This window comes from Anomaloglossus baeobatrachus, chromosome 4 (genome assembly GCF_048569485.1).
Source record: "Anomaloglossus baeobatrachus isolate aAnoBae1 chromosome 4, aAnoBae1.hap1, whole genome shotgun sequence".
Taxonomy (NCBI): Eukaryota; Metazoa; Chordata; class Amphibia; order Anura; family Aromobatidae; genus Anomaloglossus; species Anomaloglossus baeobatrachus.
This window is the reverse complement of record NC_134356.1, coordinates 17,684,838-17,829,016: the sequence shown is the minus strand read 5'-3', so window position 1 is coordinate 17,829,016 and position 144,179 is coordinate 17,684,838. Positions and strand designations below refer to the sequence as shown.

The window sequence follows — 144,179 nt, the reverse complement described above, 5'->3', positions numbered from 1 at the left end:
CCGGAGAAACTGAATACAGCACAATAACGCGGTATATAGGGTTATAATTAGACTATACAGCACTTATATAGATGTGTAGCACTATATTGCGGTTTACAGTACTAGGTTAGGAATATGCTGCACAATACCGAAGTATGGGGTTATATGGCAATGTCCGTATAAAAGACCATTTAGAGATTTATGGCGGTATATGCAGCAGCGAGACTACAGTACAATACAGTATAGGGGTTTACTAGAAAGTAACTGGATCACTGCAGTCTGTTGCTCCAGAGACGGCTGGGAACATCGCGGGCAGTAACTGGTTAATACAGCGTCTGTGGGCGGAGCCAGAACCTTACTGACTGCTGATTGGCTGAGCGTTAAATTTGAAATTCCGCACAATGACTGAGAGTTTCCGCTCTTTGTTGTCGGTAACACGCGGTGATTCGGGTGATCTTCTCAGGCCGGGAGTGATTGATACTATATTGCTGTATACAGCGCTGTATGGACTCTTCATATTATACTAATACTGGACTGTTTGGAGAAACACTGAATATTACTGTGATAAATCTTTATATGGGTGTACATAGTACAATATGGGATGTAGACAAAATGGAAGGTGCACAGCAGTGAATGGCCCTGCATGGCTGCATATGGGGAGCACTCAGCAGTATATGGCACTGTATGGCTGTATATAGGGAGCATTTAGCAGTATATGGCCCTGTATGGATGTATATGGGGAGCACTCAGCAGTATATGGCCCTGTATGGATGTATATGGGGAGCACTCAGCAGTATATGGCCCTGTATGGATGTATATGGGGAGCATTCTGGAGTATATGGCCCTGTATGGCTGTATATGGGGAGCACTCAGCAGTCTATGGCCCTGTATGGCTGTATATGGGGAGCATTCTGGAGTATATGGTCCTGTATGGCTGTATATGGGGAGCATTCTGGAGTATATGGCCCTGTATGGCTGTATATGGGGAGCATTCTGGAGTATATGGCCCTGTATGGCTGTATATGGGGAGCACTCCGGAGTATATGGCCCTGTATGGATGTATATGGGGAGCACTCAGCAGTATATGGCCCTGTATGGATGTATATGGGGAGCATTCTGGAGTATATGGCCCTGTATGGCTGTATATGGGGAGCACTCAGCAGTCTATGGCCCTGTATGGCTGTATATGGGGAGCATTCTGGAGTATATGGTCCTGTATGGCTGTATATGGGGAGCATTCTGGAGTATATGGCCCTGTATGGCTGTATATGGGGAGCACTCAGCAGTCTATGGCCCTGTATGGCTGTATATGGGGAGCATTCTGGAGTATATGGTCCTGTATGGCTGTATATGGGGAGCATTCTGGAGTATATGGCCCTGTATGGCTGTATATGGGGAGCATTCTGGAGTATATGGCCCTGTATGGCTGTATATGGGGAGCACTCCGGAGTATATGGCCCTGTATGGATGTATATGGGGAGCACTCAGCAGTATATGGCCCTGTATGGATGTATATGGGGAGCACTCAGCAGTATATGGCACTGTATGGCTGTATATAGGGAGCATTTAGCAGTATATGGCCCTGTATGGATGTATATGGGGAGCACTCAGCAGTATATGGCCCTGTATGGATGTATATGGGGAGCACTCAGGAGTATATGGCCCTGTATGGCTGTATATGGGGAGCATTCTGGAGTATATGGCCCTGTATGGCTGTATATGGGGAGCACTCAGCAGTCTATGGCCCTGTATGACTGTATATGGGGAGCATTCTGGAGTATATGGTCCTGTATGGCTGTATATGGGGAGCATTCTGGAGTATATGGCCCTGCATGGCTGTATATGGGGAGCATTCTGGAGTATATGGCCCTGTATGGCTGTATATGGGGAGCGTTCTGGAGTATATGGCCCTGTATGGCTGTATATGGGGAGCACTCCGGAGTATATGGCCCTGTATGGATGTATATGGGGAGCACTCAGCAGTATATGGCCCTGTATGGATGTATATGGGGAGCACTCAGCAGTATATGGCCCTGTATGGATGTATATGGGGAGCATTCTGGAGTATATGGCCCTGTATGGCTGTATATGGGGGTAAACAGACTTATGTGTGGCCCTGCTGTGTAATTATACAATGTGAGGCTGCTGTAGAGAGGAGCGGATGTAGTGATATTCGGGCTGTGAACTCCGGTGACTTCGGTGACGTCACCACTTCTCACAGACCTGCGGGGTGGAATTGGGGTGTGCGTATATTGTATTTCAAACAAAGGATTTCTCTCGTGTTTGTGTTTATTTCTTTTGACCTAAAGGGTTGATTATAGGGACTCTCATTTGCGTCTCCTCATTACTATCCTAGGGCTTGATGGCAGTTGTTTTTTTGTCAAATCACAGCTGATATTAACCCCATATATTGCCACCGCATCAGGGCAAGCGGAATGAGCTGCTGCATCTAACGTGATACACCAATTCTGGGGCGGCTGAAGGCTGATATTATCAGGCTGGGATGGGCCAATAGCCATGGCTCCTCCCTCCCTAGTAATACCAGCTACCTTCTTTACCTTGGCTGGTTAACTTATTAACAATGGGGGGTCCCAAGCCATTTGTTTTACATTACAAAAATTTGTACAGCAGCATGTGAAGAGCTAAAATATGTAACCCTGAAATAGAGGAATTTTTGCCCTGCAGTACTGCTACTGGAATAAATCAGATACTTGGTTTAAAAATTGGCTGATTACTGTAACCCCGACAGCCAAAGACCAGGCGCACAACTCTTTTCTCTAATTTTTTTCCAATAGCAGTAATGCTGTGATAAAACTTTTGTATTATATGTTTACATAGTTTAGCTTTTCAGATGCTGCTGTACAGATTTTTGTAAGGTTGAATATTCAGGGTGCTCCTGTTCACACCTTGTGGATGCGCTGTCAGTCTTTTTATAGTAGTATATTTTTTACATTATTTAATTAATAAACATAAAAACTGCATGGGATCCCCTCTATTTTTGATATTCAGCCACTGTAAAGCAGACCGCGGGGGTTGCCTATGTCATTTGTTTGTTTTGTTTTCTTCAATGGTGCGCCACCCGAACACTGACTTCTCAATACTGTACATGGCTGTGATGTGGCCGGAAGTGCCACATAGGAAATGCTTGCTGATTGGCTGCTCTGCATTCTCTTTATTCAGATGATAAACCAAAACAGGAACCAGACATACAGGTAAAAGCCGGTGTACAGGTGCGAGACTCAAACACTCAGTGCCCAGTGCAAACCAAAAACTTTAAGGTTCAGAATCACTCTTCCATAGTTAAGAACCATCCTCATTGGCTGCATCTTTTCTGGTGGGATGAATTTACGCTCTTTATCGAAACAGTGCAAAATAAGTCCCCTATGATGAAAAAGGATGAAGTGGCGAGTCCCATAATTAAAATCTTAATCTTTATTCAACAAATTTTTAAGTCCCCTATGATATATATTACAATTTATTTGCCCATTTGGTTTTATCAATGTAAGTATATATGGTAATGTATAGCATTATATGGAGGTAATCAGCACTGTATGGAGAATATACAACATACTGCAGCAAAATGATTATTAGACTATGTAACATACCTTAGCAAGTATTGGTATGTCTGTGATTGGCCGGCGCACCAAGTGACACTTGGCCTGTATAAAGGTCGGATCAGGGGTTGTGCCACTGTGGCGCCCCTGACCTGGTCAGGCACCACTGAGTACTACACCCATTTTGGGACAGTACTTCCGGGTAATCCTAAAGACCAGAATGAGGTGTGTACGCACAGACACATAGCAACCAGGTCTCCCACACCTTTAGAGGGGACCCTTGGGTAGTCTCCAGAGGGGGCTAGCTTTCAAATCTCATCAAGAGGTGAAGCGGAGGGGCTGGGAGCTAAAGTGCAGAGGCTGTCAGGAAAGGAGGAGGAGAGCCAGTCTGGTAGTGATGAGCGGAGATTGCCAGGGTGACGTGCCCGATCAGCGATGACGGAGTCCTCCACCTGCAGCTCACTTCAGTCGCAGCCAGATTTCCGATCACAGGTGGAGGACACCAGAGTGATGTCTCTGCTGATTGTGCGGCTTACTTAAGTTGCTGTGTGGAGCTCAAAGCTGACAGTCTTGTTTTATGGCACTCGCTGTAAGTATCTGATGTAGCAGTTCTGAAAGCGTTGTGGGGCCTCGTATGGGTTATGTTGGACCTGTAGGGGTGCTTTAGGGTTAATAAAGAGGTGGAAGAGGGTGCTTTTTTGTCATTTATTTCAAATAAAAGATTTTTGGATTGTTTGTGTTTAGTTACTTTCATTCACAGGTTAGTGAAGGGAGAGTTTAATACAGGCCTTCCATCACAAATCTAGGTCTTATTGGCTGCTGTGGGCTGCTATTAACTCCTAATTACCCCAATCGCCACCGCATCCGGGCAATGGGAAGAGCCAGGTCCAGTGCCCGAATTTGTGCATCTTATGGACACGCTACTTCTGTTGCGGCTGTGGGCTGCTATTGTTAGTCTGGAAAGGGCCAAATAACTATGGCCCTAGCCACCCGAATAATATCTTCCCCAAGTTGTCGGCTGGTTATAGAAAAATTGGGGAGGACCGCACAACATTTTTAAAAAAAAAACTTTTTTAAAAAAGCGTGGGATCCCCTCTATTTTTCATAATCAGTCAAGGCACAGCAGAATATTTAAAAAAAATATAAAAAAAAAACTGACCCCCACATCCTACAAATGTGTATAGGTGCCAGCTGAAAAAACATAGCAAATACAAAATATATATACAGCTGCACACTAAAATGGCATCAATGTATAATGGAACTCTGGTACTGCATTACTGCTATATGAAAAAAAATAGATTTTTAGTTTTTGAATTGGCCAATGCATGCAAGCCCGGACACCAGCGGCAAGGTAAATCTCAATATTCCAGGTACCTAACTAAAATTGCAGTACCAGAGTTCCTTTATACATTGATGCCATTTTAGTGTGCAGCTGTATGTATTTTGTATTTGCTATGTTTTTTCTGCTGGCACCTATACACACTTGTAGGATGTGCAGGTCAGTTTTTTTTAAATATTTTGAGTGAGTCTTTTTCTGACTGAGCACTCCGCCCTATAAACCAGGCTGTGTTCATGATCCTTATACCAGGAGTCCTAGCTGCCCAGACATGGAGGTTAGTCCAGATATTGGCATTTCAAGTTAGATTTTTTTAGTCTAGCTGCCCAGACACGGATGTTTTGTTAACCTAGATAGTGGCATTTTAGTTAGTTACCTGGAATATTGAGATTTACCTTGCCGCTGCTTTCCGGCTTACATGCATTGACCAATTCATAAACTAAAAATCTTGTTTTTTCATATAACAGTATTGCAGTACCAGAGTTCCCTTATACATTGATGCCATTTTAGTGTGCAGCTGTATGTATTTTGTATAAGGTACAGCAGAAAGCTGAAGGTTGCAGCCTACAATGGAGGGAAACCACATTTTATTAAAATAAAAATAGCTGGTCAAGCTAGCTATCCCTCTATCAAGATATTCTTTTATTTATTTTTTATTTAGATCCTATCAAATTTTGTCTCCTCTACAAAACGCATTAACAAAAACGCGGCAAAAATGCACCATCATTATAAGGTTTTGGGGTTTGTTTACATTTCCAGGCTCTCCCTGACAAGGTGCAGTTTTGGTTGCAGTTTGGGTACAGTTAAAACTGCAGCGTGCACATATAACCTTAGCGTATGTTTGGGGATCTAATCTGATGCTAGAGCCATACTCCATGCTGATTGGCTGAGAGTCTCTGCCCATTCCAAGTTCTGTGTGACCCGCGGGGTCAGGACGTCTGATATATAGTTCTATTTAGCGCTATATGGAGTCTATGCAGCAAAACAAGAAAAATCCACTAGCGCGATACCCCATCACTAACAGCAACATATGGACACATACAGCTGTATAGGGAGGATATACAGCAGCCTATACAGCAGTATATGGAGCACGGGAGGATATACAGCTCTATATGTGTGGCGCCCCTGAGGCTTCCGTCACCACAGGGTAGTATGCCTCACCAGAGGTGCAGTATTCATCCCGGGTAAGGAGGAGATCAGTGTCTGTCATTCACAAACACACATGAGCCAGTTGCCCTCTCACCAGAACGGGTTAAGGTAGGGTCATTTAGGATGGTAACCACATCGTCTGGGGCCTCCCACCTACTTGCTCAGGTGGGCGGGGCAACTGATCTGGGGAGAGAGGAGCCACATACACAGTCGAGAAACCACCGGGAACCAAGTGAGACGCAGGAGACTACGGTCGCTGAGAGGAGAATCTGATAGCTCCCTCAGGACCGGCGCACATCTCAGGGTGCGGACCCTAGGCTGGTGGGCACTTCACTGCCTGCCAGCAGAATTCCCCGGGCAGAATATTTCAAGTCTTCTGGCCCACAACAGTGCCCGGGACAAACCAAGGAAAAAAAATTGTGAAAACATACCCTGCTGTAACTAAATAAAAGCATAGTGCATATAAACATAGGGTACTTAGTAAACACTGTTTTTGATCAAAAAAAGCATAAAGATATCCCACCAAACGTCAAGGTGTACCCAGTTGGGATAGTACCTACAACTCTCTAATATTAAAACCTTACCATGGGTCTAAAATAGGCCTCAATGTGGCTAAGGGCCGAGAGCGACCGGGTCCCAACAGGACATATAGTCAGGGGGATTCACAGAATGAAATGTCCAGCTCGCTAAGAAGGGATAGCTTTATGCTTTTTTTGATCAAAAACAGTGTTTACTAAGTACCCTATGTTTATATGCACTATGCTTTTATTTAGTTACAGCAGGGTATGTTTTCACAATTTTTCTCCTTGGTTTCTCTTTGTCTCATGGCCAGTGTGAACATGGTCTCACAAGTTCCATGTATACCATCTCATACTCCGGCTCACTTTTTTGTTTTTATATAGTGCCCGGGACAAAGCAGCACAGAGAGCCAGGAGCATAGGGCGACCCCATCGTCAGGCTCGCGCTGCCTGCTATACAAGACGGGAAACAATCACCCCCAGGATTCGGGTCCCAGCGTAGCTACAAGCCGCAGGGACTCGCACAACACAGCGCTGGGAGGAAGGACTCACGGAGCATCCCACCAGTTCTGGCCTCTGAACTATCCGTGATCAGCCTAGCTCTGCCTGTGGAGAGCTGCAGCACCCGAGCTGCGTCACCATCTGCCCTAGAAGAGAGCGACTTTCCGCAGCGGCCGCTAACAACTGGCCGCATACCACAGGTGGCATCACAAATAACTACTACTCCCAACATCCCCAACCAACCCCTTCATCTTTTATAGACATCGTCGGGTTCACAGAACCTGGCCAGGCCGCTGTGACATCCCAAACTGGGCCGGTGAGGGGTAGCCCTCCCCCACAGACCCTGTGGGCGCGTCATATATACTTGGATATTTCCGACATGTTGTTATGAGCAGTGAGGGGGGCAGTTTTTAGAATGGTGTCACTTTTCGGTATTTTCTATCATCTAGGCCTCTCAAAGTCACTTCAAATGTGATGTGGTCACTAAAATAATGGGTTTGTAAATTTTGCTGGAAAAATGAAAAATTGCCGATGAACTCTGAACCCTTCTAGCAAAAAAAAAATTGAGGTTTCAAAAATTGCCCTGATGTAAAGTAACATGCGGGGAAGGTTATTTATTAACTATTTTATGTGACAACAGGTCGCCAAAAAATCTCAGAATCGCCGGGATCCGCTGAAGCTCCAGTTATAACCTGTGAAAGTGACGCTTGTCAGAATTCCAAAAAATGGCCGGGTAAGGAAGGGGAAGGGGTTAAAGTCTGGCAAAACCAGAACATCCACGAGTTCATACATCACTTATTGCAAATAAGCAAATCTGATAACTTTCACTAATGCCACAATGTGAAACTTTTTGTAAAATGCAGTATACCGCCATATAATGCTGCATAGTCCCTATATAGCACTATATACTCTTCATATAGAGCTGTAGTGTACACCCCTCATATACAGCTGTGCTCCTTCCATAAAGAACTAAATATCCTCCATTCATATAATGCTATACCCTCCGTATAGTTACTGCAGTTTACTCCCCATATAGGGCGGTATCTCTCCAGATAGTGCTGAATACTCCAGTGCTCTTTAACCCTAATCTTCTGCGCTGTATACCCTCCATATAGTGCTGTAAACGCTCTTATGTTCTATACACTGCTATATATCTACAGTGCTGTACTCAATAGTTATGTGTAACCCTAACATACTGCTTCAGTTCTCGCGCTTTATACCCCCATGTACTGCTATAAAGTCCCATATTGTTGTATACCCCCATAGAGCGTGCACACCCTTCAGCCTTATTCTCCCCATACTGCCATATAGAGCTTTATATGCACCATTTTGCTTTCTACCCCAATAGTCTCGTACACCCTCCATATAGCGCTGTGTAATACTTGTATGCTGGATTCTTCATACAGTGCAATAAACCTTCAAATACACTGCAGTATACCGCCATATAATGCTGAATTTACTCTATATACATTAGATAATGGAGTGTTCTTGCTCCTCCCACAGACGCTGTTAACCTTTCCGAGCCTGCGATGTTCCCAGCCACCAAACTGCGCCGATCTCCCGCCCCTCCCCCCGCAGCAGGAGCTGTAGCTTCTTAGAAGATGTGGGCGGCTCTGAAAAGAGCCTTTGTGTTTTGTTTGTTTCAGCAGAAGCATTAACCCCCGAAGCCGTAGAGAGTGCGGCCCTGGCGCTTGAGCGCGTACACCACGTCCATGGCGGTGACGGTCTTCCTCTTGGCGTGCTCGGTGTAGGTGACGGCGTCACGGATCACGTTCTCCAGGAAGACTTTCAGGACGCCGCGAGTCTCCTCATAGATGAGGCCGGAGATGCGCTTGACGCCTCCTCTGCGGGCGAGACGGCGGATGGCGGGCTTGGTGATGCCCTGGATGTTGTCCCGGAGAACCTTCCTGTGCCGCTTGGCGCCGCCCTTCCCCAGACCTTTCCCTCCTTTGCCGCGTCCAGACATCTTCCACGAAGACAGCAGAAAACTATGACTGACGAGCGCACAGTCCTCCTTTATATAGAGCGAGGGCGGACCAGAAAGAGAACAGGAGAGATGACGCGTTTCCGAGGCGGAACATTTGCATCGTCAGCTCCGCCCCTCCTATGCTGATTGGCTGAGCGCAGAACTGTTAGGGATTTTGAATTTCCCGCTCATTGTCCGGTTATTTTCCTGCTTCTACCGCGATTATGTTAAATATAGACTCAACTTTCATTCCAGTAAACCCCATATAGTGCTGTATATTCCAATATTATTCTGCATATCTCCATATACTGTTATATAACCCCCATATAGTGCTGTACACTCCCCCATGGTACAGTATACCTGCATACTTTAGCCATATACATACAACATATTGATCTATAAGCCCATATAGTACTAACGTGTATAGTCCTCATATAATCCTGTATACCTTCAAGTACTGTTGTAGACTGCCATATTGTGTTCTATAACACGCACCAATAAATCATCGTCTTCCCACGGAGCTGGATTTCTCCCCTGCAGTTAGTCCCGGCAGTAACTATCCGTGCTCCGCACATGACTGCACTCAGGCATTACTGGGGAGCTGGACTTTATCTCCTCAGTCCTGATTACCGCCATATAGTGCTGTACACCCTATATACATTGTGCTACAAAACACCATAGAACATATTGGTGCAAACACCCACATTGTGCCATGTCCCCTCTGTTTTATTCCTCCATGTAGGGCTGTATCTTCCCATATGGTGCGCTATAAGAGTAATATAGTCCTCTGTATAGCGCTTTATATTTCCAGACAATCGTGTAGGGACCGATATCAGATCAGTGACTGCAAATCACAGTCCCAGATAAACCAGTAACAGTAATTATCTCCACTGCACGGAGCAGCCGCATCCCCCGCACCTGCCAATGTACTACTACTGTGATAACGTAGAACAGGGGTGGGGAACCTCCGGCCCGTATGCGGCAGCGGCGGTTGTGGCTCCCTGTGCCCGGCTGCGGCGGTGGCGACTCCTTGTGCCCGGCAGAAGCTGCTCCTCTCTGTGCGCGCCAGCAGCGCTCTCCGTGCCCGCAGCCACCTCCAGCACTCAGTGATCCAGGCCTCCCCCAGTTCTCTAACTGCCTCCAATCTCCCCCGGGTCTGCCTGTGCCCCCAGCGCTCTGTGCCCCTCCTTTCTCCCCAGTGATCTCCGTGCCCCCTCAGTCTCCCCAGTGATCTCTGTGCCCCTTCAGTTTCCCCAGTGATCTGTGCCCGCCCCCAGTGATCTGTGCCGTCTCCCCAGTGATCTCTGTGCCCCGAGCCTCTCCCAGGTCTGTCTGTGCCTTCATCTTCTCCCATCCTTCTCTGTGCCCCCAACGTCCCCCAGGTTTGTCTGTGCCTCCAGCCTCTCCCATCATTCTCTGTGCCCCGAGCCTCTCCCAGGTCTATCTGTGCCTTCATCTTCTCCCATCCTTCTCTGTGCCATCTGTGCCCCCAGCGTCCCCCAGGTTTGTCTGTGCCTCCAGCCTCTCCCATCATTCTCTGTGCCCCCAGGGCTGTCTGTGTCCCTCCGGCATCCCCCAGGGCTGTCAGCCCCCGGCTATGTATATAACCCCAGCAATGTTTATGCCCCCCAGTCTTGTCTGTGCAACCCAGTGATGTGTATATACCCCCAGTGATGTATGTACCCCCAGTGACGTCTATGCCCTGCTGCTTCCCTAGTGATGTATATTCCTCCCAGCAATGTTTATGCCCCCAGCTATGTCTGTGCTCCCCTGTGATGTCTATGCCCCCAGCCTCCCCAGTGTTCTATATTCCTCCCAACCCTCCCCTGTGGTGTATATGCCCCCATACCCTCCTGTGATGTATATACAGCAGTCCCAAACAACTCAAACCTGGAATAGCAGTTGTGAAAAGCAACAAGATCAACATCGCCTAATATTACAGCTGCACCAAAAAGTACAAGCTCCAGCCGCCACAGTGAGATAATTGTTTGACCAAATATATTAGGGTAATTTTCAAGTTGATAATTTTGTGCGCCCCCGAAGGATGGTAGAAATTTCCAAATGGCCCCCGCAGAAAAAAGGTTCCCCACCCCTGACGTAGAACGACGGCGAGAAACAACGGACACTGAAGGGTCAAGAGACGGACCACGTGGTGCCTGTAACAGGAGCAGCCGGTGGGAGGGTCAAGAAACTTGTTGCAAAGTGATGATTGGCTGAAAACCGAATTCGAACTTCCCGCTTAGTGGCCGATAGCTCCTCCCGCTCTTTGTCGCCATCCGTGTATAACACGCGGCCTCAGGGCGGACGTTCTGATGAGATTTCTACAATCCGACGATTCCCAGCGCCCGACACAGATCTGAGCGATATGCAGACGATGAAGTTTGTTCTTGATCTCTTTCTCACGAGTCTTAACGAATTACACACACGGCACTATTTGAGCAGCGCGAAATCACAGCCCGATACAATCTCCGCCCGACCTTCAGATATTCACCAAGCAGAACAGCGATCTGAAGTGAGGATCCCCCTGGAACATCTACAGATCCCACAGCCCCCGACATCAGACACCGGATCCCAATAACCACATCACAGGGCGCATGAATATCCCTGCGGAGCCTTACTCAGTCCACTGACCGCTGTGATCCTGACTGGACCGGAGCCGCGGAGTAAATCCAGAGCCACAGCATCTCCTGCTCCAGAGGTGACGCAATACGATCACTGCCCCCGACACAGCAGGGATTGTAGCGTCTCCAGGATCAGTGGCGGCTGAAGAGAGCGGTCTGGAAGACTCCGATATCACCCCAAACTGCGCAGCACATTGAGCCGCTCCTAGTGAAAGGACAATGGTAAGAAACCACCATAATCTAGATAGACGCTGCGGCTTGTGCTTAATACAGAAAACAAGAGACAGGAGACTCGGCAGCGCCGCCCGTCACATGTAGAGACCGCGGGGAATGAGGCGGAATCAGAAACCAGGAATCAGCTCGTCTGAGGGAGGATGTGGTGGCTCTGAAAAGAGCCGTTGTGTTGTGCTTGGGGGTGCGGGACAGATCTACGCCCTCTCCCCGCGGATCCGGCGGGCCAGCTGGATGTCTTTGGGCATGATGGTGACCCTCTTGGCGTGGATGGCGCACAGGTTGGTGTCCTCGAACAGCCCCACCAGATAAGCCTCGCTGGCCTCCTGCAGGGCCATGACGGCCGAGCTCTGGAAGCGCAGATCGGTCTTGAAGTCCTGGGCGATCTCTCTCACCAGGCGCTGGAAGGGAAGCTTCCGGATCAGCAGCTCGGTGGATTTCTGGTAGCGCCGGATCTCCCGGAGAGCGACAGTCCCCGGCCGGTAGCGATGCGGCTTCTTCACTCCGCCGGTGGCGGGAGCGCTCTTCCTGGCGGCCTTAGTGGCCAGCTGCTTGCGGGGAGCTTTCCCTCCGGTGGATTTACGGGCGGTCTGCTTAGTTCTGGCCATAGCGATGTATAGACGAGAACAGGAGTGTTGAGAGGAGCAGCGGGAGCAGAGTATTTATCCTCCTGTGCGTGTCCTGATTGGCCTGTTTATAACCGCCCCCTGCACTTCATTGGTTACTGCACACACAAAAAAAAACTATCTAGCCAATAACCACCTGAGGTCTCGGACCAATCACTTTTCAAATAAAGCACCGCCCCTCAGTAACACCGCCCCTCTGTCTGCTCGCCACGCTTGTAACCCCGCTTTTTCCTGTGCGTGTCGTCATTGGTCTGCAGAAACACGCCCCCTGTACTCTATTGGCGATGTGACAAAAAAGAAAATAATACAGCCAATAATCATCCTAAGTCTCTTACCAATCAGTCTTCAGAAGAAGCTCCGCCCTTTAGAATCCCCCTCGGTAACCCCGCCCCTGTTGTAACCCTGTTTGTGTCCCTTCCCCTCACTGGTCCCGCATCTCCCCCCTCCCATGTTGCGCTCAGCTACTCACTCATTTCCCGCCGCTCTAATAAACAGTGTCACTTCCCGGCTACACGCGGCTCTGGAGCCACCGATGTAACTGCAGCTTCATCTCCCCGCACACAGCGCTGTACAGAGCAGCTCCCGCATAATCACTACATCCCCCGGCAACATAATCATCTACCGCCCACTGTACACGAGATCACCGCGGAGATCTACATAGTGAGAAATACAACAATGATCATAGGGGGACAAGAGTGGCACTGATCATACAGCTCTGCAGGGCAAGGTGGTGACACTGATCATACAGCTCTGCAGGACAAGGTGGTGACACTGATCATACAGCTCTGCAGGACAAGGTGGTGGCACTGATCATACAGCTCTGCAGGACAAGGTGGTGACACTGATCATACAGCTCTGCAGGACAAGGTGGTGACACTGATCATACAGCTCTGCAGGACAAGAGTGGCACTGATCATACAGCTCTGCAGGACAAGGTGGTGCCACTGATCATACAGCTCTGCAGGACAAGGTGGTGGCACTGTTCATACAGCTCTGCAGGACAAGGTGGTGGCACTGATCATACAGCTCTGCAGGACAAGGTGGTGACACTGATCATACAGCTCTGCAGGACAAGGTGGTGGCACTGATCATACAGCTCTGCAGGACAAGGTGGTGGCACTGATCATACAGCTCTGCAGGACAAGGTGGGGGCACTGATCATACAGCTCTGCAGGACAAGGTGGTGGCACTGATCATACAGCTCTGCAGGACAAGGTGGGGGCACTGATCATACAGCTCTGCAGGACAAGGTGGTGGCACTGATCATACAGCTCTACAGGACAAGGTGGGGGCACTGATCATACAGCTCTGCAGGACAAGGTGGTGGCACTGATCATACAGCTCTACAGGACAAGGTGGTGACACTGATCATACAGCTCTGCAGGACAAGGTGGTGGCACTGATCATACAGCTCTGCAGGACAAGGTGGTGGCTCTGAGAAGAGCCTTTGTGGTAGGAGGACAGAGCGGCTCCCGCTTATTTCTTGGTCGCGGGCTTCTTGGCTTTAGTCGCCTTCTTAGCCGGACTCTTGGCAGCTTTGGGCTTTGCCGCCTTCTTAGACGGACTCTTCGTCACCTTCTTGGGCTTTGGAGCGGCCTTTGGCTTCTTGGGGCTCTTTGCCGCTTTCTTGGCGGCTGCTGCGGGCTTCTTGGCTTTTTTCGGGCTCTTCTTGGCCGCGGCCGGAGCCTTCTTGGGCTTCTTCGGAGATTTGGCCGCTTTCTTGGCTGCCGGCTTCTTAGGCTTGGCCGCAGCTGCTGGCTTCTTCTTGGCCGCTTTGTCCTTCGTCTCCTGCTTCTTGTTCAGCTTGAAGGACCCGGAGGCGCCGCTGCCCTTCACCTGGAGCAGGGAGCCCTTGTTGACCAGAGCCTTGATGGCCAGCTTCAGGCGGCTGTTATTCTTCTCCACATCGTATCCTCCGGCAGACAGAAGCTTCTTCAGGGCGGCCAGAGACACCCCACTGCGCTCCTTGGAGGCGGACACGGCTTTCATGATCAGCTCGGAGGCGCTGGGACCGGAGGATTTGCTGCTTTTCTTGGCGGCACCGGATTTCTTAGGCTGCTTCTTAGATTTGGCGGCCGGTTCGGCGGGAGGAGGAGCGGCGGCCGGTGCGGTCTCTGCCATCGTGTGAGCGGGAAATAAGCACAGAAATCTTCTGAGAGAAATCACTGAGACCGAAGCAGGAGGCGCCTGTTATATATACAGTCTTACTGCGCACTGATTGGTTACTGCGCTGCACCATCCTGAGCTTCCATTGGCTGAAACTGAGCACAGGCCCCGCCTTCTCCCGGCTGAGCCCAGTGAAGCGCCGCTCTCCTCTAGTGCTTCCCTGCCCGGGATAAAAGCTCTATATTATCGGCTACAGCCGGACGGGTGAGGAGCTTCCGCCATCACTTCTCCTCCGCCATCATCTCCGCGGAGCGTGTGTGGCCGTCACTGCCAGAGATGCCGGGAAAGAGCGGAGAGGATCCCGGGATCAGCGCCGCCGTCCTCCCGATCTGCTCATCACTGAGTGTCCGGGAAGATAAACCTGCTGCGGGAGCTCGTCCTCCTATTCCCGGCTCTTGTCACCACCACTAGGATCTTCACTACAATATCCATCGTGCAGGAAGCGGATTGTACGATGTGGGGGCGACCTGGAGCTTCTGACAGCCCAGAAGGGTAACACAGGCAATGGCCTCCGCTGCCTGCACCTCCCGGAGCTGGAATATAAATCTATCCCGTGTGTGCAGAGTATTGGGGGGAGGACACGTCCCACATTAGTGGATCACACCCGGAGGAGGATGAGTGCGATCTCCGGCACAAGATTGTGTCTTATCCTCTGTGAAGCTTTTATCTCTGAGTCCTGTAATGGAGGGAAGAGCTGTGATCGGGCGATGGCTTCACAATGCGACTCACTCCCCATCAGAAAGCAGAAAAAAATCCGTGTGATCACAGAAATATTAATTCACACAAGTGACACCAAATATTGTGCAAAAGGTGAAATACTGAGGAAGAAGCGGAGACACAAATGCAGAATCCACACACAGAGCACCGCTGTATATACTGCACAGACTCATACATACTGTACATACTGCACAATCAGCACAGCACAGATCAACAGCATTATAAGTGCCCATAATAATAGAGCTGTGTGTACAATATAGTGTACTCTATTGTTTACTTTATACAGACTTGAAGAGAAGGAAATGCATCTGTGCATCCTAATGCATGTGAGAACTTTGCAGAATTCTCCAGTAAGTGCAGGGAACAGGGGAAGGCCATGGCTGCTACAGCGAAAGAAAAGTGAAGACATGGAGAAAGCGGACAAAGTTGGTTATGGAAGTGAAATGAAAGCTTACAAGTCACCAAAGGAGAAAGAGTGAAAAAGTTTAAGGACCCAAATGCTCCCTCTGTTTTCTTCTTGTTTTGCTCCAACTTCCCTCCTGAAATCAGAGGGCAGCAGCCAGGTCTGACCATTGAGGACGAGGCAAAGAAATTAGGAGAGATGTGGAATAATAATTTATCAGGGAACAAGGCGTCTTATGAGAAGCAAAAAAAACCCTGAAGAAGTACAAGGATATGGCGCTGTATCGGTCCAAAAGCAAACTAGATAGAGCCAAAAAGGTCCCTGCTGAGCCTGAAAAGGGTGAATAAGAGGTTGAAGGAGCAATCTCCATCAGTCTGTTTTCATTTGCGTCTATAGCACGTCCCATTCACTGAACGTGTAATAAATGTTGTCCTCCAGAAAGAATTATTACATTGTTTCACACGTTTCCTTAGTTTGGAGTTAAAAAATAACCTTTATTAATTAATTGAAAATAAACTCCTATAATGTCAAATAATAGAAATCACAAATATAAGAAAACGTGAAGTGCAAACTGCTGCCTAAATATGATCTACCCATCCACAATCCATATTACATGGGCTTTTTATCAAGCATTCATTCTGCCATTATTTACAGAGTAGACAATGTATATGGCGCTGATTCATCTACTATACGAGACAAGTCACTGAACAGATCATATAATGTTGATAGACAATAGATCTGAGAGGGGCACACTTATTATTATAATCATTCACTAACGTTTCCACTATAGATAGTCAATTATCTGATTTAAGAAATGCTCAAGTGACTATTACAACATTCCAGTCAGTGACTGAGTAGATTAATACCAGTCTCAAGAATCAGGCTATACATCCTATTTTCATTGGTCAAAAGTGAAAGCAGATAGCAGCGTTAGAGGAACTTTTTCAGTAACTAAATCAAGTTATCCTGGTATAGTATGCACCTCCAGCCAGAAGAGTAAAGATTTCTACTATACTCAGGCGGTAACATCAGGCCACGTGGAGCTGAACTGTGAAGATTCCCAGCAGCTAAACTGCCAATAAGCCCTGTGCAATGTACTGAGCGGTAGATCGTTTTATCTCTAGTGCCTCTCTATCGTGTACACGCCCTACGCGTTTTATATGAATTGTTGATTGCTGCCCAGATTCATCAGGGGTATGTGGCAGCTTGTCTAGTTGCATGATGTTACATATGATGCATGTAACAAATAGTAGGCTGCATTATAGCTACAGCGGGGAGCGGCTCCTGCTTCCTCCCTTCAGTCCACCAATCAGCCTGCGATCCATGACATGATGGAGACTGCTGGCTATCAAAGCGGAGAAATGGGGAAACAGTAATCACGGCCTAACACAGCCAATAGCGTTGCTCAAAGCAGCATCAGCAACCAATAGGAATGGATTTCGGACCCAATCATAACTTATGCAGACACAGACCCTATGCAGCACAATGTAAGAATCTGCAGCAGTAAGTGACAATAATAATTACATTATATTTATCACCAGCAGTCAGTAACATCAGCATTTATTATAAATTCATAAGAGACCGGCCTAAATCTGTATAACATAAAGCCCATTCACTTCTATAGGTGCACGGCGATATATCAGCCGCGGGGATAATAATGGGGTGTTTATTATTAGCTGTAACATTAGCATTAGATCAGATGAATTACCTGCAATACAAGCAAAGCAGATGACAATGAGGAGCTAAACACGGGGCTAATACATAGCGGCATTATTGTATCTACACTGCAGCCGCCATCGCAGCAATCCCGATTATTCCAATATCAGACACAGAACAGCTCAGCAAATACAATGCTCAGCCTCGCAGGGATTATGCAGCAGAGCATAATAGCCATGTATAGGATTATATTACAATTATTACATATCTTCTCTTTATAATAATACACTCACAGATGAATCTATAACTCAACATTTCATTGCACGAATGTCCTTGTTCTGGGCAGAAAGAGGAAGATGAAAGCTCCTAAACCCGAACATCTTCATTGCACGACCTGCTCTGCTGGGGATCTGGCTCTGACAAGGGCTCTTTTAAGAGCCACCCACAGTTTCTGAGGAGAAGCTACAGCTCCTGCTGAGGGGGGAAGGGCGGGAGATCGGTGCTGCGCTGCCCGGCTTCTTCCGGGTTAATAACTGCTGTTAACAAAATAGAATGTATTAACATTCCTGGGATAGAATGTATGAATAGAATGTATTAACGCCCGGGATAGTAACTGTCTCTCTGTTTCTCTCCCATTCTCTGTCTGTCTCCCCCTCTGTATATATCTCTCTGTCTCTCTCTCTATCTTTGTCTGTCTGTCTCTGTCTCTTTCTACGTCTGTCTCAATCTCTTTCCCTGTCTGTCTATCTATCTCTTTCCTTGTCTGTCTATCTCTGTCTCTTTCCCTGTCTGTTCCTTTCCCTCTCTTTCCCTGTCTGTCTGTTTCCCTATGTCTGTCTCTGTCTCTTTATCTGTGTCTATCTCTTTACCTGTCTCTCTCTTTCCCTGTCAGTCTGTCTCTTTGTCTGTGTCTGTCTCTTTGTGTCTGTCTCTTACCCTGTCTATGTCTGTTTTTTACCCTGTCTGTGTCTGCCTCTTTCCCTGTCTGTGTCTGTCTCTTTCCCTGGCTGCATTATGACACGCCAACATTCCATATAAGGGTGTGGCTGCGCATTCTTCTGAAGTTCTGGCTGCACTGTGGCTCCAAGCTCCATTCGCTTTAATGGAGGCAGGTTTTTTTGCGAAAAAAATGTAAAGCGCGGGGTTAAAACTTCCCCTCGAAACATAGCCTATGACGCTCTCGAGGTCCAGAAGTGTAAGTGTGCAAAATTTTGTGGCTGTAGCTGCGACGGTGCGTATGCCAATCCCGGACATACACACATACATACACATACACATACATACACACATACATACATACATACACACATTCATTAGATAAATTGAATTGTTGGTAAAAGACATTTATTAGTCTCTTGGGTCACTCAATGCCCAGAACATAAAAAACTGAGGAATTAAAAAATAAAAAACATTATACTCTGTACTACCCGGCTTCGCCCGGGTTAATAACTGCTGTTAACAAAATAGAATGTATTAACAAAAATGTATTCTGCACAAACACCACAAAGCATATAGATATAAATGTAATTATTAAATTGTTGCCTATATTAACCAATCAGAGCTCAGATTAATTAACTGTAGCAAAATAGAAGCTAAGCTATGATTGGTTGCTATTGGCAGCCTGATAAATCTCCAGGCAACAGAAAGCCCTCCCCCTGACAGTATATATTAGCTCACACATACACATATAGACAGGTCATGTGACTGACAGCTGCCGTATTTCCTATGTGGTACATTTGTTGTTCTTGTAGTTTGGCTGCTTATTAATCAGATTTTTATTTGTGAAGGATAATCCCAGACTTGTGTGTGTTTTAGAGGGATTATGTGGCGAGGTTGGTGTATGTGTGGTGAGATGTATGCTGAGGGTGGTATATGTGTTCAAGCACGTGGTAGTGTGTGGCGCATTTTGTGTGTGTGTTCATATCCCCGAGTGTGGTGAGTATCCCATGTCGGGGTCCCACCTTAGCAACTGTACAGTATATACTCTTTGGCGCCATCGCTCTCATTCTTTAAGTCCCCCTTGTTCACATCTGGCAGCTGTCAATTTGCCCCCAACACTTTTCGTTTCACTTTTCCCCCATTACATAGACAGGGGCAAAATTGATTGGTAAATTGGAACGCGCTGGGTTAAAATTTCGCCTCACAACATAGCACCCGGTGCTGTCTGGGATAGTAACTGTCTCTCTGTTTCTCTCCCATTCTCTCTTTGTCTCCCCCTCTGTATATATCTCTATGTCTCTATCTCTATCTCTTTGTCTGTCTCTTTCCCTGTCTGTCTCTGTCTCTTTCTCCGTCTGTCTCAATCTCTTTCCCTGTCTGTCTATCTATCTCTTTTCCTGTCTGTCTATCTATCTCTGTCACTTTCCCTGTCAGTCTCTTTCCCTGTCGGTATCTTTCCCTCTCTTTCCCTGTCTGTCTCTTTACCTGTCAGTCTGTTTCTTTGTCCGGACAAGGATAAGGCTGCACATCAAACTTAGATAATGGTATAATGCCTCAAGCATATGGAAAAATATTGGAAAATACAATGAAAAATGCTACTTGCTAACTTGAACATGTGAATAATGAATTGCATACCTGCCATGAATATTAGGAAAAAGGAGATATTTACCTTGACGAGGTTTTGGGGCTCAGTTACATTGATGAATGTGATTGATAAATATCTCCTTTTTCCTAATATTCATGGCAGGTATGCAATTCATTATTCACATGTTCAAGTTAGCAAGTAGCATTTTTCATTGTATTTTCCAATATTTTTCCATATGCTTGAGGCATTATACCATTATCTAAGTTTGATGTGCAGCCTTATCCTTGTATAGTATGTATTTTTTTGGCTTGCACTCAGAATATATATTAGTGCTCTCTTCAGTTATCCTATTCAGTTATATGTAGTTTTTTTCTGACTGTGAACACAGCTCCGCCCCTTTCGGCCATGTTTTTTCCATCTCCTATATAAGACAGTCCTTGGTTACCCCTCTCCACCCACAGCAGTTTTTAATTGCAATGAGATGACACACAGTTAGGGTCACAGAGCTAGGGACCCCAATATAGAGATATACCTTGACGAGGTTTTGGGGCTCAGTTACATTGATCAATGTGATTCCTTAATATCTCCTTTTTCCTAATATTCATGGCAGGTATGCAATTCATTATTCACATGTTCAAGTTAGCAAGTAGCATTTTTCATTGTATTTTCCAATATTTTTCCATATGCTTGAGGCATTATACCATTATCTAAGTTTGATGTGCAGCCTTATCCTTGTATAATTTGTATTTTTTTGGCTTGCACTCAGAATATATATATTAGTGCTCACTTCAGTTATCCTATTCAGTTATATGTTTCTTTGTCTGTGTCTGTCTCTTTGTATCTGTCTCTTACCCTGTCTATGTCTGTTTCTTTCCCTGTCTGTGTCTGTCTCTTTCCCTGGCTGCATTGTGACACACCAACATTCCATAAAAGGGCGTGGCTGCGCATTCTTCTGAAGTTCTGGCTGCACTGTGGCTCCCAGCTTCATTCGCTTTAATGGAGGCAGGTTTTTTGGCGAATAACTGTAAAGCGTGGGGTTAAATTTCCCCTCGAAACATAGCCTATGACGCTCTCGGGGTCCAGAAGTGTAAGTGTGCAAAATTTTGTGGCTGTAGCTGCGACGGTGCATATGCCAATCCCGGACATACACACACACACACACACACACACACACACACATTCAGCTTTATATATTAGATATATATACACCGTGTTTTTCATTTTATAAGGCACACCAGATTATAAGACGCACCCCAAATTAAGAACTTAAAAAGGTAAAAAAAAAAATTGTTGTCCTTCATATAATCCGGTGTTGTCTTACCGGAAGGGGGCAGCATTGGTGGTGAAGCGGGGTCACAGGAGGCAGAGGTTGTGCTGGCAGCCGCAGCGGGTTAGTAGTGTAAGCCACAGCGGGTCCATACAGAGAGGAAGCCAGCACCGACAGGCACCCGGCTGCCTGCATGCAGCCACAGGCACCCGGCCGCCAGAACGCATCTGGTCGCCACACAAACAGCACCCCGGTAAGCTGTTTTAGAATTTTAAGATGCATCCCTCATTTTCCTCCTAAAGAGGAAAAATGCGTCCAAAATCCGAAATATATATATATATATATATATATATATATATATATATATATATATATATATATGCATCTCACATGGATACGCAAGATGCACAGTGTCTGAATTATGGCCTATAAATGGTGCACAACACTAGGTCAGGCGGGTTAGTTAGCACTATATTATAATTATAAGTGCATCACACATGACATACTTGCCAATTTACCACCTGAATTCAGAAGGTCCACACACGTCCTGCAAAAATGTATAAAATGTGCCATACCTCAAATAGTGAGATATTAGTTGATATTTTGGCCTAAAATATGGAAGCTCGCAATCCACGTCAAGGATTCTCACATTCGTGTGAGATGCACATGTATATAGTGCTGATTATTCTCCTGACCTAGGTTTCTGATGTTATTTATAGCTCCTTTTGGTGAGATTTCTGTTACAGCTCTCCACAGGCAGAGCTAGGCCCCATGGCGGATGTTGGGAGTAGTAGTCTATTAGTGAAGCGCAGGGCTGAAGGTGGATGAAGAAAGGGAACGACACAGGGATTGCAATCAAAATTCTTTACTCACTGTTGAATATCCCATAGCAGCACACATAGTTCAGTGACCCAGTTGTCCATCAAACAATAAAACTTGGTTAACAGGAACACATGTCTAATATGGGTAGGGATACTCCGGACCGGTTGGCATTCCAGAGCTTGTTTCCAAAGTCTGAATATATTTATCAAGAGCCGTAATGGTACGGGCTGGGGTAAGTTCCTGGTGGGGGACTGGCGCCGGTTTCTGTTCCAGGACAGCCGCCTCCGGACGACACAGCCCCACATCCAGGGCGTACCAGCCCCGCTCACCCTTGTGCCAGGTGAAAGACACAGAGTCTTTTGGGTAGAGGTCGTGACCCGGTTGTCCCCTTTCTTAGGTGGGCCTCAACATCCCACCGAGTGATGAAGACCTCCTTGGAAACCCCTGGCTCAGAGATGAAGCCCCACCCTTTTTCGAGGTCGAATCGGATGACCATTTACTTCCTCAGCAGTCCCTGGGCAGACGAACATGCTCTCCGGAGCTGCTGTTTCATGGCAATGTTGCGGGCCTCTATCACCTCCTAGCGGACCTGACACTGCTCCTCCTCGGCTGCCAGCTGGGTGATCATCGCCTGGCACACCTCGTAGTTGCTGTCAGAGGCTGTACTGCTGACATTTTCCGCACGCCAGGGTACGGTGGTGGGCGACAAGGATGGTCAGCAGTCCTCCCAAGCGGATGGCGGATCTTGGCTATAGGCTAAGGTCTGAGGCTCGACCAGCGGTCCCACTGGGATTTAGAATGTGGTCAAGGGTTGCTCATAGTCACTGATCTGAGCCGTGGCAACAGGCAGCCCGGTGTCGTCAGCTGCCAGGTCAAGGTCGGGAGCAGGGGAACGGGCAGGAGTTTCCCCAAAGGTGTCACCATCCACTGGGGAAACGGGATCTGTCGTTGCCTCAGTACCGGTGTCTGTCTCCTCCGGGATTGTCATCGCTTTTAGCTGGTAGGTACGCAATTTTTCCACCGCTCCCATCATGGATGCCTGCCAGCGATGGATGGTGTCCAACTACAGTTTCTCCAGCCTCCGGCTCAGTCGGTCCACCTCTACCTGCAGGTAATCGGTGTCCATCACCATCGGGTGCTCCGGTTCACCTCAAGGACAGCCAGGGGACAACATTTTCTTCCCCTTGTGCTCCAGGTAGTTCCGGTTGCTGCTGCCTCTCCGCTGATCTCCTGCTGACTGCCCAGTTTTCCCATACTCTTCCGGTCTTTCAGGAGTCGGGATTTCTGGGCTTTGTCCTAAGTTTCGTTTATCCTCTTCTGCTGCAGGGGGCGGGTATACGGCATTTCCCGCCACAATGCCAGCCAGCCCACGAAGGGCAGATACACCCATGCCACTTGATTACAAATGGCGGCTGTTGTTCTTCAATGGCCGCCAATGTGTTTTCTTTTAACAAACGATCTGTGGGCGCACATCACCCGCATCCTGGTAATCCTGTTCTTAATGCCAAGTGGACGTGCCCATGGGGTCTTGGGGGTTACTCATCACCGGGCCAGTTTAGGGAGAGGGATGTCACAGTGGCCTGGCCCGGCTTTGTGACCTCGGCGTTGTCAATAAAGATGAGGATGATGAGAGTAGTTAATTGTGACACCGCCTGTGGTATGCGTCCAGTTATTAGCCGCTGCTCCGGGAGGTATAACTTCTGGGGGAAATGGTGACTCAGCTTGGTTGTTACAGCTCTCCACAGGTAGAGCGAGGCCCCAGGGCGGATGTTGAGAGTAGCAGTAGTCTTAGTGAAGCGCAGGGCTGAAGGTGGATGAAGAAAGGGAGCGACACAGGGATTGCTATTAACGTTCTTTACTCACTGTTGAATATCCCATAGCAGCATAATATGTCAGTGGCCACCTTTGGAGTACCAGGCTCCGTGGTGATGGGCTCCAGTCAATCCCGTGTAGTTTGGAGGTCTAGACCGTTGCACCTTTCTGTATGTCCTTCTGTTACGAGGGGGACCCGGGGAAGCGTGCCAAGATGGGGAATGGACAGCTTCCGCCGGTCAAGGTCCACTGTGCAGTGTAAGGGACCGCTGCTATGGTGGGTGAAGAGTGAGCGGGTTGCTGCTAGCGATCGTCTGGAATGTCACAGACGATCTATGTACACCGGTCTGCCCTAACCCGTGAGGGTTGTATGGCAGGGATCACACGGCTCGGTGTACCTGTTGCACGGGGAAGCACAGAGGTGCCCACGCACGTGTGCCAGTGGAAGTCACGAGAATATGGCACGAGGGTAGCACAGAGGTGCCCACGCACGTGTGCTTTCAATAACCAGGTGAGTCCGGTGGAGACTCGAGGAGCTCACCTGGAACAGGAACACGGCCTGTCAAAGGAGCTACTGCCGGAGCAGCAAGGCAGGGACACGGCCTGCAAACCAGGTGCTGCCTAAGCAGCAAGGGCCAAGCCCACAGAAGACGATAATGCCTGAGCAGTGGCGTGGCAGCACGCTGCCAGACATCCAAACATAGAAGGACGGTCGCGCGCCGCCATGATGGCAGGAGGAGCTTTTAAGGAGGTGTAGCTCCAGCCAAGGGCGGGCGCGAGGCGGAGATGACGGACTTGACCCAATCAGGATCCACGACATCCCAGCCTGGCCAGTCAGGATTCACCACGTCACCGGCCTTGTCATCAAGCCGTGTGACGTCAGTGGGCGAATCAGGATCCACCAAGCATAGCACATGCTCACCCTCCTGCCTCTGGGAAATAGAGGCGGGATCCTCGGTCTCATAATGTGTAGAGATAACGGGAGTCTCACTGCTTCCCTGAACAGCAAACCTCTGCACATTGCGCAACCTCACAGACCTTCGAGGCTGCTGAGCAGGAGGAGCTGCGGCAGGCAAGGAATGGGAGACCGCCTCATCTCTTGCAACAGGAGTACCACTAGGTGTCACTCTCGTGCTGCCTCTCTGAGGAGGTTTCTCCTGCACTCTGCGCAGTCTGGCAGACCTTCGGCGCTGTTGAGCAGGAGCACTCGTGGCAGGCAAGGAGACTGTCTCATTCCTTGCCACAGGAGAGCCACGAGGTGTAACATCCTTCCCTGGTCGTCTTCCTGCACTGACTCTCTCCCGCCTGTCCTGCGCCAACGTGCACAGTGCCCTGAGCCAATTGCTCCAAGTTTCTTGTCCCTGACCCTATATGGACACCTTCCAGCGGATTTGTGTGCGGATTTGGCTCTGGTACTAGAAGTATCCTCGGCCTCTGGTTTACTAACAGAGCACGTAGTTATTCTCTCCAAACCTAGAGTCCAGTCCCTGTTCTTGCGGCCAGGTCCCTCCACTCAATTGGCTATGAGTGGCACGAGCCCACAGGTGTATGGCGCACAACCTGTAGACCCTAGGACCCCTTTCCACCTTCCACCTGAGTTGAGGTGTCCCAGCTTCAGACCATAGGTCTTTCCTGCTCGACTCCTGCTCGATTCTCTTTTCTCCACATACTTCCTTCCCATTGGCTATGCTGCACCCTCGGGTAAGCCAGAATGTGGTGTCATCACCCGTGAGGGTGGCTATCTCTAGCATTAATGAGCCACCCCACCCATGTCTCCGGACAGAGCTGCTAACTAGGAGTGTTGTGTGCACCAGTGGTCGACCTCCTCCTTACCCAAGAATGGGGCACTACACCTCTGGCTGAGGTGCAATACCTCTGTGGCGACTGAAGCCGCAGGGACGCCACATCTACTTTCCTTGTTTCCATAAGTCTCACATCCTTGTCCCCTTTTGTGTTCCATGTTGGTCTCCGTATATCACCCTGATCCCATCTTAGTAACCATATGTTTCCCTTACTGGACACTGATGACTAACATCCTGTTCACCATATGTGAACTAGTCTTGTTCCTATGTGTCTCACATATATGTAACATCATCATTCGTACGTCACCTGGTCCCATTCTGTTTCATATCCTGATCCCCATATATGTGCTATCCTTGTATCCATATGTGTCCGATTATGGTCCCTACTTGTTTTCCATTCTCGTCCACATATGTAATTTTGGTCTCCAATATGTCTCCCATCCTGATCCCCATAAGCTGTCTATTTTTCTCTCTATAAATAATCCATCCTTGCGCCCATGTCATCCTGTTACCATATGAGCTCCATCCTTCTCTCCATGTGTGTTCCATTTTGATTGTCATATTTCTACCATCCTATTCCCTATATGTCATCCTGCTTCCATCCTGGTCCTCATATTTCTTACATTCCGGTCCCCATAAGAGTTCTACACTCATCCCTTTATGCCTCCCGGCCAGGTCCCATTATGTTTCCCATCACAGCAACCAATTGTCTCATTCCTGGTCCCCATGAATCAACCTGATCCCATCTTGGTAACAATGTTCCCATTCTGGTCCCTGTATGACTTACATCCCGCTCACCCTATTGTGTGTTATACTGTCTGCACCAGATTGTGTATGTGTATATATATATATATATATATATATATATATATATATATATATATATATATATATATATATATATATATATATATATATATATATCAGGATCAGGAACCATCTTCATCGTCTGCAGATCGCACAGATCTGTGTCGGGTGCTGGGAATCGGCGGATGTAGAAATCTCAGCAGAACGTCCGCCCTGAGGCCGCATGTTACACGATAGGGACAACAAGTGGGAGGAGCTATCGGCCACTGAGCGGGAAGTTCAAAATTCGATTTTAAGCCAATCACTTTGTAGTAAACCTTTGGCCCCGCCCACAGGCTGCTCCTGGTTACAGGCACCACGTGGTCCGTCTCTGTTAACCCTTCAGTGTCAGGTGTTTCTCGCCGTCGTTCTCCGTTATCACAATAATTTTTATTTCCCAGAAGTGAGGACTGCACCCGATCTCCCGGAGCCGGAACATCCCCCGCAGTCACCGGGCGGCGGACCGCACAGAGGACTGCGGCTGGTGACGCTTCAGCTCCGCCTCTTCCTCTAATTCTCGTTTTCCAATCTCCGTTGTTGTTTTTGCAGCTTCTAATGTGAAATATCTGAATGTAGAATGAAAAGCCGCTGTCAGGAGAGTGAGCAGCGGCCGCTCAGCACCGAGACTCCGCTCCTGCAGTCACTGCTTCCTCCATGTTATACGGGGCATTACCGGTCACTGCAGAGCGGGGGCAGAGTGACGGGGCCCCGGGTGCACAGCGCCGTGTACACTGCGGGGTTTATAGCGCTGTATGGAGATCTGTAGTATGGGGGAGATACAGAGGAGAAAAGCTGCTGATGTGACGGCAGAGAGGAGGCAACCAATGAGCTGCAGGGGGCGGAGCTGGTTCAGTTTCCCTTTGTCACCCAATAGAGCTGCGATGTGCCAGCAGTGCTCATTTGCATGGCCGGGCTATAAATACGGCCGCTCTGGGAGGAGCAGGATCATTATTATCTCTCCAGTGAAGAGATCTCTCTGCTCTCATCATGCCTGATCCCGCCAAGTCCGCCCCAGCGCCCAAGAAGGGCTCCAAGAAAGCCGTGACCAAGACTCAGAAGAAGGACGGTAAGAAGCGGAGGAAGAGCCGGAAGGAGAGCTATGCCATCTACGTGTACAAGGTGCTGAAGCAGGTGCACCCCGACACCGGCATCTCCTCCAAGGCCATGGGCATCATGAACTGCTTCGTCGGTGACATCTTCGAGCGCATCGCAGGGGAAGCCTCCCGCCTGGCGCACTACAACAAGCGCCACACCATCACCTCACGGGAGATCCAGACCGCCGTGCGCCTGCTGCTGCCCGGAGAGCTGGCCAAGCACGCCGTGTCCGAGGGCACCAAGGCCGTCACCAAGTACACCAGCGCCAAGTGATCACCACCGCTGCTCCACACCACAAAGGCTCTTCTAAGAGCCACCACCCATTCATCACAGGAGCTGGCGCCGCTTATCTTTACATATTTGTAGTGTAGAACATGGGAGTGCGGGGATGTGGCTGCTCCGTGCAGTGGAGATAATCTCGTTCACTGGTTTATCTGGGGCTGATTTGCAATCACTGATCTGATGTCGGCTTCTATAACATCGTTTGGAAATATAAAGCGCTATATGGAGGTACACAGCTCTGTATTAGGATTATAGGACACTGGGGAGATACAGCCCTACACGGAGGCAGCAAACATGGTGCAAAGTGGGTGTATGCTTTATATACTGCCTGTGGTGATTTGTAGCACAATGTATACAGGGTGTACAGCACTATATGGCGGTAATCAGGACTGAGGAGACAAAGCCCAGCTCCCCAGTAATGCCTGAGTGCAGTCATGTGCGGAGCACGGATAGTTACTGCCGGCACTAAATGCAAGCAATTGTCAGACGTCAGTGAATAGTCACTAACAGCTCCAGTGATTTCATGTGTAGATCATCTCAAAGAAGAGTATATAGCGGTATACAGCGCACATCACTAGATAAGGGTATATATTTAGCAGTATTTAAGTGTATACAGGGAATATACAGCACGATATGATCGTATGCATCATTCTGTGGAGACTATACAGCGCGATATGGGAATATACAGCTGTAATGGAGTCAGAGGTCATTATAAATAGTCACTAACTGAGCTCCAGGGATCTCATTCATTTACATTGCCTCACACAGTATATGGCGGTTTACAGGACTGTATTGTGGGTTTTCAGCGATATATGGAGGTATACAGTTATAGGGGGTTTACTGTACTATATTGGGTATACAGCACTGTATGGGAAAGCACAATATAGGAAGCATAGTGCAATAAGTGGATGACGATTATACAGCACAATATGGCGGTATGCAACAGGATTTGGAGGTATACAGCATTATATGAGGACTATACAACACTATATGGCGTATAGATCGATATGTTCTATATATAGCACTTTATCCAGGTGTACAGCACCATATGGGCGTGAACACCACTAATATGGAGATCTTCAGAATGATATTGCAATATACAGCAGTATATGAGAATTTCTGGAATGAAAGTTGAGTCTATATTTAACATAATCGCGGTAGAAGCGGGAAAATAACCGGACAATGAGCGGGAAATTCAAAATCCCTAACAGTTCTGCGCTCAGCCAATCCGCATAGGAGAGGCGGAGCTGACGATGCAAATGTTCCGCCTGTAATTACGTCATCTCTCCTGTTCTCTTTCTGGTCCTCCCTCGCTCTATATAAAGGAGGACTGTGCGCTCGTCATAGTTTTCTACTAACTACGTGGAAGATGTCTGGACGCGGCAAAGGAGGGAAAGGTCTGGGGAAGGGCGGCGCCAAGCGGCACAGGAAGGTTCTCCGGGACAACATCCAGGGCATCACCAAGCCCGCCATCCGCCGTCTCGCCCGCAGAGGAGGCGTCAAGCGCATCTCCGGCCTCATCTATGAGGAGACTCGCGGCGTCCTGAAAGTCTTCCTGGAGAACGTGATCCGTGACGCCGTCACCTACACCGAGCACGCCAAGAGGAAGACCGTCACCGCCATGGACGTGGTGTACGCGCTCAAGCGCCAGGGCCGCACTCTCTACGGCTTCGGGGGTTAATTCTTCTGCTGAAAAAATAAAACAAAACACAAAGGCTCTTCTCAGAGCCACCCACAGTTTCTGAGGAGAAGCTACAGCTCCTGCTGCGGGGGGAGGGGCGGGAGATCGGCGCTGTTTGGTGTCATGGTGACTGGGAACATCGCAGGCTCGGAAAGGTTAACAGCGTCTGTGGGAGGAGCCAGAAGTCCCCTGAGTGCTGATTTGCTGAACACCGTGAATATGAAATTCCCGCAGAACGGTTGAGTTTCCGCTCTTTGTTCTGTGATCTCGTGTGACTGGAGCGATTATCTAAAGTATATAGACTAAATTCCGCACTATATGGCGCTATATTGCATTGTTTGATTATAGTGTATTTGAAGGTTTACTGCAGTGTATGTAGAATCCAGCATACGAGTATTACACAGCGCTATATGGAGGGTGTAAGAGACTATTGGGGTGGAAAACAATATGGTGCATATACAGCTCTATATGGCAGTATTGGGAGAATAAGGCTGAAGGGTGTGCAGCGCTCTATGGGGGCATACAACAATATGGGACTTTATAGCAGTATATGGGAGTATAAAGCGCGAGAACTGAAGCAGTATATTAGGGTTACACGTAGCTATTGAGAGTATACAGCACTGTAGATATATAGCAGTGTATAGAACATAAGAGAGTTTACAGCACTATATGGAGGGTATACAGCGCAGAAGATTAGGGTTAAAGAGCACTAGAGTATTCAGCACTATCTGGAGAGATACCGCCCTATATGGGGAGTAAACTGTAGTAACTATATGAAGAGTATATAGTACTACCGTATATAGGGACTATGCAGCATTATGTGGCGGTATCCAGCATTTTACAAGTTTCACATAGTGACATTAGTGAAAGTTATCAGATTTGCTTATTTGCAATAAGTGATGTATGTTCGGGTTTTGCCAGACTTTAACCCCTTCACCTTCCTGACCGGGCCATTTTTTGGAATTCTGACAAGCGTCACTTTCACAGGTTATAACTCTGGAGCTTCAGCGGATCCCGGCGATTCTGAGATTTGTTTTTTGGTGACCTGTTGTCACATAAAATAGTTAATAAATAACCTTCCCCGCATGTTACTTTACATCAGCACAATTTTTGAAACCTCTTTTTTTTTTTTTTTTTTGTTGGAAGGGTTCAGAGTTCATCAGCAATTTCTAATTTTTCCAGCAAAATTTACAAACCCATTATTTTAGTGACCACATCACATTTTAAGTTTGAGAGGCCTAGATGATAGAAAATACTGAAAGGTGACACCATTCTAAAAACTGCCCCCCTCACACTGCTCATAACATGTGTGAAACCACAAGTGGGACCACAAACCACAAGCTGTATGTGTCCATATGTTGCTGTTAGTGATGGGGGATCGCGCTGGTGGATTTTTGTTGTTTTGCTGCATAGACTCCATATAGCGCTAAATAGAACTTTATATCAGACGTCCTGACCCCGCGGGTCACACAGAACTTGGAGTGGGCAGAGACTCTCAGCCAATCAGCATGGAGTATGGCTCTCGCATCAGATTAGATCCCCAAACAGACGCTAAGGTTATATGTGCACGCTGCAGTTTTAACTGTGCCCAAACTGCAACCAAAACTGCACCTTGTCACAGAGAGCCTGGAAATTTAAACAAACCCAAAGCCTTATAATGATGGTGCATTTTTGCCGCGTTTTTGTTAATGCGTTTTGTAGAGGAGACAAAATATGATAGGATCTAAATGATAGAAAAAAATAAATAACAGAATAGCTTGATAGAGGGATAGCTAGCTTGGCTAGCTATTTTTTTTTTTATAAAATGTGGTTTCCCCCCATTGTAGGCTGCAACTCTCAGCTTTCTGCTTTATCTTATACAAAATACATACAGCTGCACACTAAAATGGCATCAATGTATAAAGGAACTCTGGTACTGTAATTTTAGTTAGGTACCTGGAATATTGAGATTTGCCTTGCCGCTGGTGTCCGGGCTTGCATGCATTGGCCAATTCATAAACTAAAAATCTCATTTTTTCATATAGCAGTAATGCAGTACCAGAGTTCCTTTATACATTGATGCCATTTTAGTGTGCAGCTGTATGTATTTTGTATTTGCTATGTTTTTTCAGCTGGCTCCTATACACATTTGTAGGATGTGAGGGGCAGGTTTATTTTAATATTTTTTTTTTTAAATATTCTGCTGTACCTTGACTGATTATGAAAAATAGATGGGATCCCACGTCTTTTTAAAAAAGTTATTTTTTTTTTTTTTTTAATGTTGTGCGGTCCTCCCCCGTTTTTCTATAACCAGCCGACAACTTGGGGAAGATATTATTCGGGTGGGTAGGGCCATAGTTATTTGGCCCTTTCCAGTCTTACAATAGCAGCCCACAGCCGCAACAGAAGTAGCGTGTCCATAAGATGCACAAATTCTGGTACTGGACCTGGCTCTTCCCATTGCCTTGATGTGGTGGCGATTAGGGTAATAAGGAGTTAATAGCAGCCCACAGCAGCCACTAAGACCTAGCTTTGTGATGGAAGGCCTGTATTAAACTCTCCCTTCACTAACCTATGAATGAAAGTAACTAAACACAAACAATCTAAAAATCTTTTATTTGAAATAAATGACAAAAAAGCACCTTCTTCCACCTCTTTATTTACCCTAAAGCACCCCTACAGGTCCAACGTAACCCACACGAGGCCCCACAACGCTTTCAGCACTGCTACATCAGATACTTACAGCGAGTGCCATAAAACAAGACTGCCCGCTGTGAGCTCCACGCAGCAACTAAAGGGAGCCGCACAATCAGCAGTGACATCACTCTGGTGTCCTCCACCTGTGATCGGAAATCTGGCTGCGACTGAAGTGAGCTGCAGGTGGAGGACTCCGTTATCGCTGATCGTGCAGGTCACTTCAGTCACAGCCTGAAGCTGACAGCAGGAAGTCGTGAGCAATTGTCAAATATAGCAATGCTGGACATAGAGAGAGGGAGACATGCAGGTACAACGCATGCGAAACACAACTAATATGGTACAATGCGTTTTTCATCCCCCCATTGATTTCAATGGGTGATAGAACGTGACAAAAAAGCAAGAAGAATGAACTTGCTGCTTCTTTATTGTCAGATGGTTTTGATAAATAAACTGCCATGTGCGCACAGCAAATCTGAATTCTCATAGACTTTGCTGGCAAGTCAAAAGTCAGATCTTCATGACAACAAAACTGCACCAAAACATGCGACAAAAACTGCATCATGTGCATATAGCCTTACCCTTTAGGTGCTTCACATAAACTAAAGCAATGTGGAAGGAGAAAATGAAAAACTTTTCCCAACAAAATGTTATTTTAGACCCAAAGGAAAACAAGAGAAAATGCACCATACAGTTCATTGTGCAATTTCTCTTGAGTACAACAATGCGCCACATGTGGTGGAAATCTACTGTTTGGGACACACGTTGAATAAAACACTCAAAGAACCAATAGTGCAATCGCACTTTTTTTGCCATTTTTCTGCACTTGGAATTTTTCTCCCGTTTTCCAGTATACTATATGGTAAAACTAACGGTTTAATTTAAAAGTACGGCTTGTTCCTCAAAAACAAGTCCTCAAATGGCAAGATCGATGGAAAAATAAAAAATGTACAACTCTGGCAAATGGGGGAAAAAAACAACAAAAAGAAAATCGCCCGAGGGTGAAAGGGAGCAGCCGGTTTTAGGGCGCTCTTCACTGCTCCAGGGTCAGAACACAAAATGGTGGTGTAACGCCCCAGGAGTGATAATCCTTTTCGGGGCGCCACAGGTCTTCTCAAATGGGGTAACAGGTAAGGTCAATTGTTTTAAATATGTCGTGATGCAACTCACGGCTTATGGTTAGGGATATGGATGACCACCGCTGCAGATTTTATGAGCGTCTGGGGCTGATGGGGTCTGAAGTCAGATGGTGTGGCCTCCCGTGAGTGAGGCAGGCCCCAGGGGCTCAGGTGAGCAGAGTAGCGGTCCGGAATAATTCAGGCAGAGTTCAATAGTCTTTAACTGATTTTACTCACTCTTTGATGTTTTTGGTGAGCGGACCCGGGCGATGCTGCGATTAACCAGGTAGGACCAGGTATCCTTCAGGCCAGTCTGAGGGTAACAATTAGCTCACCTTCCTAGCACTTCTTTGTTCGGATACCCCCTGTCTTGAAGTACCGTCGAGGTCTATCCAGGGATTCACAACTGCCTTCTCTCCCCTGAGTTGGCCCGTTTGCCGGCAGCATGGACCAAGTGAGATAGCTTCAGGCGTAGTCCCCTTTTGGGTCCCTGCGTTGCTGCTGAGGCTCGGACTATGAAGGTTTGTGAGGTACTTGTAGTTCCCCTCACCGGCAGGTTTAGCAGGTAGTTAAACTAGAGCCTGCTCTAGGGACCTGTAGCCCGTGCGTGCCTAGTCACCGGCAGTCCCCGTACTCAACTGACTCTCTCTCTGTCTTTCTGACTGACTCAGTAACCGTTCTCCCCCGCCAACTGTCACTCCACGTGCAGGGTCTGACTAGTGGCCGCACATGTCACCCTGGCAACCTCCGCTCACCACTACCAGACTGGCTCTCCTCCTCCTTTACTGACAGCCTCTGCACTTTAGCTTCCAGCCAATCCACTTCACCTCTTGATGAGATTTGAAAGCTAGCCCCCTCTGGAGACTTCCCAAGGGTCCCCTCTAAAGCTGTGGGAGACCTGGTTGCTATATGGTGTGTCTGTGCGTACACACCTCATTCTGGTCTTTAGGATTACCTGGAAGTACTTTCCCAGCATAAGTGCAGTACTCAGTGGTGCCTGACCAGGTCAGGGGCACAACCCTGATCAGACCTTTATACAGGCCAAGTGTCACTTTGGTGCGCCGGCCAATCACAGACATGCCAATACTTGCTAAGGTATGTTACATAGTCCAATAATCATTTTGCTGTAGTATGTTGAATATTCTCCATACAGTGCTGATTACCTCCATATAATGCTACACATCACCATATATACTTACATTGATAAAACCAAATGGGCAAATCAATAGTAATATATATCATAGGGGACTTAAACATTTGCTGAATAAAGATGAAGATTTTAATTATGGAACTCGCCACTTCATCCTTTTTCATCATAGGGGACTTAGTTTGCACTGTTTTGATAAAGAACGTAAAAGTCATCCCACCAGAAAAGATGCAGCCAATGAGGATGGTTCTTAACTATGGAAGAGCGAACCTGAACCTTAAAGTTTGGGGTTTGCACTGGGCGCTGAGTGTTTGAGTCTCGCACCTGTACACCGGCTTTTACCTGTATGTCTGGTTCCCGTTTTGGTTTATCATCTGAATAAAGAGAATGCAGATCAGCCAATCAGCAAGCATTTCCTCTGTGGCGTTTCCGGCCACATCACAGCCATGTCAAGTATTGAGAAGTCTGTGTTTGGTGGCGCACCATTTAAGAAAAAAAACAAACAAATGACTTAGACTATTGCCCTATTTATGAAAGCCGAGATAAAGCAGCTGCTGCAGGCTGCAACCCCCCCCCCCCTCCAGTCTGCTTTACAGTGGCTGATTATCAAAAATAGAGGGGATCCCATGCAGTTTTTATTTTTATTAAATAATGTAAAAAAAAATATACAAATATAAAAAGACTGACAGCGCATCCACTAGGTGTGAACAGGTGCACACTGAATATTCAACGTTACAAAAATCTGTACAGCAGCATTTGAAAAGCTGAACTATGTAAACATATAATACAAATGTTTTAGCACAGCATTACTGCTATTGGAAAAAAAATGAGAGAAAAGAGTTGTGCGCCTGGTCTTTGTCTTTCAGGGTTACAGTAATTGGCAAATTTTGAAACCAAGTATCTCATTATTTCCAGTAGCAGTAATGCAGGGCAAAATTCCTCTATTTCAGGGTTACATATTTTAGCTCTTCACATGCTGCTGTACAAATTTTTGTAATGTAAAAAAAATGGCTTGGGGTCGCCCCATTGTTAATAGGTTAACCAGCCAAGGTAAAGCAGGTAGCTGGTATTACTAGGGAGGGAAGAACCATGGCTATTGGCCCATCCCAGCCTGATAATATCAGCCTTCAGCCGCCCCAGAATTGGTGTATCACGTTAGATGCAGCAGCTCATTCCCCTTGCCCTGATGCGGTGGCAATATATGGGGTTAATATCAGCTGTGATTTGACAAAAAAACAGCTGCCATCAAGCCCTAGGATAGTAATGAGGAGGCGCATATGAGACTCCCTATAATCAACCCTATAGGTCAAAAGAAAAACACAAACACGAGAGAAATCCTTTATTTAAAATACAATATATGCACACCCCAATTCCACCCCGCAGGTCTGTGAGAAGTGGTGACGTCACTGAAGTTCACAGCCCGAATATCACCACATCCGCTCCTCTCTACAGCAGCAGCCTCACATTGTATAATTACACAGCAAGGCCACACAAAGGTCTGTTTACCGCCATATACTCCTGAGTGCTCCCTATATACATCCATATAGGGCCATAAACTCCGGAGTGCTCCCCATATACATCCATACAGGGCCATATACTCTGGAGTGCTCCCCATATACATCCATACAGGGCCATATACTCCGGAGTGCTCCCCATATACATCCATACAGGGCCATAAACTCCTGAGTGCTCCCCATATACAGCCATACAGGAACATATACTCCTGAGTGCTCCCCATATACATCCATACAGGGCCATAAACTCCTGAGTGCTCCCCATATACAGTCATACAGGGCCATATACTCCTGAGTGCTCCCCATATACATCCATACAGGGCCATATACTGCTCAGAGCTCCCCATAGACAGCCATACAGGGCCATATACTGCTGAGTGCTCCCGATTTACAGCCATACAGGGCCATATACTGCTGAGTGCTCCCCATATACATCCATACAGGACCATATACTGCTCAGAGCTCCCCATAGAGAGCCATACAGCGCCATATACTGCTGAGTGCTCCCGATTTACAGCCATACAGGGCCATATACTGCTGAGTGCTCCCCATATACATCCATACAGGGCCATATACTGCTGAGTGCTCCCCATATACATCCATACAGGGCCATATACTGCTAATCACCTTCCATGTTGTCTACATCCCATGTTGTACTATTTACACCATATGACGCTTTATCACAGTAATATTCAGTGTTTCTCCAAACAGTCCAGTTTTAGTATAATATGAAGAGTCCATACAGCGCTGTATACAGCAATATAGTGCGGACATATCAATCACTCCCGGCCTGAGAAGATCACCCGATCACCGCGTGTTACCGACAACAAAGAGCGGAAACTCTCAGCCATAGGGCGGAATTACAAATTTAACACTCAGCCAATCAGCAGTCAGTAAGGTTCCGACTCCGCCCACAAACGTTACTGCCCGCGATGTTCCCAGCCGCCTCTGGAGCAGCACAGACTGCAGTGATCGTTATTTTCTAGTAATCCTCTATATAGTACTGTAATCTCTATATGCTGCATATACCGCCATAAATCAATGGTTTTGTATACGGACACTGCCATATAACCCCATACTTCTGTATAGTGCAGCATATTCCTAATCTAGTTCTGTATACCGCAATCTTGTGCTACACATCTATATAAAAAGTGCTTTATATTATATTATAGTTTAACTCTATATACCGCGCTATTGTGCTGTATATTCTGTTTCTCCAGTATAAAGCTCAGATTAGACAATGTGGTGGCTCTTAGAAGAGCCTTTGTGGTGTGGAGCAGCGGTGGTGATCACTTGGAGCTGGTGTACTTGGTGACGGCCTTGGTGCCCTCGGACACGGCGTGCTTGGCCAGCTCTCCGGGCAGCAGCAGGCGCACGGCGGTCTGGATCTCCCGGGAGGTGATGGTGTGGCGCTTGTTGTAGTGCGCCAGGCGGGAGGCTTCCCCTGCGATGCGCTCGAAGATGTCACCGACGAAGCAGTTCATGATGCCCATGGCCTTGGAGGAGATGCCGGGGTGCACCTCATTGTGCACCCTTCAGTGCATTCTTCACTATATAGGGTGCGCAGCGCTATATGGCGGGATAATGCACTATATAGAATGCACAGCACTATAGGGAGGGACTCTTCCCTATATAGGGTTAATTGCACTATATGTGAATATACAGTACTTGCCTAAAGGTCTATAGTATTATATGTGGATATACTGCACTATATGTGAGTATACAGCACTATATGGCGCCATATAGCACTGTTTTATTCCCTCTTTGCCAACCTATTTATAACAGAAAATTATACAACATGCAACACTATATGGCGTATGCATCACTATATGGCGTATGCATCACTATATGGCGTATGCATCACTATATGGCGTATGCATCACTATATGGCGCATGCAGCACTATATGGCGTATGCATCACTATAAGGCGTATGCATCACTATATGGCGTATGCAGCACTATATGGCGTATGCAGCACTATATGGCGTATGCAGCACTATATGGCGTATGCATCACTATATGGCGCATGCAGCACTATATGGCGAGCATACAGCGTTATCTGAGGTTATAAGTGATTAAAACAGACATCGTTCTATTTAGCTGAGAAAGTCATGCAAGCAATAAAGCCATAATAAGCTCCGCCCCCTGCAGCTCATTGGTGTTTCCACAAGTCTGATTTCCATTGCCCGCTTCAGATCTGTGCAATGACAGGAGAGGAGGGCGGAGCATCAGCCTATATATGTCGGTAGTAGCTGTTCTCTTCATTAGTTAATTTCTTTATTCGTAGCTGGAGCAATCATGTCTGGACCCGGCAAACAAGAACGGAGGGCCCGAGCTAAAGCCAAGACCCGCTCAAATGCAAATGAGCACTGCTGTCACATCGCTGTTCTATTGGATGACAAAGGCATGTGACCAGTGTAAACGTCATGATCACCGCCCCTGCAGCTCATTGGTGGATCCACAAGTCTCATTTACATGAATGACTTTAGATTCAGTCAATGACAGGAGAGGAGGGCGGTGCAACAGCTTATAAAAAAACTCCGGAGCCGGCACACGTGTCACATTACAGTTCTTTATCTGCTGATATTTGAAAAACCTGCCACACAGCGATGTCTGGACGCGGCAAACAAGGAGGAAAGACCCGAGCTAAGGCCAAGACCCGCTCATCCCGGGCAGGACTGCAGTTCCCGGTCGGTCGTGTGCACAGGCTTCTCCGCAAGGGCAACTACGCCGAGAGGGTGGGCGCCGGCGCTCCGGTCTATCTGGCCGCTGTGCTGGAGTATCTGACCGCTGAGATCCTGGAATTGGCCGGCAATGCCGCCCGGGACAACAAGAAGACCCGCATCATCCCCCGGCACCTGCAGCTGGCCGTGCGCAATGACGAGGAGCTGAACAGGCTGCTGGGTGGGGTGACCATCGCCCAGGGAGGCGTCCTGCCCAACATCCAGGCCGTGCTGCTGCCCAAGAAGACGGAGAGCAGCAAGAAGGGCAAGTGACGCCGCTGACCCCGCATCCTCCACAACACAAAGGCTCTTCTAAGAGCCACCACCCCGTCCTCACAGGAGCTGGCCCCGTCCTCACAGGAGCTGGCCCCGTCCTCACAGGAGCTGACCCCGTCCTCACAGGAGCTGGCCCCGTCCTCACAGGAGCTGGCCCCGTCCTCACAGGAGCTGGCCCCGTCCTCACAGGAGCTGACCCCGTCCTCACAGGAGCTGACCCCGTCCTCACAGGAGCTGACCCCGTCCTCACAGGAGCTGACCCCGTCCTCACAGGAGCTGGCCCCGTCCTCACAGGAGCTGGCCCCGTCCTCACAGGAGCTGGCCCCGTCCTCACAGGAGCTGGCCCCGTCCTCACAGGAGCTGACCCCGTCCTCACAGGAGCTGACCCCGTCCTCACAGGAGCTGACCCCGTCCTCACAGGAGCTGGCCCCGTCCTCACAGGAGCTGACCCCGTCCTCACAGGAGCTGGCGCCGCTCATCTCCGCTGTGGTTCTGTACATATAGGTGTATTATGGCCGGGGTCCTGTATATCTCCGGGGGTATAAGCTGCACCCGGCAGTGGGAATAATCCTGTATTATGAGATTGGCAGTGGCTGTAATTACTGGCACTAATGAGGGTTATCATCTGCGCTGTCACTCGCGTTCTGTAGGAAGCAGCGGTCACAGCACAAGGAAGTGTAAAATATCCAAGTACATACACACATAGCGCTGTATATCCACCGTGCTCCATATACTGCTGTATAGGCTGCTGTAGTGCTGTATATTCTCCATATACTGCTGTATAGGCGGCTGTAGTGCTGTATATCCTCCATATACTGCTGTATAGGCTGCTGTAGCGCTGTATATCCTCCATATACTGCTGTATAGGCTGCTGTAGCGCTGTATATCCTCCATATACTGCTGTACAGGCTGCTGTAGCGCTGTATATCCTCCATATACTGCTGTATAGGCGGCTGTAGTGCTGAATATCCTCCATATACTGCTGTATAGGCGGCTGTAGTGCTGTATATCCTCCATATACTGCTGAACAGGCTGCTGTAGTGCTGTATATCCTCCATATACTGCTGTATAGGCTGCTGTAGTGCTGTATATCCTCCATATACTGCTGTACAGGCTGCTGTAGTGCTGTATATCCTCCATAGACTGCTGTATAGGCTGCTGTAGCAATGTATATCCTCCATATACTGCTGTATAGGCTGCTGTAGCAATGTATATCCTCCATATACTGCTGCATAGGCGGCTGTAGTGCTGTATATCCTCCATATACTGCTGTACAGGCTGCTGTAGTGCTGTATATCCTCCATATACTGCTGCACAGGCTGCTGTAGTGCTGTATATCCTCCATATACTGCTGTATAGGCTGCTGTAGCGCTGTATATCCTCCATATACTGCTGTATAGGCTGCTGTAGCAATGTATATCCTCCATATACTGCTGTATAGTCGGCTGTGGTGCTGTATATTCTCCATATACTGCTGTATAGGCTGCTGTAGCGCTGTATATCCTCCATATACTGCTGTATAGGCTGCTGTAGCGCTGTAAATCCTCCATATACTGCTGCACAGGCTGCTGTAGCGCTGTATATCCTCCATATACTGCTGTATAGGCTGCTGTAGCGCTGTAAATCCTCCATATACTGCTGTATAGGCTGCTGTAGCGCTGTATATCCTCCATATACTGCTGTACAGGCTGCTGTAGTGCTGTAAATCCTCCATATACTGCTGAACAGGCTGCTGTAGTGCTGTATATCCTCCATATACTGCTGTATAGGCTGCTGTAGTGCTGTATATCCTCCATATACTGCTGTACAGGCTGCTGTAGTGCTGTATATCCTCCATAGACTGCTGTATAGGCTGCTGTAGCAATGTATATCCTCCATATACTGCTGTATAGGCTGCTGTAGCAATGTATATCCTCCATATACTGCTGCATAGGCGGCTGTAGTGCTGTATATCCTCCATATACTGCTGTATAGGCTGCTGTAGCGCTGTATATCCTCCATATACTGCTGTACAGGCTGCTGTAGTGCTGTATATCCTCCATATACTGCTGCACAGGCTGCTGTAGTGCTGTATATCCTCCATATACTGCTGTATAGGCTGCTGTAGCGCTGTATATCCTCCATATACTGCTGTATAGGCTGCTGTAGCAATGTATATCCTCCATATACTGCTGTATAGGCGGCTGTGGTGCTGTATATTCTCCATATACTGCTGTATAGGCTGCTGTAGCGCTGTATATCCTCCATATACTGCTGTACAGGCTGCTGTAGTGCTGTATATCCTCCATATACTGCTGTATAGGCTGCTGTAGTGCTGTATATCCTCCATATACTGCTGTATAGGCTGCTGTAGTGCTGTATATCCTCCATATACTGCTGTACAGGCTGCTGTAGTGCTGTATATTCTCCATATACTGCTGTATAGGCTGCTGTAGCGCTGTATATCCTCCATATACTGCTGTATAGGCTGCTGTAGCAATGTATATCCTCCATATACTGCTGCATAGGCGGCTGTAGTGCTGTATATCCTCCATATACTGCTGTATAGGCGGCTGTAGTGCTGAATATCCTCCATATACTGCTGTATAGGCGGCTGTAGTGCTGTATATCCTCCATATACTGCTGTAGTGCTGTATATCCTCCATATATTGCTGTATAGGCTGCTGTAGCGCTGTATATCCTCCATATACTGCTGTATAGGATGCTGTAGTGCTGTATATGCTCCATATACTGCTGTATAGGCTGCTGTAGTGCTGTATATCCTCCATATAGTGCTGTACAGGCTGCTGTAGTGCTGTATATCCTCCATATAGTGCTGTATAGGCTGCTGTAGCGCTGTATATCCTCCATATACTGCTGTATAGGATGCTGTAGTGCTGTATATGCTCCATATACTGCTGTATAGGCGGCTGTAGTGCTGTATATCCTCCTATACTCCCTACAGAGCTGTATGGGTCCATATGCTGCTGTTAGTGATGGGGGATTTTCTTGTTTTGCTGCACAGACTCCTTATAGCGCTGAATAGAACATTATCAGTCTCCTGACACCGCGGGTCACACAAAGAACGGAAGAGACTCTCAGCCAATCAGCACGGAGTATGGCTTTTGCTCCGCCCATAGGCGACATCAGATTAGGTATCCAAACCGACGCTGTCTGCGATGTTTCCAGCTTCCTCTAGAGCAGGGGTGGGGAACCTTTTTTCTGCCGGGGGCCATTTGGAAATTTCTACCAACCTTCGGGGGCCGCACAAAATTATCAACTTGAAAATTACCCTAATATATTTGGTCAAACAATTATCTCACTGTGGCGGCTGGAGCTTGTACTTTTTGGTGCAGCTGTAATATTAGGCGATGTTGATGTTGTTGCTTTTCACAACTGCTATTTCAGGTTAGAGTTGTTTGGGACTGCTGTATATACATCACAGGAGGGTATGGGGGCATATACACCATAGGGGAGGGTTGGGAGGAATATAGAACACTGGGGAGGCTGGGGGCATAGACATCACTGGGGGGTACATACATCATTGATGGGGAGCACAGACATAGCTGGGGGCATAAACATTGCTGGGAGGAATATACATCACTAGGGAAGCAGCAGGGCATAGACGTCACTGGGGGTACATACATCACTGGGGGTATATACACATCACTGGGTTGCACAGACAAGACTGGGGGGCATAAACATTGCTGGGGTTATATACATAGCTGGGGGCAGAGAGCCCTGGGGGATGCCGGAGGGACACAGACAGCCCTGGGGACCCAGAGAATGATGGGAGAGGCTGGAGGCACAGACAAACCTGGGGGACGCTGGGGGCACAGATGGCACAGAGAAGGATGGGAGAAGATGAAGGCACAGACAGACCTGGGAGAGGCTCAGGGCACAGAGATCACTGAGGAGACTGGGGGGGCACAGAGATCACTGGGGAGACGGCACAGATCACTGGGGAGACGGCACAGATCACTGGGGGCGGGCACAGATCACTGGGGAGACTGAAGGGGGACAGAGAACACTGGGGAGACTGAAAGGGCACAGAGATCACTGGCGAGACTGAGGGGGCACGGAGATCACTGGGGAGACGGCACAGATCACTGCGGGGGACTTGGGGGGGGGGCACAGATCACTGGGGAGAAAGGAGGGGCACAGAGCGCTGGGGGCACAGGCAGACCCGGGGGAGATTGGAGGCAGTTAGAGAACTGGGGGAGGCCTGGATCACTGAGTGCTGGAGGTGGCTGCGGGCACGGAGAGCGCTGCTGGCGCGCACAGAGAGGAGCAGCTTCTGCGGGGCACAAGGAGTTGCCACTGCCGCAGCCGGGCACAGGGAGTCACCACCGCCGCTGCCGGACACAGGGAGCCACCACCGCCGCTGCTGGACACAGGGAGCCACCACCGCCGCTGCTGGACACAGGGAGCCACCACCGCCGCTGCCGGACACAGGGAGCCACTACCGCCGCTGCCGGACACAGGGAGCCGCTGCCGGGTACAGGGAGCCGCCGCCGGGTGCAGGGAGCCGCCGAAGCCACCGGGTGCAGGGAGCCGCCGCCACGTGCAGGGAGCCGCCGCCGGGTACAAGAAGCCACCACCACCGCCGGGCACAGGGAGCCGCCGTCGCCGGGTACAGGAAGCCGCCTCCACCACCGGGTACAGGGAGCCGCCGCCGCTGGGAACAGACCTTGGGGATGATTGACAGTCAAGCCTCTCCTGTTTGATTTTAGCGCTCCTCACGCCGACCCCACCTACAAAGTACGTCCTCACGTAGGCAGTGCCAGCGTGGGGACGTAGTCTTTCAGGTATAGGAAATGCAGCGTTCAGCATTGAACGCACTGTGTGGGGTTTTAAAGGGCCAGCAGCCAGCAAGATGCGGCTGCCGCTCCAGCACTGCAGTCCCCGGGAATTAGCTCGGGGGCTGCAGGAAAAGTGGTCGCGGGCCGCATAGGGCCCGCGGGCCGCAGGTTCCCCACCCCTGCTCTAGAGGACAGAAACTTAAGGCTGCTTTACACCAGACAATCTATCGTGCGATAGATCGTCGGGGTCACGGTTTTTGTGACGCACATCGCTGGCGATGCCGGCCTGTGTGACACCACCTAGTGACGCAGTATCGCTCACAAATCCTGAGTCATGTACTGGTCGCTAGGTTCCATAATATCGTTTAATTTAGTTGCTTATCGTTCCCGGGGTAGCACACGCCGCTCCGTGTGACACCCCGGGAACGATGAACAGCAGATCACCTGCGTCACGCGGCCGCCGGCTATGTGATGGAAGGAGGTGGGCGGGATATTTACGTCCCGCTCATCTCCGCCCCTCCGCTTCCATTGGCCGGCGGCCGTGTGACGTCGCTGTGACGCCGAACGTCCCTCCCACTCCAGGAAGTGGACGTTCGCCGCCCACAGCGTGGTCGCACGAGAGGTAAGTACGTGTGACGGGAGTTACCGACTTTGTGCGACACGGGCAGCGATTTGCCCGTGACGCAAAAAGGACGGGGGCGGGTACGATCGATTGTGAAATTGCACAATCGGTCGTACTGTGTAAAGCAGCCTTTACAGTTGGAGAGTATACAGCGATATATGGAGGCATAGAGATCTATTACTGGAGTATATAGCACAAAAAGGAGGTAAACAACACTATATGGAGGTATGCAGAGCTATGAATATACAGCAGTATATAGACATTATGCTGCACTATATGGGGGTTAAACCACATTATAACTGGGATTGTTAGCTTAGAATATCACATATTTAACTCAATTAAGTTTTATAATGCGCTATACCCCTACATTGTGCTGTATACCTTCTATATACTGATGCATGTCCCATATAATACTGTATACTGTCCATACTGTCTTCATATAGTGCTGTGTACCATCTCTATACAGCTGTGTACTCCTAGATCTTTACAGGACATTGTGGCTCTTTACATTATAGACGATGTTTCCTGCTCAAGACAATCTCCAGACACTGTATAAAGCTCCATGATTGTGATCCCAATAAGCTATAGGTCAGGGGCATCTGCAGATCGCGCTGCTTCCTCCGGGGGTGACACTGAGCGGCTCCTGTCGCGGGTTTCTCTCGGGAAATGAAAAGCTGAGTTCTGTTCCTTCTCTATCATCTCTCTCTCATTTTTTCTTGGTCTCTTTATCCTGTTCTTAGTTGTGTGTATTTTCTATTTTCTATCTTTGTAGTTAATGTCCTCGTGGTGTCCTATGATATTTGGAATATTCCTGCCTCATCTTCATTGTGGATCAAGAAATGGAACCTCGTCATGGAAGATTCTTCCGGCCCAAGATGGTCTTTTTGTACTTTATTGTATTGGGATGTTCACACTCTTATGTCGTATGATATGTGAGTGTATATATATATATATATATATATATATATTCATGTATGTAGCGTTATTAATTCCACGGCGCTTTTTATACATCAGCAATACTGTCCCCATTGTGAGCCCCAATCTAATGTCCCAATCAGTAAATTTTGAATTCTGGGAGGAAACCGGAGAACCCGGAGGAAACCCACGCACGAGTAGAACATACAAAATTCCTAGCAGATGTTGTCCATGGCACGATTTGAACTGAGGACCCCAGCGCTGCAGGACTGAAGTGCTAACCACTGAGCCACCGTGCCGATTACATAAATATACTGTATATTGTATTACGCCAGAAATTAGTTTCTTCATTTGCACTGGCGTTCTGTACATTTATATAATTTATGGGCCGACACAATCAATGATGTTCTTTAAATGACACTGTGAATATATAGTATATTAAATTCTGAATATTTAACCCCTTAACGACCATCGATACGCCTTTTAACGGCGACAAATTAGGGTACTTCTTCCGCTCTGCCGCTTTTTAACGGCGATAGAAAAAAAGGGTCTAGTGCTCCCAGAGTCAGAAAGTCTCCGGGGTTTCAGCTACCGGGGATAGCTGAGACCCTGGAGATCATGATTCGGGCTGTTTTTTCCGATTCCCGCTCACGTGATCACCGGTATACACCGTATACCCATGATCACATTACAGTAAATGGCAGCGCCGGTAAAAAATGATTTATCTCCCATCTGGCATGATCAAGCATGTCAGATGGGAGATAAATCTCGTCCCCCGGTGTCCCCAAAGTGCCCCCCCCCCGATCCCGATCCCCCTCTCGAAAATCCAAGATGGCCGCGCGCACAGCAGCGCGCCGGCCGCATTTACCCTTTTCCTCTGGTTTCTGTCGCATGTGCCATCACACATGCGACGGAAAACTGGTGCCAAGGCCCTGCCAGGTCACCCCCTATTCCCCCCCGTTGTCCCCCGGTGACCCCCGTACCTGTCGCAGCTCTGATCCCCCGCGGCCCCCTCTTCCTTCACAGTGCACGCCGGTCACACGTGCAGAGCAGCTGACAGCTTCCTGCCTTCAGAAATGCTGGCTGGCTGCTTGCAGTCTGCAGCTGTGACCCGGGGAGAGTGGGTGCAATGTCATTGCACTCACTCTCCTCAAATGGAGGGTCTGCCCTCCTAGAAAATGGGGGACATGTTCCCTGAACGTGCCCCCCATATTCTAGAAGGTCCAGAATGGACGCGGGACTTCCAAAATGGATTACAGGGGACCCGTTTTGTTTTTTCTTTTTTTCAATAAATTGGTGAAAGAGGGAATGCTTTAGGGAGTGTCAATTTTTTTTTTTATTACTGTCAATTAGTTATGTCTGGTATCAAATAGACGGCGTGACATAACTAATTGCTCGGCTTGATGCCAGGTGACATTACACATCTGGCATCAACCCCATATATTACCCCGTTTGCCACCGCACCAGGGCAACGGGATGAGTTGGGGCGAAGCGCCAGGATTGGCGCATCTAATGGATGCACCGCTTCTGGGGTGGCTGCGGCCTGTTACTATTAGGCTGGGAAGAGTCCAATAACCATGTCTGTTATGATCCGGAACCATGAAAGACCACCACAAATCATTGGCAAAAGGGGACAAGAGCATTGGAAACTAATCTGGCCGCCATCCCCTTACTAACCATCACAACTAGAAGTAGCCGAGGGGTGAACTAACATCCTGTGCACTGCGAACCCAGCCGGAGAACTAGCTATCCTAAAGGTAGAAAAGATGAATAACTCTCTGCCTCAGAAAATAGACAAGAATAGCAAGCCCCCCACATTCAAAGACTGCGGTGATATAGGAAAAACACAATACACAGGTAGATGACAGGATTAGCAAAAGGTGAGGCCCCCGCTGACTAAAATAGGAAAGGACAGGAAAGGGACTGATGGTGGCCAGAGAAAAACCCTGCAAAATACCATCTTCCTGATAGTACAAAAAGGCCCTCAGATCGCACGATCTGAACTCTGTCCTATACCAGGTGCCCTTGTCATACCAATGAACAAAAAACAAGAATCATAACAAAGTCAACAAGCCACAAACTCATGGACCCAAAGGAGCTATACTCCACACAGAACTGCAGGGAGTTCCTCAACAATCCACTGAGGGGGAAAATCCCTGCAAGCAAATAACCTAAAACCAACCACAGCAAATGACAAACCCAGATAAACAAAAGAACCAGACAATAAATAAAGAGCACGCACTTATCCGGGGAAGATATGGTGTAGAGTAGGATTAAGCAGGCTGGAGATACAAAGAACAACTGACATCCGGCAACAGTCTGCAATCAGACCAGGACTTAAATAAGCAGAGAGATAGCAAAGGAAACACCTACTGCATAACACACCTCGTCCAAGTCCAAACCATTCCTGGCCATCAGAGGGAGCCTCCCAGCAGCCAAAACATAACTAACATTAACAACACATGTCTCTTCCCACCTTGAGAATACCAGACCCCAGCTGTCAGCTTCACCTTGGCTGGTGACCTAATTTGGAGGGACCTACGTTTGTTTTTTTTTTTTTTTAAATTATTTATTTATAATTAAAAAAAACAGCCTCGGGAGCCCTCCAAATTGATCACCAGACAAGATGAAGCTCTCAGCTGTGGTTTGCAGGCTACAGCTGTCTGCTTTACCTAGCTTGCTATCAAAAATAGGGGGGACCCCACGTCATTTATTTTAATTATTTTTTTTTTGTGCAAAATACAAGGCTATGCACCCTTTAGTGCCACATGAAAGGCACTAAAGGGCACCAGCTTAGAATATGCAGGAGGTGGGATGTTATATATGTTTGACATCTATCCATTCATACATTGTAGCATTTTAGGCTGTGTGCCCACAATCAGGGTTTGTAGCGTTTTGGGCGCAGAGTGTTTTCCATGCGTCCATAACGCTCCGTTGTGCAGTAGAAGCACAGTGGAAGAATTTTTAGAAATCCCATGCCCACTGTGCTTCTTTTCTCCGCACCATAAACCGACCTGTGGCACATTTTTCTGAGCCTCAGCATGTCAATTTATGCTGCGGAGACTAGAGTGTTCTCTGCAGGTAGAATAGAGTTAAAGGCCACAGCAGCCTGAACCCAAATCGTGGGCATGGGCAGCTGCGCTCTCCCGTGGACAACACTCACATCTCTGCAGGAGGCTGACACTGTGTACTAGACGCCGTGTCGCTGGGTCATGGGCGCATAGCCTAACAGTGAGAATATTGTTGCTACAGCAACATTTTTGTGAAGTACCTGTGGATTCAAAATGCTTATGTGACGCCCTGGACTAGCCAGGTAGTCACAAGCACAACATCGCACACACACCCTCCCCTGGATAGTTAATAACAGTCAAATAGAAATCCTTGTTGCTTCCTCCAGGGTCTGATGTCAACACCAGGTGGGGTGGAGCCAGGCGGTTGGCACCACCCACCGAGGTGTTCACAGTCCTAGAGGCAGAAAAAGCAGTTAGTTTTAGAGTGGAGTTGAAAGTGAGAGGACAGAAACTGCTGGTGTCTGGGTTGGAGCCCAGGCACTGTCAGCAAGGTCGGCAGACGGTGGTGGCCGTCGGCAGGAGTGGGTGCAGGTCAGTGGAACCGTAGGACCGGGGACGGGCGGTAGCCCGCCGGTACCGAACCGGGGAGCAGATCTGTATCCAGCACAAAGGCAGGGCCATCAGACCCCAACCAGTCTAGGAGCCGCCAAAAAGGTCAAATCCGAGAGTGACCGGAACCCCAGGGGTTCCCTAACACCCAAGTCCCGACAGAAGGCAACCGTCCACACCGTGAGGATAGAAAGCCACTGCCATAGGCTAGAGATCCAAGGGCCAGCGCCTGCGGGCAAAACGGGCTCCTTCGGTACATACACGTCGGGGAGCTGACTTCCGTTGGGAAACCATCGCAGTCAGTTTCACAGCGGTGCAGGGAAAGACAGCCACCATCAACCTGCCCGGGGAGAGCAAAGACCCGTCCATCCAGCCGTTTGGTTTACCAGAGACTCTGTGAATCTGTGTCTGAGAGAGTACAACAGTGCCATCCGGCACCGCGCCACGCTGCCTCCGCTTTCCTGCATCCCCAACCATCCTGCCTCCCCATACCACAACCGGGCCCCGGGATCACCAACCCCTACCCACGGAGGGGGAACCAACATCCTAGCTGCTCCCCGCAATCGCTCCCGGGATCCCCGTCACCAGCAGCGGTGGTGCCCATAATCACCACGACCCGTGGGTGGCGTCACAAACTATCTTTCCCCAAACAAACAAACCAACCCCCTTTTCACTCGTGGGCAAGGAGTGCTGCTCAAGTCCCCGGGTCCGGCCCACCGCTCGACCCACCGAGCAGCGGCAGCAGGAAAAGCCCCGGACCCCGAGTGTAGCGAGCGCGGCCCCCTCTGCCCGCGACACTTACTATACTCCTGAATAAAATCCTTGAGGGGTCCAGTGTCTAAAATGGGGTCAGTTGTGGGGGGATTCTGATGTATAGGTACCCAAGGGGCCCTGCTAATGTGACATGCTGCAAGGGGCCCTGCTAATGTGACATGCTGCGTGCAATTTATTTAAACTTTTCCAAAATTCAATTGGTGCTCCTTCCATTCCAAGCCCTCCCATTTATCCAAACAGAGGTTTTTGGCCACATTTGGGATATCCCTGCGCTCACAAGAAATTGGATAACAACTATGGGGTCCATGTTTTGTTGTTGCCTCTTGAAAAAGTGAGAAATGGGATGCTAAAACAACATTTTTTGTGAAAAAAATGAAAATTTCAATATGGCAACCTAAGCTTATCAAATTCTGTGAAGTATTTGTGGATTCAAAATGCTCAATATACACCTAGATAAAAGCCTTGAGGTGTCTTCTTTCCAGAATGGGGTCAGTGTGAGGGACCTCCACTGTTTAGGCACCTTAGGGGCTTTCCAAATGCGACATAGCGTCCTCTAGTGATTCCAGCCAATTGTTCAGTCAAATGGCACTTTTTCCCTTCCGAGCCCTGCTGTGCACCCAAACAGTTGATTTCCACCACACATAGGGTATCAGCATACTCAGGAGAAATTGCACAATAAATTTTATGCAGATTTTTTTCCTTTTACTCTTGTTAAAGAAAAGCTATCTGGTTGAAGTAACAATTTTGTGGTAAAAATATATATTATTATATATTTATTTTCACAGCTCAACAGTATAAACTTCTGTGAAGCACCTGGGGGTTCAGGGTACTCACCAAACATCTAGATAGATTCGTTAAGGGGTCTATTTTCCAGAATGGGGTCACTTGTGGGGGACCTCTTTTTTAGGCACCTCAGGGGCTCTCCTAATGCAACATGGCGTCCGCTATTGATTCCAGACAATTTTGCAGTCAAATGGCACTCCTTCTCTTCCGAGCCCTGCCGTGTGCCCAAACAGTTGATTTCCACCACATACAAGATATCACCAAACTCAGGAGAAATTGCACAATAAATTTCATGGTGATTTTTTTCCTGTTACCCTTGTGCAAAAAAATGCTACCTGATTGAACTAACAATGTTGTGGTAAAATTTTATTTTTTTATTTTCATGGCTCAACGTTCTAAACTTCTGTAAAGCACCTGGGGGTTCAGGGTACTCACCAAACATCTAGATAAATTCCGTGAGGGGTCTAGTTTCCAATATGGGGTCACTTGTGGGTTTTTTTTGCTGTTTACGTACCTTTGGGGTCCTCCAAATGCGACATGGTGCCCGCAATCTTTTTCAGCCAAATTTCCTTTCCAAAATTCAAATATTGCTTCTTCCGTTCCAAGCCCTCCCATTTCTCCAAACAATGGTTTCAGACCACATGTGAGGTATCACCGCACTCATAAAAAGTGGGTAACAAACATTGAGGACAAATTTTTGGAATTACCTCTTGAAAAAGTGAAAAAATTGATGCTAAAGCAACATTTTTGAGAAAAAAATGAAAATGTTCAATATAATGTAATGTTATTAAAATCTGTGAAGTACCTGTGTGTCCAAAATTCTAACTATACCACTAGATAGAAGCCTTGAGAGGTCTAGTTTCCAAAATGGCATCACTTGTGAGGGGTTTCTGCTGTTTAGGTACCTTAGCAGACATGTAAATGCAACATGGAGCCAAATTTGCTTTCCAAAATTCAAATATTGCTCCTTCTGTTCCGAGCCCTCCCATTTATCCAAATAAAGGTTTCTGACCACATATGGGGTATTGGCGCGTTCATAAGAAAGTGGGTAACAAGTTTTGGGGTCCATTTTGTTGTGTTATTTCTTCTAAAAGTGAATAAATTTGGGGTAGAGCAACATTTTAGGTAAAAATTTATTTTTTGCTTTTTTTCATTCCACTTTGCTTTTATTCCTGTGAAGCACCTGAAGGGTTAATAAATTACTTGAATGTGGTTTTGAGTACTTTGAGGGGTGCAGGTTTTATAATGGGGTCACTTTTGGGTATTTTCTTTCATCTAGGCCTCTCAAAATCACTTCAAATATGATGTGGTCCCTAAAAAAATGGTTTTGTGAATTTTGTTGAAAAAATGGGAAATTGCTGATGAACTTTGAACCCTTCTAACTTCCTAACCCCAAAACATTTTGTTTCAGAAATGGTGCTAATGTAAAGTAGACAAGTGGGAAATGTTATTTATTAAATATTTTGTGTGACAAAACTCTCTGGGTTAAGGGCATAAAAATTAAAATTTTGAAAATTGCAAAATTTTCATCAAATTTCCGATTTTTTCACAAATAAAAGCAAAAAATATCGTTCTAAATTTATAACTATCATGAAGTACAATATGTCACGAAAAAACAATGTCAGAATCACGGGGATTCTTTAAAGCGTTCCAGAGTTATGACCTCATAAAGGGACACTTGTCAGATGTCCTGGCCCGGGCATTAAGTACAAAACTGGCTTCGTCCTTAAGGGGTTAAAAATATATTTATGTTCAGACATCTTTTCCTGATGATATAATGTTTTCTTTCACCTTCTTAACTCCTTCACGATCGGCTGATTTTGAGCTTTCCGTGATTTTTTTTCACCACTTTTTTACCGAGAGACGTATGTTTTTATTTTTTAGTCAATATGGTCATGTCAGGGCTAGTTTTTTGCACGACCAGTTGTACTTTTAAATGAAACTATGAGTATTACCATACACAGTACTGGAAATCGGCAAACAGTTCCAAATACGGAAAAATTGCAAAAAAAAGTGCATTGGCAATATAGTTTTGGAGACATTTTATTCACAGTCTTCACTATATGGTAAAACTGATGTGTCGCTGTGATGCCTCAGGTCGGTGCGAGTTTGTAGACCCCAAACATGAATAGGTTTACTTTTATCTAAGTTGTTAAAAAAAATAGAAATTTGTTAGAAAAAAGTGGCGTACGTTTTACGCCATTTTCCGTGACCCATATTGTTCTCATTTTTCGGGATCTATGAGTCAGTGACGGCTTAATTTTTTCTTCTCGAGCTTACGTTTGTAACCGCACCATTTTGGTGCAGAGGCTACGTTTTTAGCCGCAAAAAAAATCCAATCAGATTAGTTGATTTTATATTTTGATAGATCGGGCGGAGCCAAATGTGTGTATATTCTTTTTTAACCCTTTAATTTTCAATGGGATGAGTTGAAATTTTAGGTGTATTTTTGTTTTTTTCAAAATGTCTTTTAAAACTTTTTTATTTATTTTACTAGTCCTCCTAGGGGTCTATAACAATCAGCAGTCTGATCGCTCATTCATTTCTCCCGATCAGAGCAGCACCGCTCAGACAGGAAAAAGTGATCATCTCTTGTAACAGCCAGTACTCGACTCTTTTTTTACAGCACCTTAGTCATGTGAGCACAAGAGTCATCACATGACCTTGTGCTACCATGACAACCACCGGATCCACGTGACCATGTCATGGGACTTCCGGTGGAGGCCTGTGAGTAAAGTTATAGCGTGATCGCTATTATAATGGCCCTGTCACATGTTGACAGTGTCATGTAAGGGGTTAAAAGGCATAAGCGAATAGCGATTCCAATTGTGCCTAGCAGGCATACATGTCAGCTGTATAAATCAGTTGGGATGTACACCAATCTCACCCGTCTCCCGGCAGCAGCCGGGGGATAATAATACTATGACCGATATGATATCCTATTAATGTCCGCGGTCGATAAGGGGGTTAAAATGGTTTCCTCTATAAAATATTGATCTACTGACCCTCCTAAGACAGCGCTGCACAGGCCTGACGCCTTCCTTTTCATTGTATGGCCCTGATGCTCTGTTAGCGACCAGACTGAGCCTATGACGTCACTGGGGATTTCCCCCACTTGGATCATAACCTCTGAATGCTGATTTGCCGCGCACCTGGGAAGCTACATGGACTGGACATGCACCACTGATTGTGAGGCATTTAGTAGATATCTGTGGATTGTGCTATTTTGACTTGACACACAACTTAGGACGATCCCCTGAGGAAGCCCATGTGAAACGTGCATTGGGGCTGTTCTAGTGCATAACTTACATTGAGGTAACTGTGTCATGGGGTGTCATGCAAATTAGGGACCGCAAATCCTAAACTGGCGCACAGGCTAAGGGGGCCAAAGCTACTCCTGATCTCAAAAACACATCTCATGGTGACAATGTCTGGGTCGCCTTCCTTGCCCTGCTCCTGTACAGCCCTGATCTATTATCCCCTTTCCCTCACTCCAGGGAAGTTCCGGAACCAGAGTGATAGAATCAACAAAACAGGACAAACAGGGAAACCAAAACTCGATCACACAGCACACTCACACAGAGGTATTACACAACAAGTGATAAGGATGAAAATAAGAGCAAGGAAGAAACGAGACAATTCCACAAATCCACGCAGTAACAATAATAATCTTTATTTCTATAGTGTCAACATATTCCTCAGCACTTTACAATTCAGAGGTTCATATACAAACAGTCATAAGTAACAGTTACAGAAAATACAATAATTAAAGCAAAAATAATGACAACCCTTCACAAAGCAAAACAATCACCAGCAGGACTGTGATACAATAGCACACAGACTGGTAGAGCTGAAGCTATAGTTAGCATAGGAAGACAGATTCCTCCATTTTAAAAAGGCAGGGAGTGACTGTAATAGGTCTCCCAGAACATGATCCAAGAGGTAACCATCAGGCTAGCAGAAATTACCTAATGCCATCCTAACAAATGAACACACAGCTGGTTGGAGGAGGGAAATATAGTTAAGTTGGTATAGTTTAGAAAGGTCAGTCGAGACTGAGACCCCATGGTACGTAACAGTAGAATTCTGCCTTGTAAAGGGGAAATGTTCCTTAATATTGGCCACCTCTAGGTGGGGTAGGGTGATATTGAGGCCCTCTGATTTCTGGTAGTTGACTTTGAAGATGCTAAGGTAATTGAGATGCAGGGCTGAGAAACAAATTAAGGCAGGTCATTTGCATAGCGAATATAATGTATATATGTTACGAGGGGGACGCAGGGAAGCGTGCCTATATGGTATAAGGACAGCTTCCGCCGGTTAAGGTACACTGCGCGGTGTAGGGGACCGCTGCTATGGCTGGTGAAGAGTGAGCGGGTTGCTGCTAGCGATCGTCTGTTACATCACAGACGATCTATGTACACCGGCCCGCCCTAACCTGTGAGGGTTGTATGGCACGGGGCTTCCAGCTCGGTGTACCTGTTGCACGGGGAAGCACAGAGGTGCCCACGCACGTGTGCCAGCAGAAGTCACGGGAATGTGGCACGAGGGTAGCACAGAGGTGCCCACGCACATGTGCTTTCAAGAACCAGGTGAGTCCGACAGAGACTTCAGGAGCTCACCTGGAGCAGGAACACAGCCTGCTAATCGAGATACTGCCGGAGCAGCAAGGCAGAGGCACGACCTGCAAACCGGGTACTGCTGGGGCAGCAAGGGCAAAGCCCACAAGAGGAAAACAAATGACTGCACAGCGGCGTGGCAGCACGCTGCCAGTCATACAACAATAGAGGACAGTCGCACGCCGCCATGTTGGCAGGAGGAGCTTTTAAGGAGGTACAGCTCCACCCTAGGGCGGGCGTGAGGTGAAGATGACGGACTTGACCCAATCAGGTTCCACGACGTCCCAGCCCGGCCATTCAGGATTTACCTCATCACCTCCCTCGTCATCTGGCCGTGTGATATCAGTGAGCGAATCAGAAGACGTCACGTGGGGCACATGCTCACTTCCTGCCTCTGGGACATGGAGGCAGGATCCTCGGTCTCACCATGTGCAGAGATAAGGGAAGTCTTGCTGCTTCCCTGACCAGATATGCCATGGATGTGACATCCGAATTCAGGGGGGGACAGGTCCCTAGAATAAGAACCAAGCGGGCTGCACCACAGCCTAGCTGCACCTTCCTCAACTGACAACCTCTAAGAATAAGTTTCGGACTTTTATGACCTCAGCTCACCCTCCCACCTGTGACCTCATTTTATGATACCTTGTGGGCTGTGCCAAGGGGTCAGAGAAATGAGCTAATTCTAGTTTTTTACAAATCTTTGCCCCTGGGCCACACAGGTAAAAGATATTAGCGTCATATTGTATATCTCGATTTAACATTCACATAGATACCAAACACAAAATATCTAGCATGATTTTCATGGCCAACACCCATTTGTCGTGATACCTGCTATGTCCTAGAAAAGCCAAACGGTGCGCTGGATTCAGGGCTCCGCAGGGATTTTGGCAATATGGTTTTCATTTTTCCAGCATTAAGTGGCATCTAACAACTGTTTTAACCCCTTCACCCCCGGCCACTAAAACACCCTAATGACCGGGCCATTTTTTGCAATTCTGACCAGTGTCACTTTGACAGGTTATAACTCTAGAACGCTTCAACGGATCCTGGCGATTCTGAGACTGTTTTTTCGTGACATATTGTACTTCATGTCAGTGGTAAATTTTGGCCGATATTTTTTGCGTTTATTTGTGAAAATTTAGGAAATTGTGCGAAAATTTCGCAATTTTCAAACTTTGAAAATTTATGCCCATAAATCTGAGAGATATGTCACACAAAATAGTTACGAAATAATATTTCCCACTTGTCTACTTTAGATCAGCGCAATTATCGAAATATTTTTTTTTTTCGTTAGGAAGTTAGAAGGGGTCAAAGTTCATCAGCAATTTCTAATTTTTCCAACAAAATTTACAAAATAATTTTTTTAGGGACCACATCACATTTGAAGTGACTTTGAGAGGCCTAGGTGACAGAAAATACCCAAAAGTGACCCCATTCTAAAAACTGCACCCCTCACACTGCTCAAAACCTCATCCAAGAAGTTTATTAACCCTTTAGGTGCTTCACAGGAACCAAAGCAATGTGGAAACAAAAAATGAAAATTTTACTTTTTAACACAAAAATGTTATTTTAGCCATAAAATTTTCATTTTTACAAGGGAGAAAAGAGAAAGTGCACCCTAAAATTTATTGTGCATTTTCTCCTGAGTACGCCGATACCCCATATGGGGTAAAAACCAATTGTTTGGGCGCACGGCAGAGCTCGGAAGGCAAGGAGCGCCATTTGAATTTTTGAACGCAAAATTAGCTGCACTCATTAGCGGACGCCATGTCGGGTTTGAAGACCCCCTGAGGTGCCTAAACAATGGAGCTCCCCCACAAGTGACCCCATTTTGGAAACTAGAGCCCTCAAATAATTTTACTAGATGTTTAGTGAGCACTTTGAACACCTGGGGGCTTCACAGAAGTTTATAACGTTGAGCCGTGAAAAGAAAAAAAAAAAATTTACCACAAAACTGTTGTTTCAACTAGGTAGCTTTTTTTTTCACAAGGGTATCGAGAAAAAATGCAACATAATATGTATTGTCCATTTTCTCCTGAGTACGCAGATACCTCATATGTGGTGGAAATCAAATGTTTGGGCACACAGCAGAGCTCGAAAGGGAAGGAGCGCCATTTGAATTTTTGAACACAAAATTAGCTGCACTCATTAGTGGACGCCATGTCAGGTTTGAAGACCCCCTGAGGTGCCTAAACAATGGAGCTCCCCCACAAGTGACCCCATTTTGGAAACTAGAGCCCTCGAATAATTTTTATAGATGTTTGGTGAGCACTTTGAACACCTGGGGGCTTCACAAACGTTTATAAAGTTGAGCTGTGAATTTTTTTTTTTTTTTTACCACAAAACTGTTGCTTCAACTAAGTAGCTTTTTTTCCACAAGGGTATCAGGAAAAAATACACCATGAAATATATAGTGCATTTTTTCCTGAGTACGACAATACCTCATATGTGGTGGAAAGTAATTGTTTGGGCGCATGGCGGGGTTCAGAACAGAAGGAGCACCATTTGGCAGCAAAATTTGTTTGAATCATTAGCGGATACCATGTCACGTTTGGAGACCCCCTGAGGTGCCTAAACAGTGGAGCTCCCCCACAAGTGACCCCATTTTGGAAACTAGACCCCTCAAGGAATTTATCTAGATGTTTAGTGAGCCCCTTGTACCCCCAGGGGCTCCACTGAAAGTTGATAACGTTGAACCGTGAAAATTATTATTTTTTTTTTAATTTTTGCAGCAACAAGGTAGCCGAGAGGGTGGGCGCCGGCGCTCCGGTCTATCTGGCCGCTGTGCTGGAGTATCTGACCGCTGAGATCTTGGAATTGGCCGGCAATGCCGCCCGGGACAACAAGAAGACCCGCATCATCCCCCGGCACCTGCAGCTGGCCGTGCGCAATGACGAGGAGCTGAACAGGCTGCTGGGTGGGGTGACCATCGCCCAGGGAGGCGTCCTGCCCAACATCCAGGCCGTGCTGCTGCCCAAGAAGACGGAGAGCAGCAAGAAGGGCAAGTGACGCCGCTGACCCCGCATCCTCCACAACACAAAGGCTCTTCTAAGAGCCACCACCCCGTCCTCACAGGAGCTGGCGCCGTCCTCACAGGAGCTGGCCTCGTCCTCACAGGAGCTGGCCCCGTCCTCACAGGAGCTGGCCCCGTCCTCACAGGAGCTGGCCCCGTCCTCACAGGAGCTGGCGCCGCTCATCTATTGTGTCTTTATAACACTCGAGTTTATTGAGGAATGGTGGCACTGTGTAAGTGGTACTAATGGGTTATTATCTGATACGGATTCTCTGCTCCGGTCTCTTATATACACGATTCTCTCCCCCACCCTTCATGTTCTGCAATGGGAGGCGCTGAGTAACAGCCGCTGTGGTGACCTCCGGGGAGTTGGGACCTGTGATTCTCGTCGTGCATTAGTTTGGTATAATGTGGGCAGATGCCGCTTCTCTACCTGCCGCTCCCGATGACCTCACTGCCCATGCGCAGCGTGGTGCACGGACACACCGCTCACACTGGATCTATATACAATCACTGCAGACAATGTGTGATAGGAAATCCCATCCCTGTAACTCCAGTGTTATATACCGCCATATCATACCATGTATCGTGCCCTATATAGCGCTGTACAGACCACACAGAGCACAGCCGCCTCTATATAGCGCTGTACAGACCACACAGAGCACAGCCGCCTCTATATAGCGCTGTACAGACCACAGCCGCCTCTATATAGCGCTGTACAGAGCACACAGGAGCACAGCCGCCTCTATATAGCGCTGTACAGACCACACAGAGCACAGCCGCCTCTATATAGAGCTGTACAGAGCACACAGAGCACAGCCGCCTCTATATAGCGCTGTACAAAACAACACAGAGCACAGCCGCCTCTATATAGCGCTGTACAGACCACACAGGAGCACGGCCGCCTCTATATAGCGCTGTACAGACCACACAGAAGCACAGCCGCCTCTATATAGAGCTGTACAGACCACACAGGAGCACAGCCGCCTCTATATAGAGCTGTACAGAGCACATAGGAGCACAGCCGCCTCTATATAGCGCTGCACAGACCACACAGAAGCACAGCCGCCTCTATATAGCGCTGTACAGACCACACAGGAGCACAGCCGCCTCTATATAGCGCTGTACAGACCACACAGGAGCACGGCCGCCTCTATATAGCGCTGTACAGACCACACAGGAGCACAGCCGCCTCTATATAGAGCTGTACAGACCACACAGGAGCACAGCCGCCTCTATATAGAGCTGTACAGAGCACACAGGAGCACAGCCGCCTCTATATAGCGCTGTACAGAGCACACAGAAGCACGGCCGCCTCTATATAGAGCTGTACAGACCACACAGGAGCACAGCCGCCTCTATATAGCGCTGTACAGAGCACACAGGAGCACGGCCGCCTCTATATAGAGCTGTACAGACCACACAGGAGCACAGCCGCCTCTATATAGAGCTGTACAGACCACACAGGAGCACAGCCGCCTCTATATAGCGCTGTACAGACCACACAGAGCACAGCCGCCTCTATATAGAGCTGTACAGACCGCACAGGAGCACAGCCGCCTCTATATAGAGCTGTACAGAGCACGGCCTCCTCTGTGAGCGCTGAGGTTTCTGTACACACTGAGCACATGAGATGTGAGCGGCGTCACTGCTGTATGGAATATACGGGATAATAATGGAGACACTTGTGGATTCCTGAGCTCCCATCAGCCGCGACAAGCCGCCTCCTGCGCTGCCCTGACCTCCTCTCTCCATACAGCAGCGGCGCCGCTCACACTTCATACACTCGGGGTTTGCAGACATCTTGGCTCTTCCAGAGGCGCTGGATTCTTCTGTGGATTCTGCGGGGATTGGACGTGTTCACATTTGCTGTATTCGGAGTCGCTGCTCAGTTCTCTTTATGCTGCACAGACCCCATTATAAGCCTCCATATAGCGCTGAATATAAACCTACAGAAGAGACAGTCACTCAGCCCCAGACCCCCCCTGACACCGCGGGGCGCAGAGGACAGAGAGCGGGAAACTCAGCCATTGTGCGGGGATTTCAAATTCAGTGCTCAGCCAATCAGCGCGCAGTACAATTCTGCCTCCGCCCACATAATGCTGTCCACAGGCGCTCAGCGTTAACCCCTTAGTGCCCGTGATGAATCCAGTTGCCATTAGAACATAAATTTAAAGGAGTTGTCCGACATTAGCTTAACAAAAATTTTTGAGTTTATCTGTGCTGTATTGTCATATAAATCACACCTACATTGTTATTTTTTGTTTTCTAAGTTTTGTTCCTCTTGAATTATCCCTTTAGTCTCTGCAGCTTCTTGTTTACATTCAGATCCAGCAAACTGACCACTTCCTGTGCAAAACCTCCCAGTCACAGCTGGCACCGCCCAGCCTCAGTGTCCAGCCCCACCCCAGTGTCCAGCCCCACCCCAGTGTCCAGCCTCGCCCCCTGCCCACCCCCTGCACACACATTCCCTGTCAGTATATTCTTCCCCAGCACCTGACCTGGTATCACTACAGCATTGCAAATAACAGCCCCACATCGGGCTGTGCACCGTACACGCACACACATGGCTCTGCACCGTACACGCACACACATGGCTCTACACACGCACACATATGGCTCTGTACCGCACACGCACACATATGGCTCTGCACACGCACACACATGGCTCTGTACCGTAAACGCACACACATGGCTCTGCACACGCACACATATGGCTCTGCACACGCACACATATGGCTCTGCACCGTACACGCACACACATGGCTCTGCACCGTACACATATGGCTCTGTACCGCACACGCACACATATGGCTCTGCACACGCACACACATGGCTCTGCACACGCACACATATGGCTCTGTACCGCACACGCACACATATGGCTCTGCACACGCACACATATGGCTCTGCACCGTACACGCACACACATGGCTCTGCACCGTACACATATGGCTCTGTACCGCACACGCACACATATGGCTCTGCACACGCACACACATGGCTCTGCACCGTACACGCACACACATGGCTCTGCACACGCACACATATGGCTCTGTACCGCACACGCACACATATGGCTCTGCACACGCACACACATGGCTCTGCACCGTACACGCACACACATGGCTCTGCACACGCACACATATGGCTCTGTACCGCACACGCACACATATGGCTCTGCACCGTAAACGCACACACATGGCTCTGCACACGCACACATATGGCTCTGCAACCCCCCCATCCCCATCCCCATAGGGAACACATGTGGAGTACATACTCACCTGTCCTCGGTCCCCGCCGCTCCTGCACGTTCGCGCGCTGTCTGTGCTCTGACGTCACCGCTGTGTTGAAGAGAGCACAGATAGCGGGAGGGACAGTGATGAGAAGCTGCGCTGCGCTGCTTCTCATCAGCACTTTCAAATGTATGTAATGTATGAGGTTACTGGAGGTGCGGGGGAATGTGTGGGAGGGTGCAGGGAAGGGGGCGGGGACTCCTCGCACTGTAGTCGCCCAGCAGGGAGGTGACATGCTGCTCCACATTTGCATGTCAACATGGCCCTGCCCATGTAGACGTGCAAAGACCGGAAGCAGCAAAATCGCGGCAGGAGCGGTCACATGACCGCTCTGAGCCGGGGGAGAGGGGCTGACAGCAGGGCAGGTAAGTGGTCTCTAGCTACTTACCTGCCCCAATGTAGCCCAATAGGGAAATAAAAAAAAAAATGTCAAAGAAGCCGGATAACCCCTTTAAGGCTGGGGGATTTACACCACTATGGAGAAAGTATAAGCGGCTCTATATAAAGTGATATGTGGAAGGAGAATACAGCACTATAAGGAGATATTCAATTTTTTTATAGATAATAAACATAACAATATGACAGTTTGCAGCAGTATATGGAAGTATACAGCACTATGGATGGTGTATAGGCACTGCACGGGTTATATTGTAGTTTGTGGACGTATACACTACACCTTTTGTGCCTCCCCTATTTCCTCATAGACTGTAGCTTACGAGCAGGGCCCTCACTCCTCCTGGTATCTTAATTTTGTTATTTTGTATTGTCTCATTTTGTCTGTACATGTCCCCTCTTAATTGTAAAGCGCTGCGGAATATGTTGGCGCTATAAAAATAAAACTTATTATTATATTGAAGGATCCAATCTAATATATAAAGCTGTGTGTGTGTGTGTGTGTGTGTGTGTGTGTGTGTGTGTGTGTGTCCAAGATCGGCATCTGCACCGTCGCAGCTACAGCGACAAACTTTTGCACACTCACACTCCTGGACCCCGAGAGCGTCATAGGCTATGTTTCGAGGGGAAATATTAATACTGCGCTTTACAGTTATTCGCCAAAAAAACCTGCCTCCATTAAAGCGAATGGAGCTGGGAACCACAGTGCAGCCAGAACTTCAGAAGAATGCGCAGCCACACCTTTAAATGGAACTAGCTGTACTACCCGGCTTCGCCCGGGTTAATAACTGTTGTTAACAAAATAGAATGTATTAACATTCCCGGGATAGAATATATAAAAAGAATGTATTAACGCCCGGGATAGTAACTCTGTCTGTCTCCCCCTCTGTATATATCTCTTTCTCTCTCTCTATTTCTTTGTCTGTCCTTTTCCCTGTCTGTCTCTGACTGTCTCTTTCTCCGTCTGTCTCAATCTCTTTCACTGTCTGACTATCTATCTCTTTCCCGGTCTGTCTATCTCTGTCACTTTCCCTGTCTGTCTCTTTCCCAGTCTCTTTCCTTGTCTGTCTCTTTCCCTCTGTCTCTTTCCCTGTGTCTGTCTCTTACCCTGTCTGTCTCTTCCCTGTCTGTCTGTTTCCCTGTGTCTGTCTCTGTCTTTGTCTGTGTTTGTCTCTTTACCTGCCTGTGTCTGTCTCTTAACCTGTCTCTCTTTCCCTCTTTCTCTTTCCCTGTCAGTCTGTCTCTTTGTCTGTGTCTGTCTCTTTGTGTCTGCCTCTTATCCTTTCTATGTCTGTTTCTTACCCTGTCTGTGTCTGCCTCTTTCCCTGTCTCGGTCTGTCTCTTTCCCTAGCTTCGCCCGGGTTAATATCTGCTGTTAACAAAATAGAATGTATTAATAAAAATGTATTCTGCACACAAAAAACACAAAACAAATAGATAGAAATGTAATTATTAAATTGTTGCCTATATTAACCAATCAGAGCTCAGATTAATTAACTGTAGCAAAATAGAAGCTAACTGTGATTGGTTGCTATTGGCAGCCTGATAAATCTCCAGGCAACAGAAAGCCCTCCCCCTGACAGTATATATTAGCTCACACATACACATATAGACAGGTCATGTGACTGACAGCTGCCGTATTTCCTGTGTGGTACATTTGTTGTTCTTGTAGTTTGGCTGCTTATTAATCAGATTGTGATTGTGCTATGTTGTGAGGCGAAATTTGAAACCCGCTCGTTCCAATTTACCAATTTTGCCCCCATCTACATAATGGGGAAAAAGTGAAACGAAAAGTGTTGGGGGCAAATTGACAGCTGCCAGATGTGAACAAGGGGGACTTAAAGAATGAGAGCGAGGGCGCCAAAGAGTATATACCGTACAGCTGCTAAGGTGGGGCCCCGACATGGGATACTCACTACACTCGGGGATATGAACACACACACACACACACACAATGCACCACACACTACCACGTGCTTGAACACATATACCACCCTCAGCACACATCTCACCACACATACACCCACCTCACCACATAATCGCCCTAAAACACACACAAGTCTGGTATTATCCTTCAAAAATAAAAATCTGATTAACCCCTTCACGACCGTGGGCCGTAAAATTACGTCCTATTTTAACGTGACTTAACGACCAGGGACGTAATTTTACGGCCTACACTTCATTTGATTGCCGTGGCCATAGCAACGGCTTTCAAATGATGTCCCCTGCTGTTTCTTACAGCAGGGGACCTTTGCTTGACCCCAGGGGGGTGGCATCGCCACCCCCCATAGGCGATCGATGTGATTGGCTGTTCAAATCGGAACCGCCAATCACATTGATCACGCTGTTTTCGGCAAAAAAAATGCCAAAAATTACGTGATCTTGTAAAATCCAGCTAGGACCGGGGCTACAGCAGCTCCGATCATTGGCTGGAAGCAAGCAGACACCGTGGCCCCCCCCCTGCAGCACTGATTGGAGCGATCGTGCTATGACGCGCAATCGCTCCAATCAGTGTGCAGTGGGGCGGTCTGATCTGCCAGTGGCCGCCTCCCCAGGCCTGTGCTGGTCTGGGGACCCTCCCCCAACATGGCAGCGTGCAGCACTGTCTGGTACTAGTGGTACCACGCCACCGCTGCTGCTGCCACGTCACGGAGCAGGAGCGGTGAGTATTGTGCTCACCTTGCAGCCCCTGCGCGCTTCCGTAATGGCCCCTGCTCGTGTCCCCCTGCGCTCTGCCCCCCCCACATCCCGATCTGCCCCCCCGACATCCCGATCTTCCCCCCGCCATCTCTATTCTGCAGCTCCTCCGGTATCCCTCCTCCCCTGCTCTCTTGCAGCCCCTGCGCGCTCTTGTGATTTGCTCCTGCGCACTCCCGTAATGGCCCCTGCCCGTGCCCCCCTGCAATCTGCCCCACGCCATCCCGATCTGCCCCCCCACATCCCGATCTGCCCCCCCCGACATCCCGATCTGCCCCCAGACATCCCGATCTGCCCTCAGACATCCCGATCTGCCCCCAGACATCCCGGTCTGCCCCCCGACATCCCAGTCTGCCCCCCGACATCCCAATCTGCCGGCCTCCCCCGTGATCTCTTTTCTGCAGCTCCTCCGGTATCTCCCTCCTCTGCTCTCCCCCTCCCCCTCTGCTGTCCCCCTCTTCTCTCCCCGTCCCCCTCTGCTGTCCCACCGACGTCCTCTTACCTGTCTTCACCGGCCGATCACATCTGCCTCCATCGCTGGGTCCTTCTTCCTGGGTCTTCTGCTGAGCTGTCCAACTTCCTGCCTGTTGGCTGCTGCTGTAAAGCTATTCCTTGCCTTCTGTTCCTCCTACTAATCCTCTGGGCACTGTGAGTATAACTTTTTTTTTTTGTTTTTTTTCCTCTATCCCCTTTCTATTTTTACACCTCATGCGTCCGTGCGTCCCGCCGAGCGCTGATCAGGGATGCAGATAACGTATCTGCATCCGTGGTCAGTTTTCGGCGGGACTTTTTTTCCCGTATTCCCGACGCTTTTTGTATCGCATCTGTCCGTGCGTCCCGCCGAGCGCTGATCAGGGATGCACATAACGGATCGGCATCCCTGCTCAATTTTTGGCGTGACAAAAAGCATCGGGGATACAGAAAAAAAAGTCACGCCAAAAATTGAGCAGGGATGCCGATCCGTTATGTGCATCCCTGATCAGCGCTCGGCGGGACGCACGGACTGATGCAATACAAAAAGCGTCGGGGATACGAAAAAAAAAGTATCGCATCTGTCCGTGCGTCCCGCTGAGCGCGGATCAACATCCCTGCTCAATTTTTGGCGTGACTTTTTTTCTTTTTTCCCGTATCCCCAGCGCTTTTTGTATCTCATCCGACCGTGCCTCCTGCAGCGGCCGATCAGTGCACCGCGTCTGCGCGTTTGAAAAGTCAAATGGCGTTCCTTCTCTTCTGAGCCCCGCCATGCGCCCAAACAATTGATTTCCACCACATGTGAGGTATCTGCGTACTCGGGAAAAATTGCACAATACGTTTTATGGTGCATTTTTTCCTGATACCGTTGTAAAAGGAAAAAAAAAAGCTACCTTGTTGCTGCAAAAATTTAAAAAAAAAAATTTAAAATAAATAAATAATTTTCACGGTTCAACGTTATCAACTTTCAGTGGAGCTCCTGGGGGTACAAGGGGCTCACTAAACATCTAGATAAATTCCTTGAGGGGTCTAGTTCCAAAATGGGGTAATTTGTGGGGGAGCTCCACTGTTTAGGCACCATGGGGGGGGTCTAAAAACGTGACATGGCGTCCGCTAATGATTCCAATCAATTTTGCTGTCAAATGGTGCCCTTCTCTTCTGAGCCACGCCATGCGCCCAACAATTACTTTCCACCACATGTGAGGTATCTGCGTACTCAGGAGAAAATGGACAATACGTTTTATGGTGCATTTTTTCCCGATACCCTTGTGAAAAAAAAGCTACCTAGTTGAAGCAACAGTTTTGTGGTAATTTTTTTTTTTTTCTTTTCACCGCTCAACGTTATAAACTTCTGTGAAGCCCCCAGGTGTTCAAAGTGCTCACCAAACATCTAGATAAATTATTTGAGGGTTCTAGTTTCCAAAATGGGGTCACTTGTGGGGGAGCTCCATTGTTTAGGCACCTCAGGGGGTCTTCAAACCTGACATGGCGTCCGCTAATGAGTGCAGCTAATTTTGCATTCAAATGGCGCTCCTTGCCTTCCGAGCACTGCCGTGTGTCCAAACATTTGATTTCCACCACATATGAGGTATCTGCGTACTCAGGAGAAAATGGACAATACATTTTATGTTGCATTTTTGCCCGATACCCTTGTGAAAAAAAAAGCTACCTAGTTGAAGCAACAGTTTCGTGGTAAAAAAATTGTTTTTTCTTTTCACGGCTCAACGTTATAAACTTCTGTGAAGCCCCCAGGTGTTCAAAGTGCTCACCAAACATCTAGAAAAATTATTTGAGGGTTCTAGTTTCCAAAATGGGGTCACTTGTGGGGGAGCTCCATTGTTTAGGCACCTCAGGGGGTCTTCAAACCTGACATGGAGTCCGCTAATGAGTTCAGCTAATTTTGCATTCAAATGGCGCTCCTTGCCTTCCGAGCACTGCCGTGTGTCCAAACATTTGATTTCAACCACATATGGGGTATCAGCGCACTCAGGAGAAAATGGACAATACATTTTATGTTGCAATTTTTCCCGATACCCTTGTGAAAAAAAAAGCTACCTAGTTGAAGCAACAGTTTTGTGGTAAATTTTTTTTTTTTTCTTTTCACGGCTCAACGTTATAAACTTCTGTGAAGCCCCCAGGTGTTCAAAGTGCTTATCAAACCTCTAGAAAAAATATTTGAGGGCTCTAGTTTCCAAAATGGGGTCACTTGTGGGGGAGCTCCATTGTTTAGGCACCTCAGGGGGTCTTCAAACCCGACATGGCGTCCGCTAATTAGTGCAGCTAATTTTGCGTTCACAAATTCAAATGGCGCTCCTTCCCTTCCGAGCTCCGCTGTGCGCCCAAACAATTGATTTTTACCCCATATGGGGTATCAGCGTACTCAGGAGAAAATGCACACTAAATTGTAGGGTGCACTTTCTCTTTTCTCCATTGTAAAAATGAAAATTTTATGGCTAAAGTAACATTTTTGTGTTAAAAAGTAAAATTTTCATTTTTTCCTACCACATTGCTTTGGTTCCTCTGAAGCACCTAAAGGGTTAATAAACTTCTTGGATGTGGTTTTGAGCAGTGTGAGGGGTGCAGTTTTTAGAATGGGGTAACTTTTGGGTATTTTCTGTCACCTTGGCCTCTCAAAGTCACTTCAAATGTGATGTGGTCCCTAAAAAAAATATTTTGTAAATTTTGTTGGAAAAATTAGAAATTGCTGATGAACTTTGACCCCTTCTAACTTCCTAACGAAAAAAAAAATTTTTTCGAAAATTGCGCTGATGTAAAGTTGACAAGTGGGAAATGTTATTTAGTAACTATTTTGTGTGACATATCTCTCAGATTTATGGGCATAAATTTTCAAAGTTTGAAAATTGCGAAATTTTCAAAATTTTCGCACAATTTCCTAAATTTTCACAAATAAACGCAAAAAGTATCGGCCTAAATTTACAACTGACATGAAGCACAATATGTCACGAAAAAACAATCTCAGAATCGCCAGGATCCGTTGAAGCGTTCCAGAGTTATAACCTGTCAAAGTGACACTGGTCAGAATTGCAAAAAATGGCCCGGTCATTAGGGTGTTTTAGTGGCCGGGGGTGAAGGGGTTAATACTTAATAGCGTGAAGGGGGCGTGTTTTTCAAAGACCAATGAGGACGCGCACAGGAGGATAAATACTCTGCTCCCGCCGCTCCTCGCATCACTTCTGGTCTCCTCTATACAGAGCTATGGCCAGAACTAAGCAGACCGCCCGTAAATCCACCGGAGGGAAAGCTCCCCGGAAGCAGCTGGCCACTAAGGCCGCCAGGAAGAGCGCTCCCGCCACCGGCGGAGTGAAGAAGCCGCATCGCTACCGGCCGGGGACAGTCGCTCTCCGGGAGATCCGCCGCTACCAGAAATCCACCGAGCTGCTGATCCGGAAGCTTCCCTTCCAGCGCCTGGTGAGAGAGATCGCCCAGGACTTCAAGACCGATCTGCGCTTCCAGAGCTCGGCCGTCATGGCCCTGCAGGAGGCCAGCGAGGCTTATCTGGTGGGGCTGTTCGAGGACACCAACCTGTGCGCCATCCACGCCAAGAGGGTCACCATCATGCCCAAAGACATCCAGCTGGCCCGCCGGATCCGCGGGGAGAGGGCGTAGATCTGTCCCGCACCCCCGAGCACAACACAAAGGCTCTTTTCAGAGCCACCACATCCTCCCTCAGACGAGCTGATTCCTGGTCTCTGATTCTCCTCATTCCCTGCAGTGTCCGGGGCGCGGTCTCTACATGTGACGGGCGGCGCTGTGTCTTCTGTCTGTTGCTTATTTTCTCTGCTCCGTCAGCACAAGCCGCAGTGTCCGCCTGGATCTGGATTATCGCACCGGTGTGGTTTCTTACTATATGTCCAATTACTTAGAGCTGCTCAATATGCGGCACCCTCTTGGTGGTGGTGGAGCTTTTTTTTTTTTTTTTTTTTTTTATTCCATGCCCATAAGCTCCATTGTCCTCCAGACCGACTTATGCTAACAGTCTTTTCTCAGAGCCGCCCCTGATCCTGGAGACGCTACAATCCCTGCTGTGTCGGGTGCAGTGATCGGATTGTGTGACGCTGGAGCAGGAGATGCTGTGGTTACTTCTTGCGGCTCCAGTCCCGTCAGGATCACAGCGATCAGTGACGGAAGGAGGAAGGTTCCGCAGCCATACTCATGCGCCCTGTGATGCGGTTATTGGGATCCGGTGTCTGATTTCGGGGACTGGGGGATCCGCACTCCAGGGCGCTGTTCTGCTTGGAGAATATCTGCAGGTTGTGCGGAGATTGTATCGGTCTTTGATTTCGCTCTGTTCAAATAGTGCCGTGTTTGTAATTAGTTAAGACTCGTGAGAAAGAGAAACAACTTCATCGTCTGCAGATCGCACAGATCTGTGCTGGGAATCGGCGGATGTAGAAATAGCAGAACGTCCGCCCTGAGGCCGCGTGTTACACGATGGAGACAGAGTGGGAGGAGCTATCGGCCACTGAGCGGGAAGGTTCAAATTCGATTTTCACCACGTGGTCTGTCTCTGTTAACCCTTCAGTGTCCGGTGTTTCTCGCCGTCGTTCTTCGTTATCACAGTCCTTTTTATTTCCCAGAAGTAAGGACTGAACCCGATCTCCCGCAGCCAGAACATCCCCCGCAGTCACCGGGCGGCGGACCGCACAGAGGACTGCGGCTAATGACGCTTCAGCTCCGCCTCTTCCTCTAATTCTCGTTTTCCAATCTCCGTTGTTGTTTTTGCAGCTTCTAATGTGAAATATCTGAATGTAGAAGTAAAAGCCGCTGTCAGGAGAGTGAGCAGCGGCCGCTCAGCACCGAGACTCCGCTTCTGCAGTCACTGCTTCCTTATACTCCGGTCACTGCAGAGCGGGAGCATCAAACGCTCCACTTCCCGGGAGATGCAGACCGCCGTGCGCCTGCTGCTGCCCGGAGAGCTGGCCAAGCACGCCGTGTCCGAGGGCACCAAGGACGTCACCAAGTACAACAGCACCAAGTGAGGCAATACTGCTGCTCCACACCACAAAGGCTCTTCTAAGAGCCACCACCCATTCATCACAGAAGCTGGCGCCGCTGATCTCTAGCTACATATCTGTAATGTAGCACATGGAGTGCGGGGGATGTGGCTGCTCCGTGCAGTGGAGATAATCTCGCGTGTTACTGGTTTATCTGGGGCTGTGATTTGCAGTCACTGTTCTGATATCGGCCCCTACACGATAGTCTGGAAATATAAAGCGCCATATGGGGGTACAGAGTATGTGGATGTAATATGCTCTATGGTGATTTGTAGTACATTGTATACAGGGTGTACAGCACTATATGGTGGTAATCGGGACTGAGGAGACAAAGTCCAGCTCCCCAGTAATGCCTGAGTGCAGTCATGTGCGGAGCACGGATAGTTACTGCCGAGACTAAATACAGAGGAGAAATCAGCTCCATGGACAGAAAATGATTTATTGGTGCGTGTTGTATAACACAATATGGCAGTCTGCAACAGTACTTGGAGGTATACAGGATCATATGAGGACTATACACGTTAGTACTATATGGGCTTATAGATCAATATGTTGTACGTATATGGCTAATGTATGCAGGTATACAGCACCATGTGGGAGTGTACAGCAGTAATATGTATGGCACTATATGAGGTTTACTGGAATGAAGGTTGTGTCTATATTTAACATCGCGGTAGAAGCGGGAGAATAACCGGACAATGAGCGGGAAATTCAAAATCACCAACAGTCCTGCGCTCAGCCAATCAGCAGAGAAGGGACGGATCCGATTATATAAATTTCCCGCCTCTGAAATACGTCATCTCTCCTGTTCTCTTTCTGGTCCTCCCTCGCTCTATATAAAGGAGGACTGTGCACTTGTCAGTCATAGTTTTCTGCTGATTACGTGGAAGATGTCTGGACGCGGCAAAGGAGGGAAAGGTCTGGGGAAGGGCGGCGCCAAGCGGCACAGGAAGGTTCTCCGGGACAACATCCAGGGCATCACCAAGCCCGCCATCCGCCGTCTCGCCCGCAGAGGAGGCGTCAAGCGCATCTCCGGCCTCATCTATGAGGAGACTCGCGGCGTCCTGAAAGTCTTCCTGGAGAACGTGATCCGTGACGCCGTCACCTACACCGAGCACGCCAAGAGGAAGACCGTCACCGCCATGGACGTGGTGTACGCGCTCAAGCGCCAGGGCCGCACTCTCTACGGCTTCGGGGGTTAATGATTTTGCTAAAAAAAAACAAAACAAAGGCTCTTTTAAGAGCCACCCACAGTTTCTGAGAGGAAGCTACAGCTCCTGCTGCGGGGGGAGGGGCGGGATATCGGGGCTACGCTGCTTTAGGTGCGTCTGGAAACATCGAGGGCACGAAGGGGTTAACGGCTAGGGTGTGTGGATGGAGGCAGAGACCTGATTAGTGCTGATTGTCTGGGCTTAGAATTTTTCCCTGACGCTGCTTTTCTCTCACTCTGTTCTGAGTGATCCGCGGTGTTAGGCGGGAGCGACTCCGGCTCTCAGTGAAAATGTAATATATAGGTTAAATTCAGCACTATATGGTGATCTATTCTATTAGGGGGCATCCAGCACTATATATAGGAGTATACAGCATTACATTGACGTGCAGAGCACTTTATGATGTAGAAAGCCCTGTATGGACGTTATACAGCGCTCTATAGCAGTACAGAGCTCTATTCGGGCCCCGAAAAACATCTGCTAAAATATGTGACAAGTTCAACCTAATAATTTCCCCGCTGTGCCGTATACTCCATAATGTTCTGTATATCTATAAAGCACTAGCTGTACTCCCCGGCTTCGCCCGGGATAATAACTGCTGTTACCAAAATAGAATGTATTAACAAAAGTATTCTGCACACAAAAACCACAATACAAATAGAAATGTAATTATTAAATTGTTGCCTATATTAACCAATCAGAGCTCAGATTAATTAACTGTAGCAAAATAGAAGCTAAGCTGTGATTGGTTGCTATTGGCAGCCTGATAAATCTCCAGGCAACAGAAAGCCCTCCCCCTGACAGTATATATTAGCTCACACATACACATATAGACAGGTCATGTGACTGACAGCTGCCGTATTTCCTATATGGTACATTTGTTGTTCTTGTAGTTTGGCTGCTTATTAAACACACAAAAGACGTTAACAATCGCCTGATGTCTCTAACCAATCATTTTTCAGATGAAGTACATCCCTTCAGAAACCCCGCCCTTCTCCCCTCCCACTCTGTACACCCGAACCTGTTACCACACTTTTCAGGTCGCTGTAAACAGATGTCACATGCCGGCTGCACGCGGCTCTGGAGCAGCCGCCACCGATGTAACTGCAGCTCCATCTCCCCGCACACAGCGCTGTACAGTGCAGCCCCCGCATTATCACATCCCCGAAAACTCTGCTCCCGACATGCAGACACGGGTTCAGTGTCGACATTCCCTTGTACGAGATCACCGCGCAAATCTACATAGCGGAAAAACTCGGCAATGATCATACAGAGGAGACTAAGTGATAAAACTGATCATACAGCTCTGCAGGACAAGGTGGTGGCACTGATCATACAGCTCTGCAGGACAAGGTGGTGGCACTGATCATACAGCTCTGCAGGACAAGGTGGTGACACTGATCATACAGCTCTGCAGGACAAGGTGGTGGCACTGATCATACAGCTCTGCAGGATAAGGTGGTGGCACTGATCATACAGCTCTGCAGGACAAGGTGGTGGCACTGATCATACAGCTCTGCAGGACAAGGTGGTGGCACTGATCATACAGCTCTGCAGGACAAGGTGGTGGCACTGATCATACAGCTCTGCAGGACAAGGTGGTGGCACTGATCATACAGCTCTGCAGGACAAGGTGGTGGCACTGATCATACAGCTCTGCAGGACAAGGTGGTGGCTCTGAGAAGAGCCTTTGTGGTAGGACAGAGCGGCTCCCGCTTATTTCTTGGCCGCGGGCTTCTTGGCTTTAGTCGCCTTCTTAGCCGGACTCTTGGCAGCTTTGGGCTTTGCCGCCTTCTTAGCCGGACTCTTCGTCACCTTCTTGGGCTTTGGAGCGGCCTTCGGCTTCTTGGGGCTCTTTGCCACTTTCTTGGCGGCTGCTGCGGGCTTCTTGGCCTTTTTCGGGCTTTTCTTGGCCGCGGCCGGAACCTTCTTGGGCTTCTTTGGAGATTTGGCCGCTTTCTTGGCTGCCGGCTTCTTAGGCTTGGCCGCAGCTGCTGGCTTCTTCTTGGTCGCCTTGTCCTTCGTCTCCTGCTTCTTGTTCAGCTTGAAGGACCCGGAGGCGCCGCTGCCCTTCACCTGGAGCAGGGAGCCCTTGTTGACCAGAGCCTTGATGGCCAGCTTCAGGCGGCTGTTATTCTTCTCCACATCGTATCCTCCGGCAGACAGAAGCTTCTTCAGGGCGGCCAGAGACACCCCACTGCGCTCCTTGGAGGCGGACACGGCTTTCATGATCAGCTCGGAGGCGCTGGGACCGGAGGTTTTGCTGCTTTTCTTGGCGGCACCTGATTTCTTTGGCACCTTCTTAGATTTGGCGGCCGGTCCGGCGGGGGGAGGAGCGGCGGCCGGTGCGGTCTCTGCCATCGTGTGAGCGGGAAATAAACACAAAAAATCTCCTGAGAAAAATACTGAGGCCGGAGCTGGAGGCGCCTGTTATATATACAGTCTTACTGCGCACTGATTGGCTGCTGAGCTGCACCGTCTTACGCTTCTATTGGCTGACACTGAGCACAGGCCCCGCCTTCTCCCGGCTGAGCCCAGTGAAGCTCCGCTCTCCCCTTGTGCTTCCCTGCCCGGGATAAAAGCTCTATATTATCGGCTACAGCCGGACGGGTGAGGAGCTTCCGCCATCACTTCTCCTCCGCCATCATCTCCGCGGAGCGTGTGTGGCCGTCACTGCCAGAGATGCCGGGAAAGAGTGCAGAGGATCCCGGGATCAGCGCCGCCGTCCTCCCGATCTGCTCATCACTGAGTGTCCGGGAAGATAAACCTGCTGCGGGAGCTCGTCCTCCTATTCCCGGCTCTTGTCACCACCACAGGGATCTTCACTACAATATCCATCGTGCAGGAAGCGGATTGTACGATGTGGGGGCGACCTGGAGCTGCTGAGAGCCCAGAAGGGTAACACAGGCGATGTCCTCCGCTGCCTGCACCTCCCGGAGCTGGAATATAAATCTATCCCGTGTGTGCAGAGTATTGGGGGGAGGACACGTCTCCACATTAGTGGATCACACCCGGAGGAGGATGAGTGCGATCTCCGGCACAAGATTGTGTCTTATCCTCTGTGAAGCTTTTATCTCTGAGGCCTGTAATGGAGGGAAGAGCTGTGATCGGGCGATGGCTTCACAATGTGACTCACTCCCCATCAGAAAGCAGAAAAAAATCCTTGTGATCACAGAAATATTAATTCACACAAGTGACACCAAATATTGTGCAAAAGGTGAAATACTGAGGAAGAAGCGGAGACACAAAATGCAGAATCCACACACAGAGCACCGCTGTATATACTGCACAATCAGCACTGATCAGCAGCCTTATAAGTATCCATAATAATAGAGCAGGGTGTAGTGTATACAGAAGTATATATAAATATGTATACAGCAGCATGCACAATATAAACAGCTGTGTGTACAATATATATATACAGCAGTGTGCACAGTATAGTGTTTTCCTATGTTTACTTATACAGACTTGCAGAGAAGAGAAGGAAAACCATCCTGATGTATCCTTGAACTTTGCAGAATTCTCCAGTAAGTGCCTGGAACAGGGGAAGGTTATGGCTGCTACAGAGAAAGAAAAGTGAAGACATGGAGAAAGCGGACAAAGTTGGTTATGAAAGTGAAATTAAAGCTCACATGAAAAAGTAAAGAAGTTTAACCCTAGAACGCGCAAGCATCACAATCTACCATAGAAAACAAATTACCTAGCAGGCCTGTGAGGCCCCAGGTATGCGTTCTAGGGTTAAGGACTCAAATGCTCCCTCTGTTTTCTTCTTGTTTTACTCCAACTTCCCTCCTGAAATCAGAGGGCAGCAGCCAGGTCTGATCATTGGGGACGAGGCAAAGAAATTAGGAGAGATGTGGAAAAACAATTCATCATGGAGCAAAGCGCCATAAGAGAAGCAAAAAAACAAACTGAAGACGTACAAGGATATGGCGCTGTATAGGTCCAAAGGCAAACTACGGTAGATACAGCAAAAAAGGTCCCTGCTGAGCCTGAAGAGTGCAAGAGAGGAGGATCATGATGAAGAAGAGGAGGATGAATAAGCAATCTCCTTCAGTCTGTTTTTACTTGTGTCTATAGCATTTATCCCTGCACGTCACATTCACTGAACGTGTAATAAATGTCTTCCAGATTTTTTTTTTTTAAATTGTTTCACAGGTTTCCTTAACCCCTTCACGACCATGGACGAATCTTTCCGTCATGGATCGTGTCCCGGTAATCCCCGCCCCCTGCTGCGGGCAGGCGGCGTGGATCGGCACACATATCAGCTGTTTTCAACAGCTGACATGTGTGCCTACATGTTCCGAGTGGAATCGCATTCCACCCGGAACATTAACCCCTTAGATCTCGCTGCCAAAGTCTGGCAGCGAGATCTATATGCGCGCGGCCATCTTTTTTTCTTACCGCCGCCCCTCCGGACGTCACGTGAGTGATCACGTGACGTTCGGTGGTTTCCATCGTAGCACAGGGTCATGTGATGACGCCTGGTGCTAAGAAGTTTCACTTTCATTCTTCCTCGGCACGGAGCAGAGGATGAAAGAAAGTGACTATTTCTGCTGTTTACAGCGGTATAGCTGTGATCAGCAGATAGCGATCAGCAATCGGATTGCTGATCGCTATAGCCCCCTAGGGGAACTAGTAAAATAAAATAAAAAAAGTAAAAAAAAAGTTTTAAAAAATAAAAAAAAAACAAAAAACCTAAAAGTTCAAATCACCCCCCTTTCCCCCCATTGAAAATTAAAGGGTTAAAAAATATATAAATATACACATATTTGGTATCGCCGCGTTCAGAAATGCCCGATCTATCAAAATATAAAATCAATTAATCTGATTGGTAAACGGCGTAGTGGCAAAAAAAATTCCAAACGCCAAAATTACGTTTTTTGGTCGCCGCAAGTTTTACGCAAAATGCAATAACAGGCGATCAAAACGTAGCATCTGCGCAAAAATGCTACCATTAGAAACATCAGCTCGAGACGCAAAAAATAAGCCGTCACTGAGCCATAGATCCCAAAAAATAAAAACGCTACGTGTTTCGGAAAATGGCGCAAAACGTGCGCCACTTTTATTGGACAAACTTGTGAATTTTTTTTAACCCCTTAGATACAAGTAAACCTATACATGTTTGGTGTCTACAAACTCGCACCGACCTCAGGTATCATACCCACACATCAGTTTTACCATATAGTGAACACCGTGAATAAAACATCCCAAAAACTATTGTGCCATCACACTTTTTTTGCAATTTTTCCACACTTGGAATTTTTTTGCTGCTTTCCAGTACACCATATGGTAAAACTTATGGTTTCATTTAAAAGTACAACTTGTCCCGCAAAAAACAAGCCCTCATATGGCAAGATTGACGGAAAAATAAAAAAGTTACGGCTCTCGGAAGAAGGGGAGCAAAAAACAAAAACGCAAAAACGGAAAGTGCCCCGGGGCTGAAAGTTAACCTTTGTCTATAGATTTAAAATCAATTCCTATAATGTCAAATTATGGAAGTCACAAATATGAAAAAACGTGAAGTGCAAACTGCTGCCTAAATATAATTTACTCATCCACAGTACATATTACACGGGCTTTATTATAAAGCACTCATTCTGCATTATTTACAGAGCAGACTGAAGGCATATGGCGCTGATTCTTCTATTACAGGAGACCAGTTACTGAACAGATCATACAATGCTGATAGATCAATAGATCTGAGAGGGGCCAACGTATTATTATAATTATTCACTAAAGTCTCCCCTATAGATAGTCAATTATCTTACTTAAAAAATTCTCAAGTGACTATTACAACATTATAGTCAGTGACTGAGCAGATTAAATATGTGACAACAGGTCAATGATCTCCCCGCTGTATACTCCATAATGTTCTGTAGATCTATAAAGTATTGGATCCTTCAATATAGTGGTGTATACGTGCACATAGTACAGTATACCCCATGCAGTCTCCTATACACCATCCATAGTGCTCTATACTTCCATATACTGCTGTAAACTGTCATTTTTCTGTTTTATTATCTATAACAAGTTGAATATCTCCTACCTCCTATAGTGCTGTATTCTCCTTCCACATATCACTTTATATAGAGCCGCTTATATTTTCTCCATAGTGGTGTAAATCCCTCAGCCTTAAATTTCTGTTTTGTTCTAATAGCAAGCGGATTCATCACAGGCACTAAGGGGTTAACACCGAGCATCTGTGGAAGGAATTGTGTGGGCGGAGGCAGAATCATACTGTGCGCTGATTGGCTGAGCTCTAAATTTGAAATCCCCGCACAATGACTGAGTTTCCCCCGCTCTCTGTCCTCTGCGCCCCGCGGTGTCAGGGGGGGGGGGTCTGGGGCTGAGTGACTGTCTCTTATGTAGGTTTATATTCAGCGCTATATGGGGGCTTATAATGGGGTCTGTGCAGCATAAAGAGAACTGAGCAGCGACTCCGCATACAGCAAATGTGAACACGTCCAATCCCCGCAGAATCCACAGAAGAATCCAGCGCCTCTGGAAGAGCCAAGATGTCTGCAAACCCCGAGTGTATGAAGTGTGAGCGGCGCCGCTGCTGTATGGAGAGAGGAGGTCAGGGCAGCGCAGGAGGCGGCTTGTCGCGGCTGATGGGATCTCAGGAATCCACAAGCGTCTCCATTATTATCCCGTATATTCCATACAGCAGTGACGCCGCTCACATTTCATGTGCTCAGTGTCTGCAGAAACCTCAGCGCTCACAGAGGCGGCCGTGCTCTGTACAGCTCTATATAGAGGCGGCCGTGCTCTGTACAGCTCTATATAGAGGAGGCCGCGCTCTGTACAGCGCTATATAGAGGCGGCTGTGCTCTGTGTGGTCTGTACAGCTCTATATAGAGGCGGCTCTGCTCTGTGTGGTCTGTACAGCTCTGTATAGAGGCGCGATACATGGTACGATATGGCGGTATATAACACTGGAGTTACAGGGATGGGATTTCCTATCACACATTATCTGCAGTGATTGTATATAGATCCAGTGTGAGCGGCAGTGTCCGTGCACCACACTGCGCCGCCACATGGGAAGTGAGGACAGGAACACGGTCGCTCTGCACTAGTGGAGTCATCAGGAGCCGCATCTGCCCACATTACACCTATCTAATGCCCGGCGTTAATCACCGGGCACAACAGCGACCACACTACAGAACATGGAGGGTTAGGGATCGTGTATAAAGGACCAGAGCAGAGAATCCCATATTTTAAACCATTAATGCCACTTATACCCAAAGTGCCAACCTCCTAATACAAAGTGCACTGTTACAATATTCCTCAATAAACTCGAGCATTTTAAAGACACAATAGATGAGCGGCGCCAGCTCCTGTGAGGACGGGGCCAGCTCCTGTGAGGACGGGGCCAGCTCCTGTGAGGACGGGGACAGCTCCTGTGAGGACGGGGTCAGCTCCTGTGAGGACGGGGTGGTGGCTCTTAGAAGAGCCTTTGTGTTGTGGAGGATGCGGGGTCAGCGGCGTCACTTGCCCTTCTTGCTCATTTGCGCCTCCTCATTACTATCCTAAGGCTTGATGGCAGCTGTTTTTTTGTCAAATCACAGCTGATATTAACCCCATATATTGCCACCGCATCAGGGCAAGCGGAATGAGCTGCTGCATCTAACGTGATACACCAATTCTGGGGCGGCTGAAGGCTGATATTATCAGGCTGGGATGGGCCAATAGCCATGGTTCTTCCCTCCCTAGTAATACCAGCTACCTTCTTTACCTTGGCTGGTTAACTTATTAACAATGGGGGGATCCCAAGCCATTTTTTTTACATTACAAAAATTTGTACAGCAGCATGTGAAGAGCTAAAATATGTAACCCTGAAATAGAGGAATTTTTGCCCTGCATTACTGCTACTGGAATAAATCAGATACTTGGTTTCAAAATTGGCCAATTACTGTAACCCCCAGAGCCAAAGACAAGGCGCACAACTCTTTTCTCTCATTTTTTTCCAATAGCAGTAATGCTGTGCTAAAACTTTTGTATTATATGTTTACATAGTTTAGCTTTTCAGATGCTGCTGTACAGATTTTTGTAAGGTTGAATATTCAGGGTGCTCCTGTTCACACCTTGTGGATGCGCTGTCAGTCTTTTTATAGTAGTATATTTTTTACATTATTTAATTAATAAACATAAAAACTGCATGGGATCCCCTCTATTTTTGATATTCAGCCACTGTAAAGCAGACCGCTGGGGGTTGCCTATGTCATTTGTTTGTTTTTTTTTCTTCAATGGTGCGCCACCAAACACAGACTTCTCAATACTTGACATGGCTGTGATGTGGCCGGAAGTGCCACATAGGAAATGCTTGCTGATTGGCTGCTCTGCATTCTCTTTATTCAGATGATAAACCAAAGCGGGAACCAGACATACAGGTAAAAGCCGGTGTACAGGTGCAAGACTCAAACACTCAGTGCCCAGTGCAAACCCCAAACTTTAAGGTTCAGAATCACTCTTCCATAGTTAAGAACCATGATAATTGGCTGCATCTTTTCTGGTGGGATGACTTTTACGCTCTTTATCGAAACAGTGCAAACTAAGTCCCCTATGATGAAAAAGGATGAAGTGGCGAGTCCCATAATTAAAATCTTCATCTTTATTCAGAAAATTTTTAAGTCCCCTATGATATATATTACAATTTATTTGCCCATTTGGTTTTATCAATGTAAGTATATATGGTAATGTATAGCACTATATGGAGGTAATCAGCACTGTATGGAGAATATTCAACATACTACAGCAAAATGATTATTAGATGTATGTAACATACCTTAGCAAGTATTGGTATGTCTATGATTGGCCGGCGCACCAAGTGACACTTGGCCTGTATAAAGGTCGGATCAGGGGTTGTGCCACTGTGGCGCCCCTGACCTGGTCAGGCACCACTGAGTACTACACCCATTCTGGGACAGTACTTCCGAGTAATCCTAAAGACCAGAATGAGGTGTGTACGCACAGACACATAGCAACCAGGTCTCCCACACCTTTAGAGGGGACCCTTGGGTAGTCTCCAGAGGGGGCTAGCTTTCAAATCTCATCAAGAGGTGAAGCGGAGGGGCTGGGAGCTAAAGTGCAGAGGCTGTCAGGAAAGGAGGAGGAGAGCCAGTCTGGTAGTGATGAGCGGAGATTGCCAGGGTGACGTGCCCGATCAGCGATGACGGAGTCCTCCACCTGCAGCTCACTTCAGTTGCAGCCAGATTTCCGATCACAGGTGGACGACACCAGAGTGATGTCACTGCTGATTGTGCGGCTCACTTAAGTTGCTGCGTGGAGCTCAAAGCTGACAGTCTTGTTTTATGGCACTCGCTGTAAGTATCTGATGTAGCAGTGCTGAAAGCGTTGTGGGGCATCGTATGGGTTACGTTGGACCTGTAGGGTTGCTTTAGGGTTAATAAAGAGGTGGAAGAGGGTGCTATTTTGTCATTTATTTCAAATAAAAGATTTTTGGATTGTTTGTGTTTAGTTACTTTCATTCACAGGTTAGTGAAGGGAGAGTTTAATACAGGCCTTCCATCACAAATCTAGGTCTTATTGGCTGCTGTGGGCTGCTATTAACTCCTAATTACCCCAATCGCCACCACATCAGGGCAATGGGAAGAGCCAGGTCCAGTGCCCGAATTTGTGCATCTTATGGACACGCTACTTCTGTTGCGGCTGTGGGCTGCTATTGTTAGTCTGGAAAGGGCCAAATAACTATGGCCCTAGCCACCCGAATAATATCTTCCCCAAGTTGTCGGCTGGTTATAGAAAAATGGGGGAGGACCGCACAACATTTTTTAAAAAAAAAACTTTTTTAAAAAAGCGTGGGATCCCCTCTATTTTTCATAATCAGTCAAGGCACAGAAGAATATTTAAAAAAATATATATAAAAAAAAACCTGACCCCCACATCCTACAAATGTGTATAGGTGCCAGCTGAAAAAACATAGCAAATACAAAATACATACAGCTGCACACTAAAATGGCATCAATGTATAATGGAAGTCTGGTACTGCATTACTGCTATATGAAAAAAATAGATTTTTAGTTTTTGAATTGGCCAATGCATGCAAGCCCGGACACCAGCGGCAAGGTAAATCTCAATATTCCAGGTATCTAACTAAAATTGCAGTACCAGAGTTCCTTTATACATTGATGCCATTTTAGTGTGCAGCTGTATGTATTTTGTATTTGCTATGTTTTTTCTGCTGGCACCTATACACACTTGTAGGATGTGCGGGTCAGTTTTTTTTAAATATTTTGAGTGAGTCTTTTTCTGACTGAGCACTCCGCCCTATAAACCAGGCTGTGTTCATGATCCTTATACTAGGAGTCCTAGCTGCCCAGACATGGAGGTTAGTCCAGATAGTGGCATTTCAAGTTAGATTTTTTTAGTCTAGCTGCCCAGACACGGATGTTTTGTTAACCTAGATAGTGGCATTTTAGTTAGGTACCCGGAATATTGAGATTTACCTTGCCGCTGCTTTCCAGGCTTACATCCATTGGCCAATTCATAAACTAAAAATCTTGTTTTTTCATATAGCAGTAATGCAGTACCAGAGTTCCCTTATACATTGATGCCATTTTAGTGTGCAGCTGTATGTATTTTGTATAAGGTACAGCAGAAAGCTGAAGGTTGCAGCCTACAATGGAGGGAAACCACATTTCATTAAAATAAAAATAGCTGGTCAAGCTAGCTATCCCTCTATCAAGATATTCTGTTATTTATTTTTTTTTCTATCATTTAGATCCTATCATATTTTGTCTCTTCTACAAAACGCATTAACAAAAACGCGGCAAAAATGCACCATCATTATAAGGCTTTGGGTTTGTTTACATTTCCAGGCTCTCTGTGACAAGGTGCAGTTTTGGTTGCAGTTTGGGTACAGTTAAAACTGCAGCGTGCGCATATAGCCTTAGCGTCTGTTTGGGGATCTAATCTGATGCTAGAGCCATACTCCATACTGATTGGCTGAGAGTCTCTGCCCACTCCAAGTTCTGTGTGACCCGCGGGGTCAGGACGTCTGATATAAAGTTCTATTTAGCACTATATGGAGTCTATGCAGCAAAACAACAAAAATCCACCAGCGCGATCCCCCATCACTAACAGCAACAAATGGACACATACAGCTGTATAGGGAGGATATACAGCAGCCTATACAGCAGTATATGGAGCACGGGAGGATATACAGCGCTATATGTGTGGCGCCCCTGAGGCTTCAGTCACCACAGGGTAGTACGCCTCACCAGAGGTGCAGTATTCATCCCGGGTAAGGAGGAGATCAGTGTCTGTCATTCACAATTCACAAACACACATGAGCCAGTTGCCCTCTCACCAGGACGGGGTTAAGGTAGGGTCATTTAGGATTGTCACCACATCGTCTGGGGCCTCCCACCCACTAGCTCAGGTGGGCGGGGCAACTGATCTGGGGAGAGAGGAGCCACATACACAGTCGAGAAACCACTGGGAACCAAGTGAGACGCAGGAGACTACGGTCGCTGAGAGGAGAATCTGATAGCTCCCTCAGGACCGGCGCAGATCTCAGGGTGCGGACCCTAGGCTGGTGGGCACTTCACTGCCTGCCAGCTGAATTCCCCGGGCAAAATATTTCAAGTCTTCTGGCCCACAACAGTGCCCGGGACAAAGCAGCACAGAGAGCCAGGAGCATAAGGCGACCCCATCGTCAGGCTCGCGCTGCCTGCTATACAAGACGGGAAACAATCACCCCCAGGACTCGGGTCCCAGCGTAGCTACAAGCCGCAGGGCCTCGCACAACACAGCGCTGGGAGGAAGGACTCACGGAGCATCCCACCAGTTCTGGCCTCTGAACTATCCGGGATCAGCCTAGCTCTGCCTGTGGAGAGCTGCAACACCCGAGCTGCGTCACCATCTGCCCTAGAAGAGAGCGACTTTCCGCAGCGGCCGCTAACAACTGGCCGCAAACCACAGGTGGCATCACAAATAACTACTACTCCCAACATCCCCAACCAACCCCTTCATCTTTTATAGACATCGTCGGGTTCACAGAACCGGGCCAGGCCGCTGTGACATCCCAAACCGGGCCGGTGAGGGGTAGCCCTCCCCCACAGACCCTGTGGGCGTGTCATATATACTTGGATATTTCCCACTTGTGGTTTCACACATGTTATGAGCAGTGAGGGGGGCAGTTTTTAGAATGGTGTCACTTTTCGGTATTTTCTATCATCTAGGCCTCTCAAAGTCACTTCAAATGTGATGTGGTCACTAAATTAATGGGTTTGTAAATTTTGCTATAAAAATGAAAAATTGCCGATGAACTCTGAACCCTTCTAGCAAAAAAAAAAAAAAGTTTCAAAAATTGTGCTGATGTAAAGTAACATGCGGGGAAGGTTATTTATTAACTATTTTATGTGACAACAGGTCACCAAAAAACAAATCTCGGAATCGCCGGGATCCGCTGAAGCTCCAGAGTTATAACCTGTGAAAGTGACGCTTGTCAGAATTCCAAAAAATGGCCGGGTAAGGAAGGGGAAGGGGTTAAAGTCTGGCAAAACCAGAACATCCACTAGTTCACACATCACTTATTGCAAATAAGCAAATCTGATAACTTTCACTAATGCCACCATGTGAAACTTCTTGTAAAATGCTGTATACCGCCATATAATGCTGCATAGTCCCTATATAGCACTATATACTCTTCATATAGAGCTGTAGTGTACACCCCTCATATACAGCTGTGCTCCTTCCATAAAGAACTAAATATCCTCCATTCATATAATGCTATACACTTCCATATAGTGCTGTATACATCCTATATAGGACTATATACCCTCCAAATAGTTACTGCAGTTTACTCCCCATATAGGGCGGTATCTCTCCAGATAGTGCTGAATACTCTAGTGCTCTTTAACACTAATCTTCTGCGCTGTATACCCTCCATATAGTGCTGTAGACGCTCTTATGTTCTATACACTGCTATATATCTACAGTGCTGTATACTCTTAATAGTTATGTGTAACCCTAATATACTGCTTCAGTTCTCGCGCTTTATACCCCCATATACTGCTATAAAGTCCCATATTGTTGTATGCCCCCATAGAGCGCTGCACACCCTTCAGCCTTATTCTCCCCATACTGCCATATAGAGCTTTATATGCACCATTTTGCTTTCTACCCCAATAGTCTCGTACACCCTCCATATAGCGCTGTGTAATACTCGTATGCTGGATTCTTCATATAGTGCAATAAACCTTCAAATACACTGCAGTATACCGCCATATAATGCTGAATTTACTCTATATACATTAGATAATGGAGTGGAGTTCTTGCTCCTCCCACAGACGCTGTTAACCTGTCCGAACCTGCGATGTGCCCAGCCACCAAGACCGCAAACTGCGCCGATCTCCCGCCCCTCCCCCCGCAGCAGGAGCTGTAGCTTCTCAGAAGATGTGGGCGGCTCTGAGAAGAGCCTTTGTGTTAATAACAGTAATTATCTCCACTGCACGGAGCTGCCGCATCCCCCGCACCTCCCAATGTGCTACTACTGTGATAACGTAGAACAGGAGTGGGGAACCTACGGCCTGCGGGCCGTATGCGGCAGCGGCGGTTGTGGCTCCCTGTGCCCGGCTGCGGCGGTGGCGACTCCTTGTGCCCGGCAGAAGCTGCTCCTCTCTGTGCGCGCCAGCAGCGCTCTCCGTGCCCGCAGCCACCTCCAGCACTCAGTGATCCAGGCCTCCCCCAGTTCTCTAACTGCCTCCAAGCTCCCCCGGGTCTGCCTGTGCCTCTCCTTTCTCCCCAGTGATCTGCCCCCCCCCCCTCCCCAGCAGTGATCTGTGCCGTGATCTGTGCCGTCTCCCCAGTTATCTCTGTGCCCCGAGCCTCTCCCAGGTCTGTCTGTGCCTTCATCTTCTCCCATCCTTCTCTGTGCCATCTGTGTCCCCAGCGCCCACCAGGTTTGTCTGTGCCTCCAGCCGCTCCCATCATTCTCTGTGCCCCCAGGGCTGTCTGTGTCCCTCCGGCATCCCCCAGGCTATGTATATAACCCCAGCAATGTTTATGCCCCCCAGTCTTGTCTGTGCAACCCAGTGATGTGTATATACCCCCAGTGATGTATGTACCCCCAGTGACGTCTATGCCCTGCTGCTTCCCTAGTGATGTATATTCCTCCCAGCAATGTTTATGCCCCCAGCTATGTCTGTGCTCCCCAGTGATGTCTATGCCCCCAGCCTCCCCAGTGTTCTATATTCCTCCCAACCCTCCCCTGTGGTGTATATGCCCCCATACCCTCCTGTGATGTATATACAGCAGTCCCAAACAACTCAAACCTGGAATAGCAGTTGTGAAATGCAACAAGATCAACATCGCCTAATATTACAGCTGCACCAAAAAGTACAAGCTCCAGCCGCCACAGTGAGATAATTGTTTGACCAAATATATTAGGGTAATTTTCAAGTTGATAATTTTGTGCGGCCCCCAAGGTTGGTAGAAATTTCCAAATGGCCCCCGCAGAAAAAAGGTTCCCCACCCCTGACGTAGAACGACGGCGAGAAACAACGGACACTGAAGGGTCAAGAGACGGACCACGTGGTGCCTGTAACAGGAGCAGCCGGTGGGAAGGTCAAGAAACTTGTTGCAAAGTGATGATTGGCTGAAAACCGAATTCGAACTTCCCGCTTAGTGGCCGATAGCTCCTCCCGCTCTTTGTCGCCATCCGTGTATAACACGCGGCCTCAGGGCGGACGTTCTGATGAGATGTCTACAATCCGCCGATCCCCAGCGCCCGACACAGATCTGAGCGATCTGCAGACGATGAAGTTGTTTCTCTTTCTCACGAGTCTTAACGAATTACACACACGGCACTATTTGAGCAGCGCGAAATCACAGCCCGATACAATCTCCGCCCGACCTTCAGATATTCACCAAGCAAAACAACGACCTGGAGTGAGGATCCCCCTGGAACATCTACAGATCCCACAGCCCCCGACATCAGACACCGGATCCCAATAACCGCATCACAGGGCGCATGAATATCCCTGCGGAACCTTCCTCAGTCCTTCGCTGTGATCCTGACTGGACCGGAGCCGCGGAGTGTAAATCCAGCGCCACAGCATCTCCTGCTCCAGAGGTGACGCAATACGATCACTGCACCCGACACAGCAGGGATTGTAGCGTCTCCAGGATCAGTGGCAGCTGAAGAGAGCGGTCTGGAAGACTCCGATATCACCCCAAACTGCGCCGCACATTGAGCCGCTCCTAGTGAAAGGACAATGGTAAGAAACCACCATAATCTAGATAGACGCTGCGGCTTGTGCTTAATACAGAAAACAAGAGACAGGAGACTCGGCAGCGCCGCCCGTCAGATGTACAGAGACCGCGGGGAATGAGGCGGAATCAAAAACCAGGAATCAGCTCGTTTGAGGGAGGATTTGGTGGCTCTAAAAAGAGCCTTTGTGTTGTGCTCGGGGGTGCGGGACAGATCTACGCCCTCTCCCCGCGGATGCGGCGGGCCAGCTGGATGTCTTTGGGCATGATGGTGACCCTCTTGGCGTGGATGGCGCACAGGTTGGTGTCCTCGAACAGCCCCACCAGATAAGCCTCGCTGGCCTCCTGCAGGGCCATGACGGCCGAGCTCTGGAAGCGCAGATCGGTCTTGAAGTCCTGGGCGATCTCTCTCACCAGGCGCTGGAAGGGAAGCTTCCGGATCAGCAGCTCGGTGGATTTCTGGTAGCGGCGGATCTCCCGGAGAGCGACAGTCCCCGGCCGGTAGCGATGCGGCTTCTTCACTCCGCCGGTGGCGGGAGCGCTCTTCCTGGCGGCCTTAGTGGCCAGCTGCTTGCGGGGAGCTTTCCCTCCGGTGGATTTACGGGCGGTCTGCTTGGTTCTGGCCATAGCGCTGTATAGACGAAAACAGAAGTGATGAAAGGAGCGGTGGGAGCAGAGTATTTATCCTCCTGTGCGCGTCCTCATTGGCCTGTTTATAACCGCCCCCTGCACTTCATTGGTTACTGCACACAAAAAAAAACTATTTAGCCAATAACCACCTGAGGTCTCTGACCAATCACTTTTCAGATAAAGCACCGCCCCTCAGTAACCCCGCCCCTCAGTCTGCTCGCCACCCTTGTAACCCCGCTTTTTCCTGTGCGTGTCGTAATTGGTCTGCAGAAACACGCTCCCTGTAGTCTATTGGCGATGTGACAAAAAAAGAAAATAATACAGCCAATAATCATCCTAAGTCTCTTACCAATCAGTCTTCAGAAGAAGCTCCGCCCTTTAGAATCCCCCTCGGTAACCCCGCCCCTGTTGTAACCCTGCTTGTGTCCCTCCCCCTCAGTGGTCCCGCATCTCCCCCCTCCCATGATGCGCTCAGCTACTCACTCATTTCCCGCCGCTTTAATAAACAGTCACTTCCCGGCTACACGCGGCTCGGGAGCAGCCGCCACCGATGTAACTGCAGCTCCATCTCCCCGCACACAGCGCTGTACAGTGCAGCTCCCGCATTATCACTACATCCCCCGGCAACATAATCATCTACCGCCCCCTGTACACGAGATCACCGCGGAGATCTACATAGCGAGAAATATAATACTGATCATAGGGGGACAAGAGTGACACTGATCATACAGCTCTGCAGGACAAGGTGGTGGCACTGATCATACAGCTCTGCAGGACAAGGTGGTGGCACTGATCATACAGCTCTGCAGGACAAGGAGGTGGCACTGATCATACAACTCTTCAGGACAAGGTGGTGACACTGATTATACAGCTCTGCAGGACAAGGTGGTGACACTGATCATACAGCTCTGCAGGACAAGGTGGTGGCACTGATCATACAGCTCTGCAGGACAAGGTGGTGGCACTGATCATACAGCTCTTCAGGACAAGGTGGCGGCACTGATCATACAGCTCTGCAGGACAAGGTGGTGACACTGATCATACAGCTCTTCAGGACAAGGTGGCGGCACTGATCATACAGCTCTGCAGGACAAGGTGGCGGCACTGATCATACAGCTCTGCAGGACAAGGTGGTGGCACTGATCATACAGCTCTGCAGGACAAGGTGGTGACACTGATCATACAGCTCTGCAGGACAAGGTGGTGGCACTGATCATACAGCTCTGCAGGACAAGGTGGTGACACTGATCATACAGCTCTGCAGGACAAGGTGGTGACACTGATCATACAGCTCTGCAGGACAAGGTGGTGACACTGATCATACAGCTCTGCAGGACAAGGTGGTGGCACTGATCATACAGCTCTGCAGGACAAGGTGGTGGCACTGATCATACAGCTCTGCAGGACAAGGTGGTGGCACTGATCATACAGCTCTGCAGGACAAGGTGGTGGCTCTGATCACACAGCTCTGCAGGACAAGGTGGTGGCACTGATCATACAGCTCTGCAGGACAAGGTGGTGACACTGATCATACAGGATCATACAGCTCTGCAGGACAAGGTGGTGGCTCTGATCACACAGCTCTGCAGGACAAGGTGGTGGCACTGATCATACAGCTCTGCAGGACAAGGTGGTGACACTGATCATACAGCTCTGCAGGACAAGGTGGTGGCACTGATCATACAGCTCTGCAGGACAAGGTGGTGACACTGATCATACAGATCTGCAGGATAAGGTTGTGACACTGATCATACAGCTCTGCAGGACAAGGTGGTGACACTGATCATACAGCTCTGCAGGACAAGGTGGTGGCTCTGAGAAGAGCCTTTGTGGTAGGAGGACAGAGCGGCTCTCGCTTATTTCTTGGCCGCGGGCTTCTTGGCTTTAGTCACCTTCTTAGCCGGACTCTTGGCAGCTTTGGGCTTTGCCACCTTCTTAGCCGGACTCTTCGTCACCTTCTTGGGCTTTGGAGCAGTCTTCGGCTTCTTGGGGCTCTTTGCCGCTTTCTTGGCGGCTGCTGCGGGCTTCTTGGCCTTTTTCGGGCTTTTCTTGGCCGCGGCCGGAGCCTTCTTGGGCTTCTTCGGAGATTTGGCCGCTTTCTTGGCTGCCGGCTTCTTAGGCTTGGCCGCAGCTGCTGGCTTCTTCTTGGCCGCCTTGTCCTTCGTCTCCTGCTTCTTGTTCAGCTTGAAGGACCCGGAGGCGCCGCTGCCCTTCACCTGGAGCAGGGAGCCCTTGTTGACCAGAGCCTTGATGGCCAGCTTCAGGCGGCTGTTATTCTTCTCCACATCGTATCCTCCGGCAGACAGAAGCTTCTTCAGGGCGGCCAGAGACACCCCACTGCGCTCCTTGGAGGCGGACACGGCTTTCATGATCAGGTCGGAGGCGCTGGGACCGGAGGATTTGCTGCTTTTCTTGGCGGCCCCAGATTTCTTAGGCTGCTTCTTAGATTTGGCGGCCGGTTCGGCGGGAGGAGGAGGAGCGGCGGCCGGTGCGGTCTCTGCCATCGTGTGAGCGGGAAATAAACACAGAAATATCCTGAGAGGAAATCACTGAGGCCGGAGCGGGAGGCGCCTCTTATATATACAGTCTTACTGCGCACTGATTGGCTGCAGAGCTGCAACGTCTTGCGCTTCCATTGGCTGCAACTGAGCACAGGCCCCGCCTTCTCCCGGCTGAGCCCAGTGAAGCTCCACTCTCTCCTTGTGCTTCCCTGCCCGGGATAAAAGCTCTATATTATCGGCTACAGCCGGACGGGTGAGGAGCTTCCGCCATCACTTCTCCTCCGCCATCATCTCCGCGGAGCGTGTGTGGCCGCCACTGCCAGAGATGCCGGGAAAGAGCGCAGAGGATCCCGGGATCAGCGCCGCCGTCCTCCGGATCTGCTCATCACTGAGTGTCCGGGAAGATAAACCTGCTGCGGGAGCTCGTCCTCCTATTCCCGGCTCTTGTCACCACCACAGGGATCTTCACTACAATATATATCGTGCAGGAAGCGGATTGTACGATGTGGGGCGACCTGGAGCTGCTGACAGCCCAGAAGTGTAACACAGGCGATGGCCTCCGCTGCCTGCACCTCCCGGAGCTGGAATATAAATCTATCCCGTGTGTGCAGAGTATTGGGGGGAGGACACGTCCCACATTAGTGGATCACACCCGGAGGAGGATGAGTGCGATCTCCGGCACAAGATTGTGTCTTATCATCTGTGAAGCTTTTATCTCTGAGGCCTGTAATGGAGGGAAGCGCTGTGATCAGGTGATGGGTTCACAATGCGACCCACTCCCTCATCAGAAAGCAGAAAAAATCCGTGTGATCACAGAAATATTAATTCACGCATCTGACACTAACATCTGGACAGCACTGATCAACAGCATTATAAGTGTCCATAATAATAGAGCAGGGTGTAGTGTATACAGCAAAATGTACAATATATACAGCAGAATGTACAATATATACATCAGTGTGTACAGTATAGTGTACTTTATACAGTATACTTTAGTTTATACAGACTTGTAGAGAATATGGAAAATCATCCTGATGTATCTGTGAACTTTGCAGAATTCTCCAGTAAGTGCTGGGAACAGGGGAAGGCCATGGCTGCTACAGAGAAGGAACAGTGTGAAGACATGGAGAAAGCGGACAAAGTTGGTTATGGAAGTGAAATGAAAGCTTACATGCCACCAAAGGAGAAACGGGAAAAAGAAGTGTAAGGACCCAAATGCTCCCTCTGTTTTCTTTTTGTTTTGCTCCAACTTCCGTCCTGAAATCAGAGGGCAGCAGCCAGGTCAGACCATTGGGGACGAGGCAAAGAAATTAGGAGAGATGTGGAATAACATTTCATGAGAGAACAAGGAGCCTTAAGAGAAGAAAACATCCAAACTGAAGACGTGCAAGGATATGGCGCTGTATCAATCCAAAGGCAAACTAGATAGAGCAAAAGAGGTCCCTGCTGAGCCTGAAAAGTGCAACAGAGAGGATGATGAAGACGAAGAGGAGGAGAATGAATGAGCAATCTCGCCATCAGTCTGTTTTTGTTTGTGTCCATAGCATTCATCCCCTGTACGTCCCATTCACTGAACGTGTAATAAATGTCTTCCAGAAAGAATTATTAAATTGTTTCACAGGTTTCCTTAATTTTGGAGATAAAAATCAACCCCTATTTTGATCACATAAAATCAATTCCTATAATGTCCAATTATGGACATCACTAATATGAAAAAAAAAAATAACGGGAGGTGCCAACTGCTTCCTAAATATGACCTACCCATCCACAATACATATTACACGGGCTTTTTATCAAGCACTGCCATTATTTACAACCAGAGTTGACAAAATGCATCAGTCACTGACCAGATCATATAATGCTGAAACTCCTATAATGTCCAATAATAGAAATCACAAATATAAGAAAACGTGAAGTGCAAACTGCTGCCTAAATATGATCTACCCATCCACAATCCATATTACATGTGCTTTTTATCAAGCATTCATTCTGCCATTATTTACAGAGCAGACAATGTATATGGCGCTGATTCATCTACTATACGAGACAAGTCACTGAACAGATCATATAATGTTGATAGACAATAGATCTGAGAGGGGCACACTTATTATTATAATCATTCACTAACGTTTCCACTATAGATAGTCAATTATCTTATTTAAGAAATACTCAAGTGACTATTACAACATTCCAGTCAGTGACTGTGTAGATTAATACCAGTCTCAAGAATCAGGCTATACATCCTATTTTCATTGGTCAAAAGTGAGAGCAGATAGCAGCGTTAGAGGAGCTTTTTTAGTAACTAAATCAAGTTATCCTGGTATAGTATGCACCTCCAGCCAGAAGAGTAAACATTTCTACTATACTCAGGCGGTAACATCAGGCCACGTGGAGCTGGACTGTGAAGATTCCCCGCAGCTAAACTGCCAATAAGCCCTGTGCAATGTACTGAGCGGTAGATCATTTTATCTCTAGTGCCTCTCTATCGTGTACGCGCCCTACGCGTTTTATCTGAATTCCTGATTGCTGCCCAGATTTATCAGGGGTATGTGGCAGCTTGTCTAGTTGCATGATGTTACATATGATGCATGTAACAATAGTAGGCGGCATGATCGCTACAGCGGGGAGCGGCTCCTGCTGCCTCCCTTCAGTCCACCAATCAGCCAATAGCGCTCCTCAAAGCAGCATCAGCGACCAATAGGCAATGGCTGTCACTCCCAATCATTACTTATACAGACACAGACCCTATGCAGTACAATGTAAGAATCTGCGGCAGTAAGTGACGATAATAATTATATTTTATTTATAACCTTCATTATACAGCACGTTCTGTCTATTGTGACCCCATCTCTTTATAGGATCCTCACTCCTCCTGGTGAAGTGTAGCTTAGTGATGTCTGCGCATGTCCCCGCTCAATGCTGAGGAATACAATGCACAGGTATACAGCACAATATACTCTCCAGATGGCGCAGATTACTCTCAAATTAATCTGTTGCTCCTTATCCTCTGTGCTGTATACACTCATGTGTTCCACGCTCCCTGTATAGCCGCCGTACTCTGCATAAAACACTCATATAGCGCCCTTACTCTTGAGCTGTATACCCCCATACACTGCTATAAACGCCCATATTGTTGTATGTGCACCATATGGCGCTGCATATCCTTCATCCTTACTGCCATATAGAGCTTTATATGCACAATGTGCTTCCTACGCCACTAGTCTTGTATACCTTCCATATAGTGCTATTACTCGTATACTGTATCCACATAAAATCCAGTAAACCTTCATACACTACAATGTTCACCCACCAAAACACTAAACGACCTCCCGCCCCTCCCCCCGCAGCAGGACCTGTAGCCTCTCCTTGGAAGATGTGGGCGGCTCTGAGAAGAGCCTTTGTGTTTCTTTGTTTTAAGCTTGGAGCAGAAGTATTAACCCCCGAAGCCGTAGAGAGTGCGGCCCTGGCGCTTGAGCGCGTACACCACGTCCATGGCGGTGACGGTCTTCCTCTTGGCGTGCTCGGTGTAGGTGACGGCGTCACGGATCACGTTCTCCAGGAAGACTTTCAGGACGCCGCGAGTCTCCTCATAGATGAGGCCGGAGATGCGCTTGACGCCTCCTCTGCGGGCGAGACGGCGGATGGCGGGCTTGGTGATGCCCTGGATGTTGTCCCGGAGAACCTTCCTGTGCCGCTTGGCGCCGCCCTTCCCCAGACCTTTCCCTCCTTTGCCGCGTCCAGACATCTTCCACGTAGTCAGCAGAAACCTATGACTGACGAGCGCACAGTCCTCCTTTATATAGAGCGAGGGAGGACCAGGAAGAGAACAAGAATGATGACGTATTTCCGGGGCGGAATTTTTTTTTTCCTTGCTTTACTCCGCCCCTCCTCTGCTGATTGGCTGAGTGCAGAACTGTTGGAGCTTTTGAATTTCCCGCTCATTGTCCGGTTATTTTCCCTCTTCTACAGCGTTAATGTTAAATATAGACACAACCTTCATTCCAGAAAACTCTCTATAGCTCTGTATATTCTAATACTATTGTGAATATCTCCATATACTGCGATAAAACCACCATATAGAGCCATAAAGCCCCATATTAGTGCTGTACACTACCATATAGTATTGTATAGTCCCGTATAATGTTGGATGTCATCATATTGTGCTGTATAATCGTCATCCATATAGTGCACTATACTTCCTATATTGTCCTGCCCCATAAAGTGCTGTGTACCCAATATACTACAGTAAACTCCATATAGATCTGTATACCGCCATATATCGCTGCATACCCCAAATGCAGTCCTGTATACCGCCATATACCTCTGTTTGAGGCAATCTATATGAACAAGATCCCTGGAGCTCTTAGTGATTATTTATACTGAACTCTGATCTTCATTCCAGTAAACACCATACACTGCTGTATATTCCCATATAGCGCTGTATAGTCTCCACATATCGTGCTGTATATTCACCATACACACTTAATACTGCTATAAACCCTTAGCTAGTGACGTGTGCTGTATACCGCCATATGCTCCTCTTTGTTGTGATCTACATGAGAATCATTGGAGCTGTTAGTGACCATTTATATTGACCTCTTTCTTTATGTCTCCTCTTTGCATTTAGTGCCGGCAGTAACTATCCGTGCTCCGCACATGGCTGCACTCAGGCATTACTGGGAGCTGGACTTTGGTTCCTCACCGCCTGATAACATTGTGCCATGTCCCCTCATTAGTCTGTTGTATTCCGCCATTTAGGGCTGTATCTCCCCATATAGTGCTCTATAATCCTGATCTAGTGCCTTGTACCTCCATATAGCGCTTTATATTTCCATTTTAGAGCAGCAAGAAGGGCAAGTGACGCCGCTGACCCCGCATCCTCCACAACACAAAGGCTCTTCTAAGAGCCACCACCCCGTCCTCACAGGAGCTGGCCCCGTCCTCACAGGAGCTGGCCCCGTCCTCACAGGAGCTGGCCCCGTCCTCACAGGAGCTGGCCCCGTCCTCACAGGAGCTGACCCCGTCCTCACAGGAGCTGGCGCCGCTCATCTATTGTGTCAGGATAATGCTGGAGTTTAGGCAGGAATATAGTAACAGGCAGTGCACTGTGTATGAGAAGGGTGGAACAGTGGGTAAAGGTGGCACTAATGTTTATAATATGGGTTTCTCTGCTCCGGTCCTTTATCCACGATTCCCTCCCCCACCCTTCATATCTGTAGTGGGAGGCGCTGAGTCAGTCGCTGTTCTGCTCTTTCTCCGGGTAGTTGGGGCCGGTGATGGGTGTCGGGCATTAGAAGGGTATAATGTGGGCAGATGCTGCTCCTCTGCCAGCGGCTCCTGATGACCTCATTACCCATGTGCAGTGTGGCGCACGGACACTGCCGCTCACACTGGATCTATATACAATCCCTGCAGACAATGTGTGACAGGAAATCCCATCCCTGTATCTCCAGTGTTGTATTCTGCGGGGATTGGACGTGTTCACATTTGCTGTATTCGGAGTCGCTGCTCAGTTCTCTTTATGCTGCACAGACCCCATTATAAGCCCCCATATAGCGCTGAATATAAACCTACAGAAGAGACAGTCACTCAGCCCCAGACCCCCCCTGACACCGCGGGGCGCAGAGGACAGAGAGCGGGGAAACTCAGCCATTGTGCGGGGATTTCAAATTCAGAGCTCAGCCAATCAGCGCGCAGTAAACACAGGTTCCGCCCACAGGAATATTCACACAGATGCTCAGTGTTAACCCCTTAGTGGCCATGAAGTTTCCAGCCGCCGTTAGAGCAGAACGTTATGGCCGGAGGGTTTACACCACTATGGGGAAAGTATAAGCGGCTCTATATAAGGTATAAAGTGCTGTATGGAAGGAGAACGCAGCACTATAAGGAGGTATTCAGCATTTTATGGAGTAAACCGCACTATGGATAATATACAGCACAATATGTCGGAATACGGCACTGTATGGGAGTATCCAGCACTATGGATAATATACAGCACAATATGTTGGTCACTGTAAGGGGAATATCCAGCACTATGGACGGTGTATAGGGCACTGCACGGGGTATAGTAAATATGTGGACGTATTCACCGCTATACGGAAGGATCCAATACTATAGATACACTGCACGGTATGGGGTATACAGCACAGCAGCGACATTATTGGCCGGACACAGTTTAGCTCATAGATTTGATGTTTTTGGAGGAGCCAGTAAAGCTCTGCACCGCCACTGAGCGCTGTATAACATCCATACAATGACCTGCTCATCATAAACTGCTCTGCACCTCAATGTAATGCTATAGACCCCCATATAGCGCTGGACACCGCCTAACAGTATAGATCACCATATAGTGCTGAATATAAACCACATATTAGTTATTCACTCACAACCCCAGAACCTCCCCCCAATGCCGCGGATCACACAGAACAAAGCGCGGGAGAAACTTCACATTTAGTGCTTAGTCAGTTGGGCTCTGGCTCCTCAGTCACTTACTGTTAACCCCTTATAGTGCCATTTTGCCAGCCAGACAGTACTGACCGAGCGCAGCACCGATCTCCCGCCCCTCCCCCCGCAGCAGGAGCTGTAGCTTTTCAGGAAGATGTGGGCGGCTCTGAGAAGAGCCTTTGTGTTGTCAGAATAGAGCAGAATTAACCCCCGAAGCCGTAGAGAGTGCGGCCCTGGCGCTGGAGCGCGTACACCACGTCCATGGCGGTGACGGTCTTCCTCTTGGCGTGCTCGGTGTAGGTGACGGCGTCACGGATCACGTTCTCCAGGAAGACTTTCAGGACGCCGCGAGTCTCCTCATAGATGTGAATCATGTGTTATGTGCTGTCTGTATGTGTTATGTTCTGTCTGTCTGTGTTATGTGCTCTTATGACGCCCTGGACCTCAGGGGTCACAGGTAACAACACTACACACACATCCCCATCCCCTGTGAGGACACACCCGTCACCCGAAAGGGAGACCTGATGCCTCCCTCAGGGCCAGTAGGGCACACCAGGTGGGCGGAGTCAGGCAGAAAGGCACGCCCACCGAGGAGACTACTGTCCTGAGGCAGGAAAGACAAGAGGGAGTTGGTTGCGAGAGAGTGTTGAGTGAGGAAGGAGTAAAGCTGTCAGGGACCCGGGTTGGAGCCTGGGACCCCCGAAACATCAGGTAAGCAGACAGTGGTGGCCACCTGCAGGAGTACCTGTATAACGACCGGCAGAACCGTAGGGACCAGGCCAGGGTTGGAGCCCGCCGGACCTGAACCGGGGAGTCAACTGTTAGCCGAAGCACCAGTAACCGGGTACTCAGACCCTGTCCTAGCTTAGAAGCCACTGAGTTTAGGCAAATTCACTGATTGCAGTCTGGACCTCACGGGTTCATCCTCACCCAAAGTCCCTAAAGAAGGCAAAGGCCCACCGATACCGAGTGAGAGCCACCGCCAAGGGCCAAACATCCGACGGGCCAGCGCCTGCGGGCAACCGAGGGCTCTTCCGGCAGCTAAACGCCGGCGAGCGAGCTACCACTGCCCAGGCAGGGGAGCTAAAAGCTGAGAAACAGAGTGTGCAAGGGAAAGGGACCACCATCAGCCTCACAAGGGACACAGCTGCGGGACCCGACCATACCCGAACTTTGGTTTACCAGTGACTCTGAGTGTGATTTCATAGTGAGTACACCAGTGCCATCCGGCCACGGCACCTTGCACCACGACACCATCACCCGCCCCACCGGGCCCCAGGACACACCGCCCCTACCCACAGAGGGGCTAACATCCAGGCTGCGCCCCCAACACTGATCCCGGGAGCCCCCCGTCACTCTCGCCGCAGCGGTGGTGCATCCCGTCACCACGACCCGTGGGTGGCGTCACGACTCATCCAACGACGACGCGGTCCCTGGCTGCGAACCTCGTCCTACACTACCACCCCACTGCCTCCCCTTAACAGAGCGACGTGGCCCCTGGTCCGGAGGCACTCGACCCACCAACAACCCGAGCCCGGACCTCGAGCGGCTCGGCCCGGCAGGGAGCAGCCGAGCCCTCCCAGGGCGGTACACTCTCTGTATGTGTTATGTGCTCTCTGTATGTGTTATGTGCTGCCTGTATGTGTTATGTGCTGCCTGTATGTGTTATGTGCTCTCTGTATGTGTGTTATGTGCTGTCTGTATGTGTGTTATGTGCTGCCTGTATGTGTTATGTGCTCTCTGAATGTGTTATGTATAAGATATGTGTGTCTTGTATAGTGTGCAATATGTAGCTGTCTTTCTGTCTATGTATACTATCTGTGTATACTGTCTGTCTGTCTATGTATACTATCTGTGTATTCTGTCTATATATACTGTTTGTCTGTGTATACAGTCTGTGTGTGTATACTGTCTGTCTCTGTGTATACTATCTGTGTATACTGTCTGTGTGTTTACTGTCTTTCTGTGTATACTATCTGTATGTATATACTGTCTGTCTGTGTATACTGTCAGTCTGTGTATAAAGTCTGTGTATACAATCTGCTTGTGTATACTGTCTTTCTGTGTATACTATCTGTATGTATATACGGTCTGTCTGTGTATACAGTCTCTGTATACAGTTAATAATTGCAATATATAAATATGTAAAATAGCTATAATTACACACACACACTAGGAGGCCTCCGGGATGGGTCATATATACCAGAGTGTGATAAATATATACACCTATAGGCCCTCAAGATGTAACATATATACCAGGAGGAGGAACACATATACACCATGAGTGGCCCAGGAAGGGGACATATATACCTAAATAAATGAACAAGGATAGTGACATATATGCCAGGAGTGGCCCAGGAAGGGGTCATATGTACTAGGAGGGGGAGATATATACCAAGAAGGAGACATATATACCAGAATGTGCCCAGGAGGGGGATGTATATATTACATACATACAGTGCCTACAAGTAGTATTCAACCCCCTGCAGATTTAGCAGGTTTACACATTCGGAATAACTTGGCATTGTGACACTTGGACTGTAGATCAGCCTGGAGGTGTGAAATGCAGCAAAAAAGAATGTTATTTCTTATTTATTTATTTTTTTTTTTAAATTGTGAAAAGTTTATTCAGAGGGTCATTTATTATTCAACCCCTCAAACCACAAGAATTATGTTTGGTTCCCCTAAAGTATTAAGAAGTATTTCAGGCACAAAGAACAATGAGCTTCACATGTTTGGATTAATTATCTCTTTTTCCAGCGTTTTCTGACTAATTAAGACCCTTCCAAACTTGTGAACAGCACTCATACTTGGTCAACATGGGAAAGACAAAGGAGCATTCCAAGGCCATCAGAGACAAGATTGTGGAGGGTCACAAGGCTGGCAAGGGGTACAAAACCCTTTCCAAGGAGTTGGGCCTACCTGTCTCCACTGTTGGGAGCATCATCCGGAAGTGGAAGGCTTATGGAACTACTGTTAGCCTTCCACGGCCTGGACAGCCTTTGAAAGTTTCCACCCGTGCCGAGGCCAGGCTTGTCCGAAAAGTCAAGGCTAACCCAAGGACAACAAGGAAGGAGCTCCGGGAAGATCTCATGGAAGTGGGGACACTGGTTTCAGTCAATACCATAAGTAACGTACTCCACCGCAATGGTCTCCATTCCAGACGAGCCTGTAAGGTACCTTTACTTTCAAAGCGTCATGTCAAGGCTCGTCTACAGTTTGCTCATGCTCACTTGGAGGACTCTGAGACAGACTGGTTCAAGGTTCTCTGGTCTGATGAGACCAAGATCGTGATCTTTGGTGCCAACCACACACGTGACGTTTGGAGACTGGATAGCACTGCATACGACCCCAAGAATACCATCCCTACAGTCAAGCATGGTGGTGGCAGCATCATGCTGTGGGGCTGTTTCTCAGTCAAGGGGCCTGGCCATCTGGTCCGCATCCATGGGAAGATGGATAGCACGGCCTACCTGGAGATTTTGGCCAAGAACCTCCGCTCCTCCATCAAGGATCTTAAGATGGGTCGTCATTTCATCTTCCAACAAGACAACGACCCAAAGCACACAGCCAAGAAAACCAAGGCCTGGTTCAAGAGGGAAAAAATCAAGGTGTTGCAGTGGCCTAGTCAGTCTCCTGACCTTAACCCAATTGAAAACTTGTGGAAGGAGCTCAAGATTAAAGTCCACATGAGACACCCAAAGAACCTAGATAACTTGGAGAAGATCTGCATGGAGGAGTGGGCCAAGATAACTCCAGAGACCTGTGCCGGCCTGATCAGGTCTTATAAAAGACGATTATTAGCTGTAATTGCAAACAAGGGTTATTCCACAAAATATTAAACCTAGGGGTTGAATAATAATTGACCCACACTTTTATGTTGAAAATTTATTAAAATTTAACTGAGCAACATAACTTGTTGGTTTGTAAGATTTATGCATCTGTTAATAAATCCTGCTCTTGTTTGAAGTTTGCAGGCTCTAACTTATTTGCATCTTATCAAACCTGCTAAATCTGCAGGGGGTTGAATACTACTTGTAGGCACTGTACATGTTTTTGCAAGAGTGGCAGTGAGACTGTAGGAAGTTTGAGCGGTGGAAGCGGAGCTGGGGTGGAGCCTGGGCGGAGTCCCAAGGGGGCCGGAAAATTTTGCCAGTATGGGGCCCTGAAATTCTTAGTGGCGGCCCTGCTTGCAACAGGATAATGACCCATAACACACAGCTAAAAAAACTCAAGAAACGCTTAGGCTATGTGCCCACGCTGCGGATTTTGCCGCGGATTTACCGCGGATTTTCCGAAAATCTGCAGCAGCGGCACTTCCAAGCCATTTGAATGGCATTTTGGAAATGCTGTGTCCATGCTGCGGATTTTTCCGCGGCGGATTTGCCGCGGATTTTGATCTGGAAAAATCTGCAGCATGTCAATTATTGTTGCGGATTTTGGGTATAGAATGGGGAAAAAAAAAAATCCGCATCAAAATCTGCGGCAAATCCGCGGTAATCTGCTGTAAATCCGCGGCAAAATAAGGTGCGGATTTGCCGCGAAAGTCGCGGATTTTCATGCAGAAAAATCCGCAGGTACATTCTACTGTGGACACATAGCCTAAGAGGAAAACATTGGACCATTCTGAAGTGGCCTTCTATGAACCCAGACCTAAATCATATTGAGCATCTTTGGAAAGAGCTGAAACATGCCGTCTGGAAAAGGCAACCTTCAAACACCAGACAACTGCAGCAGTTTGCTCTTGAGGAGTGGCCAAAATACCTGTCGAGAGATGCAGAAGTCTCATTCACAGTTACAGGAATCGATTGATTGCAGTGTTTGCCTCAAAAGGTTGTGCAACAAAATATTAGGTTAAGGAGGGAACCATCATTTCTGTCTAGGCCTATTTCATGGTTTGGGTTTTTTTTGGTTTGGTTTTTATTTTGTGGAAGCATGGTTGAAAAGCAATGTCTGACTTTCATTTGTTTATTTTCATAGATTTTTTTTTTACTAATTATTACTTTTGTCAGATTCTAGTTATCTCTGTGACCATTGTGGGTTTTTCTTCCATTAAGCGAGGGATACCAACAAATTTGATCACGTGTGTATTATTACTCCTCTGGTTTTGATGGACGATGCTCAATAACGCTTACGTCCTCTGGTCGTGGTCGTAGATGTGCTGGTGATGAATCCTATATGCGGTTATCTCGGGTGTGGGAATTCTTTTTCACATTGCCAGACTAGAAATCTTTTGCAATGTGTAGAATCTGCAGGAAAATAAGCTGGGGATGACCTGGCACAGACTAAGTACTAACTAATGCTCTCAATTAACATATAAAGCAGCATTGAAAGTAGTTTTCTGTCAAAATTTGGCAAAGCTAGCAAATTTGAATTTCAAAAAAATTGCCCATGTGTAATAGCAGCTCCAAGCTGGGTGTTGTGTTATGTCACATGTGCTGGAACAAGCCCTATAACGCCCTTTCAATTCCTTTTCTTAAAATCGGGACGCCATGGCGTCTGCTGATCTCAGAGACGAGCTGCTCTGCTCCATCTGTAGGAACATTTATACCGATCCTGTAACCCTGAAATGTGGACACAACTTTTGCCGAGTCTGTATTGATGGAGTGCTGGATACAGAGGGCGGGTATGGAGATTATTCCTGTCCTGAATGTAGAGCAACCTTTCGGAAGTGGCCTCCACTACAGAGGAACATAACTCTATGTAATATGTAATATTGTGGAGAATTATCTATCTTCTCAGCCACATCAGGAGGAGATCACCGGGATCCGCTGCACTTACTGCATTCACTCTCCTGTACCGGCTGTTAGATCCTGTCTGCTGTGTGAGGCTTCTGTGTGTGATAATCACCTGAGAGTTCATAGCAAAGGACCAGAACACGTCCTAACTGATCCCAGCACTTCTCTTGAGAAAAGGAAATGTTCTGTCCATAAGAACATCCTGATATATTACTGCTCTGAGGACGATGCTTGTATCTGTGTGTCCTGCAGTTTGGTCGGAGAACACCGGGGGCATCGGGTGGAGATGCTGAATGAGGCCTCCTTAAAAAAAATAGAAGAAACTGCGAGATGTCCTCCAGAAAATGATCATAAAGAGAGAGAAGACCGTGGAAAGCGTCCAAAGTTTGGAGGAGCGCAGGAGAAAAGCTCAAGAAAAAGCATCTGGAGAAGCCGAGAAAGTCACTGTCCTGTTTATAGACATCAGGAGACGGGTGGACGACCTGGAGAAGAAGGTCCTGAATGAGATCTCCAGGTGGGAAGAGAAAGTGTCACTGCCACTATCTGATGTGATCCAGAGGCTAGAAATAAAGAAGGACGAGCTGTCCAGGAAGATGAGGCACATTGAGGAGCTGTGTAACATGCCTGATCCGCTGACCGTCTTACAGGATCCAGACACCGGGGACTTGTGTGATCCTGAGGAGGGCGGAGGTGATGAGGACACAGGGGGACATGATGGAGGTGATGAGGACACATGGGGACATGATGGAGGTGATGAGGACACATGGGGACATGATGGAGGTGATGAGGACACAGGGGGACATGATGGAGGTGATGAGGACACATGGGGACATGATGGAGGTGATCGGGGTGTGGATCTGATCTCACACATATCACAAACATTATCTGATATAATAAGAGATATATATGTGACCTTCTATGTACAGGATCCTGCAGAGATATTACTGGATGTAAACACGGCTGCTAATCATCTCCTTATATCGGACAACATTAAAACTGCGACCTGGACAGGAATAACACAGGATCGTCCAGAAACAGCAGAGAGATTCCAGGATGATCAGGTGATGAGCAGGAGGGGATTTACCTCAGGACGACATTACTGGGATGTGGAGATCAGTAGGTCAGATTTGTGGATTATGAGGATGTGTTACCCCAGTATAGACAGGAGGGGGCGTCAGTCAATCATTGGAAATAATAACAAATCCTGGTGCTTATATAGAGGGTGGGTGTGTAATAATCAGTGTTCAGTGAGACATGATTGTAAAGTGATCCGGTTACCTCAGCAGATCTCCAGTAATAGGTTCAGGATCTGTCTGGATTGAGGCCGGGCAGCTGTCCTTTTATGAGCTGCGTGACCCCATCAGACACTTACACACCTTCACTGCCGCCTTCTCCGAGCCCCTTCATGCTGCATTATATGTATATAATGGTTGTATAAAAATACCAGGGGGATCAACTGTGAGGAACCATCGACATAGAAATCCGCCCAGCGGCTGGTGACATCACAGGCAACTGATTATATGATTGGTGGAGCACTCAGTGAGTGGGAGGAGCTTTATGAAGGATCTGGTTACATCTAGTATCGCTTTTACGCTATTATAATTTATTCTTGTTCGAATGTTCAATTCTTTCTTTTTCATGATACATGAGCCTTTATTTTTATGGCTTTTCTGTATTGCTTTATTTTAACATCTGGGTAAAATATAAATAAAATATAGGAAATACATGTATATTTCTCACATTTTTATTACAGCAACAGACCGATAAAATCATTTTAAGTTGTGTTCTCTTTCTAAAGAAATAATGTTAGACAGTGCACATTTTTTTGATGGGGGGGACCTAGGCTTCACGATTTAGATTTGCAATGCCTTTTTTTTTTAAGTTTTGTTTTTTATTTATGGTTTCTTCTATTTTATTTTGGCATATTTTATATTCCTTGCCTCTTGAATATCTTAAAGAACCTTTGTGGGAGCATTTTAACATCAATATATTCCCTTTTTTGACAATCTCAGAAGGCTGGTACATTAGCTCCGGCTACAAAGAAAATGAAGCCTCCTGGCTGCATAGCAGAGCTGTCTGTGTTTCCTAGGACTCAGCAGCTCCTAATCCCTCCCTACACCCAGTGATCACATGAATGCAGGGTTCAGAGAAGGAAGCACTGTCAGTAATTCCCAATATGTATACGCAGTGCAGGTTCAGCGCTGTCTAAACAGAGAAGGAGAAGGTACACATGATAATATACCATGTTGAGCCTCTCTCTTGAAAGTCTGGCTGTGTCTGATACCTGGTTTCCCTCCCCCACTGCTGCACAATCTTGTAAAATAGCTGCTTAGACAGCATTTATGTTTTTGAATAAGTGTGGACTGCCCAGATGTATAAAGCCTATGAGCAGTGTAGAAGTGGCTAAATTTGCAAAGAAACTTCTGGTCATGCACTTGGCAAAATAAAATTGTATTAAAGGAAATCTATCACCAGGTTTTTGCTACATAATCTGAGAGCAGCATAATGTAGGGGCAGAAATCCTGATTCCAGCTTTGTGTTACTTACAGGGATGCTTGCTGTAGTTTTTTTTATAAAATCACAGGTTTATCTGTGGGAGATTATCACTGGTGGGTTAGTAAATCTGCTTCCATGCAGTGCTCCATATTTATGAGTTCCGTATAACCTTGCCCCCACCAATGATTGGCAGCCCTCTGCCTATGCACAGTGTAAGTAGAGAGTGCAGCTGCCAATGAGTGGGGTCCTTTTTCTTCCTCTGTCTTGTAGAATGTAAGCTCTTATGGTCAGCAGGCTTCTCTCTCTTCTCTCTCAAGTTATTTGACCCAAATACAATTTCGGTGTAAAAGCAACCAAATTTGAATTTCAAAAGCTTCTCTCATTACATCACTAGCTATAATTAGGGCTGGGCGGACCTGGACTGTAAAAGTCTGGATCCTCACGGTTTCATAGTTGCCCGGGTGCCGGACCCGAAATTCCGGCTGTTTGATCCGGATCTCGGAAAATAAAAAAAAAAAGGAAAAATAAAGAAACTAAAGGAACAAACACTCGATAATTTAGGAAAGAGATAGAGGACATCAAGTGTGGGGGGCACAGAGGTCCATGGCAGATCAGTACTTGAGGCGCAATCACATACAGTACTGTGCTGCTATCACCAGAGTGGTTTTGTGTTCCTCCCCAGCAAGATATAGAGTTTATCTTTCTCTTCCTTAACCCCTTCACCCCCGGCCACTAAAACACCCTAATGACCGGGCCATTTTTTGCAATTCTGACCAGTGTCACTTTGACAGGTTATAACTCTGGAACGCTTCAACGGATCCTGGCGATTCTGACATTGTTTTTTCGTGACATATTGTACTTCATGTCAGTGGTAAATTTAGGCCGATACTTTTTGCGTTTATTTGTGAAAATTTAGGAAATTGTGCGAAAATTTCGCAATTTTCAAATTTTGAAAATTTATGCCCATAAATCTGAGAGATATGTCACACAAAATAGTTACTAAATAACATTTCCCACTTGTCAACTTTACATCAGCGCAATTTTCGAAAGAAATTTTTTTTTCGTTAGGAAGTTAGAAGGGGTCAAAGTTCATCAGCAATTTCTAATTTTTCCAACAAAATTTACAAAATATTTTTTTTAGGGACCACATCACATTTGAAGTGACTTTGAGAGGCCGAGGTGACAGAAAATACCCAAAAGTGACCCCATTCTAAAAACTGCACCCCTCACACTGCTCAAAACCACATCCAAGAAGTTTATTAACCCTTTAGGTGCGTCACAGGAACCAAAGCAATGTGGAAGGAAAAAATGAAAATTTTACTTTTTAACACAAAAATGTTACTTTAGCCATAAAATTTTCATTTTTACAAGGGAGAAAAGAGAAAGTGCACCCTACAATTTATTGTGCATGTTCTCCTGAGTACGCTGATACCCCATATGTGGTAAAAATCAATTGTTTGGGCGCACGGCAGAGCTCGGAAGGGAAGGAGCGCCATTTGAATTTTTGAACACAAAATTAGCTGCACTCATTAGCGGACGCCATGTCGGGTTTGAAGACCCCCTGAGGTGCCTAAACAATGGAGCTCCCCCACAAGTGACCCCATTTTGGAAACTAGAGCCCTCAAATATTTTTTCTAGATGTTTGATGAGCACTTTGAACACCTGGGGGCTTCACAGAAATTTATAACGTTGAGCCGTGAAAAGAAAAAAAGGTTTTTTTTACCACAAAACTGTTGCTTCAACTAGGTAGCTTTTTTTTTTCACAAGGGTATCAGGAAAAAATGCACCATAAAATGTATTGTCCATTTTCTCCTGAGTACGCAGATACCTCATATGTGGTGGAAATCAAATGTTTGGACACACGGCAGTGCTCGAAAGGCAAGGAGCGCCATTTGAATGCAAAATTAGCTGCACTAATTAGCGGACGCCATGTCAGGTTTGAAGACCCCCTGAGGTGCCTAAACAATGGAGCTCCCCCACAAGTGACCCCATTTTGGAAACTAGAGCCCTCAAATATTTTTTCTAGATGTTTCGTGAGCACTTTGAACACCTGGGGGCTTCACAGAAGTTTATAACGTTGAGCCGTGAAAAGAATTTTTTTTTTTTTTACCACAAAACTGTTGCTTCAACTAGGTAGCTTTTTTTTTCACAAGGCTATCAGGAAAAAATGCACCATAAAATGTATTGTGCATTTTCTCCTGAGTACGCAGATACCTCATATGTGGTGGAAAGTAATTGTTTGGGCGCATGGCGGGGCTCAGAAGAGAAAGAGCGCCATTTGACAGCAAAATTGGTTGGAATCATTAGCGGACGCCATGTCACGTTTGGAGACCCCCTATGGTGCCTAAACAATGGAGCTCCCCCACAAGTGACACCATTTTGGAAACTAGAGCCCTCAAATAATTTTTCTAGATGTTTGGTGAGCACTTTGAACACCTGGGGGCTTCACAGAAGTTTATAGCGTTGAGCCGTGAAAAGAATTTTTTTTTTTTTTACCACAAAACGGTTGCTTCAACTAGGTAGCTTTTTTTTCACAAGGGTAACAGGAAAAAATGCACCAAAAAACGTATTGTGCAATTTCTCCTGAGTACGCAGATACCTCATATGTGGTGGAAAGTAATTGTTTGGGCGCACGGCGGGGCTCAGAAGAGAAGGAGCGCCATTTGACTTTTCAAACGCACAGACGCAGTGCACTGATCGGCCGCTGCAGGACGCACGGTCGGATGCGATAAAAAAAAGCGTCGGGGATACGTAAAAAAAAAAGTCACGCCAAAAATTGACCATGGATGCAGATACGTTATGTGCATCCCTGATCAGCGCTTGGCGGGAAGCACGGACGGATGCGATACAAAAAGCGTCGCAAATACGGAAAAAAAGTAACGCCAAAAATTGACCATGGATGCCGATCCGTTATGTGCATCCCTGATCAGCGCTTGGCGGGACGCACAGACGGATGCGATACAAAAAGCATCGGGGATACGGAAAAAAAAGTCACGCCAAAAATTGACCATGGATGCCGATCCGTTATCTGCATCCCTGATCAGCGCTTGGCGGGACGCACGGACGGATGAGGTGTAAAAATGGACAGGGGATACGGGAAAAAAAAAAAAAAAAAGTTATACTCACAGTACCCAGAGGACTAGCAGGAGGATCACTGACCAGAAGAGCTGCAGAGGAACAGATGGCAGAGAGATGGACAGCTTTACAGGAGCAGCAGGCAGATCAGCAGAATGCCCAGGAAGGACCCAGCGATGGACGCAGATGTGATCAGGCCGGTGAAGACAGGTAAGAGGACGTCGGGGGAGAGGGGGGGTGAGAGCAGAGGGAGGGGAGAGCAGAGGGGGGGGAGAGCAGAGGGGGAGGGGGGAGAGCAGAGGGGGAGACCGGAGAGGGAGCTGCAGAAGCAGAATAGAGATAATGGGGGAGGCAGTCAGATCGCGGGGGGAGCAGATCGGGATGTCGGGGGGGGGGTTGGGGGGAGCAGATCGGGATGTCGGGGGGGGCAGATCGCAGGGGGGCACGGCAGGGGCTATCACGGCAGCGCGCAGGGGCACCACGGGAGCGCGCACGGGCTGCAAAGTGAGCACAGTACTCACGTGCAGCAGCAGCGGTGACCTCAGCTACGGCGGCAGCAGCAGCGGTGGCGTGGTACCACAAGTACCAGCCACTCCACGCTGCAGACATGTTGGGGGAGGGTTCGCAGGCCAGCACAGGCCTGGGGAGGGCGGCCACCGGCAGATCAGACCGCCCCACTGCACACTGATTGGAGCGATTGCGCGTCATAGCACGATCGCTCCAATCAGTGCTGCAGGGGCTGGGGGCGGCATGTTTGAGGTCCACCTATGATATGCTGCAGCAGCTGCGGCATCTCATAGCTGGATCTCACAGGATCGCACTAATTCGGGCATTATTTTTGCCGAAATTAGTGCGATCGATGTGGTTGGCGGTTCAGATTTGAACAGCCAATCACATCGATCGTCGATAGGGGGTGGCGATGCCGCCCCCCCTGAGGTCAAGCAAAGGTCCCCTGCTGTAAGAAACAGCAGGGGACATCATTTGAAAGCCGTTGCTATGGCCACGGCAATCAAATGAAGTTTAGGCCGTAAAATTACGTCCCTGGTCGTTAAGTCACGTTAAAATAGGACGTAATTTTGCGGCCCGCGGTCGTGAAGGGGTTAAGCAGAAGTCTGAGAGGAGATAAGAGAGTTACTTGAGCGTCCACACTGCTGAGTATTTGGTGCAGTGTTGCAGGAAGGGAGTATTTTCCTCAATGGCGTCCAGATTGGAGTATTGGCACAAGCTGCTCTTCCTCAGTCTGTGCCTCCAGACACTGAACGGACTGTGGGTTCTTATCTACATTAAAATTGTGTTTCTTACTGAGAGCAATAAAGCTGATACAGGAACAGAGAGAACTGCTGCCACCTAGAGGAGGAAGAGCAGATTTACTAAGAATTTACTACAGGTTTCAAGCTTATCCAAGCTTCGTTCCTGACAGATGCTTCATAGCCCCCCCCCCCATGGTTGTTATGCTGTGTATCCATCAGTCATCAGTCATTTTTTAGATTTGCACTGGGATAGTAAGACGACATCCTTCTCAATATCTGGCTACAAAGTAAGAGAAACACAAAGGGGTTTTAAGATTATAATACTGAAGACCTGTCCTGAGGATGGGCTATAAATACTGGATCTCGGGTGGTCTGACTCTCAGATAATCGAAGGGACTGCAGTGCACATTGTGCCATTGTGCTTGGTGACCAAAGGTACAAACCTGTTCTGGCTCCTGTCCATTTGCTGTATTTGTGGTGCCCCTGAGGCTTCAGTCGCCATAGGGTATTGCATCTCACTTAAGGTGCAGTACTCATCCCGGATAAGGAGGAGGTTAATCACTGGTGTTTATCACAATCCATCACACACAACCACCCAGGGGAGCGTGCTGCTACTGGGGGGAGAAGTAGGAGCAACATTAACACATAGTTAGTCAAGTCTGCACCCAGCAGACAGGAAAGAAGTCAGGAGCTTGGTCCAGGCAACATCATACTTCAGGAGGCATCATGGGGCCCGTGGCTTGGAGCAGGAAGATCAGCCCGGGCTCTGTACAGCAGAAAGGGGATTCCAGGGTCCGCGGAGCGTGCAACAAGCACCCGTGGCTCATTTCATAAAACAGACTTTGGATTGGAGGGATCCCTGCCAGCAAAGACACACAGTGGAAACACTGGTGGTGACCTCTGAATTATCTGGGATTGACTGTTGCCATCATGGCAAAAAACGGCAATCCAAGGGTGACGATATTGCAGTGAGTAAAGAGAACTTTGACCGCAGCCCCTGTGTCGTCCCCGTCATTGCCCGCGCTCTGGCGCCATCAGCTACTACCACCTCCATCATCCTCCCTGGGGCCTAGCTCTAGCTGTGAAGAGCATCATCACCTGAGCTGCATCACCATCCGCCCCAGAAGAGAGCAACATCCCGCAGCGGCAGTTCCTCTCATACCACAGGTGGCGTAACGAGACAGCTACTCCCAACATCCCCATCCCCATCTTTATTGACACTGACTGGACCACGGAACTGGGCCATGCCACTGTGACATCCTAAACTGACACCGGCCCGGTGACAAGTAATACCCCAGGCCCCGTGGGCGCGTCATATTGATGTCCTCTCCTGACCTCGTCCTTGTCTTGTCTCCTGTGTACATTAGATGCTTCCTTGATTCTGACCTCGGCTTAGTCCCTGATCTCACTCCTGTCTGCCACCTCCAATATTTCCCATGTATCTGTTTCATTCCAATGGTTTTGACCTCTGACTTTCCAGTCACTTTTCTGGATTATGACTCTTCCTGACTCTCTTCCTATTTACAATTCCGTTTTTTTTCCTCATCTCACTACAGTCTAACCAACACAGATACCAATCCACCATTACTCCGGGGGTCGGGCTCTGCAGCGAAAACCAGTTCCTGTAAAAAACAAGGACTCTCTCAGCCTCCCCTCCACCATATAGCCAGAGCCAGTTACACTGAGGCTTCGAGGGTCCACCGACACTACCCAAGGTACATGAAACATAACATGGGAGACCTAGGACCTTCTACAGCTAAAGGAACAGATGGGAGGTGTTGAGGCGCTGTCACTGCAGAGTCCCTTATGGCTCTTTCATATAGGAAACGTGTAAACATGTTAACAGTTACCCGCTAAGCAACAAAGTCAACCCATGGTACATTTTACCACATACACTATGATGCCTCCCATGTTACATTTTACCACATACAGTAAAGTACCCCCATGGTGCTGTGACGGGGTCCTTCTCCCATATCACACAATCAACAGAGCGAGAGATTTGTGAGCAATCCAATATGCATTTATTCCAAGCAAATCAAACGGTGCATAACATAATCCACAAAACCAAGGGTAAATTTAGTAAAGAAACATGAATATAGTCCAGAAAGTGATAAATAAATGTCCAGGTCTCTCTGAGAAGCCACAGCTTCCCTTAGAGGGTCAATCTTCTTCCTTCTCTCTTCAATTTCTCCAACAGACTCACAGATCCCCCAGGTAAGCAGAGAGTTTACAGTAGGTGGATCCGAGGCCCCCTCCCCCAGAGTTATGGACAGGAATACTACAGGGGGTAATTACCTACAGACAATACAATGTACAGACAAGCAATGCAAATAATGGACAGTGAACTAAGCGTAAAATACGAACCTACACAGCATGAAACACAGTACACCATATCCCACCATCACAGTGCATTTTACCACACACAGTACAAGGCCCCCCATGGTGCATTTTACCACACTTTCCAGGTATGGATAAAGGAAGAAAGAAATTACAAAGCTTCTCTTGTACTCTGCAATGTTAAAGGGTTGGTGCGTTTTTTGTTGCGTTTTTACCTTGTGTTTTCCGCACTTTTGGGTGCAGTTTGTGGTTATAAACTGCATGTATGACCTTCCCCAGCAAAGGTTATGAGAATTCCTAAAGGCTGTGCACATGTTGCTTTTTTTTTCCTTTCAGTTTTCGCTGCAGAAAAAAGAAGCAGCATGTCACTTCTTTTCTAGAGGTCTCAACGTTTTGCTGTTGACAATGTTAAAATGCACCAAAAACGCACCAAAACGCGGTAAAAACGCATACATTTTTTGGGTGCGTTTCTCTGCCAGAGGGTGCGTTTTTCACTGGAGAAACAAAACTTCTGTGTGCGCACAAAGCCAACAACGCGGCTTCACATCTGCACCAGAAACATATGAAATAAGAGGGAAAAGGCATAAGAATGAGAACGAATGCAATAACCAGAGAAGATGGTTATTGAATAATTTGGTGCGGCCCCTGCAAAAAACAAAAAACACAGGATTTCTGCAACGTGTGAACATGGCATTACAATCACAAAAAACAACATAACATATAGTGAGGCTTATATAAATATGAGAATGTTCTGGCTGCTACGACTATGAATAAACAGGCTGGGGCTCTGGTGAACTTCCCTCACTGACAAATGGGTGTGGCTTGGGGTCTGGCTAGGGGCATGGTCAAAATTTGCTCTGCATAATTTTTCCTTTTTTCTGTTCTTCAAGAGTTGAGAGGTACAGTGCCTACAAGTAGTATTAAACCCCCTGCAGATTTAGCAGGTTTACACATTCGGAATTAACTTGGCATTGTGACATTTGGACTGTAGATCAGCCTGGAAGTGTGAAATGCAGCCAAAAAGAATGTTATTTCTTTTATATTTTTTTTTTTTTTTAAATTGAGAAAAGTTTATTCAGAGGGTCATTTATTATTCAACCCCTCAAACCACCAGAATTCTGTTTGGTTCCCCTAAAGTATTAAGAAGTATTTCAGGCACAAAGAACAATGAGCTTCACATGTTTGGATTAATTATCTCTTTTTCCAGCCTTTTCTGACTAATTAAGACCCTCCCCAAACTTGTGAACAGCACTCATACATGGTCAAAATGGGAAAGACCAAGGAGCATTCCAAGGCCATCAGAGACAAGATCGTGGAGGGTCACAAGGCTGGCAAGGGGTACAAAACCCTTTCCAAGGAGTTGGGCCTACCTGTCTCCACTGTTGGGAGCATCATCCGGAAGTGGAAGGCTTATGGAACTACTGTTAGCCTTCCACGGCCTGGACAGCCTTTGAAAATTTCCTCCCGTGCTGAGGCCAGGCTTGTCCGAAGAGTCAAGGCTAACCCAAGGACAACAAGGAAGGAGCTCCGGGAAGATCTCATGGCAGTGGGGACATTGGTTTCAGTCAATATCATAAGTAACGTACTCCACCGCAATGGTCTCCGTTCCAGACGAGCCCGTAAGGTACCTTTACTTTCAAAGCGTCATGTCAAGGCTCGTCTACAGTTTGCTCATGATCACTTGGAGGACTCTGAGACAGACTGGTTCAAGGTTCTCTGGTCTGATGAGACCAAGATCGAGATCTTTGGTGCCAACCACACACGTGATGTTTGTAGACTGGATGGCACTGCATACGACCCCAAGAATACCATCCCTACAGTCAAGCATGGTGGTGGCAGCATCATGCTGTGGGGCTGTTTCTCAGCCAAGGGGTCTGGCCATCTGGTCCGCATCCATGGGAAGATGGATAGCACGGCCTACCTGTAGATTTTGGCCAAGAACCTCCGCTCCTCCATCAAGGATCTTAAGATGGGTCGTCATTTCATCTTCCAACAAGAAAACGACCCAAAGCACACAGCCAAGAAAACCAAGGCCTGGTTCAAGAGGGAAAAAAATCAAGGTGTTGCAGTGGCCTAGTCAGTCTCCTGACCTTAACGCAATTGAAAACCTGTGGAAGGAGCTCAAGATTAAAGTCCACATGAGACACCCAAAGAACCTAGATAACTTGGAGAAGATCTGCATGGAGGAGTGGGCCACGATAACTCCAGAGACCTGTGCCGGCCTGATCAGGTCTTATAAAAGACAATTATTAGCTGTTATTGCAAACAAGGGTTATTCCACAAATTATTAAACCTAGGGGTTGAATAATAATTGATTCACACTTTTATGTTGAAAATTTATTAAAATTTAACTGAGCAACATAACTTGTTGGTTTGTAAGATTTATGCATCTGTTAATAAATCCTGCTCTTGTTTGAAGTTTGCAGGCTCTAACTTATTTGTATCTTATCAAACCTGCTAAATCTGCAGGGGGTTGAATACTACTTGTAGGCACTGTATATATAAACTAGTCACATGATGTAATAAAGCAGAAGCCTTTAGTACACCATAAAGCTGTGTGTGCTTAATGATTTCCTGAGCGCTCGTAAAACAAATCTTACTAATATGGTGTTCAAATGGCATAAAATAAGTATACTATGATAGGAAAGAGATATAACATAAGTGATGATGACCCTTCCCTCAACTGCAATCCAGGGAAATATAATACAAGAAGGCTAAAGAGCAAAGTCTACAATGATAAGGAAAATGCTGGAAGACATTCTGCTGCATCCATCACATTTGCCTTATGTGCATCAGACCGAATTCGGCCATGGCGTCTGCTGATCTGAGAGACGAGCTGCTCTGCTCCATCTGTAGGAACATTTATACAGATCCTGTAACCCTGAGATGTGGACACAACTTCTGCCGGGACTGTATTGATGGAGTGCTGGATACAGAGAGCGGGTATGGAGTTTACACCTGTCCTGAATGTAGAGCAACATTTCGGAAGTGGCCTCCACTACAGAGGAACATAGCTCTGTCCAATATAGTGGATAATTTCATGTCTACTCATCCACACCAGGAGGAGATCACCGGGATCCGCTGCACTTACTGCATTCACTCTCCTGTATCGGCTGTTAGATCCTGTCTGCAGTGTGAGGTGTCTCTGTGTGAGAAACACCTGAAAGTTCACAGCAAAACAGCCAAAGATCATGTGCTAACAGAACCCAGCACTTCTATAAAAAATAGACAATGTTCTGTCCATAGGAAGATCCTGGAATATTACTGCACTGAGGACGCTGCTTGTATCTGTGCGTCCTGCAGTTTGGCTGGAGAACATCAGGGCCACCTAGTGGAGATGCTGGAGGAGGCGTCTGAGAAAAAGAAGAAGAAACTGAGAAATGTTCTCCAGAAACTGATCAAAAAAAGAGAGAAAACTGAGGAAAGAGTTTGGAGTCTGGAGGAGCGCAGGAGAAAAGCTCAAGAACAAGCATCTGGAGAAGTTGAGAGAGTCACTGCACTGTTCATAGACATCAAGAGACGGGTGGACGACCTGGAGAAGAAGATCCTGAGTGAGATCTCCAGACGGGAAGAGCAGGTGTCACAACCACCGTCTGATCTGATCCAGAAGCTGGAAATAAAGAAGGACGAACTGTCCAGGAATATGAGGCACATTGAGGAGCTGTGTAACATGACTGATCCACTGACCGTCTTACAGGATCCAGAAACTGGGGACTTGTGTGATCCTGAGGAGGACAGAGGTGATGAGGACACAGGAGGGCATGACAGAGGTGATGAGGACACAGGAGGAGATGATCGGGGTGCGGAGCTGATCTTACACATATCCCACACATTATCTGATATGATAAGAGATATAAATGTGACCTTCTATGGGGAGGATCCTGCAGACATATTACTGGATGTAAAAACAGCTCATAATAATCTCCTTATATCAGACGACCTGAAAACTGTGACCTGGACAAAAATAAGACAGAATCGTCCAGAAACAGCAGAGAGATTCCAGTATAATCAGGTGATGAGCAGGAGGGGATTTACCTCAGGACGACATTACTGGGATGTAGAGATCAGTGGTTCTCGTTGGTGGAAGGTGGGGATGTGTTACCCCAGTATAGACAGGAGCGGAGATCACTCACAGATTGGAGATAATAATAAGTCCTGGAGTTTATATAGAAGGCTACTATATAATAATCAGTATTCAGTGACACATGACAGTAAAGTGATCCAGTTACCGCACCTGATCTCCAGTGATAGAGTCAGGATCTGTCTGGATTATGAGGCCGGGCAGCTGTCCTTTTATGAGCTGTGTGACCCCATCAGACACCTACACACCTTCACTGCCGCCTTCACCGAGCCCCTTCATGCTGCATTATGTGTATCTGGTGGTTCTGTAAAGATATCAGGGAAGAGCAGCTGTGAGGAGCCTTCATCGTCAAAAAAAATCCACCCAGCAATTGGTGACATCACAGGAAGTAGAATCTATGATTGGTGGAGCATTCAGCCAGTGGCAGGAGTCTCCTGAAGGATCTTGTCACTTCTTGTATCATAAATTCACTTTTAACAGCTCTAGAATTTTTCTTTAGATTTTCAAATATTTTTTTTTTCACGATAACATAGGGCTTAATTTTTATTTCATTTTTGTATTACTTTTTTTGTTAATATCAGGGGAAAACAAAGAAAAATAGGAAACCATACCTCCCAACAGCCCCAGATTCAGTGGTAGTATCCCAATTTGAGTGCTCTCTCCCGCAGTTCTGCTGTTCACAGCTCTTGTCCCGGTTCCTCCTCTCAGTTCAGTGAATAAATTAATTTAGGAAGAGCAGTAAATAAATTAAATTATCATCTGCTCTGGTTTCCAGCAACAGGACTAGAACTCATGAGGTCCTTGTCTACAGGAAGCAGCTCTACCATTGAGCTACTGTCACTACAGAGGGCTACAAGAGGATTTGGTAATCTTGACCTGTATTGTAGGCAGAGAAGACAGAAGCAAATTATTTAGTTACATAGAGATATAGATAGATTTATACTGCATCTCTATGTAGGTGAATGAAGAAGTCAGATTCTTTTGCTCCCATAGAACTATTATAAAGAAATGAGAAAAAAAAATGACATATATAATTTTATTTTGAACCCCCCCATTGGAATGAAACCAGCAACTTTCAAACACATTACAGCAGCCCTAGCTGTGGAACCACAGGCTCTACTGATATCAGAGAGAGGATTTTATATAGATGCACCTGCAGTGCAGCCTCTGACTCCACAGCAGATTAGACTGGACATAGAGATCCAATGTACATAGTAGCATCTTTGCATCCTGTATTCTAGAGTAAGAGTAAAAAATATGTTTTCTTCTAATAAAATTACTAAAAAGAATCAAAATAACAGAATAATATAACTTTGTGCTATTTTTTAAAAAATAATAAATAATCACAAATCAGCAAAAAACATGGATACATTTGCTTTCTCTGTAATTGTAATGATCCGCATCACACAGCAATCAGATTATTTAAGGCGTCAGTAAATGGTAAAAACAAAATGGCACAATTAATTTTTTTTTTCCTCTATTAAAATGAATTAAAAAATTGCAATAAAAATGTAACGCAGAGGCCATGTTCTCATGTAGTGTAAATGCTGCATTTTTTTCTGCGGTGTCTGCAGCACACAACGCAATAACAATTTTCTCTGATTATTGCATTTTTGCTGTGTTTTCTATGTGTTTTCCCCTATATTTGATACGTTTGATGTTTGTTGCAGATGTGAGTCTGGGTTTTTAATGCCTTTTAATACTACACAAAAGCTTTGATTCTGCATTTAAAAATGAAATGTTTTGGTTTTTTTTGCTTGCGTTTTTTTCAAGCTCCACAAAGAAGCCTATAGAGAAAATAAAAAGCACCAAAACGGCAGAGTTCAGCGGCATCTATAGATGCAGAGAGGGCGTCTTTTCATGAAATCACATCCACTTTGCTTGGACATTTAGTCTGTGTTCACAAGTAGTGTAAATGTTGCGTTTTTTTCTGCTGTTTTTTTTGCACATATATTCTGCTGTGTTTAACTGTCTAAGGAATGTGGGTGTGATTTCATGAAAAGACGCCGCTGAACTCTGTTGTTTTTGTGTTTTTTTTTTCTTCTCTAGAGGTTTCTAGATGGAGCTTCAAAAATGCATGGAAGAAAACTGCAGCTACTTTTTTTAAATGCAGAATCAAAGTTTTTTTGTGCTATAAAAACTCTCAAAAAAACGCAGCTTCACATCTGCACTAAAAATGCAAGAAATACAGTTGTGCTCAAAAGTTTACATACCCCAGCAAATTTTTTGCATTCTTGGCCTTTTTTCAGAGAATATGAATGATAACACAAACTCTTTTTTTTTTTCCACTCATGGTTAGTGGTTGGGTGAAGCTATTTATTGTCACTACTGTGTTTTCTCTTTTTAACTATTTATTGTCACTACTGTGTTTTCTCTTTTTAACCTAGAACGCATACCTGGGGCCTCACAGGCCTGCTAGGTTACTTGTTTTCTATTTTATGCAAGATTACTTTAGTTAGAATTTTGAAACTCTAGGTATTCCTCAGGTATATAGTTGTTAGTGATTTCCAGTTGTTCATATATTTTTATGTTATAGGCATTTTGGTAAAACAACTCTTTTTTTGGGACTACCTCATATTCACATACCTGGGGCCTTTTAGGCTTGTACTTGGTTTACATGTGATCCTCAGTCTTTTTGTCTGTACTGTTGCTGGGGAAGACTTTGTCTTTATCTTGTCTTACTTTGTCTTTGAACTTTTGATGTCTACCATGATGGAGCGAAGCAACACGAATTGCTTACCAAGGCAAATTACGGAAGCTATGATCCGATGTAGTATACATTTTCAGGAACATCCAGAGCCAAGAGAAAAAAAAAAGAAAGCGCTGTTATATTTGTCCAGCAAAGAAGTAACGGAAATCTGAGCGTTTCTGTACTACTTGTAGACAAAATGTCTGCAAGGAACATTCTTCCGAAAAAATAATATGTGAAAATTGTTGGGGTAATCAATAATGTTGAAAAGGAAAGTTTTTGAAAAGAAATATTCCTGCATCATGTTTACTACAACTTTTATATAAAAACCATTTTTAGACAAAAAAATTGTTGTATATATAATTATATAGAATGCATATATTGGGCATTTTAAGCCGGTATAATTACTTTTTTTTTTGTTTTATGCACATAATTATAATGTTTTGAAATATTCACATCTCAAATAAACTTTGAAAACAATTTCTATTTGATTTACTCCATGTTATTTGCACACAGGCCTAAAAGGCCCCAGGTATGTGAAAGTGTAGATTTCTATGGTTGCGTGTTCTGGGGTTAAATCATACAGACAACCAAAAACATCCAAATTACCCTGATGAAAACTTTACATACCTCAGTTCTTAATACCATGTATTGCCCCCTCTAACATCAATGGCAGCTTGAAGTCTTTTGTGGTAGTTGTGGATGAGGCTCTTAATTTTCTCAGATGGTAAAGCTGCCCATTCTTCTTGGCAATAAGCCTCCAGTTCCTGTAAATTCCTGGGCTTTGCTTGAGTTTTCACTAAACTGGTTCAATGATATTGAGGTCATGAGACTGAGATTGCCACTCCAGAACCTTCACTTTGTTCTGCTATAGCCAATGACAGTTCAACTTGGCTTTCTGTTTTGGATTGTTGTCATATTGGAACATCCAAGTACGTCCCATGCGCAGCTTCTGGGCTGATGAGTGCAAATTTTCCTCCAGTATTTGCTGATAACGAGCTGCATTCATCTTTCCTTAATTAAACTTTGACCAAGTTTCCTGTGCCTTTGTAGCTCACACTTCCCCACATCATCAGTGATCCACCTCCATGCTTTACAGTAGCAGTAGTAAGGGTATTCCTTTCATCATAGGTCTTGTTGACACCTCTGCAATTGTAACATTTATGGTTGTGGCTAAAAAGTTCAACTTTGGTCTCATCACTCCAAATTACCTTTTTCCAGAAGTTTGAGGGCTTGTCTCTGTGCTGTTTAGCGTATTGTAGGTGAGGTACTTTGTGGCATTTGCGCAGTAATGGCTTTCTTCTGGTGACTCGATCATGCAGCCCATTTTTCTTCAAGTGCCTCCTTATTGTGCATCTTGAAACAGCCACACCACTAGTTTTCAGTGAGTCCTGTATTTAAGCTGATGTTATCTGTGGGTTTTTCTTTGCATCCCAAACAATTTTCTTGGCAGTTGTGGCCAAAATTTTTGTTGGTCAGATATCTCGTGGTTTGTTTTTTACAGCGCCCCTGATTTTCCATTTGTTAATCACAGTTTGAACACTGCTGACTGGCATTATCAACTCCTTGGATATCTTTTTTGAATCCCTTTCCTGTTTTGTACAGTTCAACTATCTTTTCCTTTAGATCCGTTGACAATTCTTTTACTTTCCCCATGACTCACAATTTGGAAACTTCAGTGGCTGGATGAAAGATGCAAGAGTCTGTCTGGATCCCAGAATCTCACTCAGCTTTTATGCACACACTGATTACAAGCAAACAGGTCACAGGTAAGGATGTTACCTTTATTAGCCATTCAAACCCATGTATGTCACCTTCTGTGCATGTTATCAGGCCAAAATCAACAGGGTATAGGAACTTTTCATCAGTCATTTGGATGTTTTTGGTTGTCATTATGATTTAAAAGGAGAAGACACAGTAGATGACAATAAATGGCTTCACCTAACCACTAACCATGAGTGGAAAAAAAGATTTTGTGTTATCATTCATATTCTTTGAAAAAAGGCCAAGAAAGCAAAAAATCTGCCGGGATGTGTAAACTTTTGAGCACAACTGTAATGGGGAGAATGTCAAATATATAGAAATAGGAAAACGGGTTTTAGCCGCGCTGAAAAACCACTGGTACAGGATTAATGAAGAGGTTTCTTTTTTATTTCAGCATTTCCAACGCGTTTCAGAGACAAGGACCGTCTCCTTCCTCAGGGAAAAAAAGAAATCATGCAGCTGTTTAACAGTCAAGTGTTATAAAGGAGGATGAAGACTGCCACATTGACAGCCATGACGTCATCCACCCACTCTGTTGCAGGGCAATGACTCAGACACGTGGAGAACATACAGGAAAAAATCACAATCAAATACATCGAATTATTGTAAAACACAAATAACTGCATGAGATAAAAATAAAAATTATTAAAAGTTGTTAAAAAAAATTTTGTGGTCCATTTTTGACATATAAAGTTTTAGATTTGCAGGTATAATTTATAAAAAAAGACTAAAAAGAGAATGGAGAGGTGCGAACCTGTGAACAGTTACTAGTATGCGGGGGGATTAGCCACCGTACCATTCCTCCAAATACATCTAGTGAACTTGGTAGAAATGGGGATGGGATGTCATAAAGTGACTCAGAAGGATCAGTTTATAAAGGCAATCGCCCTCCAAGAGACGTGAAAATTTAATAAATATTTGTATATATATAAAATATAGATCTGTGCAAGTGCATGAACATGATAAATATTAAATCCATTATCCGTATCAAGTTTTACTGTTTAGAAGAATAAAATATCAAATGAAAACCAAAGCGAACAATTTGGATGAATCAAAGAGGGGCTAGTGTGGGATAACCGAACGTAAGGTGAAAAAGAACCGCATCTATGAAAGAAGGAAGCGAGTGCCAGTGGGGACGGGGTGAAATGAGTTCAGACCGTGGGAAAAAACAGACTGCGCTCATTTCACCCCGTCTCCACTGGCACTCGCTTCCTTCTTTCATAGATGCGGTTCTTTTTCACCTTACGTTCGGTTATCCCACACTAGCCCCTCTTTGATTCATCCAAATTGTTCGCTTTGGTTTTCATTTGATATTTTATTCTTCTAAACAGTAAAACTTGATACGGATAATGGATTTAATATTTATCATGTTCATGCACTTGCACAGATCTATATTTTATATATATACAAATATTTATTAAATTTTCACGTCTCTTGGAGGGCGATTGCCTTTATAAACTGATCCTTCTGAGTCACTTTATGACATCCCATCCCCATTTCTACCAAGTTCACTAGATGTATTTGGAGGAATGGTACGGTGGCTAATCCCCCCGCATACTGGTAACTGTTCACAGGTTCGCACCTCTCCATTCTCTTTTTAGTCTTTTTTTATAAATTATACCTGCAAATCTAAAACTTTATATGTCAAAAATGGACCACAAAAAACTTTTTTTAACAACTTTTAATAATTTTTATTTTTATCTCATGCAGTTATTTGTGTTTTACAATAATTCGATGTATTTGATTGTGATTTTTTCCTGTATGTTCTCCACGTGTCTGAGTCATTGCCCTGCAACAGAGTGGGTGGATGACGTCATGGCTGTCAACGTGGCAGTCTTCATCCTCCTTTATAACACTTGACTGTTAGACAGCTGCATGATTTCTTTTTTCCCTGAGGAAGGAGACGGTCCTTGTCTCTGAAACGCGTTGGAAATGCTGAAATAAAAAAGAAACCTCTTCATTAATCCTGTACCAGTGGTTTTTCAGCGCGGCTAAAACCCGTTTTCCTATTTCTATATATTTGACATTTGCTAGCCACGGGGCCGCTGCTTTCAAACCAATCTGACACTCACATGCGATCTCAGGAGTTGTGACTGGCACAACCAGATCAGGTGAGTGTACTCTTATTTTTCGTCATCTCCAGTCATACCGGGTAAGACCCTATTTGCGCCTTCTGTCTCCCCACCTCTAGCACCTGTAATGGGGAGAAGGCATAAGCAATGCAGGCAAAATGCAATAATCAGGGAATATTGTTATTTCGTAGTTTGGTGCAGCCTTACAGACACAAAAAGCAACATGTCATATAGGGAAGCTACATAAAGATGAGAACGTTTTGGCTATAAAAGATCGAATAGTCTGGGGTATCTGCTGAACATCCCTCACTGCCAAGTGGGTGTGGCTTGGGGTGTGGATAGGGGGCGTGGTCAAATTTGCCACGGCGCGCCGCATACTTTCTCCCTCATTCTGTTCTTCAAAAGTTGGGAGGCATGAGAAACATGTATATTTCTCACATTTGTTTGTTTTTTTTATATTTACTTTTTCATGACAAGGGAACGCTAAAAATATTTTATTTTGTGTTTATCTTTTCAATTAAATTATTTTTATACAATGGATGCTGTCATATTGTTTTTTTGCCCTGAAAAATGTGCTAGAACTTACTATCTGGGTAGGGCTTATTTTTGGGGAAACATGGGTAGGGCTTATTTTTGGGGAAACATGGGTTGAGGGTTAACTTACCCCCAAAAGAAGGCAGACACCCTCCAGGAGAATGACACTTACCAGAGCCTGGACATCTGCTTTACTCTCAGGTTCTCCTGCATTCCACAGTCGGTACTCCCAGCAGGTCCTCGTGCGTTCCACAGCGGTCCACCCCTTTTATTCAGCATCCTTCCCCTCTCTCACACACATATTTGAATACAGTAACATCACACAAACACACACACACAGATATATCCTATTGCAGTAAAACCACATACAAACATACACATCCGGTGATACTCTACTGCTTCCGGACAGCAGAGGGACCTGCGATGCGATGAACTGCAGTGAAACGTATCGAGGACCTGGTCCTCAATGCATTCCATCGCAGGTCCTCGATAGGTTCCACCGCAAGTACTTGCATTTCATAACGTCCCAGGTCCCCCTGCCAGCCGCAAGCAGTACGGTATCACCAGAAAATTAAAAGTTACTGCGATCAGGTGTGTGTGTGTGTGTGTGTGTGTGTGTGTGTGTGTGTGTGTGTGTGTGTGTGTGTGTGTGTGAGAGAGAAGGGATCCTGGACCCGATGTGTGTATGAGCAGATCTGACAGTGACACAGATAACTGTTGGTGAGTCCATATGTGGCACTCCAGTTCAGTGGTCATGGGAGCCACAGTGACATTGGTCTCATCCCTGGGGACAATGACATGCCTGGAAACAGTGGGGAAAAATCTCTTTGTCAGGTACATTAACATGCAACATTTCCTCCTCCGGGCCAGTAGGGGGAGCTCAGAATGTGTTTTGAAGGCAGCCTTTCTGGACATACTGACCTGGAGGAGGACTTAGGGTGGAACATGAAGCAGGATCCTCAGAACGTCAGCTTTCAAGGACGGAGTGCAGGTACCATGACAACAGAATCCTCGACTACTGGGTGCTAACGGCCTAGTAGCAAATACCAGAGGACAGGCGATTCCATATCCCCTGGCCCACAACAGAGAATCCTTAGGTGAAGTTAAACGATAGAGCCCGGGGCCGCAGTAGTACTAGTGGGACCCATATCGGCTTGCGCTACCCGCCAAGAGGGACCAGACAAGTTGCCAGTAAGAAGAGAGATGCTGTGCGGCTTCAGGCCACAGCGACCCCACCACAAGCGCATTAAGAAAGGCCTACAAACCACCGGGCAGAGAGAAAAAACCCACACTGCTTCCAGACTGACCGGGCCATGGAAACTCTGGGACCAACTAAAGGTAAAGAAAGCAACCAGTCTGTGTTGGTCAGTTACTCTCGGCACCCACAGTCCTGCACTCTAACTACTACCACCATAATTTTTCCCTGGGGACTGCTCCACCTACGTGGAGCAATACCATCCCTGCTGCGACTTCCACATCAGCTCCAGAGGACACCAACTGCGGCAGAGGCTACTACCTGGCCACATACCGTAGGTGGCGTCACAGAAGACAATCCCTTCTACTTCTCCCACTACCTCCTCCAAACCCACCATCCTCATCCACCTTCCATTCCCCGTGTATTGTACACCTCGGGGCCACAGAATTGGGCCAGGCCTCCCGTGACACAGCAGAGACCTGCATCACCAGCCCGGTGAGTGCAAGGTACGAACTTAACCCCTTAGTGCCCCGTGGGTGTTACACATACATCATCAGCATCTGCAAGCTGTTCAGGGTCTGGCGAGTGCAATAACGGGGTCTGTCTTCTTTCTTTTGGGTCTGTCTTCTCTGGTTTGGGACAAAAGTGTAGCAAAAGAGGAGACAAAATGCTGATACTTCATTCGCCTTAAAAAATACAAAATTCTTTATTCATGGTTCCTTAACCCCTTCAGTCCCCGGGCACTTTCCATTTTTGCGTTTTTGTTTTTTGCTCCCCTTCTTCCGAGAGCCGTAACTTTTTTATTTTTCCGTCAATCTTGCATTATGAGGGCTTGTTTTTTGCGAGACAAGTTGTACTTTTTAATGAAACCATAAGTTTTACCATATGGTGTACTGGAAAACAGCAAAAAAATTCCAAGTGTGGAAAAACTGTAAAAAAAAGTGTAATGGCACAATAGTTTTTGGGATATAGTTTTATTCACCGTGTTCACTATATAGTAAAACTGATGTATGGGTATGATGCCTGAGGTCGGTGCGAGTTTGTAGACACCAAACATGTATAGGTTTGCGCAGATGCTACGTTTTGATTGCCTGTTATTGCATTTTGCGTAAAACCTGCGGCGACCAAAAAACGTAATTTTGACGTTTGGAATTTTTTTTGCCACTACGCCGTTTACCAATCAGATTAATTGATTTTATATTTTTATAGATCAGGCATTTCTGAATGCGGCGATACCAAATATGTGTATATTTATTTTTTTTTAACCCTTCAATTTTCAATGGTGTGAAAAGGGGGTGATTTGAACATTTAGGTTTTTTGGGTTTTCTATTTTTTAAAACTTATTTTACTAGTCCCCCTAGGGGGCTATAGCGATCAGCAATCCGATCGCTCTGCCTTACACAGCTGTAAACAGCAGATACGGTCACTTCCTGATTCATTCGGCTCCGGGCCGAGTGAAAATGAAAGTGACTCGTCATAGATGCAGACATCATCACATGACCCTGTGTTACCATGGCAACCACCGGAAGTCACGTGATCACTCACGTGTCTTCTGGTGGGGGCGTCGGTAAGTAAAAAACATGACCGCGCGTATATTAATCTCGCTGACAGACTTTGGCAGCAAGATGTAAGGGGTTAATGTTACGGGTGGAATGCGATTCCACTTGTAACATGCAGGCACACATGTCAGCTGTTGAAAACAGCTGATATGTGCGCCGATCGCCGCATCCTGCCCGCGTCAGGGGGCGGGGCTTAACCTTACATGATCCATGACGGATAGATCCGTCAAAGGTCGTGAAGGTGTTAATAACAAGCAAGCAGCTCTGAGATACAAGGAGCATGTCGACAACAGCTGTTTCATGCTACATGAATTGCATTTCAACAGGTCCATCCCCTCAGCACTGTCTTCTGTCTTTTGGGGGTGTCCACTTTCTATATTGAAGTGTCCTGCTGTAATTAACTTTTTTAGCTGAATTGACACTTCATTATTGATCTGCAAATAAGGCTTATTTTTGGGGGTAGCTGTAATTCATGTCACTACTTACGGGTAGTATAGACGAAAGAGTAGTCCGGAAAGCCGGGGTCTGGTAACAGGAGGACACGTATGGACACAGGGAGAATTCAAGCGTAAACAGGTCACGATCCAGGGTCAGTATTGCAGGAAGACACGTAGCAAACTTCAGGGAGAAAACTGAGACATAGTCAGATAACGGTCCAGGGTCAAAAGGCAAGTAGTCACGACAGGAACAGGGAGCAGGCAAAAAGTAATCAAGCAACAGTCTAGGGTCAGAAAACAGAGATCAGAACAAAGCAAAGACACAGGCTAACAGCACAACTACCAAACCAGAATGTACGACTGGCAAGGTTCTGGGGGAGCATGCTCAGAAAAGAAACAGGGCAATTACCAGAAAGATGAAACACCTGAGCATACACCTCCCAGAACAAGAATGGAATCTTGCACAGTCAATCAATCTGCCAGCTCAGCAGTAAAGAATACACAGCAGAGCATCTCCAGTACAAAATAATAGATAAAAATGGAGATGTAATCTGATTGCATAAAAATATTATTATGGATTATATAATAATTAAGAATAAAATTGTTCGAAATGAGTTAGTTTTAATGATCTTTTTCTGCTTTTTATTATGATTTCTCTCCAAATGGGATTTTTTAAATTAAATAGGCCGGAATTGGGCCAGAAAGTATCGAAAGGTGACTGGATACGTAATTACTTTAAACAATGTTTGTGTTTCTTCTCACTTTCGCCCCAATAATACTTCACTTTCTACTGCCCCCTCTGATCCCTAAACCCTGTAATGAACTAATTATCTCTCTCTCCATCCTCCCCACCCATCTCACCTCCTCCTCAGATCTGTTGCTTCATATAACTCTGTATGTCTGTAGACACACACGACCACCTCATGGCCTCTCCTGCTCCTACCTTCTAACACTATCATTGGTTCTCCTCATTTCTGGAGATATTTCTCCAAATCCTGGCCCTCTTCATCACATCACCACAGTCACTTCTAACTGTCGTCCACGATCTTTGACTTATTTTCGCAACCTTTCTAACCTTATACCCATTCACCCAGGCCCCGCTCCTCTAACAGGAGCTCTATGGAACGCTCGCTCTGTCTGCAATAAACTTTCCTACATCCATGATCTTTTCATCACTAATAAACTTTCCTCCCTCGCCATCACAGAAACCTGGCTCACCCCTTCTGACACAGCCTCTCCTGCGGCACTTTCTTATGGTGGTCTCAATCTCTCTCACATACCCCCGTCCCAGTAACAAGCATGGTGGAGGAGTTGGTTTTCTCCTGTCAGAAAAATGCTCCTTCACCCCAATTCCATTGCCATCCTCCATTACTCTTTCCTCTTTTGAAGTGCACTCTGTCCGCATCTATTCCCTCTCTAACCTTCAACTGGCTATCATTTACCGCCCCCCTGGGCTGGCCACCACCTTTCTTAACCTCTTTACCACCTGGCAACTTCATTTCCTTTCCATCGACATTCCCACAATCATCATGGGTGACTTTAACATCCCTATTGACACTTTCTACTCATCTGTCTCTAAACTTCTAACACTCGCTTCCTCCTTTGGCCTCTGCTAGTGGTCCTCTGAGGCTACTCACAAAGATGGCCACACGCTTGACCTCATCTTCACCCGCCTCTGCTCCCTATCTAACCTCTCAAACTCACCTCTCCCACTGTCTGACCACAACCTACTCACATTCTCTTCCCTCTCTTCTCTAAGCACACAACCCCCCATATCACTTCTCCCCTATGCCTCAAAATTACTAGAACTGCATGTCCATTTTGAATTGTCCTCATACCTCTCTTCATGCTCCCTCTTTGACCGGTTACAATCTGGCATCCGACCCCATCATTCCACTGAAACTGCCCTAACTAAAGTCACCAACGATCTACTAACTGCCAAAGCCAAGCAACACTACTCTGTCCTTCTCCTCCTGGTCCTGTCTTCTGCCTTCGACACAGTAGACCAATCCCTCCTACTACAGATTCTCTTGTCTCTGGGCATCACAGATTTGGTGCTATCTTGGATCTTCTCATACCTAACAGACCGGACTTTCAGCGTCTCCCACTTTCATAGCATCTCCTCATCTCGCCCTCTGTCGGTGTCACCCAAGGTTCCGTTCTTGGACTTCTGCTGTTCTCCATCTACACCTTTGGCCTGGGACAGATTATAGAGTCTCACTGCTTTTAGTATCACCTCATTGCTGATGATACGCAGATTTACCTCTCTGGACCTGACATCACCTTACTAACCAGAATCCCACAATGTCTGTCTGCTGTTTTATCCTTTTTCTCTGCTCGATTTCTGAAATTGATAATGGACAAAACAAAATTCATTATCTTTCCTCCACCTCACTTAACCCCCCCACCTGACATATCCATCAAAGTCAATGGCTGGTCACTCCCCCAGTCCAAGGTTCTCACTGCCTGGGAGTAACTTTAGACTCTGCTCTCTCTTTCAAACCACACATCCAAGCCCTCTTCGCCTCCTGCCGCCTCCAACTAAAAAATATTTCCCAGATCCATACATTCCTTTCCTAAGAAACTGCAAAAACCCTAGTACATGCCCTTATTATCTCCCACATGGACTATTGCAACCTCCTGCTCTGTGACCTCCCTTCTAGCAGTATCACACCCCTACAATCTATTATACACTTTGCTGCCCAGCTAATCCACCTTTCCCCCCACTACACCGCGACCTCTCCTCTCTGCCAATCCTTTCACTGGCTTCCCATTGCCCAACAACTCCAGTTCAAAACCCTAACAGTAACCTACAAAGCCACCCACAACCTGTCTCCTCCTTATATCTGTGACCTAGTCTCCCAGTACTTACCTGCACATATCCTTTGATCCTCACAAGATCTCCTTCTCTACTCTCCTCTCATCTCCTCTTCCCACCACCGCATCCAAGATTTCTCCTGTGCCTCCCCATACTCTGGAATGCTCTGCCACAACATTTCGGACTCTCGCCTACCTTGACAAGCTTCAAAATGAACCTGAAGACCCACCTTTTCCGACAAGCCTACAACCTGCCATAACCCTCAGTTTGATACAGAGCTGCACAACCAGCTCTACCCTCACCTACTGTATCCTCACCTATCCCTTGTGGACTGTGAGCCCCCGCGGGCAGGGACCTCTATCCTCTTGTACCTGTTTGTGCCTTGTATTGTTTATACTTACTGTACTTGTCCATACTATGTATACCTCTTTTCACATGTAAAGTGCCATGGAATAAATGGCGCTATAATAATAAATAATAATGATAATTTTTTTTAAACAGAAAAAAATAAAACTTTTTTTGCAATAATTTCTCTTCATTGAAATTATGTGGCTGTGTTGCTGGATACATCCTTATCTCAGATATATAGACCATTGTTCCACAATCAGGAAATCAAAGAGATATATGTCAAGTGAGAACCCTGCACTTACAGATCTGGAAAACATGAATAGAACGTTTATCTCAGTGGTAAACCAAAGAGCGAAGTCTATAATGATAATGTATATGCTGGAATGTGACTCATCGGTCACATTTGGTTTATATACTTCAGAGTGATCTCGGCGATGGCGTCTGCTGACCCGAGACATAATCTATAAAATATCGGTTCAATAAAAAAATAGGCGTCAGGTTACAGCCAACACCAACATCTGCTATGAGGACATCTATCAGCCCCAAAACTGAAATTGAACTGTTTAAACCTTTATATGGGAAAAAAATCACCTATAAAAAACCCTCTAGTACTGTAGAGCTTAGTAAATGTATTTTAGAGATAAACTGTTTACCGTAATTCCAAATGTAAATGAGGGGGCTGTAATGCTGACGGGTTCGAGTGAGAGTGAACCCACTGGGCCATAGCACACGGTGCAACTGAGCGACACGACTAGGCGCACACCGGATATTCACCCTCTGATGACACCCTGCGATGAATCAGGTAGAACCAGGTATCCTTTGGGCCAGACTGAGGGTAACTGTTAGCTCGCCTTCCTAGCACTTGGTGTTCGGATACCCCCTGACCTGAAGTACCATGGGGGTCTATCCAGGGAGTCGCTACTGCCTTTTCTCTACTGTGTTCTGTCTGTCTGCCGGCAGCGTGGACTAGGTGAGATAGCTCCAAGCTTTGTCTCTTTATGGGTCCCTGCGTTGCTGCTGAGGCTCGGACTCTGTGAGGTTGGTGAGGTACTTGTAGTTCCCCTCACCGGCCAGGTTTAGCAGATAGTTAAACTGGAATCTGCTCTAGGGACCTGTTCCCCGTACGTGCCTAAACACCAGGAGCACCTCTTTCTCTCTGTCTCCTCAGTGACTGTTCTCCCCCGCCAACTGTCACTACCACACGCAGGGCCTGACTAGTGGCAGCGCGCGCGCATCACTGGCGACTGCCACGCACTACCACCACCAGACTGGCTCTCCTTTCTTCCTGACAACCTCTGCATTCAAGCTCCTAGTCCCCCCACTTCACCCCTTGACAAGATTTGAAGGCCAGCCTTCCTCTGGAGACTGCTCAAGGGTCCCATATAATGGTGTGGGGGAAACTGGTTGCTATGTGTCTGTGCGTACACACCTCATTCTGGCCCTTAGGATCACCTGGAAGTACTGTCCCAGCATGGGTGCAGCACTCAGTGGTGGCTGACTGTGTTCAGGGTCGCCACATTCTCAGATATCCTGCAGCTCTTCACTAATTTGTCATGAACACGACTACTCTCTAGCGCCCCTATTGTCGACAGGCCACTTTTGGTACTGCAGGACAATGAATAAAATGCCCAATATTGGAGGTTTCACAGCAAGGGTAAATGTATATATCCCCGATTCCCACTGATGGAATATATATATATACACACACCTCGGTACCCTTAATGATAGCACAGCAATAATTATTTGCAATAGTAATTACGCTGCCACCACCCAACTTTTCAGGATAGCTGGGGACCCATTTCAGATAGCAGAAGGCTTTTCGGACGGGTTTGGGTTCATATATAGAGCAGAAGGAAACAAACTATTAAATTTTAGATATTTAATCAGAAAATAGGCAGTGTTTAAAAAAGCAAGAATTTGCAAAAGGGAACAATACAAATACAGTATAGACAGTTACATAAAATAAAAAGTATAACCGTGAAACTTATGAAACTCGTGCCATAGATGTGACGTCCGAATTTAGGGAGTGAAGGTCTCCAAGAGAAGAAGATGGTAGAAAGACGGCCAGCATCACCACTTACTGATGCCTTCCAATACTGACTCTCCTCCAGAAAGGAGCTAATTGCTCTTATGCCCTCAGGTAACCCCCATCTCTGTGACTTCATTTTATGGTCACTTGTGGGCTGTGCCAAGATTGTCACAAAGTTCTTTAATTCTAGTTTTTCACATATCTTTGCCCCTGGGCCACACAGGTGAAAGATATTAGCTTCATATTTTATATCTCGATTTTATATTTACATAGATACCAAACACAACACATCTAGCATGATTTTACTGGCCAATACTCATTTGTCGTGATACCAGCGATCTCCCAGTCAAGCTAAACGGTGCGCTAGGTTCAGCGCTCCCCAGGGATTCCGGCAATATGCTTTTCATTTTTCTAGCATTAATGTAGCGCTTAAAAACTGTTTTAGAAGATTTTCCTCCAACAGAACAAAGAAATGTCTTTTCTATGCATCCTTTGGCTGCAGCTCTACCATCACCCAAAGTCAGGCCAATCACATAATCGTCATGACGATCTGTGGCTGATGGTGGGGATGGGGGTAAGGACCCTTCAAGAGTTTTACATGACAGACTTATAGACACTTCATTAACAAAGACTATGCATCAAGTAGTAGTTCCGGACAAAGATGAATATATGGAGATGTGTAAAGAAGACGTGTTCATGATGAGATGTTCAGTAAAAATCATACGAAGAGCTGCACATGGATGGACTTGAGCATATAATTAATTAAACATATGAGTTATATAGTTATAACAGGAGGGAAATGTCAGAATAATTTGCTTTATAAGCTTAATAATCATATATTTTGTAATGATTTAATTCTATTTGTGTTGGAGTGATTCAACATTTATAATCATGTGTTTTATAATCAGCCTAAAGAGAGTATTTGTCACTAACCATGCAGTTTCTGTTGGAAACCACAAGTCTGGTTTCATCTAAAAAGCAAGATATTGTCTGGTCAAGTGACATCTGTGACCCCGAAGGGTATTTTTAAAAGCAAGGTATATGCAAGTGTCACCAGTAACAGCTGTGTATTTCTGAATTTTCTATACCTTATAAATGCTCAGGTCTGCATGTGTATGGCAGACAATTTCATATTGTCTCCTTCGAAGCTTGAATAAAGCCGTCTCAGATTGTTCTGTCCCCACTTAAAGGCGATTGAAGGCGCGCGTAATACTATTGTATGTACTGAGGATTTCGATTGCGTAAGGGCAATGACAACCAGAGACTAGTTCTTGGTGCAAAAGACGTTTTATAATATGTAACCGCAATATGTGCACAGAACAGAATATACACAATAATAAGTAACTGCAATATGTAAACAGAACAAAATATACACAGTAATATGTAACCGCAATATGTACACAGAACAGAATATACACAGTGGAACATAAACACAGTAAATACCTGCTGGGTTCAGAGCAAAGGGGAATTCCCGGGACCGCACACCGGACTCCCCCAGGGAGACCACCAGGAGCGAACCCCTATACAGGGGCTGTCCGGCAATCACCCCAGAAGGCCTAAATGCGCAGCAGCCGGGACACAAAAAGGACAACAGATATAGTCCAAAAAATGTCCGTACGTGATGTGAGTCCTAGGGTGGATATGAACGGAAGGGACCGGGCAGAAGTGCCGACCAGAGACGGCAGACAGAGTCCGAGCACAGTTGGATGAGAGGTGAAGTCCAGAGCTGGTGTCAGGTGTTTCAACTGGATCCAAACAGCAATCAGGAGATAAGAGCAGCAGGGCAGGAGTACACAGGAAGCAGTATACTCAGGCAACTAGACTAAGCTTAGGGGCGGCTTTTAAACAGATGGACAGGAAGTAGGGCAACAGAACAGAAAACTCCATGTTAACAAAGGGCAAGATCCTTCAAAAGAAAACTGGAAATTCCAGAACTCTGACAGTGCGTAGTTGTGAGATGGTGTGAGAATCTTACCTTCGTTTTTCCTATAGGTGAGGCAGACATGACCAGAGCGCTCCAGAGTTAAACATGCACATGCTGAGATGAAACAATGGTGGTTTATTTTCTCCAAAGATTAGGACATGCAGAGTACAGTAGTCCAAGTACCTGGCATTGTGGTTCTCTTGTGATGCTTGTTTCTGGAGTCACTAAGGTCAGAAGACTTTGCTTCTAGCAGCTCCAATAAGGGATGTGATTCTCACAAAAACTCTGGCTGGAACTGAATATGCCAGGAAATGATGTAAGAGGATCAGCAGACACTCCCATGGGCTGGACAAAAGAAACAGAAGAGGCGAAAGGTCTGACCAGTAGATGGCAGCAGAGACAAGCATGAAAAACATTAAATAACAGTTTTAACTAAAACAAATAGAAACAGCACACTCCCAGTCTGAAATTCACTTTGGGGATTTCAATATTGAGTCCATAATACAACCTGAAAGGAAAGGCATGTTAAATGCAAGAACAAACTCAATTGAGTCCAAACAAGGAGGATGGCTCAAAGTTCAGGTCCTGTAGCGTTCATCCCGTAGGGACGCTCTCTATGGGCAACAGCAGAACAAGTTTGTGGATTGGCCTTTCAAAGGTCTTCGTCTCACCTTTCCTGATGACCTTTAGCTCCATCTTCCGAACATTGCCGTCCTGGCTAGGCAGTATCCTAGTAATCAGTCCCATAGGCCAGTCAGTCCTTTCTGTGGTCTGGTCTTTCATATATGCAACCGCTGCTATGGCTTCTCTGGAGGCGTCTGAGAAGATGTGGAGTTCCTTCTTTATGCTAGAGGTGAGGGAGCTTTTGATATAACATCTTGGGATGTGAATGTTGTTCAACCCACACAACGACTGTTTCCAAGCTTCCCATTTTTGCTGTTTGTCGGAAGGGGGTGGGGTATCCCAGTCCTTAACGGTTTCAGAGAATTGTCTCAGCAAGGATTTGCTTTGTATAGTGATAGGCGCCACAAATCCCAGCGCGTCGAATAAGCTGTTCACTATAGAGAGGACACCACGTTTTGTGAATGGCTTGTCTGAGCAACTTACTTGAAATCCGAAGGAGTCGGCTGCAAGATCCCATCTGATGCCCAGGCTCCTCTGCATGGGTGGACTGTCTAGCCCTGAGTCAATGTCTTGAACCCAGGGGTCTGATCGCCCAACTCAAAGGCTCTCATTACGGTCAGGCTATTTGAAGAAAATTTGTGTAACCTGAGTTTTGCCTGGGACAGCAGGCCTCTCAAAGTCACTTCAAATGTGATGTGGTCACTAAAATAATGGGTTTGTAAATTTTGCTGGAAAAATGAAAAATTGCCGATGAACTCTGAACCCTTTTGGCAAAAAAAAAAATGAGGTTTCAAAAATTGCCCTGATGTAAAGTAACATGCGGGGAAGGTTATTTATTAACTATTTTATGTGACAACAGGTCACCAAAAAATCTCAGAATCGCCGGGATCCGCTGAAGCTCCAGAGTTATAACCTGTGAAAGTGACGCTTGTCAGAATTCCAAAAAATGGCCGGGTAAGGAAGGTGAAGGGGTTAAAGTCTGGCAAAACCAGAACATCCACTAGTTCACAAATCACTTATTGCAAATAAGCAAATCTGATAACTTTCACTAATGCCACAATGTGAAACTTCTTGTAAAATGCTGTATACCGCCATATAATGCTGCATAGTCCCTATATAGTACTATATAATCTTTATAGAGCTGTAGTGTGCACTCCTCATACACAGCTGTGCTCCTTCCATAAATAACTAAATATCCTCCATTCATATAATGCTATACACTTCCATATAGTGCTGTATACTTCCTATATAGGACTGTATACCCTCCAAATAGTTACTGCAGTTTACTCCCCATATAGGGCGGTATCTCTCCAGATAGTGCTGAATACTCTAGTGCTCTTTAACCCTAATCTTCTGCGCTGTATACCCTCCATATAGTGCTGTAAACGCTCTTATGTTCTATACACTGCTATATATCTACAGTGCTGGGTGCAGTACTCAGTGGTGCCTGACCAGGTCAGGGGCGCCACAGTGGCACAACCCCTGATCCGACCTTAATACATGCCAAGTGTCACTTGGTGCGCCGGCCAATCACAGACATGCCAATACTTGCTAAGGTATGTTACATAGTCCAATAATCTTTTTGCTGTAGTATGTTGTATATTCTCCATACAGTGCTGATTACCTCCATATAGTGCTACACATCACCATATATACTTGCATTGATAAAACCAAATGGGCAAATAAATAGTAATATATATCATAGGGTACTTAAACATTTGCTGAATAAAGATGAAGATTTTAATTATGGGACTCGCCACTTTATCCTTTTTCATCATAGGGGACTTATTTTGCACTGTTTTGATAAAGAGTGTAAAAGTCATAACACCAGAAAAGATGCAGCCAATCAGGATGGTTCTTAACTATGGAAGAGCGAACCTGAACCTTAAAGTTTGGGGTTTGCACTGGGCACTGAGTGTTTGAGTCTCGCACCTGTACACCGGCTTTTACCTGTATGTCTGGTTCCTGTTTTGGTTTATCATCTGAATAAAGAGAATGCAGAGCAGCCAATCAGCAAGCATTTCCTATGTGGCACTTCCAGCCACATCACAGCCATGTACAGTATTGAGAAGTCTGTGTTCGGGTGGCGCACCATTGAAGAAAAAAAAACAATCAAATGACTTAGACTATTGCCCTATTTATGAAAGCCGAGATAAAGCAGCAGCTGTAGGCTCCAACCCCCGCGGTCTGCTTTACAGTGGCTGATTATCAAAATTAAAGGGGATTCCATGCAGTTTTTATTTTTATTAATTAAATAATGTAAAACATATACTAGTATAAAAAGACTGACAGCACATCCACAAGGTGTGAACAGGTCCACACTGAATATTCAACGTTACAAAAATCTGTACAGCAGCATCTGCTAAGCTAAACTATGTATGTGTATGCTGTACACATTTTTGTAATGTAAAAAAAAATGGTTTGGGGTCGCCCCATTGTTAATAAGTTAACCAGCCAAGGTAAAGCAGGTAGCTGGTATTACTAGGGAGGGAAGAACCATGGCTATTGGCCCATCCCAGCCTGATAATATCAGCCTCCAGCCACCTCAGAATTGGTGTATCACGTTAGATGCAGCAGCTCATTCCGCTTGCCCTGAAGCGGTGGCAATATATGGGGTTAATATTTGCTGTGATTTCACAAAAAAAACAGCTGCCATCAAGCCCTAGGATAGTAATGAGGAGGCGCATATGAGACTCCCCATAATCAACCCCATAGGTCAAAAGAAATAAACACAAACACAAGAGAAATCCTTTATTTGAAGTACAATATAAGCACACCCCAATTCCACCCCACAGGTCTGTGAGAAGTGGTGACGTCACTGAAGTCACCGGAGTTCACACCTGGAGACTCCCGGGGTATCATGTATGACCACCGGTCACCTCTGTCGGATTGCGGGACACGGCGGCACGGCAGCCGACAATCAGGTCATCGGAGTTCACAGCCCGAATATCACCACATCCGCTCCTCTCTACAGCAGCAGCCTCACATTGTATAATTACACAGCAGGGCCACACATAGGTCTGTTTACCCCCATATACTGCTGAGTGTTCCCCATATACATCCATACAGGGCCATATACTCCAGAGTGCTCCCCATATACATCCATACAGGGCCATATACTGCTGAGTGCTCCCCATATACATCCATACAGGGCCATATACTGCTGAGTGCTCCCCATATACATCCATACAGGGCCATATACTGCTGAGTGCTCCCCATATACATCCATACAGGGCCATATACTGCTGAGTGCTCCCCATATACAGCCATACAGGGCCATATACTCCTGAGTGCTCCCCAAATACATCCATACAGGGCCATATACTCCTGAGAGCTCCCCATATACATCCACACAGGGCCATATACTCCAGAGTGCTCCCCATATACATCCATACAGGGCCATATACTGCTGAGTGCTCCCCATATACATCCATACAGGGCCATATACTGCTGAGTGCTCCCCATATACATCCATACAGGGCCATATACTGCTGAGTGTTCCCCATATACATCCATACAGGGCCATATACTGCTGAGTGCTCCCCATATACAGCCATACAGGGCCATATACTCCTGAGTGCTCCCCAAATACATCCATACAGGGCCATATACTCCTGAGAGCTCCCCATATACATCCACACAGGGCCATATACTCCAGAGTGCTCCCCATATACAGCCATACAGGGCCATATACTCCTGAGTGCTCCCCATATACATCCATACAGGGCCATATACTGCTCAGAGCTCCCCATATACATCCATACAGGGCCATATACTGCTGAGTGCTCCCCAAATACATCCATACAGGGCCATATACAGCTGAGTGCTCCCCATATCCATCCATACAGGGCCATATACTGCTGAGTGATCCCCATATACATCCATACAGGGCCATATACTGCTGAGTGCTCCGGACCCCATATACATCCATACAGGGCCATATACTGCTGAGTGCTCCCCATATACAGCCATACAGGGCCATATACTGCTAAACACCTTCCATGTTGTCTACATCCCATATTGTACTATTTACACCATATGACGCTTTATCACAGTAATATTCAGTGTTTCTCCAAACAGTCCAGTATTATAATCTGAAGAGTCCATACAGCGCTGTATACAGCAATATAGTGTGACCATATCAATCACTCCCGGCCTGAGAAGATCACGCGAATCACCGCTTGTTACCGACAACAAAGAGCGGAAACTCTCAGCCATAGGGCGGAATTTCAAATTTAACGCTCAGCCAATCAGCAGTCAGTAAGGTTCCGACTCCGCCCACAGACGTTACTGCCCGCGATGTTCCCAGCCGCCTCTGGAGCAACACAGACTGCAGTGATCGTTATTTTCTAGTAAACCTCTATATAGTACTTTAATCTCTATATGCTGCATATACCGCCAAAAATCAATGCTTTTGTATACGGACACTGCCATATAACCCCATACTTCTGTATAGTGCAGCATATTCCTAATCTAGTTCTGTATACCGCAATCTTGTGCTACACATCTATATAAAAAGTGCTTTATATTCTAAATTTAACTCTATATACCGCGCTATTGTGCTGTATATTCAGTTTCTCCAGTATCAAGAAGCAGAATCAGAGGCCAGGAATCAGCTCGTCTGAGGGAGGATTTGGTGGCTCTGAAAAGAGCCTTTGTGTTGTGCTCGGGGGTGCGGGACAGATCTACGCCCTCTCCCCGCGGATGCGGCGGGCCAGCTGGATGTCTTTGGGCATGATGGTGACCCTCTTGGCGTGGATGGCGCACAGGTTGGTGTCCTCGAACAGCCCCACCAGATAAGCCTCACTGGCCTCCTGCAGGGCCATGACGGCCGAGCTCTGGAAGCGCAGATCGGTCTTGAAGTCCTGGGCGATTTCTCTCACCAGGCGCTGAAAGGGAAGCTTCCGGATCAGCAGCTCGGTGGATTTCTGGTAGCGGCGGATCTCCCGGAGAGCGACTGTACCCGGCCGGTAGCGATGCGGCTTCTTCACTCCGCCGGTGGCGGGAGCGCTCTTCCTGGCGGCCTTAGTGGCCAGCTGCTTGCGGGGAGCTTTCCCTCCGGTGGATTTACGGGCGGTCTGCTTAGTTCTGGCCATAGCTCTGTAGAGAAGAGAACAGGAGTGATGAGAGGAGCGGCGGGAGCAGAGTATTTATGCTCCTGTGCGCGTCCTCATTGGTCTGTTTATAACCGCCCCCTGCACGCCATTAGTTACTACACACAAAAGAAAACTATCTAGCCAATAACCACCTGAGGTCTCTGACCAATCACTTTTCAGATGAAGCGCCGCCCCTCAGTAACCCCGCCCCTCAGTAACCCCGCCCCTCAGACTGCTCGCCACCCTTGTAACCCCGCTTTTTCCTGTGCGTGTCGTCATTGGTCTGCAGAAACACGCTCCCTGTACTCTATTAGTTATGTGACGCAAAATAAAATAATACAGCCAATAATCATCCGATGTCTCTGACCAATCAATATTCAGAAGAAGCTCCGCCCTTTAGAATCCCCCTCGGTAACCCCGCCATTGTTGTAACCCGGCTTGTGTCCCCTCCCATGTTGCGCTCAGCTACTCACTCATTTCCCGCCGCTCTAAGGGTATGTGCGCACGTTGCTTTTTACCTGCTTTTTACCTGCTTTTTTGCTGCTTTTTCTTCTGCGCTGTTTAATGCCAAAATGGATGTGTTCTTCTATTCAAGCAAAGTCTATGGGAATTTGGGTTTCTTGTTCACACTATGTTGTTCAAAATGCTGCCTTTTTGTGGCAGAACTTTGGTCAAAAACTCAGCTTTGCAGTGCAAAACCCAAATGGCAAAAACAATTGACATGTTGCTTCTTTGAAAAGCTGAGTTTTTGACCAAAGTTCTGCCTCAAAAAGGCAGCATTTTGAACAACATAGTGTGAACAAGAAACCCAAATTCCCATAGACTTTGCTTGAATAGAAGAACACATCCATTTTGGCATTAAACAGCGCAGAAGAAAAAGCAGCAAAAAAGCAGGTAAAAAGCAGGTAAAAAGCAACGTGCGCACATACCCTAATAAACAGTGTTACTTCCCGGCTACACGCGGCTCTGGAGCCACCGATGTAACTGCAGCTCCATCTCCCCGCACACAGCGCTGTACAGTGCAGCCCCCGCATTATCACTACATCCCCGGCAACATAATCATCTACCGCCCCCTGTACACAAGATCACCGCGCAGATCTACATAGCGAGAAATACAACACTGATCTTAGGGGGACAAGAGTGACACTGATCACACAGCTCTGCAGGACAAGCTCGTGACACTGATCATACAGCTCTGCAGGACAAGGTGGTGGCACTGATCATACAGCTCTGCAGGACAAGGTGGTGACACTGATCATACAGCTCTGCAGCACAAGGTGGTGACACTGATCATACAGCTCTGCAGGACAAGGTGGTGTCACTGATCATACAGCTCTGCAGGACAAGGTGGTGACACTGATCATACAGCTCTGCAGGACAAGGTGGTGACACCGATCATACAGCTCTGCAGGACAAGGTGGTGTCACTGATCATACAGCTCTGCAGGACAAGGTAGTGTCACTGATCATACAGCTCTGCAGGACAAAGTGGTGACACTAATCATACAGCTCTGCAGGACAAGGTGGTGGCTCTGATCATACAGCTCTGCAGGACAAGGTGGTGACACTGATCATACAGCTCTGCAGGACAAGGTGGTGACACTGATCATACAGCTCTGCAGGACAAGGTGGTGACACTGATCATACAGCTCTGCAGGACAAGGTGGTGACACTGATCATACAGCTCTGCAGCACAAGGTGGTGACACTGATCATACAGCTCTGCAGGACAAGGTGGTGTCACTGATCATACAGCTCTGCAGGACAAGGTGGTGACACTGATCATACAGCTCTGCAGGACAAGGTGGTGACACTGATCATACAGCTCTGCAGCACAAGGTGGTGACACTGATCATACAGCTCTGCAGGACAAGGTGGTGTCACTGATCATACAGCTCTGCAGGACAAGGTGGTGACACTGATCATACAGCTCTGCAGGGCAAGGTGGTGACACTGATCATACAGCTCTGCAGGACAAGGTGGTGACACTGATCATACAGCTCTGCAGCACAAGGTGGTGACACTGATCATACAGCTCTGCAGGACAAGGTGGTGTCACTGATCATACAGCTCTGCAGGACAAGGTGGTGACACTGATCATACAGCTCTGCAGGACAAGGTGGTGACACCGATCATACAGCTCTGCAGGACAAGGTGGTGACACTGATCATACAGCTCTGCAGGACAAGGTGGTGGCACTGATCATACAGCTCTGCAGGACAAGGTGGTGGCACTGATCATACAGCTCTGCAGGACAAGGTGGTGACACTGATCATACAGCTCTGCAGGACAAGGTGGTGACACTGATCATACAGCTCTGCAGGATAAGGTGGTGGCACTGATCATACAGCTCTGCAGGACAAGGTGGTGGCACTGATCATACAGCTCTGCAGGACAAGGTGGTGACACTGATCATACAGCTCTGCAGGACAAGGTGGTGGCTCTGATCATACAGCTCTGCAGGACAAGGTGGTGGCACTGATCATACAGCTCTGCAGGATAAGGTGGTGGCACTGATCATACAGCTCTGCAGGACAAGGTGGTGGCTCTGATCATACAGCTCTGCAGGACAAGGTGGTGGCTCTGAGAAGAGCCTTTGTGGTAGGAGGACAGAGCGGCTCCGCTTATTTCTTGGCCGCGGGCTTCTTGGCTTTAGTCGCCTTCTTAGCCGGACTCTTGGCAGCTTTGGGTTTTGCCGCCTTCTTAGCCGGACTCTTCGTCACCTTCTTGGGCTTTGGAGCGGCCTTCGGCTTCTTGGGGCTCTTTGCCGCTTTCTTGGCGGCTGCTGCGGGCTTCTTGGCCTTTTTCGGGCTTTTCTTGGTCGCGGCCGGAGACTTCTTGGGCTTCTTCGGAGATTTGGCCGCTTTCTTGGCTGCCGGCTTCTTAGGCTTGGCCGCAGCTGCTGGCTTCTTCTTGGCCGCCTTGTCCTTCGTCTCCTGCTTCTTGTTCAGCTTGAAGGACCCGGAGGCGCCGCTGCCCTTCACCTGGAGCAGGGAGCCCTTGTTGACCAGAGCCTTGATGGCCAGCTTCAGGCGGCTGTTATTCTTCTCCACATCGTATCCTCCGGCAGACAGAAGCTTCTTCAGGGCGGCCAGAGACACCCCACTGCGCTCCTTGGAGGCGGACACGGCTTTCATGATCAGGTCGGAGGCGCTGGGACCGGAGGATTTGCTGCTTTTCTTGGCGGCCCCGGATTTCTTCGGCGCCTTCTTAGCTTTGGCGGCCGGTTCGGCGGGAGGAGGAGCGGCGGCCGGTGCGGTCTCTGCCATCGTGTGATCGGGGAAAAAGCACAGAAATCTCCTGAGAGAAAAATACTGAGGCCGGAGTGGGAGGCGCCTGTTATATATACAGTCTTACTGCGCACTGATTGGCTGCAGAGCTGCAACGTCTTGCGCTTCCATTGGCTGAAACTGAGCAAAGGCCCCGCCTTCTCCCGGCTGAGCCCAGTGAAGCTCCGCTCTCTCCTTGTGCTTCCCTGCCCGGGATAAAAGCTCTATATTATCGGCTACAGCCGGACGGGTGAGGAGCTTCCGCCATCACTTCTCCTCCGCCATCATCTCCGCGGAGCGTGTGTGGCCGTCACTGCCAGAGATGCCGGGAAAGAGCGCAGAGGATCCCGGGATCAGCGCCGCCGTCCTCCCGATCTGCTCATCACTGAGTGTCCGGGAAGATAAACCTGCTGCGGGAGCTCGTCCTCCTATTCCCGGCTCTTGTCACCACCACAGGGATCTTCACTACAATATCCATCGTGCAGGAAGCGGATTGTACGATGTGGGGGCGACCTGGAGCTGCTGACAGCCCAGAAGGGTAACACAGGCGATGGCCTCCGCTGCCTGCACCTCCCGGAGCAGGAATATAAATCTATCCCGTGTGTGCAGAGTATTGGGGGGAGGACACGTCCCACATTAGTGGATCACACCCGGAGGAGGATGAGTGCGATCTCCGGCACAAGATTGTGTCTTATCCTCTGTGAAGCTTTTATCTCTGAGGCCTGTAATGGAGGGAAGAGCTGTGATCAGGCGATGGCTTCACAATGCGACTCACTCCCCATCAGAAAGCAGAAAAAATCCGTGTGATCACAGAAATATTAATTCACGCATCTGACACTAACATCTGGACAGCACTGATCAACAGCATTATACGTGTCCATAATAATAGAGGAGGGTGTAGTGTATACAGCAGAATGTACAATATATACATCAGTGTGTACAGTATAGTGTACTTTATACAGTATACTTTAGTTTATACAGACTTGTAGAGAATATGGAAAATCATCCTGATGTATTTGTGAACTTTGCAGAATTCTCCAGTAAGTGCTGGGAACAGGGGAAGGCCATGGCTGCTACAGAGAAGGAACAGTGTGAAGACATGGAGAAAGCGGACAAAGTTGGTTATGGAAGTGTAATGAAAGCTTACATGCCAACAAAGGAGAAACGAGAAAAAGAAGTGTAAGGACCCAAATGCTCCCTGTTTTCTTTTTGTTTTGCTCCAACTTCCGTCCTGAAATCAGAGGGCAGCAGCCAGGTCTGACCATTGGGGACGAGGCAAAGAAATTAGGAGAGATGTGGAATAACATTTCATGAGAGAACAAGGCGCCTTACGAGAAGAAAACATCCAAACTGAAGACGTGCAAGGATATGGCGCTGTATCAATCCAAAGGCAAACTAGATAGAGCAAAAGAGGACCCTGCTGAGCCTGAAAAGTGCAACAGAGAGGATGATGAAGACGAAGAGGAGGAGAATGAATGAGCAATCTCGCCATCAGTCTGTTTTTGTTTGTGTCCATAGCATTCATCCCCTGTACGTCCCATTCACTGAACGTGTAATAAATGTCTTCCAGAAAGAATTATTAAATTGTTTCACAGGTTTCCTTAATTTTGGAGATAAAAATCAACCCCTATTTTTATCACATAAAATCAATTCCTATAATGTCCAATTATGGACATCACTAATATGAAAAAAAAAAATAACGGGAGGTGCCAACTGCTTCCTAAATATGACCTACCCATCCACAATACATATTACACGGGCTTTTTATCAAGCACTGCCATTATTTACAACCAGAGTAGACAGAATGCATCAGTCACTGACCAGATCATATAATGCTGAAACTTCTATAATGTCCAATAATAGAAATCACAAATATAAGAAAACGTGAAGTGCAAACTGCTGCCTAAATATGATCTACCCATCCACAATCCATATTACACGGGCTTTTTATCAAGCATTCATTCTGCCATTATTTACAGAGCAGACAATGTATATGGCGCTGATTCATCTACTATACGAGACAAGTCACTGAACAGATCATATAATGTTGATAGACAATAGATCTGAGAGGGGCACACTTATTACTATAATCATTCACTAACGTCTCCACTATAGATAGTCAATTATCTTATTTAAGAAATGCTCAAGTGACTATTACAACATTCCAGTCAGTGACTGAGTAGATTAATACCAGTCTCAAGAATCAGGCTATACATCCTATTTTCATTGGTCAAAAGTGAGAGCAGATAGCAGCGTTAGAGGAACTTTTTCAGTAACTAAATCAAGTTTTCCTGGTATAGTATGCACCTCCAGCCAGAAGAGTAAACATTTCTACTATACTCAGGCGGTAACATCAAACCACGTGGAGCTGGACTGTGAAGATTCCCCGCAGCTAAACTGCCAATAAGCCCTGTGCAATGTACTGAGCGGTAGATCATTTTATCTCTAGTGCCTCTCTATCGTGTACGCGCCCTACGCGTTTTATCTGAATTCCTGATTGCTGCCCAGATTTATCAGGGGTATGTGGCAGCTTGTCTAGTTGCATGATGTTACATATGATGCATGTAACAATAGTAAGCGACATGATCGCTACAGCGGGGAGCGGCTCCTGCTGCCTCCCTTCAGTCCTCCAATCAGCCTCCGATCCAAGACATGATGGAGACTGTTGCCTATCAAAGCGGAGCAATGGGAAAACAGTAACCACGGCCGAACACAGCCAATAGCGCTGCTCAAAGCAGCATCAGCGACCAATAGGCAATGGCTGTCACTCCCAATCATTACTTATACAGACACAGACCCCATGCAGTACAATGTAAGAATCT

At 47.0% G+C, this 144,179-nt stretch overlaps 9 protein-coding genes and 3 pseudogenes across 10 annotated transcripts; 6 read left to right on the top strand and 6 right to left on the bottom strand.

Annotated features, from left to right (window-relative positions):
- Positions 1–8,704: 8,704 nt before the first annotated feature.
- On the bottom strand, positions 8,705–14,602 carry LOC142302666 (histone H1.2-like). 2 transcript variants are annotated; one of them, XM_075343764.1, is made up of 2 exons: positions 13,977–14,602; positions 8,705–8,907 (listed from the first exon to the last, which is right to left on the bottom strand). In XM_075343764.1, the coding sequence occupies exons 1-2, from the start codon at positions 14,600–14,602 to the stop codon at positions 8,826–8,828; spliced, it is 708 nt and encodes a 235-aa protein (XP_075199879.1). In that variant the 3' UTR covers positions 8,705–8,825. The 2 variants fall into 2 exon arrangements, with proteins under 2 accessions (XP_075199879.1, XP_075199880.1); XM_075343765.1 differs by lacking the exon at positions 8,705–8,907 and having other exon boundaries at positions 13,958–14,602.
- A 12,881-nt stretch (positions 14,603–27,483) lies between these two features.
- On the top strand, positions 27,484–27,878 carry LOC142302670 (histone H2B 1.1). Its single transcript, XM_075343770.1, has one exon. It carries the CDS (start codon positions 27,484–27,486, stop codon positions 27,862–27,864), a length of 381 nt encoding a protein of 126 aa, XP_075199885.1. The 3' UTR covers positions 27,865–27,878.
- Positions 27,879–68,202: 40,324 nt separating this feature from the next.
- On the top strand, positions 68,203–68,613 carry LOC142302253 (histone H3). Its single transcript, XM_075343326.1, has one exon. The coding sequence runs from the start codon at positions 68,203–68,205 to the stop codon at positions 68,611–68,613; it is 411 nt and encodes a 136-aa protein (XP_075199441.1).
- A 4,315-nt stretch (positions 68,614–72,928) lies between these two features.
- LOC142302669 (histone H1.01-like) lies at positions 72,929–73,573 on the bottom strand. Its single transcript, XM_075343769.1, has one exon. The coding sequence runs from the start codon at positions 73,571–73,573 to the stop codon at positions 72,929–72,931; it is 645 nt and encodes a 214-aa protein (XP_075199884.1).
- Positions 73,574–86,665: 13,092 nt separating this feature from the next.
- On the bottom strand, positions 86,666–87,076 carry LOC142302252 (histone H3). Its single transcript, XM_075343325.1, has one exon. It carries the CDS (start codon positions 87,074–87,076, stop codon positions 86,666–86,668), a length of 411 nt encoding a protein of 136 aa, XP_075199440.1.
- A 1,859-nt stretch (positions 87,077–88,935) lies between these two features.
- LOC142302667 (histone H1.01-like) lies at positions 88,936–89,583 on the bottom strand. Its single transcript, XM_075343766.1, has one exon. The coding sequence runs from the start codon at positions 89,581–89,583 to the stop codon at positions 88,936–88,938; it is 648 nt and encodes a 215-aa protein (XP_075199881.1).
- Positions 89,584–90,598: 1,015 nt separating this feature from the next.
- LOC142302251 (high mobility group protein B1 pseudogene) lies at positions 90,599–91,085 on the top strand (annotated as a pseudogene).
- Positions 91,086–101,516: 10,431 nt separating this feature from the next.
- LOC142302249 (E3 ubiquitin/ISG15 ligase TRIM25-like) lies at positions 101,517–103,262 on the top strand. The gene is given in 4 exon segments (XM_075343324.1): positions 101,517–101,732; positions 101,734–102,081; positions 102,083–103,080; positions 103,082–103,262. Coding segments are annotated over 4 exon segments (1,743 nt in total).
- Positions 103,263–113,729: 10,467 nt separating this feature from the next.
- On the top strand, positions 113,730–115,439 carry LOC142302248 (E3 ubiquitin-protein ligase TRIM39-like). Its single transcript, XM_075343323.1, has one exon. The coding sequence runs from the start codon at positions 113,730–113,732 to the stop codon at positions 115,437–115,439; it is 1,710 nt and encodes a 569-aa protein (XP_075199438.1).
- A 22,240-nt stretch (positions 115,440–137,679) lies between these two features.
- On the bottom strand, positions 137,680–138,567 carry LOC142302247 (histone H3-like; annotated as a pseudogene).
- Positions 138,568–140,712: 2,145 nt separating this feature from the next.
- LOC142302664 (histone H1.01-like) lies at positions 140,713–141,357 on the bottom strand. Its single transcript, XM_075343763.1, has one exon. It carries the CDS (start codon positions 141,355–141,357, stop codon positions 140,713–140,715), a length of 645 nt encoding a protein of 214 aa, XP_075199878.1.
- Positions 141,358–142,351: 994 nt separating this feature from the next.
- LOC142302246 (high mobility group protein B1 pseudogene) lies at positions 142,352–142,836 on the top strand (annotated as a pseudogene).
- Positions 142,837–144,179: the final 1,343 nt, after the last annotated feature.

What these genes read in the sequence shown, in the direction of transcription:
- LOC142302666 (XM_075343764.1), bottom strand. Translation starts at nt 14,602, where the DNA reads ATGGCAGAGACCGCACCGGCCGCCGCTCCTCCTCCCGCCGAACCGGCC. An exon ending in AAGGCGACTAAAGCCAAGAA is followed by an intron (nt 8,908 to 13,976) that starts GCCCGCGACCAA and finishes GGCATCACCAAG; the next exon opens with CCCGCCATCCGCCGTCTCGC.
- LOC142302670 (XM_075343770.1), top strand. Translation starts at nt 27,484, where the DNA reads ATGCCTGATCCCGCCAAGTCCGCCCCAGCGCCCAAGAAGGGCTCCAAG.
- LOC142302253 (XM_075343326.1), top strand. Translation starts at nt 68,203, where the DNA reads ATGGCCAGAACTAAGCAGACCGCCCGTAAATCCACCGGAGGGAAAGCT.
- LOC142302669 (XM_075343769.1), bottom strand. Translation starts at nt 73,573, where the DNA reads ATGGCAGAGACCGCACCGGCCGCCGCTCCTCCCCCCGCCGGACCGGCC.
- LOC142302252 (XM_075343325.1), bottom strand. Translation starts at nt 87,076, where the DNA reads ATGGCCAGAACCAAGCAGACCGCCCGTAAATCCACCGGAGGGAAAGCT.
- LOC142302667 (XM_075343766.1), bottom strand. Translation starts at nt 89,583, where the DNA reads ATGGCAGAGACCGCACCGGCCGCCGCTCCTCCTCCTCCCGCCGAACCG.
- LOC142302248 (XM_075343323.1), top strand. Translation starts at nt 113,730, where the DNA reads ATGGCGTCTGCTGATCTGAGAGACGAGCTGCTCTGCTCCATCTGTAGG.
- LOC142302664 (XM_075343763.1), bottom strand. Translation starts at nt 141,357, where the DNA reads ATGGCAGAGACCGCACCGGCCGCCGCTCCTCCTCCCGCCGAACCGGCC.